This window comes from Medicago truncatula, chromosome 3, assembly GCF_003473485.1.
Source record: "Medicago truncatula cultivar Jemalong A17 chromosome 3, MtrunA17r5.0-ANR, whole genome shotgun sequence".
NCBI lineage: Eukaryota > Viridiplantae > Streptophyta > Magnoliopsida > Fabales > Fabaceae > Medicago > Medicago truncatula.
In genome coordinates, this window is record NC_053044.1 from 9376019 (window position 1) to 9520197 (window position 144179).

A 144179-nucleotide genomic window follows, 5' to 3' on the forward strand; every position below is an offset into this window, starting at 1 on the left:
TTTATGGCCGACGCTAAAATGCTGTTTTCTTGTAGTGCCTACTCTGTTCCGAATAGTATAACCTGTGAGATTTAGAGCCAAATATTTCCATATCCATTCTAGGTTGTTAGTGTTGTAGCAGATGACCGGAAAATGATTAACCTGCAAAAATAACAAACTGTTCAAATAAACCTGAGGCGTGACTACGTCACTGAACTAAACAATTATCAGCAAGATTGCGCAATTCCCCCAGAATACAACAGGTTCTTCCCAACTATAATCGTGCCGAGGCTATCAAGACACGAGAATAATTGACATAGTAACTCAGGCACTTGGTTTTTCCGTAAAATTGAAGGAAGAAAAGAATAACGGTATATGTTTTCACTGTGTATTCCGGAAAAGCAATGTAGCTGAGTTAATATAGAAGGAATATATCTTCTCCCGTTGGAAAACGGTTCTTCCCCTTAAAAGGCAATATTCTCTATTAGTTATTAATAATAATGATAATAACAGCCCAACAAATGAGAAGTTTATGAGTAGGAAGGTAACGTATACGATCAGCAAAATTCAAGGATAACTAATTACTGAGAAAATTAACGAAATCAAATTCATTTGAAATATGACTGTTCCTAATAAATACCGTGCAAGAAGAGTAATTAAAAAGGAGGTTCCACAAATCATTGTAAAATCGCAATGTAGGCTATGTTTGGTAACACAAAAAAGCTAGCTTATAGTTTGTTGGATTAGCTTATAAGTTCGTTAGATGAAAACGTGACGTATTTGGTAACAAGCTTTTTTCATGAGCTTATAGCGTTTTTTGAAAAGCTATTTCAAGTAGCCGATAGCTTTTTATATTTTCTTCCAACTTTAACCCTATTGATTTAAATTAATATTTTTTAATTAAACAACTACTCATGTTCATCTTTATAACCGCCCTATTTTGTCCTTAAAAAAAATGTCACGTTTTTTTTTAAGGAGTACTTTATATATATATATATATATATATATATATATATATATATATATATATATATATATATATATATATTTAAGGAAATGCTTTATATTTTGCTATAACTAACTTGTCGTACACCACACAAAAAATAACTAGCCTATTTTTTTTTTTAAAGGAAAAAATAACTAGTCTATTGTATATTGTAAAATTTTATATATTCTAGCTCAGATTTTGTTTCCACCTTTCTCTTATTTTTGGGATTCATAAAGCAGAGATCAAAATTGTCGGTGAATATTTTTTTAGGGTTAAAGGTCGAAGAATTTTTTATGGAGACTAAGACCAAAAGTTTGAATATTTATAGGGACCAAAAACATATTTAACTATAATTAAAAACATTAAAAAATAAATACATTACAAAAAAATGTGTGTGTCTATATGTATATTAGAAAGAAAAAAAAACATGTTCTTTTATGTCATTTTATACTTATCAGCCACTTCAACAGCTAATTTTACCAAACACATTATTTTTAATAAGCAAGCTTTTCAGCTATAAGCTATCAGCTATCAGTCATCAGCTATCAGCTAACTTTTCAGCTATCAGCTAGTTTATAGCTTATTTTTACCAAACAGAGCCGTAATATTCTATCAAAATGAGCTTCTTATGATAATTAATTAATTATCACAATAAAGTTAATTTTCTCAATAAAATTAATTAATTATTTATAATAAAATAGAATAAAATAACTTTTGTAATATCTCAAATATACAACAGTGAGATACTTAAATATTTCCAATACATATTATGAGTGTTCAATATGAATGTTATTATTTCTTGAATTTGCGGTCGTTTTTTATGGATGATCGCTTAGGTTATATTACACACGAGACAATATTTCTTTGGTACCTAGAGCCTTTCAAGCCACCCTATTATATTCTTATTATCCTTCTCATTTCTTTATTAGTGACGAATCATGTCACAGTCCTGCATTTACATGAACCTTATTTGATTTCACTTGGAGTTAGATAGATATATTTTTTATGACTGCACATGCCTTGAAACTAAGTTTTGGTTTACTCTTTGGAATTAGCAACATCTTAAGTTTGAGGTGGGGTAACAGTAGAACACATTTGTCAGAAAAAAATGTAGATGACCATGGATCTACACACACAAAAAAAAAGGGAAAAAAATCAAGAGCCAAAAATGGTCTTTTAAAAAAAAAAGTATATTTATGTCAAAATAAATAGACAAATAGTTCTACTGTTTTACCCATCTTGTTTGAATCAAGGAGTGAAGGATGGCAGTGCATTTAATGTTTTATTAGGAATCCCTAGGTTAGTGAACTAACTCCAAGTTCTTTTATTAGCCTACTTTCCCAAAATATATCCACCCTTAATCTAAGCCAAGTTATAACCCTCAAAGTCCTCCAAGTTTGCGAATAACTTTAACTTGACTGTCTGTTTAGAATTTATTCAAATTTATAGCAAGGTACGTTCATGTGGCGACTGGAGTGGGCAAATGTCGTGACCAGCCCTACTGGCTTTAGGAGATACACACGTGTATCATAGAAAAGAGTATGGCTGATAATATATGTAACTTTCACCAAGCTAGACCTGCTTGAATGTATAGTGGTAAGTTTAGTTGCTACTCTGTTATAAATGTGATGAATGATTCTTAAGCACAACTCCCGGAAAAGTATGCTTTTCTTGAAAAAAATGCAAAGAATAAATTATGTTTTTCTTTCGTTACTTGAGGACAAGAAACAATCTAAGTTTGGGGTTGTGATGATATGTCATCTTACGTTATTCTTAGCATGCTTTCAGTTTATTTTAGTAGAAAATAGCAACAAAAAGGAGGAGTATTAGAACGATTGCCTATGATTTTAGGACTTTTATAATGTTTTCTATATTTGAGTCTGTAATTATAGTTTTCCCAAAATATAGCAATTTTAGGGGGTTTTGAAGTAATTCACGAAGAAATCATGCAAATCGGCAAATCAAGAACATTTGAAGAATTATGAAGATTCAAGAGGCCTCAGAAGACTTACAAATGGGAGGAATTTTGTTTCCAAGTCATGAGGCAAGTTATTGGAAAACGAAGACAAACAACAGAAAATCAAAGAATTTAGGGCCAAGAAAGAGGTGTCATGCGCATGACAAATGTGCCTAGCACATGAACCATGTTCCTAGAACATGAAGTAGGCATCCATGCGCCTAGGGCATTGTTCATGCACCTCGGGCATGACTTTTTCCATACTCTGATGCAATAGGCATGCTGGCAATGTGCCCCGAGCGCCTGAAAACTCAGGGCACAATTTTCCTTTCCTGTTATTATTTTGGGTAAAGCCTGCACTTTTAGCCCAAACTCAGGTAGAAACTCTTACTATAAATACCAGCCTTCCTCATTCAGAATTTCAGAACTGCAGTAGTTCAAAATGAAGGCGATTTTGGAGCTTCAGGAGAGTTTCTATCTTCTCCTTGATTTTCTAGGGTATGTTTTTATCTTTAGTAATTTTTTTAGTTACCATGTGTAACTAAATCTTTTTAGGTTAGAGTTCTAAGATGAACCTCTGTATATTTTTTTTGGATATTTATTTAATATAATATGTCATTTATTTTATTTATTTATTCTTTTGTTCGCTATTAAGTTTTATTAGGATATAATTTTATTTTTGTGAGAGGAGCAACCTTAGATTAGGTACTTAGGTTGTGAATGGGCCTAATATCGCTATCATTAACTGGATGCTTATATCTTGATATTTATATCTTTTTACTTATAACTATCTGTCTAGGAAGTAAGTGATTATTAATTAGCCAAAGATACCATAGGAATTGTTGACCCTAGACGTAGGTACCCAGTGGCTAGAATCCTTCGGGTCGTGTGGTGCATTACCGAAGCTAAGAATTAACTGGTTAGTAATTAGGGAAATGAGCACCTAGCTGTCTGACTTATGGTTATAACCTAGTAAAACCATTCTCTTGAAACCCTTAGTAAGGTAGACGTAGATTACGGTTGCTCGCTTGTAGAACTACCAGGTAAGCATAGAGAGAGTGGGCTATGAGTGGCCTAAGATTCATAGATGGGCATACCTAAGGGAACCTTGACCTTCATTGCATTGGGAAACATTGGAAAGCCAATATAAAGTTTATGTTACAATTACCTTTAAATAAGCAAGACGCCGCACGTAAGGATCATTGTGCGATCAGTAGGTGCAGTTAGCCAGCGGAGGGAAAGGTACCTAGTGGCTAAAACCCATTGGGTCAGGTGGTGCCCTACTTATTTAGGAAACTCCCAACGACATCATCACTTGTATAATCTACTTAAGATAAATAAACGCGACATTTGTATTACTTATTATCCAACAACGAATATACAGAGGGGATTCGAAGAATCCTAACTGCAGCTTAATTTTCTGCAACTAAAAATAGGTAAACTCGCTATGTTGCAAACAGATAAAAATTGCAACTTAGCTTTTGTTGATTTTGGATTTCCAAACTGTTGTATTTGGATTTTCAAATTCTATTATCTACCGAAGTTGTTACTAGGTCGAGTCACGACCAGGTCGCTCTCTTTAAGACGTTTCGTGGCACTGCCCAAAATTGTGCAAGACAGACTATCAACCACGCTGCCTCCAGGATAAAACAAGCCCAGCTGCAACTGTGCGGTTAACTACTGCACTGTAGAAAACCGTTCGAGAATTACACCTTCAATATGGTACAAAGACCAATATTTTAATACTGAAACCAATATGGTATTGTAACCACTCAATTATGGTGTTGAGACCACTCAAATATGGTGTTACCACCATTCTAATTTTTTAACTTCTCCAAATATCAATAGGCATTTCAACCACTCAAATATGGTGCTACGACCATTCTAACATCTAACTTCTCCATGAGTTGAAGAAGAATGTATATGTTTAAGATCATTCTTATTATACCGAAAAGGGACTATGATCTTAAAACATTATTTATTCCGAAGAGAATGAATTATCGAAGGTACTATGCTCTTAAGACCATTTTTAATTCCGAAGGGACATTAAACCGAAAAGGGACTATGGTCTTAAGAACACTCTTAATTCCGAAGGGACAGAAAGGAGTAGAAAAATGAGAAGAACTTGTCAACACAAGTCGAAGGAGGGAGAAGAGAGGAAAAACACAGGAAGCATCAACTGTGAATTTCGGTGTGTGGAATGCACTGTGTAAGCTCTTTATTTATAGAGAAAGTTCACAACTAATAAGTGAGAAACTTTGGGAGCAAGTAATTCTCATATTAGATCTAGTACAAAAATATCTCAAATTGAGTCTCAAAATATATCATATTGAGTACAAAAATATATTATTCAATACATAAATATATTAATGAGTATCAAAATATATTTTAGATCATGTACTAAAATATATTAGATTGCCTTCCCAAATATTTCAGATTTTGTTCCAAAATATTCTAGATTGCGTTCCAAATCATTTTAGCAAAACTTGGGGACTAAGAAAGCACTTTCTAATAATGATTAAATTAATTATTTAATTTATCATTTCCAAATAATAAAATATATATCAATATATATTTTTTCTCTAGTGCTTACTTCGTTCTCATAACTATGTACCTCTTAGAGGTACACCCCCACTATATAAACACTACTAATGTGTGTGTTCCATCCGATGTGGGACTTCCATTTTTTTCAATTCACACAACACTAGTTCTACCCAACATGGGAATTTGTGTTTAGTCTTTTTAACTCAGTTTCCACACATGTTCCAACAATCCCCCACTTGAATTTAAAAAATGGTTTCAAAAATAACGTCAAAGACGTCTCCATAAGATTTGCTAGTAAACAAAGGTGTCGCCTACAACTTGAACCTCTGCATAGCGAGTAAAATTGTGATTAACAAGAGTTGCTTAGAGCATTGAACTCTATCTCAGACATAGAACCCACACACAAATCTTTTCATAAGGTGTATTCTAAAAACTCGTGTATTTATGGCCTTGCACGTCTATCCCGGTTTTAACGAACGCTCTAGGTATTTTGCCCCGAATACCATAGGAATCGGCCTAAGTTCCACATTCGTATAGGTGAGTCTATCAAGAGTACTCCTGTAGCTAGGTACTCCACTCCACGTAGAGTATAGATCTCATTAAGAGTTTCTATTATCTCATCCTTTTGTCACTGCAGGAATCATGCTTTCTTACTTTTCTCATAGCATGTTCTATCACTCATGACTTGTTATTACCCATTGAACCTATTTCTTGGGATCTCTAATCATGTAGGTCGGGTTACCATCACTTGTGAACTTTGGGCATTAGTCCCATCCTATTGGATGTGTTTAGGACTTTCTTTCTAGTAATTCCTTTCGTCAAAGGATTGACTAATTCTTTATCAGTACGTGCACGATATACTTTAACCGTTCCTTTTAGAGCTCTCTAATCATTCTGTGTTCGTGCCTTAATTATCGTCTCTCACCATTGTGGTAACGATTCTCAATTTTGTAATAGCTGCAGACTATCACAGTAAATTAACACTTCGGACAACGGTTTCACCCACTGAGGGTTCTTAGCTAGCAAGCATCTTATCAACTTGCTTCTTCACTAGTTTTCTCTAGTGTTCTCATCTCAGATTCATTCCATAATATCATTTGTTTCAACAAATAACTCCTCCAGTGATGCTCAATGAGCAGTCACTGGTCGCTTTGAGACTCATGTTAAGGATGTTCAATTTTGTATTTGTACCATTCAAGTACGATAGAATACTTCTCATTTGTATCTTGTACTGTTCAAGTACAATATGATACTTCTCATAATGTAATCCTAGAGTCATAATCTTCTTAAGGCACCTCATGACTCTTTCAATAGCATGTCAATGCTTCTTATCCGTCTACTAATAAACTTGAACAAAAATCTCACGACATGGCCAACGTCGAGTCTAATACATTCAATGGCGTACCATCTCAAGTGTTCTTGAAAGGTTTTATACTTGCAAGTTTATAGTCAAATAATTACATTTCCTTAAGATATTCTCAACTTTGTGAGATTCATCATAAAAGTTCTCTTTTCTGATCTAGTAATAATCTTGAAACCAAGAATTATTTCACCTTTGTCTAGGTCTTTCTTATCAATGTTGTTGATAAACAATGATTTCACATAATTCATAACATGAATCTTTAAACCAAATATGAGCAAGTCGTCTTCATAGAGACATATGATCGTGCAAATATTATTTGTCACTTTCATTCACTTTATACTCATTCGATAGCATTAGAATGTCAAATTTTTCATGTCATTCCTTAAGAGTTTATTTTTGACCTCACAAAGAATTATCTAACTTACAGAACTTGTTTTCTAGTCCATGAATCACAAAACCTTCAGGTTGTTTCATATAGACTTCTTCTTCTAGTTCACCATAAAGAAGTCAACTTTCACATCCATTTGGAGTACTATCGAGTTATGAACGGCGGCTAAAGGGACTAGTACTCTTATGGATATGATTCAAGTGACTGGTGAATAAGTGTCGAAGAAGACTATATTTTTCTCTGTCTAAAACCTTTAACTACAAGGAGAGCCTTGTATTCATCAACCGTACCATCAGGTTTTAGTTCTTTTTTTTTCTTTCTGAAATCCAAAAACAACCGATTAGTTTGCAACTATGAGACAAGTCAACCAAGTGTCTTGTTTTGTTAGACTCTAGAAAATTCATTTATTGTTTATTGCTTCTTGCCATAATTCAGCATCCAATAAGGATATAACTTCTTTAAGGCTTAATGGATATTCTTCCAATGTATAAACCGAGTTCATACTCTTTAGCTATTCTAGCTTTCCTACCTCCTCGTGGTTCTATAACATCTGGTACAATGTTTTCATAACTATTTATGATTACATGAAAGTGATCAGATATAGTGCCCCCACTAGTTCTTAATTTTTAGAAGGAAATTTATTTTGCCCCCACTAGTGCCCCCACTATTCTTTAGTTTCAAGGGGTAAATATTTACATAGAAATCGGCGTCTTTTAATTCTATGATCACTTTAACATTTAGGTCATAAAACCTATATGTTTTGCTATTTATAACATACCCAATGAATATACATTCATAGGCTCTACTAATGAGTTCAACTCTCTTGGGGTCCAGAATCTAAATATAGTCCAGACAATCCCAAGTTCAAAAAATAAGACAAGTTGGATTGTCTTTTCTTCAAAAATTTCTTAATTAGAATTTTTGTTCTTAGACTTGGATACTCTATCCAACATAAATTTCAATTTATAGAAATTGAACACATCAAGCGCATCAATTTTATTTTTCAAAATTCACAATCATCGATAAGTATGATAAAAGATTATTTTATCATTTCTAATTTATGTGCTATCAAACATTCAAATTCTCTAAACACTTGTTTATATGAACATTTGGTTCATATATCTTGACTGCAAAAAATAAAATTGTTTAATCATATAACGTTGGAATTAAATCCAAGTTACTCAAGTTTAAAATTAAACATGTGTTCGTGATCAATTTTGATATGTCAAATATTAAAATCACACAACTAATAAAATAGAAGGAGAATTTTAATTTTGAACATGTCATCAAAGTGAAGTCTTTTTCCGACAAGACTGCATGACACACAAATCTCTCTTTAAATCTGAGTCAACCCAATCTTATTCAATAGAAATCTGAAATTCAAATTCTTTCTTATTTTTAGAGTAACTAATACTCCCTTCCGAACTAAAATCACGCTTGTTCCTTTAACCGATTAACCGTGGGCACATATTAAGGAATTTGCGCATTTTTTCCGATGGTTATTCCGAGAGCAATTCACTAAGGTAACAACCGAATCCATCCACACTAATTGCATAAGAAATCAATTATACATTACCATCCATAATAACCAATAAAAGGTTCTCTGCAAATGTTGACTTTGCAATAGCAGGGATAAAGTCATATCCAACTTTGGCTTCATATTTTATGTAATTGCATAAAAGTTCTTTAGCGACTTCAGAAGTCATGTACTTACTTAATATCAAAGGAAACAAGCCATGCCGAATGAAATTAGCAAGCGTGGCTTCTCATGTTAAGTAAGATAAACATTGCTTCTCCGGTGAATATTAATGTTGTTGTTTCAAACAACAAGCACTTCATCGAAAGATGTAATTCTATAGCTTGATTTATTCTTAATTTATTTACGGACAATTCAACCTCAATAAGTAACTTCTTCGATAGACATAGCAGATCGAAACGTCTTAAAATTGTTGATTTTGGATTTCCAAACTGTTGTATTTGAATTTCCAAATTCTATTATCTACCGAAGTTGTTACTAGGTTGAGTCACGACCAGGTCGCTCTCTTTAAGACGTTTTGTTGCACTGTCCAAAATTGTGCAAGACAGATTATCAACCACGCCGCCTCCAGGATAAAACAAATCCAGCTGCAACTGTGCGGTTAACTACTACACTGTAGAAAACCGTTCGAGAATTACACCTTCAATATGGTACTAAGACCAATCTTTTAATACTGAAACCAATATGGTATTGTAACCACTCAATTATGGTGTTGAGACCACTCAAATATGGTGTTACCACCATTCTAATTTTTTAACTTCTCCAAATATCAATAGGCATTTCAACAACTCAAATATGGTGCTACGACCATTCTAACATCTAACTTCTCCATGAGTTGAAGAAGAATATATATGTTTAAGATCATTCTTATTATACCGAAAAGGGACTATGATCTTAAAACATTATTTATTCCGAAGAGAATGAATTATCGAAGGGACTATGCTCTTAAGACCATTCTTAATTCCGAAGGGACATTAAACCGAAAAGGGACTATGGTCTTAAGAACACTCTTAATTCTGAAGGGACAGAAATGAGTAGAAAAATGAGAAGAACTTGTCAACACAAGTCGAAGGAGGGAGAAGAGAGGAAAAACACAGGAAGCATCAACTGTGAATTTCGGTGTGTGGAATGCACTGTGTGAGCTCTCTATTTATAGAGAAAGTTCACAACTAATAAGTGAGAAACTTTGGGAGCAAGTAATTCTCATATTAGATCTAGTACAAAAATATCTCAAATTGAGTCTCAAAATATATCATATTGAGTACAAAAATATATTATTCAATACATAAATATATTAATGAGTATCAAAATATATTTTAGATCATGTACTAAAATATATTAGATTGCCTTCCCAAATATTTCAGATTGTGTTCCAAAATATTCTAGATTGCGTTCCAAATTATTTTAGCAAAACTTGGGGACTAAGAAAACACTTTCTAATAATGATTAAATTTATTATTTAATTTATCATTTCCAAATAATATATATTTTATTCTCTAGTGCTTACTTCGTTCACATAACTATGTACCTCTTAGAGGTACACCCCCACTATATAAACACTACTAATGTGTGTGTTCCATCCGATGTGGGACTTCCACTTTTTTCAATTCACACAACACTAATTCTACCCAACATGGGAATTTGTGTTTAGTCTTTTTAACTCAGTTTCCACACATGTTCCAACAGCTTTTATACCGTCAAACTTACAAAAATAAGTAACGAGAATTGTTCGAACGAAAGGACAATCCCTGTGGATACAATACTCTACTTATCACTTTATTACTTGATGAAAACGACTTGTACACTTGCCATTAAGACAACAATCAGTTAAGTATTAATACTAATACACGTCATCAAATTTTTGGCACCGTTGTCGGGGTTTGTTGATATTTTCGACTGGACAGTTCAAATTACTTAATTTTATTTATCTTTATTTTTCCGCATTTTATTTTCCCTTTGAAGCGTTCCTTTGGGTTATGAATCCTCCCATGATGGCACCAAGGAAAGTGTGTTTCCCATTTTGCTTTCTTTTGCTCTTGCTATCCGGGTTCTTGGATCCTCCATCAACGACATTCAATATATTTCTTGGATGAGGAGACTCTTCTCAAGCTGGAGATCACTTCCTCTTAGGGGGATTCGATGCGGTGTGAAGACTTTCGTGGCGAGTCTCTTCACTTCTTCCTGTCTCTTTTTTGGAAATCATCTTTTGTGAAATGCTTGAGTTTCCCCTTGTTAAGCAGTTCTTCAATTGCGTCTTTCAGATGTAAACATTCACCGGTGTCATGCCATGGCATCAGTGGAACCTGCAATATTTGGACTATTAAGTCCTAAAGGATTCTTTGATCAGAGCTAGGGCTTTTTTTTTTTTTTTTTTTTTTTTTATATAGGCTTCTTTAAACTTTGCGTTTAGGTACTTTGGAGAATTCATTCACGAGAAGTGCTCGACGGCGTATAGATGAAAAATCAGGAGTGAGAGGCCTTGCTCTTCTCTTTATATCCCTCGTCGTGTTGCTTATTGTTGTTCCCCTTGTTCTTCTGCCATCCTTTTTTATTTGTAATTGATGTAAGGTTGTGCATAGACTAGAAGGTTGTACATATCTCTTTCCACGTACTCTCTAAGATTTCCTTCTTACCTTGGATGATGGCTGATAAGTCTTAATTTAGCGTATTTTTAACATTTGAATTCAATAATATTTGTGGAATTTTGGTCATACTTTAGAGCTACTTTACTACAAAATATTAGTTTTCATTTTCAAAACAAATAATGAAGAAAAGGAAGAATTTCCAAGACCATAAAACTTATCACGGCCTTGAGCACGACCGCGTACATGTGCATAGAAAATAAGGAATAAAGGACAGGAAGTTGGGCATGGTATGTACGCCTACGAAGCACGATTGTGCGCCTTCTGAACACAGGAATATGAAAAGCTGTGAAAGAGCACGACCCTTAAGCATGACCATGTGTCTTGTGCAGTTAGAAAATGGTTGTTACAAACTTTTTCAATTCTCTAGTTTAAGGCTTGTAAATCAAGTTTAATGACTTGTCTAGTATTTTAGATTATAAACTGGCCTTATATCAGACTTGAAAAGCATCTTGAAACACTTGTATTCTTACTCTAGGGTAGAAAGCAAACTTTTGGACTGTTATATGTTTCTAGTTTTTTTTTTTTTTTTTTTTTTTTTTCCTTATAAAAATTCATTTTCTAATCTAATCTCATCGTTGTTAAATTTTATAACAAACAAAGAACCGAGAGGTGAAGTTTGATATTGTTATATACTCATATCTCAAATATCAAACGAAGAACCGAGAAGTGAAGTTTGATATTGGAACAAATTAGATTAGACAAGATAACAAAACATGATAATAGTTGTATGAGTTTTTGGACAATAAGGTTGCACTCAAAGGGACTCAATGATAATCAACCATGAGAATAGGCTTAGTTATTGTTGAGATACATTCATGAATTATGAGAGGAAACATGAATTACCAAAGAACACGTTGTCCTTAGAAATGAATTCATTATAAAATAGAGAAATAGATACAGAATGTTTAGAATTTAGCATCATGATGAAAATAACAATCCCATGACGATTTTTAGTATCTAACTTTTAATCCAAATAAATATTACTCTTAAAAACTTATTCCTTTTCAACTAATCAAAAAAGAGAATCAGATCGGTAATAATATAAAACTTCATGTGGATCGATATTTTTACTACTTGATAGAACTGTGCACTTGCAGAAACCTATCAATGGCGTTTAACACTACCATTTTTTTTGTTGTTTCCTTCTTGTAGTAAAATGGGAAGTAAATTCTTCACAGAGTTCTCTCTAAGAGTCAATGGAGTTATCTTTAAGTCCTTTGAACCACGTCATCTCCGCTCCCTTCATGGTTAATACAAAAAGCTTACACTTCACTGCTCGTCTTCCCTAGTGATAGTCAAGGAAAGTATCAATGTGTTCTTTAGAATCATTCGTTCCGTCATAGTTTTCAAGCTTTAAAGGTTTCTTAAAGGCGCATGCAATTGGGCATTCAAGGATTTCTTCTTGTGAAAGGCCCTATTCTATGGTGGTTGTGACGTCGTGTTGGGGAACATTCCTCTCGTCTTATGTCACCATGACGATGAGGTGAGGAGCCTCTCTTGCTTCCTCAACGGTAAGAGGAACGACTACTGCTTCCTTCGTCGGGATCCTCTGGAGGATTATTCTTCTTTGTTTGTGGCTTTGCCATAACGTAGATTGTGTCGTCAACTGCCGTTGGAGTACTGTTTTGCTGGTTACGTTGCACCACTTCAAGTTGTGTAGCAATTTCCATGGGAATCTTATCTTGATTCTCTTCCACTCGCCTGAACCTATCGTTCTATTATTGGATTAGACTTGTGAGGTTTTTCAAGAGTGTGTTCACATCTGGAGGTGGTGACAGAGGATTCTACTATGTCTTCTGATTGCGAAACAACGGTGGTCCTGACGGAGGAGTCACCATCGCTGAAGGAATCACATTGTTCGCGGTATTTAGAGAAGCTTCGTTGTCATTCTCATCTTGTCCCATCGGTGTGAGAGTCGGAATCGAACGATCTTGCAAAGTCTAAATCGCCGATCGAATTTCCACAACGGTGGACGTTCTGCTTCCAGTGTTTCTCTTTCAAGTTCCGACCATGGTTTCGTGCGTATAGAGGTGATTGTTTGACCCAATACGGTGGAGGAACGTGTAACCAAAACTGTTACGGCGGAGGAACGCGTAACCAAAAACAATTATATTTCTATATCTTAACTTATATTTATTTTACTTTCATGCTCGTTTAGTTCAAGCATCATTTTCTCTTTTGCACATTTGGATGCTACTACTGTACTATCAAGAGGATTAAGTTATTTAATCTCCAACAAAATCAACCATAAACCTTTTCAACCAATTTTAACCATAAAACCCAAATCAAATTTAAAGACATTTTTAAAACCAAACCTTAACCCCAAGAGTCTTATCTATTAACTTGTTCCAACTCCCTCAGTCGCACTAATTAAACATTTAATTATATTTCGGAATTAGTTAAATTTCTGAAGACTGGAACTATCCGTAAACAACTTAATATATTGGTTACATGAATTTGCATTTAACAAATTTTATATTGAATGTATGCTAATTAAGCAGCGAGAGTTTGATCTCATATAAATAATGGAGAGAATTCAAAATATTATCTAATGCAATTGTAATATTTTCATTTGTATCCATTTCACCCTTCAATGAAATATATCTTAATTTAGTTAATTAATCTTTTAGAAAATATCCATCATTACAAACTTTTCTAACATGCTAAATATTTTAATTTTAGTTTTATTTTTAATTTATAATATTTTTGCTCCTTTTCTATTTGTGCTCTTTCTCAATTTGAATTTTAAAAGTTGTTGAAAATATATTTTTGGAATCAATGAAATATATTTTACTTTAGTTAATTAATCTTTTAGAAAATATTCATAATTAAAAAAATTTCTAACATGCTAAATATTTTACTTTTAGTTTTACTTTTAATTTATAATATTTTTGCTCCTTTTCTATCTGTGCTCTTTCTCTATTTGAATGTAAAAGTTGTTGAAAATATTTTTTTTGAATTCAGTTTAATGAAAAAAAAATTAATATATTTTATTTTTTCAACCAATTATAGATAAATTATAAGTGACAGTTTTTTATTCCCTTGCATCACTTTCCTTAATATCTAGTTTTCACATTTTTACTTTCCTTATTACTATATTTTCTTATTTGTTTTTTTTACTTACTCTTTTTCTTCTTAGTTTAATTGTCTTTTAGATTATTTTTTTGACAGAATATTATTAGATTTTCTTGTTACTTCATTTCCGTATATTCATATTTATATTTACTAGTATGGATACCCGTGTCAAGTACGGGCTAGAATTTCGTCAAATTTAAAATATAAATATATATACACACACATAATTTTTGAGGAATATATATAAATTCATGTATTGCAATAAATTTATCATTATAATATCAAGCGATAGAGTTCAAATCTCACATAAAATAGTTTTAAAATTATCACAAGTGTATCTTTAATTAATAATAATTTTATTCCTTACTAGTGTTGATAAATATAATAATTTTATATATTATTCTTAGTCAAACGTTCATTAATAGCATTAAAAATTAAAAATAGTAATAATAACTGCTAGCATATAAGTCATTTATTGAAAAGTTAATATTTTAAAATTTTAGTATACAACTACATTTTGAATGATGACCCTATAAAAACAATGTAATCACATCTTACTTGTTACAAACCACAAATATCAATTTTAATCAGCTTCTTTGAAAAAAAATCAATTTTAATTAGCACAATGAGATTTTATTTGTTTCTTACTCTTCTATTTTTTTGCTTTTGTGTGGTAACTCCCATTGAGTCTCAAAATCGTGGTTTCAGTGTGGAACTAATCCATCCTGATTCATCAAGATCACCATTCTACAACATCAGAGAAACTCAATTACAACGAATTTCTAATGTTGTGACTCATTCCATCAAGCGTGCTCATTATCTCAATCATGTGTTTTCTCTTTCACATAATGACTTGCCAAAACCCACTATAATACCCTATGCAGGTTCCTATTATGTCATGAGTTATTCAATTGGTACCCCTCCATTTCAGCTTTATGGTGTTGTGGATACAGGCAGTGACGGAATATGGTTTCAATGTAAGCCTTGTAAACCATGTTTAAACCAAACATCTCCGATATTTAACCCTTCAAAATCATCAACCTACAAAAACATCCGTTGCTCTTCTCCGATATGTAAACGTGGAGAAAAAACACGTTGTTCATCTAATCGTAAAAGGAAATGTGAATATGAAATTACATATTTGGATAGGTCAGGGTCACAGGGAGATATTAGTAAGGATACTCTTACTCTAAACTCAAATGATGGCTCTCCTATCTCATTTCCAAAAATCGTGATCGGATGTGGACACAAGAATAGTTTGACAACCGAGGGGTTAGCCTCTGGCATAATTGGCTTTGGACGCGGAAATTTTTCAATTGTATCTCAGTTGGGTTCTTCAATTGGTGGGAAATTTTCTTATTGTTTAGCGTCATTGTTTTCAAAGGCTAATATTTCAAGCAAACTATATTTTGGAGATATGGCAGTGGTTTCTGGTCACGGGGTTGTATCAACTCCTTTAATACAATCTTTTTATGTTGGGAATTACTTCACAAATTTGGAAGCATTTAGTGTTGGAGACCACATTATAAAATTGAAGGATTCATCATTAATACCGGATAATGAGGGCAATGCCGTAATTGATTCAGGATCAACGATAACCCAGTTGCCAAATGATGTTTATTCTCAGTTAGAAACTGCAGTAATATCTATGGTTAAGTTAAAGCGTGTTAAAGACCCTACTCAACAATTGAGTCTTTGTTACAAAACAACATTGAAAAAATACGAGGTGCCGATAATCACAGCACATTTTCGTGGTGCTGATGTCAAGTTGAATGCTTTTAACACCTTTATTCAAATGAATCATGAGGTTATGTGTTTTGCTTTTAATTCAAGTGCATTTCCTTGGGTCGTATATGGGAACATAGCTCAACAAAACTTTTTAGTTGGTTATGACACCCTAAAGAACATTATCTCTTTTAAACCCACAAATTGTACCAAGTTGTAAAATTGTACTTGTTTATTAATTGATAAGTACTAATAAAAGTGAGACTTAATTGAACATATGATCCCTTAATTTAATTTTTTTTTTTAAATTGGTCCACTAACTACTAAACGTTTCAATTTGGTCATTTTTATTGTTTCCTTCATTCAATTTGGTCCTATTTCATTAATTTTAACCCCCTAAAAAAGGAGATCATCGGATAAATTAGGTCTATCAGATCTAACCGTGTATCACCAACACGTAATTTATTTTACTTTTCTTCATCTTCTTCTTTCATCTTCATCTTCAAACAACCTTCATTAATGTTCAACTTTTTTTCTTTCAAAAGCTAAAATTAAATTAAATTAGACTCTGAATATTATTCATATCACTAATCAGATCCGCCAAAAAATAAGATTTAATTTACCTAAACCTCAGTACTTGTATACACACGCACCTCCTCAACACATAACAAATGCATGACAGAAAAATTACAAACAGTGGCAGCGGCTGCCAAAACTGGCATCCTAAAAAAAATAGCATACAAACACACAACAACACAATTAAACAACCGAACCAGCATGCGAGACAGGAAACTATAAACCACAATATATCCCTTAAAACAAGTAAAATATATGCCTTTAGGGATTTAGTGAAAAGGGGTTTTGGAGTGAATAAAAAATGGTTTCTTCTTTCTCTTTCTCTGTTAAATCGCGTTGTTTTTTTCTTTCTTTTATAAATAAATCTTTTTTTAAATCATTAAGGAATAAAATATATTTATTTGAATTTTTTGATTTTTTCTTTAAATATATATATTTTTTTAAATTCCACGTCAGCACAGTCAAATTTCACGTGGCAGTGCCACATCATTTGGTATGCACATATGGTATTGTCATGTCAACATCGTTAAGAGGAGTTAACAGTAGGGACTAATTTCATGAATGAAATTTTTTAAAGAGACCAAAAGCTTAAAGAATATTTTAGGGAGACTAAAATTAAATGTTGGTGTATTTAAGATGATCACTTACTTATTTAACCCTTTATGAAATAAACAATATTCTTAGCATTATTTCTGGGTAAACTAGTAGTCCCAAATAAATGTTAATTTTTTTTTTTATACATAAAAATTAAGAATTTTAGCTAAATCCAATTGAACATAAAATCAGGGGCGGTTTCACCGCCCGTCGAGCTTGAACAGTTGCCACGACTCAATCGATACTATCTTTATAGACCCAACCCAATAGCTCAATAACCCACTTAAAAAAATTTGAGCAAATTCTGACATTTCTCACACGCACACGATGTAACACACTCAAACCCCAATACAATGTTTAATAATAAAATCAACAGATATTCACTAGGGTTCAAGATGTTACTTCATCATTAATCCAAAATATTTATAAATCATCATAATCATAAAATAGTCGCAGCAGAAATACATCATATAACCTCATAAAGTTATAACTCATAAATCTTAGAATACATCAATATAGGTGAACTCGAGGGTTCCTCAAAATATAACAATCCAAAAGTAAATATAAATAGACTCCCAGGCACCCTAATCAGAGCACACCCACTAAGACTCCAAAGTAAAAGCAAGGAAAGGAAGAGTAGGCCTCAAGCCGTCCTCGGGTACTCATGTCTACTCAAGCGTCCTGGACCTGCACGTCTACACCACAAGGATGTAGGCGACCGAACAACCACTAGCGGGTAAGATATAGGTTCAACATAAAGAAGATATGACCTCAAGCATAATCATGGCATGTTAGATTGCAATTGCTTATATGTTAATATAAGACGATGAATAATGAATTGAATTGATTATTAACAAGTGAATGAAATGTTGAATGATTAAGTGTGAGTAGTGAATCGTCTAAGACGTAAATTGGTTAATTGAAGTGATGTTGTTCTATTGATGTTATATTGATGTTGGTGTCGTCTATTGATTATTATGATGATGAATTGTTGATGTATGAATGTATTGATTTGACGATGCAATGAGGTGTTGGTGTAGTGATATATTATATAATGGTGTGAATTATATACTGGTGAGTTTTATGGTGATATGCATTGTCGAGTCTATACTTGTATCCATGCATCATGGTCAGTCCTATTTGAAGCAGGATGGATTAATTGGTAATATATATATATATATATATATATATATATATATATATATATATATATGATTATCCAATTATTTGAAGCAGGGGGATCAATCGGTAACATACCTTTAACATCCAAAAATGGTACCACATGCATGTAGAGTCAAACTAGAACATTACATGCATATGAACTATGTGAGATTCGTGTATTTGATTATGAGAACTTACGTGAAGATGTGTTCATGAATTTGTGTGTTTTGTGACAATTAGTATTTATAATTGATTATGTGATCGATATCTAATCACAATGGTCGTTTGGTTGACCACCACGTCATTTCTTTTAATGGCATAGGTGATTTGGAGAATAGAGGTGATTGCTTTCTTTTGATGCTTGGGGACTAGCATAGATGCTTCCTCGTTTATTTTCCGATTAGAGTCTAGATAGGCTCTGATGTAGGAGTGTCGGTCTTGAGACCCTTTTTATTTTGATACCTTTTGATGGCTTATGTTATTTATATGATGAGGATAATTGTATCATGGTGATGTATTATGTGCAGTGACGCATGGCATACATATAATTCACACTTCATTACTATCATCAAAATAACTATCATCAATTAAAATCACCAAGTGCACAACTATCACCAAAAATAACAAACATCATCATGTACACATCTCCACACAAATTCACATATTTCACCGATTACATAAATCACCAAGTTTCACCAATGCACATAATCACCAAGCACATAGTCAAATATGACATGTTTCACCAATTATCAAATGCATGAAATGCTCTAGACATGACTCTATATGCATGTGGTACCAATCTCGTCACTTGGTACAACCGTATTATAAACATCGTCACTGAATACAAAAGTATTCTAATCATCGTCATGGAATACAAACGTATTCTAATCATCGTCACTGGATATATATATATCCTACTCAACAACTTATGAATGCATGAACATATGACTCAACAATGCATACATTCACCCAACAACTCATCATCATTAATGTAACACCCAGTTTTTCCAACATAAAAATTTCATAACAATTATCAGAGTATTCAACACTTAACGGAATGCTACACTTCTTAAAAATCGTAAATGAGATAATTAACTAATTATCTTTCCAAAAATCATCAACATATTAATTCAAACTTTGCAGCGGATTAAATTCATTAACATAAATAAGTCTTTGGCACGCAGGCCTCGTTAAAACGTCTCTTAAAATATCCAAATTAAAAACATAAGCATGTAAATTCATAAGAATACGTAAGGAATAGAAAAACATGCAACAAAGTTCCCATCCTGTTACGTATCAGACCACCTAAAGACACACATGAGAGATAATCCACTCACGACAGCAATCTAACAGCAACTTAAACTCGATCACCTGCAAGTTACTCATACGAAGAGCAACATTTCCAAGCAGAAGGGGTGAGATTTCACAAAACAATAATATTAAGCATATAATTCAACAATTATATTTAACAACCTAAAATCATCATAATATTCATCATAGATAATAATATATCATATATCACATCTTTAATAGTTCATATAAAGAATCACAGCTTCAACAACTTGGCAACTTAAACATCTTTGACTCGACAAATGCAACTCCAACTTGACTATGCAACTTAGACCTCTTATATGCATGTGGTACCAATCCAGGGCATCAAGCCCCCAACGTATTTGAGCGTAAATAGGCTCCCAGGGCATCAAGCCCTCAACTTATTTGAGCGTAAAAAGGCTCCCAGAGCATCAAGCCCTCAACTTAATTGAGCAAAGGCTCTAGGGCATCAAGCCCCCAACAATGAAATGCTAATGCATGGACTCGACCTCTTAACATCTTAAATCGACAACCTCTTATATAATCCAATAATTTGGAACTTCATCATCTTAATCAATTTAGACCGACTCATGCAGCTTAGTTAAATAACAACAGCAACACAACAGTATACAAAAACAGCATGACATAATAATATCAAATGCAAGTCAACAACGTCTCAATTATTCACATATAATTCAAGTAATGCATATACAATTATATCACAATATAACAACATCAAATCATAATCAACATCTTAAAACATCATATATACATATAACACTTCATCAATCATGGACAATATCGTATTCACAACATATACATACATATACTAATTCATCAATCATAAACAACATCATACTCATAAACATATACATTCATATTATTCAACTTTCGTGTTTACACCTAAGACCAATTCTGGACCTATCAATACCAGATTTCATTTCAAATTCGGGGCAGAGATGAAAAGAAAAATTAGAAAAAGCAACCCATATTATTCAACTTCACTTTCATTCAAAATCATCACTCTTAACCCTAATTCTCAAATTCTCAAAAACTAAACCTACAACATATTATATACAATTTTCAGAATCATAGACTCAAGATTATTGAATGTTAGTCTCACCCTTACCTTGGAATATAAAAATCGCAGCTTCCTAGGTCTCTCTCCCTTCTCTTGGCTTTTTCTCCCTTTTCTCCAAAATTGATCGTACGTTATGTTTTTCTAAACTAGGTCTCTCCTATTTATAACTTTTCTTTTCTATTTTATCTTATTTCTCTTTCTCCCCAAAAACTCTCTAAAATCTCATAACAACCCCTAAACTCAATATTCTATTCTAATATATATATATATATATATATATATATATATATATATATATATATATATATATATATATATAATATAAAATATTTCTATAACAAATAACAAATATATCTCTATAACAAATATATTTCTATAACATATATATTTCTAAACCAAATAGCATATATATTATACTAATAAATACCAACATATAACATAACAAAATATCACTCATCAAAATAAATCATATAAATCACACAAATCATATAAGTATATTCTAAACTCATTAAAATAATCAAATAATTAAAGAGGGCGTTACAATTAACATCTTCACTTTTCATACATGCGTTCATCATCAATAACATCGTCACTTTGCATGTAAGAATTCATCATCTATAATAAATCACCATCATTAAAATCATCATCAGAACAACATCATAGTTATCACCAAATATTCATTAAATAGTCACCACCAAAAAGAACACCTTCACTTCATAATTCACAAGTCACATGATAAATAGACAATTGTTCGTATCAAGGTAACCAACACAATACACATCCAACCAACATTGATTGAATCCTATTTTATCATGTTATCATGCATACAAGTTCATTTGCAAGTTATTCGATCACAAAACCTCATTTTGACAAAGTTTGTCTATTTTCACAAAATCGACTATTTTCAATTTTCTCAACAAAATTAGGGTTTCATATTCTTACACATCATAAAAACATCCCTACATATAATCTAACATCTAGGTTAATCAATCGTAGCATTTTGGTTTCACAAGGTTCACTTATTTTCCCAAAGTCACAAAGTTCATCTCATATTTCTTCATTCAATATCAAACAACACAAGACCTCATTAGACCCTTTATACAACATTATTTCTTTCACAAAAATACCCCTTGATGATTAGGATAAAGTCCATACACTTAGAAGTAAGTTTGGTAGCAATTGCAGCGAAGAAAAACGTGTTTTGGAGGTTTGGAACAGGGCGTAATCGATTACACGAAAGGCGTAATCGATTACACCTTTCTAGTAGGAAAATCTGGGGGCAGAAACATTGTGTAATCGATTACATCAATATAGGATGGCCAAAAATAAGTTTTTCCAGCTTTTCAAGTGCGAATTTTCAAAAATAATATATCACTTTTGAGCCACTTATTCCAACTCCAAAACTTCCAAATCAATTTCAAACTTAACCCATGATTAAACCACTTATATCAAACACTTAGAACACATCAAAACCACACTTCCCATTCCAAAATCACTTATTTATCAAAAACATTTAAAACAATTTTTTCACTCAAAAACCCAAATTTTGTACCAAACAATCCCACACCCAAAACTCATAGTTCAAAACAGAAATTTAAAGAGTCAACACTCAACACAACAACTTCATCACTTCATTCAAATTCATCAAAATCAAACTTCTCCATTTTCAACCCATTTTTACAAAAGTCACAAAAATACCACAAGTTAACCACAACAACACATTTGTCAATACCCAATGCATGAATTATCATCAACAACATAACCCATTTCTATTACAATATTCTTTATTTTGCCGACATGAAGTGAAGTTTTACCATTTACAAGTCATACCTGCACATCGGTTGGTTTAAGAACAAACCCTTGTAGTTTTCTAAAAGACTCTAATGACATATTATTAATACTGGATCCAAGATCACAAAATGTCTCTCCCATATAATGTTCTCCAATGCAACAAGGAATTTCAAACTTACCTGGGTCTGGCCTCTTATTTGAAAGTGATGTCCTGATTGCCGAGCGTACTCTTCTGCCCAAATAGACTATCTTTTCTATTTGAGGTTTATCTTCTACTAATTCTTTAATGAGAGGCATGCAACATGGACTTGTTTTTGAAATTTTCTCCATCGAAAGTGTCTTATTTAAATCTTCTTCCACTTTGACAACCCTTTTTCTTTTTGGGACAGGTTCCACCACTAGGTTTCTTTTTCTTTTTTCATTGTAGTGATTTGTTTCGAAACTTATTACCTTGCATGTTTCATGATTAATAAATTGAAAATTATTCGGTAATTATTTTACTAAAATATTATATTTAATTAAAAAATACTACATAATTTTAAATATATAATAAACATGCATTTAGTAATAAACTTATTACATGCATTTGCAATTTTCCATTTTCACTTGCTACCAAAGATCATAAGTAAATGAATTTGAAATAATTGAGGTGAAATAAAAAAATTCACATAAAAAGAATGACATTAAAAAATAAATTGATTAATTACTAAAGAAGTAAAAGAATTAAACTATAAAAATGAATGAAATCATATTAAAGAACCATGAACCGTATAATTGCTATAATCCCCCTTATACTCATACAATCCTCCTCCTTGTTTTCTCATCAGAAGAAGCAATTATTCTATTTTATTTTTGAATTCATTTTCACAATTTATGACAACTCACACATAAGTAAAGAATTTAGAGTTTGATTTCCAATTACAGCGTCCAACATAACAATTTGAATATTTTTATCAATTAAACTAGAATTTATGAAGATGCATTTTTTTTATTTATTTATAAGAAACCAAAAAGGAAAACTTTTTTTTATCATAAACCAAAAATATCTTTACCCTAACTTTATTTATTACAACATCCAACATGTACCTCTAATATCTTCACCACATCACAAACCTTCCCTTTGTGCCATCTTTTTCTCACCCTTTCACTAACCGACTATGAAACTTCTAATTTTCCTCTAAACATAATCATAATCATAAATTCATAATCACATTCCTTCATTACTCTCTTCCTATAAATAAACCAAACCTTCTTCATTTTCTCACTCTCTCCCCCGCGAACACGTAACTGCGGGATTTCTCTTTTTCCATCATTCTCCGAAATTTTCCTTCATTTTCCATCAAAATCTCGATTCAATTTTCCGTTAATTCATCGCGATTCTATGATTCTATCGTAGTTGATTTTGATAAGTTTGAGAAATTATTAGGGTTTCGGTTCCGATTTTGATTTTGATTGTATCGGAAGATTTTTTTTTGGTTAGGGTTTTTGATTTTGGTGATTTGATTGTGATTTGAGATGGGGAGTGTTGTTGAACGAGATGATAATCGGATTATCAAGATGAATTTTACGATGGATGGAGCGGCGAAGCTGAGAGAGAGTGTGACGGAGAAGTTGAAGGAGTTTATGGGGGAATATACTGATGATACTCTTGTGGTATGATTCTCAATGTTAACGATTTTGATTGTGTAGTGTGCGTTTGTTTTTGGATTGTTGAATGCATGATGTGAATTAGGGTTAGGGTTCCTTGTGATGTTGTTACTATTGGAGGTTTGATTTGATTGATTAATCTTTGCTTTGTGTTAGTGATAATGTTTTGGGATATGATTTGTGTGATGTGATTTTTATGATGGAAGGATGAGTAATGTTGAAAATTCCATGTTCTTAATTGTGGTTAGCGTTGTTAGGGTTTTTCTGCAAGTTATGGGATTGTGTATTTTGGAGTGTGAAGTGAGGAGATATTCAAATAAATGTATGGTTTAGGGCTATGAAGCTATGAAGTACGGAGCCAGACGGACACGACACGCCGACACGGATAATATTTTGAGAAAATGACATATTTAGTGTAATTATAGGTGTCGTGTCGATGCCGGACACCTATGCGTGTCCGACCGGGACACACCTAATCCGAGGAGTGTTCGTGCTTCATAGCTATGAAGCACGGACACCAGACATGAATCACACCGGTAATTATCTGAGAAAATGACATAATTGAATGTAACGACTAATGACCATGTGCCAGTGTCATGTCTGACATTGGATGCGCCCTCGATCAATTGTGACATTGGATGCGCCCTCGATCAATTGTGTCGGTGCTATAAGGTTTTTAGGGTTCAGTGCAAAGTTTTGTTGTGCCTTCTAGAGATTTGTTAGTCGTTATCTGTTCAAGCGTTGATGTTTTGGGATATGATTTGTGGAGCATTGATGTTGGGGTATGATTTGTGGTATGTTGTATGATGAAAAGTTATGTCGAAATTTCCCTGTTCCTGTATAATGTGGTTAGCATGGTTAGGTTTTTCTGCAAGTTTTGGGATTGTGTTTATTGGAGTTTGAAGTGGAGTAATACTTAGATTAATGTATGGGTTTATTTTGTTATAATTCACAAGTGAACGACACTTGTAACATTAGGACCGACACTTTTGATGGAAGGTGTGTTTGGTGTCCGACATGTGTCTGTATATGATACTGACTCGACACCGAAACATGTGATTGCATTCAATTATGTCATTTCTTAAATTACTTACGGTCTCAACATATGATTGTTGTGTCCGTGTCTGTGTTAGTGCTTGATATCATGTATTTGAAATTGTGTTGCTGGTTATAGTGCATGCAAATTGCTTTTCATATGTTTGGTTGTGGCCCTGTTGGTTGATAGGTTGATGGAACATTGATGCAAATATGAGTATGGCTTATGCACAGGACATATGTTTGGTAGTTGTATGAGTATGGCTTATGCACAGTACAACATATGTTTGGTAGTTGTATGTGCATGCACAACATGCAGAATGAGTTTCTTGCAATTATGATATAAAGTGAAATGTGTGACACTAAATTATACACAGATGATAGACCCTATCATTTTAAAAATTATCGATAACTTTACTGTTATTATAAGTTATATATTTGTCTTAGGTATGTGATCATTGTAAAATACAGATAGGTGAATATGCATCCAAAATTAAGAGGGATAAACAGATTTTGTGGATAAACAGAGATTACTTTGTGAAATAAAAATCATGTTAGGTGATTTGATCTTGCAGGCAAATACCAACAAAACCTAATGTGAGAAAAGAGGATCAAATGGAAATATATTGTGATTTAAAGAGACGAGAAAGACCAGACCCTAAAGAATTTGAGAAACCGTTTTAATAGACTTATCTGAACTGATTTAATGAAAACTGTATTTTGATACAGTCCAATGGTGTCGTTTGATTCGTCTAGCCCACTCTTCCTAGTGAGTTAATGCTTTGTTGTAGTTGTTGTATTTATGCCGATAAATCAGCTATAGACTAGTGTGTATCTTGAGTAGAAGCTCTTCTAATCTGTTTTATGTCTTCAGAATTTCTTTAATATCTGAAGCCATAACTGTTGTTATGGTGGTTGTTATTGTACCTGCTAGTTCCTTATGGTTATGTCATTTATCTGTTTTTTAACGCGAAATAATATATTTTTGGAGGAATTTACCTGTGAGTATAGGCAACTATAAGATATTAAAAGTTTCTTATGCTAAATTGACTTTAACTGTATATATAAACTGAAATTTGACCTTGTATGCTCTGACAGGAATATGTGATCGTGATACTGAGGAATGGTAAGAGCAAAGAACAAGCAAAGAATGAGTTGAATGTTTTTCTGGGGGATGACAGTGATTCTTTTGTGTCCTGGTAATTTCACTTTAGTCTCCCCTTGATGGATATTATTTAGGTTAATTTAACTGCAAGAAATGTAGTATTCACACTACAATTTTATGTGCTGACTTATATGTATATTGTTATCAGGCTGTGGGATCATCTACATTTGAATTTAGCTTTGTATGTAAAACCTGAAAAACTGCAAGACGAAGCTCCTAAAAGAAAGCTTATATCCGAAATTAAAGCTGGGGATGATGGGCTTCAGCATTCAAAATCAGAGTTAGAAAGAGGAAATTCTAATAAGTTTTCTAGAAGTCGGCATAACAAAGATTGGAAAGGACTGGTGAAGGGAGAAGCTGAAGCACCTACTATTAGAAGCTTTGAGGTTGACAATGCTCATGTAGAGGAAAAAGTCCGATCAAATGTCAATCGCAGTCGAAGGTCACCATCTCCTAAACCTGCAGTTCAGAGGAAAAGGGGCCGAGCTGATGAACAACAGAGGCCAAAGGTTTGAACTACTACTGCAATATTTTCCTGCCCTGATCTAATATATATACTCGTATTTTGTTCAACTTAAATTCTTTTAATGGAGTTTCTACAGTAATCGAGAGCTTACCATGCTTGTTCGTATAAGTAAGTGACTATCCAATTGAACGATGGAGTTATAGTTGATTTAACTATTTTATTTTATCACCTAGTGTCAACCCTGTTCTGGAATTTGGGTAAATTGATTAGATTGGTGAAGTCCATCAAAGAGAAATCCATCAATTGTCTGAATCTTAGCCCTTATACTTCATATGTGTTGCTTAGATAGATTCTATTGTATCTTTCCATCGCTATTAAACTGATGGAAAACAAATGATATCCTTATGCATATAAAATCACTAGTTATTTTTTGTCTGCCGATTTTCCTGTTCATTTATGTGTATTGTTTTTAAATAAAATTACAAAGTACTTATTGATTTGTTGCTTTCAAATATCTAATTGGGTAATTTCAACAGAGGGATGTTGTCTCACAAGTAAATATTGCTGCTCCTCGACGGCTCCTTCAATTTGCAGTTCGAGATGCAGTGGGTTCTCCAAGGACATCCGGTGTTGGCACGTCAGTGGAGCCTTACTTAAAACGTCTTCGTTCTGTAGTTTCTACATCCTCTGCTGATTCATCTGTAGTTGAACATTATCAGCGTGTGCAGCCAACTTCCCGGGCGCCAAATGCAATGGCTAGAGTGATTAAGGCTGTGGCAGAAGCTGCAGAGGATGTGAAGTCCAAATCCTCGGGAAGTGTATTTGATAGACTTGGCTGTGGTATGGATTCATCTGCTGATAACAGCCAACTTGATTATCAACATCAGGAGCAAAATCAATCAATGTATCTACAAAGAACTGATTACAATGGGCAATATGCTGCCAATACAACTATGGTGGAACGTGAAACTGTTTTTCTCTCTGATTCAAATTCAGATAATGAAGGGTGTCATGATGTAAATGTCATAGGTCGTGGGGTGACTGGAACTTCTGAGATCAGCTCCTCTGTTGGAAACAAGGGAAGTGATTCACTCATGGTGCAGTATAGTGTAGCAAAGAAAGCTGATGATAGTTTGCGTCTAAAACAGAGCCAGGAACAGGAGCAACCTACTGCTGCATGTAACCCTTCTCGTAAAATAGTAAACATTTCTGTTAATGTAAATACTTGGAAGCCAGACCAATACCAGGAACCAAGAGAAGTTGTAGAATTAGATGGTCATAAAATTTCAGACAATGAAATTGGAGATTCCAGATCTAACATGCAACTGGTGAAGGAGAATGCGAACGCTCTGAAAATTAGTAACGGAAATGTGAGATATTCATTATGCTTACATTCTGAGATTCTGTTTAAAATTGGTGTATACAATTTTCCTCTTTGAAATGTTTATCTTAACTCCTTAAACTTTTCTTTTTATAACTTAACCACTTAAAATTTTCTTTTCATTACTTAACCTTTTTGAATTTGTTTTAGATGACCAATTTTATAAAGTATAATGACATGCCTGGTTGTTTAATTATTGACTATTTTTCAATTGTATTATGACATATGTTAGGTAAACCTTGCTCCTGATGTTCAGAAAGAGTCTAGCAAGGCACACTGCACTCCTGGTGAGTTTTAAATCTTCCCTGGTGGAAATTCTTGTTGCTCTGAGACACATGCAAATATTATTTTTTGCTGGTTCAATAATTATTTTGAATGGTGAAGGGTCTGTTTTTAATTTAAACGTTTTGGTGTACGGTGTATCTATATTTAATCTTATACTATTGTAATTTAAACTTGAAGACTTTCGACACTTATCAGGTGTAAAATTGATTTCATATTTTGCATTCTCAGGTTCTAGCGTTGCTGGTCGTCCTACAGAAGATGTTGATTCCAGAACCATTTTTGTTAGCAATGTAATAATTCTTGCTCCTTGTTCTTGGTGGGTGAGGGGAGGCCTAAAAGATGGGGTATTGGGATGGATTTGTTTGATTTCTGAAGTTTTATTGTATTGGTTATCATAGGTTCATTTTGCTGCTACCAAAGATGCTTTGTCTCGGCATTTTAATAAATTTGGAGAAGTGTTGAAAGTGATTATTGTTACTGACGCTGCAACTGGCCAGCCAAAAGGGTAAGATGTTTGTATAATTTGTATTGCTCACTACATATGCTACACATTGTTTGCAACTTTATTTTAACTTGCTTTTACTTGAACAGGGCCGCCTACGTTGAGTTCATGCTAAAAGAAGCAGCAGACAATGCACTATCTCTAGATGGTACTTCTTTCATGTCACGAATTCTCAAGGTATTGATCTTAGCTTGGTAATTTAGCATGTGTTTGGATTAATGTTCCCACAAGAATAAACATGTGTTCACAAATGCATTCTATTACCTTTGCTGCAACACAACTTTGGAACATCAACTATAAACACAATTATATAGAAGTTCTATCCTAAAGTTATCAATTGTGGATCGCTGAAAATGGCAAAACATGAAATTTACTATAAGAAATAGCATATGGCGAGGCATGCTAGTAGTGGAAGCCGCATAGTGGTTTAAATAAAATCAATTGTATCAATCATTTATTTATATATTAATAAAATCATGTTGTATACTAAAAAAAGCTGCATAAACGTAAACTATGAAGTGACATAATATTAACTCAAGCTAATGGTTCAAAATACCAATTCAGACTAGTGATTACTGAAAACAGTAAAAAAAATATTTAACATAAAAGATTAAAAGATCTATTCATTTTCTCCCCTTCCTAATTATTCTCATTGTAATTTAGTGAGGCATATCATTCAACTTGACTTGCGCGAACCCCTACAATCTCTCATGACACCATGGGTGGCTCCAACATCTTTCTTGCTGTCATTATTAGTTTCCAGTTGTCCTTCCCCTGCTCTCTCTCACATAAGTTCTTGAGAATATGATGAAGGAAAACATTAACCTCTTTAGCTCCCAAACTGTGATGATTGAAGACGTGCTTTGCTGGGTGTATTTGCATGGTCTGCACTTAGTGAGATCATTCCGGTGTTTCTTGTGCCAACACTGTGGATTTATGTTACTGGTATAGTCAAATGCCTTTGTGGCCACCACAATTCCTCTTCCAATTGTGTTGTCATGAATGCTGCCAGTGTTGGAACTTGCCTGCAATTGTGTTGAGACTCTTCCAAGTTCCAAGTTGACATTTAGCTTACTCATTTTGGTCAAACTCATGTTTGGTGGTACATAGATAAATAAAGATGTCGATAATCATTTTTTATTCTCTAGACCATAACTTATTTTTTAATATTTCAATAATCATTTCTTCAAAAAAAAAAAATTCAATAATTATTTTATTCTCTTTGAACAAGCTTCCCCGAAGGGGAAGATACATAACTCATTTGATTACATCTATAAAATTACCAAGAAGAGCGTGATTTTAGAAAGTTTTGCTTAACAGTGTGATCTTGCTCCAATAAAGAAAGTAGTGCCAATGGGATTGGGAAGCAATGTTGGCTGCTAACACTGCTCTTGATCCAATGAAGTAGTGGGTTCTGGTGATTTTGTTAGAGTAGTTAGTTTTCAGTTTTCTTTTTGCAGTATGCATGATGTTGGTTATAATAAATACCCTCACTTTATATGTCATTCAGTATAATGAAAATGCCGGTTTGAAATTCTATGACGATGAAGATGTCTGATGTGTGTGGATTGTATTTTTATTTAAATTTTAAGAAAAAGACAAGGCCCATGAACTAAATTATTTGCATTACTTTTCCACTACAGGTTGTAAAGAAAAGTGCTGCCCCTGCCCAGCAAGAATCAGCTCCAACCACGACATGGCCACACGTTAGGGGATCTCCATTTCCTACTGCTAGATTCCCCAGACCTCCATTTGCAAGAGGTATTCCTGGTTCATTTAGACCTCGTCCCCCAATGAAACTGGGTGCAAGGAGCATGCAGTGGAAGCGGGATGCTCAGGGTAGTCCAGCTGACAGTGGTTCCTCAGTGAATTCCGGCAATTTTGCCATGCCTGCCACTCGTGGTCTCACCTATATTAGAACACCATCTAAACCAGAAGGCTTGGGTACGACATAATTCAAATATTGAGAGGCTTGAGTACGACGAAATTATTGAGATGGCGGTGAACCAATGCCACGTCAGAGTCTTCATATCTTATTGCACAAAAATGGTAAAAAAAAAATTAATGTAAGGAGACACTTGGCTTAATTTCTGGATTTTTCTTATGTACATGGAGTATATTTGAATATTTAGAGACTACGATGCCTATTTAGGTAGCAGTAGACTACGTTTAATAATGTCTATTTTTTGTCTTCGGCTGAAGCTACGGAAGAGGAGGATCTTGATTTTGTTGGATTGAAGGTGAGAAGAATGTAATGGAGGTATCTGGGAATGTGGAGGTTGATGTGTTCGGGTGGGTAGGGTGGGATGATTTATATGGTCTTTTTTATTGCTGGAGAACATGTTTCTCTGTTTTTTTGTTCAAAGTGCTACCAGTTAAAGATTAACAAACAAAAAAAAAAGGAAGAAATGGAAAAAAAGAAAAGTCGAATTTCGTTGGATGGCTTTATTTACTTCATTCTCAATATAATTAATGATTTTATTCTTCTGTAATGTTATAGTTGTGTAATTCTGTTGATGGTACTTTGCTATTCTTTTACTTTTATGCTTTGAAGCTAAACGGCAGTGAATTGCGGTTCTCGAGATGCTTACAAGTTACAAGTTCTGTGGGAAAAATATATTTCATCTATTCTTTTTTACTTGTCATTTTTGTCGAATATTTCTCCGTTTACTTGGTTTTAAATTTAAACGGAACATTAATTTTTATGCTTGATAATTACCATTGATATAAATGGGTAGAGATTTGATTCTCTTAATTAAAGTGACAGATAAGTAACAAACTATTAATTTTTGTTTACAACAAAAATGAGAACTAGAATTTCAACGCCATACATGTCAGTATTTTAATATGTAGTTGTTATAGAACTTTGCAAAAGCTCAACACATCGTAAGAGTCAAATTCAGAGACTGAATATTCGAGGAGAAAAGATAGAAATGAGTTTGATTTCATTTGAACATGTGATGTCATAGAAATGACAAATACCAAAGAAATTCTTGGAAAAACTTCTGAATACACTTTCTGCTAGCAGAAATCATTGATATAGCTGAGAAGAAAAATAATTTTGGATTCATGTCATTATATCAACATATAAAGCTAGTTGCTCCAATAAAAATCGTTCACTATCTCCTTCATATTTTCAAAAGTATGCGCTATTCAAATTTTGAAAGCATGTAGTTACAGATTCAAACAATATAGATAAGGTAGAGGAAGCTGCACATAATCAAATTATCATAAGTTGAAGAATATGCTCAATAACATGTATTGAAACTGGTGAACATACGTCAATGAGTTCGAGCAAAAAACAACATTAACACACTTGGAATGCTGAAACACGGAAGAGAACCTCCCCTATGCTGCTAAATGGAAGATACAATTGATTCACTTCACTTCAGATGGTTCATGAATTGTATACACAATATTTTCCATATTTGATGGAACAATGGTTCATGAATCAAATTACATTATGCATCTGAAATTAAGGTAAACTGGTTTAGCTGGTACCAATTAACCATGTATATTATTATTATGTTGAGATCTAATTTGGCTATAAACATAAGTAGTACCAAAATGATCATGAAAATGAAACTCTCAGGAGCCCACTAACCATGTATTAATAATTTTAGTTCCACCAATTTCATCAACCTACCTTAGATTTCTTCAGTCATATATAATTCTTGTTGAGATCGAAAACTGATTTTTGATCACAAAAATCTCCAAAAGTTTTGGGAAATTGTCACACTTGGCTGGATTTAGTAGTAACAGAAACAATAGAGCAGCCCAATGCACGAGGCAAAGAGATTGTTTTCAAGATTTGAATCTCAAAACTCGAATTCACAATGCAACAATTTTACAGTTGCGTCAAGGCTCGCCTTCGATATTAATAAAAGCTATAGTACTTTTTACGCAACAAACAACTTGAACACAAGTAAGTAGCTCGGTTGGTGAATTAAAAAAATAAGTTGTTTTATGCAGGATGTCCAAGTTCAATCCCCGAAAACTAACATAAATGTTTGCCTATCAAAAGAATCGTAACACAAATTTGATTTAAATGCAAATTGAATTAAATTATATCAAAGATGCAAGCAATTTGAAAGGTAAAGGAAGTATCAAATTCCAATCCATCAGGAGACACCATCCTCATCATCATACAATATCCATTGTTAAACAAAACGGTGCCCCAGAGGCACAGGTTAGCATGACTCATACTTTATAATCAACAACATATAACTAGAACACAAATAAGTAGATCGGTTAGTAAGTTAAGAATGCCGAATGTGTTTTAAGCGGGAGGTCTAGGGTTTGATCCGTGAAAACTAACATAACCACTAACACTTGTCTACCTAAAAAAACATAACACAAATTAAATTTAACCCTAAATTATACCAAAGATGCAAGCAAATTTCCAGGTAAAGGGAGCTTCAATTTCAATATCAAATTCAAATCCATCACAAGACACCATTCTCATTATCATAGAACATCCATTGTTGAACAAAACCATATTATTTATATATCAAAAACACATAGCAAACTAAAATTATACAATAGTCTTAAAAGACTTATGAACATGAGTGAGAAGATCCTTATCTTTATTCCACTCAGGAGTAGGAGCATTAACAAAATGAGCATAAAGCTTATTATTAGCACAAGTAACAGAAATCAAGCTATGATAAGCAACACCATCAATCTCATAAACATAATAAACTTGACCATTTTCATCTTTCACTTCTTCAGAACTCACATTATCAGCACCACTAATAATATCTTGCAAATTCACATCAGAAAGTGCTAAGTTGTTCAAAACAGCATCTTTTGGTGCTAACTGACGAAACCCAGAAAGGAAAGTTAGATATTCTTTCTCTGTTCTCTTCTTTGGATTGTAGAATTCACTGTCTGTTCCATTTGTACCTTTTTCTACTTTTGATATTAAACGTTCCTTCCAACCTTCTGGAACGTCGTAGATGTATTCTGCTGAGTCTTTCTTGTTGGAGTTACCGCCGTAGCCGCCGTAGTTTGCTGCACTTGCTGCTGTGCCGTAGTAGATATTGTAGGGAGATGATTCTGCTGCTATGGAAGGTGGTGATGTTGTGAGAATGGTGGCTATAGCTGCTGCTGCTGTTAAGGTGGTGGTTAGAGGTTGTTTGAGTTTGAATGAGAGGAGTGGTTTTGATATGGTGGTGGTTGTGGTGGTTGTTGTGGTGGTGGTGGTGGTGGTAGTGGAGGAGGAGAAAATGGGTGGTGGTGATGATGAGAAAATTGTGGCCATTGTTTTTTGTGGTGTTTTTTTGATAGGTTTTGTGAGTGTGTATTTGTTAAGTTTTGTTGTCCATTGAAAGTTGAAGAAAAATATGTGTGGATTTTTTTCTTATCTAGTGAGGATAGAACAATTGAAGGTTTTGGCTTACGTGGATGATGATGTATAGTAGTTAGCTAATGATGCCCTCTCTAAATACGAAGAAGTATCCGATACTCGTCGATATGTATCTACGGAGTATCAAAATTAATTATTTTAATTTAAAATGTATATTTTATCGGATACTTAGTGATACTCAACAGAAACACACATATATTTATAGAATACTTCAAAAATCGTATCTTGGACAAAATGATGGGTAAAAAAGTGAAACTATGTTATAAGAATTCAGTTGATATGCATATAATTCAATCAATATAATTGTTTTTCGATTAACCAATTAAAAATTATGTTTTGGTTGACTAGGGTAAGAAGAGAGAGAGACAATTCAATCAATCAACATAAAATAAACTTTGTTTTGAGTTTTTTTATTGATGCATTTGTTGATGTCTTTTTTTTTATGGTGACCGGAGCTTGAACTCCGAACCTTGCATACATTATGCATTGTTCCTACAAACTGAGTTAAGCTCACGATGACGCATTTGTTAATGGCTTAATATATGAATGAAACTATAATATGATTTATACAAAAACTTCACATTGTTTAGTTTATCACATGTAATATTTTTTTTTTTTTAAATTGTGACTTCCATGCATGTGCCATCTATTTTTTAATATTTTTTTTATTGATTTCGATTTGTGTGCTCCTCACAATATTAAAGGTTGTTGCATTAGTTGTTCAATTTTGATTGTACAAATAACATTGCTAATCCATGATTATATAGTAATGAAGGGTAATCAATTTTTTTTAAAGTATTTTACATGCATATAATTAGTGTTAGTATAATATTTTTAAACATATATTAGTCGTATCGTACCTGCATTTGTACTACGTATTTAGGCTTCATAGATAGTTCGATTTGTTTTTATCCATTCCTTGATGCTTAAAAAAATGAGCAAGATTTAATCCAAATGTTTTTAGTCAAGCCTTTTGTTCCATGCTTTTAAATAAACTCATTTGTATCTTTTTAAATTTTGAATTATATTTTGCAGTCATGTTTTTTTTTTTGTTACAAGAGAAGAGACAAAGCAAAAAAACAACAAAGAAAATATTATTGTCCACGACGATAAGCAACACTCATCCTATCTATCGTAAGCACCAAAAGAATATTTGTTGGAGGATCAAGAACAACTATCATATCACAAGAAGACTTTTAGAGAAGCGGGGAAACAATAGCCTGCCCTAATTTTTTAGTGAGAGAAATTATGTCTTCTCTCTAAGTTTTCTTCCTCTTTCACTCATCGAGAAGGGGTGATTTTAGGTCAATTTTTGACCTAGAATAACCCCTCTGCATCTTTTTTTTCCCCTTTTTTTAATTAAAATAAGGGATTTTCACATACATCAAGTTTTTCTTTCGTGCTTTTTCGTGATTTCGTCGTCTTAGTGCGACATTGTGTTGTTCGTCGTCTTGTGCGGCGCTGTTTGATTTTGTATCTTTTATTGTGCTGTGTTCGTTTGGTTCGTATTGAAAGATTAGCTTCAGACAATCACAAATTCAATCAATGATTTGGGCGTCAACGTTGCAGATCCAGAAGAATGTGTATTCTGGTGATTTAGATTTCATCATATTATTTGTAGGCATTTTGCCGTTGTATGCTATTAACTTGAGTGATGTGAGTTTGTTCGCAGATTCACCTTATACGTTTTTAGCGATATTGATGATGTTATTGTCTCTGATGTATTCTATCAATTTGAATGAATGAATATCCTCTGTTTTCATAAAAAAAAAAAAAAAAAAAAAAAAAAAAGACTTGTTTTCAAACTTTTTCAACTTGACTGTCAATTATGACGAGTTCTCCCTTGAGGCGTCTAACAGTCACCAACTAAAATCATCATAATTTAATGATCAAGACTATGGGTTATGCAATGACACGAATATGGAAATGGCCAATATGAGGCATATGCAATGCAAACTGCACACTTATCTGAATGGAGAGACTCAGCAAAATAGCGTTGTAGGATTTCTTAAGAAAAATTGCAATATGAATTTTTAAAATTATTTTAGTTGGGCCAAATTCCTACTATGGTCAATGAAAATGAGCAATCAACGAATTTGGATATTGTTGTTGATGGAGACACTGAAATTAAGATAAGCACTCGACAAGAAAGAAATGAACAACAAAACATGAACTCAGTGATGCAAGCACAAGGTAGTACACCATGGAGAATACAATTGTGAGGATTTATTTTACGAATTCCCTTGTATACGACGAGTAGACAACAAAAGAAGAGAGTTGTGCACCTACAACAGTTGTACGACACATTAATTGTGAGAATCATTAGATCTAGGGATTTTTTTTTTCTTTTAAGATCTAACGATTCTGACAATTTATGCACCGTGCAACTATTACAGAGGATTCATGTCAGGTGAGAGTGTCACCGCTACGAATTATGTTAACGAACCAGAAAACATATCTCATGTGTTAGATGACACAAGAAAGATTTGTCAATATGTTACAACTGCAGAATCAATGTTTGAGTTGAAACACTTTATAATAGGACTTTATGCAAATGATACATGAGATGCAAACATGATTAGATTATCGCCCAAATTGGAATGATAATGTAATGGCCCCATTTGGCATCTAAAACAAGGATAAACTTGTAGCTCAAGTATACAATGAATGTATTGACTATGATGAAACATTTTGTTTTGTTACAAGGTTGAATGGATTTCTTAATGAAGACGTCTATGTTTATCAACCTCCTAGTTTTATTAATAAAGAAAAACCAAACCATGTTTTCAAACTTACAAGATCTCTATATGGTCTCAAATAATCACATTGGGTTTGGTATGAGAGATTGAACTCTTATCTAAAGGAAAAAGGGTTTTTCTAGAGGACAGATTGACACAACATTTTTTAGAAAATCAAGTCAATTTGACATGTTGATTGTTTATGTGTAAGGAATTTTTTGACCTTATGCAAAATAATTTTGAAATGATCATGATGGACAAATTAAGATTCTTTATTGGTTTGCAAATCAAGAAACATTTTGATGGAATCTTATGAAGAACTAAGAAGGGAAAGACAACTCCACCAGACTCCAAAACCACCTAAAGATTCTGCATAATGTTTGTCTTCATTCTCTTTTTCATCTAGTGTAGTCAGTCAAAACACTAACATAGTTGAAAAACAAGTTGATAAATTCCAACATAAGTTTTAGCTTCATTTAAAATAATAATAATAATAATAATAATAATAATAATAATAATAGATTTATACTTTCAAAAAAAATTAAAGAAAAAATAAGTTAGAGTTTCTAATATCATCATATTAAAAAAATGTGAAGGAAACCGATTATCGTGAATTGAAGATAAACCTAAACCAAAATTTGTTTTTTATAGTTTTCAGATTAGTTTTTCTCCTTTATCTAGGTTTGAACCCATGACCTCAAACTCTTTATCCTCTGGCTCAAACCAGTTGAGTTATCCAACCCTCCAACCAAAATTTGCTTACTAGAATAAAAGATAACAAAAATAATAAAATATCGGCGTAACAACAAAAAAACTTAAATGAAAAAAATATGATCGTGTTAGTTAATAGAGATGGAAATAACTTCGTGAAGTGAAGAGCAGAGATGGAAAGAGAAGAAAAGAAATGAAGACAAAAAAAAAAAATTATCAAGAGAACTTGAAGCACGAAGAGAAGAACAACAACAATGAATATGAACAAACATTTAGGGTATGTTATTTGTTGAGTTTGAGAATTGAAATATATCATATTGTTGAGTGTGTGTGACAAATGACTTTGTTCTTGTTGTTTGTTGATTTGGTATTAAGGTATTCATAAAATATTGGGTCTAAGCTAAATCAAAGTGAGTTTCGTAAACTTATTCCAATATCGGTTCGGCTTATCAGATTTTCAAACCACATCAAAAGACATCATATAATTTTTTATTTGATTTTCACAGTTTCATCAAGTTTGTCTGATGCATACACCCATTTTGTAAGCTTATTCCACATATCGGTTCAGTTCATTAGATTTAAAAATTAAAAACAAGATATGAAAACAATCCATTTCAGTTTTCTACAATTCAGTTATATTTTCAAACAACATCAAAAGAAATCAGATAATTTTTTATTTGATTTTCGCGGTTTCATCGAGTTTGTCCGATGCATACACCCTTAATAATAATTACAATAAGAGTAATGATATTTGTACAACCATTTGCTGACAACCTTTTTTCTCTCTCTTCATATTGATCAACAACAATAGAGAGAGAGAAATGAAGAAAGAGAGTAAGCGGATGATGTGAGTATGAAAGAAAGAGTTGTTCAAAAGTTGTCACAAAATGGTTGTACAACTAGGGATGACAAAGCGGGCCAACCCACCCCGCCTCGTTATTAACCCGCCAAAAATGGGCGGGGGAGCAACTAGCGACTGCAGATTGATAATCTCACCCCGTCCCGTTTCATTGCAGAATGCTAGGGTTTCCCGTCAATTTTTTTTTTATTTTTTTTTATAGAAAATAATTGATAAATTCGCAAAAATATGTAAAAATAACATAAAACTAAAGACCATTTTAAAAAAATCAAAATATAAAACTAAACTTCAAACATCCATGATCCATTAAAGCAACAAGGAAACCATGTGATCCATTAAAGCAACAAGGAAACCATAAAACCTCAATGAAATAGTCTTAAATTCAGCAACTCAAACAAAACTTGGATTCAATGTCTAAATCCATACCAACAAAAAAAATTAGTGAGTTGATAAGAATAAGTAGTCTTCAATCCAAATTAACAACGGTGTTTGATACTTAGTTGGATGTTGATGATGAGCAATTTACGACGGATCTTGATTTTTTATTTTTTGATTAAGTCTAACGGGCCAACATGCCCCACACCTTCATTGTCTAGTTTTGTAGCAGTTTATGCGAGACGGATTCAAAATCTCAATCCACCCCGTCAAAAAATAGACGGGCTAAACGACCCGACCTGACAGATCCAACCGGTTTTGCCTTCCCTATGTAGAACTATCATTTCTCTTACATTAATGATTCATTTTAGGACAAATCAAATCATCAAACCAAATAGTAAAACTAACCTATAATAAAATCTTTACCCATGAATGATGGCATGATCACATGATATATGCACACAAATTAGTGTTGAACGTGTATATTGGCCAATGAAATAATAACTACATCATCATAACGTACAACAATCAATCACCAACAAAACACCCTCTTTTACCGTACCCTGTTTTCAAATGAGGTCACATAGTACTTAAGGTTATACAAATCAATTAAATTAAAATCATTATAAATATAAATTACCTTCAACTTTTCTTCTTCTTCTTCTCTCATTTTTTTACATTCCATTCCTAAAATCTCACCATGTCCAACAGGTAAATCTCATCAACCTTTTTTCTTCGATCGTTTCTCACATTTCTTCAATTTCGTTGTTTTTCTTGTTTTTTGTTTTTTTAACTTTGTTTTTGTATGGTTTTTGCAATTTAGGTTTCAAAAGAGGAAAAAAAAATGACCCATTTGATTATTTATGTTGTTAATCTTGTTGTTTGATGATTTTTGTTCTTGATGTGATTAAAGATTCGTTTGATGATTGTTTTAAGCTATTTTTTGATTATTATTCTTGTGTTTTGACATTGTATTAATCAGAAAAATTGATTAAATTAAAGTTTAATCAGTTCTTTTTCTGTTTAGGTTGATTTAATTTTAGGGTTTTTAGTCTAAAAATTAAAGATGAATTTTTAAAATTTAATTTTTAGGGTTTTATTTTTTCTGATGATATATGACTTTAACACAAAAATTGAAATCCTAATGTATGTGACTCAGAAATTCTGTTTGTAAATGTTAGTTTTTTTTTTTTTTTTTTTTTTTTTTAATGATGTTCTTGTAATTTTTTTTCTTTGTTCATTCACTTTAGTAATTGAAGATTATTTCTCATTTTCTTGGTTGATAACTTGTTTTTTTTTTTTTTTTTTTTTTTTTCTTTTTCTGCAATTTATTTAATTATTTACTTAAGTTTATGAATTGTTTCAGGGTTTGCAAGTTTTATGCGCGAGGCGTATGTTTGAAAGGCGACCAATGTGATTTTTCTCATCAGAGAAAGGATACTGCATCTGATGTAACTTTAATTCTAATTTCCATTCACTGTTACTGACCAATGTACTCTGTAGCACCGATACCTCTAATCACCGACAAGATACGACACTCACTCATGTGATTACATTAAATTAATTCATTTTCACAAATTGTCACTGTTGTTGATGTGTCGGTGTCAGTGTCCTATCCGGTGTGTCTGTTTGTGTCAGTGTTTCATCGCCAATGTGTTTTCTACTTTTTATTTATATTGTTCTTACTGGTTTTCTTATATGAAAAAAAAAAAAAAAAACAGATTTGCTCTTATTATCAGAAAGGGTCTTGTGCTTATGGTAGTCGGTGCAGATATAAGCACGTCCGAGCTTCTCAAGCATCATCTTCAGCATCTATGGTTTCAGATTCTGCTGTGCCTGTGGCTCGTAGTGCTAAAGTTGCATCAAATTGGGTTCCGAAGGTTACAAAGGTACCTTCACCTGACAAGCGTGGCGTAAAGGGTTTACAACGCAAGCATCAGGACTCTACCGATGTTGGTGAATCCAGTACTGGTAGTGCTAGACCACATGAAAATTTGTTTTGTAAATTTGCTGCTGCCAACTGCCCCGGTGGATGTTCTCGTATTCACGGAAATCAATGCTTGTACTGTAGAAAATATTGCCTGCATCCTACTGATAAAAAGGAAAAAGAAAATCATTTGAGGACTTGTGACAAAAAGGAAAAGTACCTTCTGGCTTTGAAAAACAGTGAAGAGATAGAATGCAATGTTTGTCTTGAGCGTGTCCTTTCGAAACCCAAGCCATCAGAATGTAAGTTTGGGTTGCTTCCAGAATGTGATCACGCTTTCTGTTTGTCATGTATCCGCAATTGGCGTAGTAGTGCCCCAACCTCTGCAATGGAAATCGGTAGCAACACCAATACAGTGAGAACCTGCCCTGTTTGCCGCAAACTATCATATTTTGTCATTCCAAGTGGTATTTGGTTTACTACAAAGGAAGAAAAACAGGAGATTATTGATAACTACAAGGCAAACTGCAGGTAATTTCATATATACTTACCGTTGTGTTTGCTGCAAGAATTATTAAGCGTGAATGTTTGGTATTTGAAATTTGACTCTACCTAACTTTTTTTTCCCTTTCAGATTGATTGATTGCAAACATTTTGATTCTGGAAATGGAAATTGTCCATTTGGGGCTAGCTGTTTCTACAAGGTACCATCTCTCTTATGTCTCTTGCTTTCTTTTATATTTCCCTTGGTCAAGCTTGATTATCATGATTGTTGAAAAATATGAGTAACATGATTGTTTTTTATTCAATAGATTGCTTTCTGCAGTGCTTTTCCTTTCTTTGTTAGATTAGTTCTTGAAATCCATCCATATAGTCAAGGATAAATTATCCATTCCCCCCAAATCCTTGTAGATGTTGTTGACTTATGTGCGATAAGCAAGAACCACAAGTGAATGAGGCACGCTTTGCAACTTTTCCTTTCTTTCAATAAATGCCAACACAGAATGTTGAAATTTGAAGTGAATATCTTTCACCTCCAGTAGTTTATTCATTTATGACAAACCTCCCATTGTGTGAAAAAATTATATTAACTATCATAGGAAGATGATGTAGAGGCATGCTTTAATTTTACCTAAAATTTGTAAAAGAATTTGACGAAATGAAACAACTAGTAGTTTTGTTTTAGTTTACAGTTTTTTCTTATAGGGGATGGGGGTTAAGATAACTAACTGAACAACGATCATTCAGGGTACACACATATGTATTATATATTAATTAATTTTAGTAAAATTTTTAGATTTTGTCTCATGCAGCAGGCAAGTGGTATTTTGGACTTTGGTTTTCTATAGTGCTACTGTTATTTTTACTAATTGTCTTTAATTTGTACCATTGTCTCCAAGATCTTCCAAGTAGTTTCATGATCCTTGTCACATTCACCATTTTACTAGATCTATAGATCTCTTCCCCATATTTAATTTCCACAGCATCTCTTATTTCATCTTCATCTTTTGTATGTTCCAATCTGTTTGAGCTTTTGAAGGCCTAGAAGTAGTTTCTTCAATATTGGTTGGTGCCTACTGCCTAGTGTATGTTGCAAGTTAATTAGTGTCATTACATAAGAAACAACTTCATAAGTCAAAGTATCATTTTCAAAAATATGTTTGATCTTCCAACTTCTCCATCTCCCCTCCACCCATTTCTCCTATAAACCACTAAATAGTAGTTGCTTAATAGAGGGGAAATGAGTTCAAAGGATTTTGTTGTGTTAACACAACCAATCTGATTTATATTCATGATTAGTAGTACACTAGTGCTCTAGTTATAACCTCAATTACATTCCCTACTAATACAATGTTCATGAGAAATGTAAAAGTCATACTTACAATGTCCAAATCAATGATTAGGATTAAGGTTTGTACTTTTACTCCCTGATACAGAGCCGCTAGTTGCTAGCATTGTCCTTTACGACTTACACAACATTCTATCATGCAATCTCATCTATAAAAATAAAGGAGACCTCTTTGAGTTATGACGCATTGCATTGGCAATGGTAGCTAGACCCAAATCCAAAGAAACCTTCAAAATTATCTTCAAAGGATTAAGCTCTTAACCACCAAATGGGTCTACTAGACTTGTAAATGGGGAGTCACCCACAAAATTTTGTAGGTATGGCCCTATAGTCACCCAAAATTTGTAGGTATGGCCCTGTAGGTTACTAGTATAATACAATATTGGAAAAATGTTGGTAGTGGAAACCAATTTCAGATTAAAATAATACTGGTAGTGGGTAAGAGTGGAAGTAGGTACTTAATGTTTAAGATTACCGTTAGGATTGTAATAGCATTCTTTATTTTGGATAGCAAAATATTAGTAAGTTAGTGGTTAGGTTATAGTAGTTTCTAGGGTTTGAACCTTGAACTTCTTAAAACTCCTTTGATGTCCCTTAGCTCACCAGCTACTTACTTGGGAATGACACTCTTGTTTTTCCATTTGGTCAAACAAATACATCATTGAAGACCACATTCAGATTAACAAATTGCTAGTAGCCAACATGTAAAGCTAAAAGTGAGTATGGAAACAACTACTATCATATGGACATACCTATATCCAGACCCTTCCTATTGTCATCACTTCATGACATGAACAGACAAAAGACCAGAGCGGAAATCAGTGCTAATTGAGCGCTTTTGTGATCCATGAGTTGTTTTTGATTGGCTGAAAATGATACTAGAGGCTAGAGCTATGGCTTGTAGCCGGATTCAAAATGCAGTTATAAATCTGTGTTTTTGGGTCCTGAAACAGATCTGAGAATGGGTAATTGACTCACACTGCTTATTCAGCAGCTAGCTAGGATTGGCTTTCCTATTCTGTTTATTACGTAGTGTTTTTGTTGATAGGGCAGGATTATGAACCAACAAGATAGGATTGGCTAAGATATTGTTCATTCCCAACAAGATAGTGTTTATTACGTAGTCTTTCTCCACCATTGTCCTAGCCTCCCAAAACCCTTAACCACGAGTTCATCTTTACTCCATTTAGGTTTGCTCAATTTACCCCATTTATCATCATGGATGTGTGACATGTGGCAAAATAGAAAACCAAGGGCTGGGATTAAAAAGGTTGTAAAAAGCACTTGTTTTTATAAAAAACAAGGCTACGCGCGTTTGTTGTCTGCTGGTGCACGCTCCTTCTTTATCATCTCAAGCTTGGAATTCACCAAGGGATCCTTATAGGCAAAGGATTTTCTTTCTCACCTGGATCGGCTTAACAATTTTGGAGGCACTCTTAATAACAATGCTAGTATCATAATCTCTTTTTGTAATGGGTTTCTTCTTCTTGGTGGGTTGTGCACTATAACCGGGCCTTGTTCTAGGTTTCCTTTCGGTAGAATGATGATACTTGGCAACTGCAACAGACTCTTTCACGGCAATCCATATTTAACAGAAAAATATGTTGGTCCTGAAGAGAGAAAAGTACCAAAAAGGGAGAAACAACCCTAAATAAAATCCTACAGAATCGATTTCAATCCATAATCCATGTTGCTTGTATCAGAAAAAGAAAAGGAAGGGGGTGGCACCGCTTCTGTATGAACAGAAAGGGCGGCGACGGCGAGTGGGAGAGGGAAGCACGGAAGTGATGTGGGGAGAGGAAGAAGAAGGGTCGTGAGTGGAGTTGGAACAAAAGCGCGTACCCTTGTTTTTTATAAAAAAAATGCATTTTCCAACCCTTTTAATCCCAGCCCTTGGTTTTCTAATTTGCCACATGTCACACATCCATGATGGTAAATGGGGTAAATGGAGCAAACCCAAATGGAGCAAAGATGGACTCCTTAACCACTGCCACCCTTGTTTCCAAACACCTTCCATCACCACCACCTCCACCTGACAAAATCATAACTTTGTAATTTATATGTAATTGATATCATATCCTGCCTTTATTTAGTCCACCCGAAACACAGGGCAGTTAAACATAATACCTCATGGACTAGAGCACCCTTGCTAAAAATTTTCTGTAACTTTTTTTTATAAAAATTTAATTAAAAGGAGAAAACAAATTAGGCCTTAGTGTCTATGTTCAAAAGTTGAACTAAATCCTAAAATACTATAAAACATTTTATAAAACATCGGGAGAAAAGTCTACTCATATTTATAATGCATGTAAATGTAAATATTGTATTTGGTTCCTTGCATATCCATTTTATATTAGTTTTTGAGATGCTTTAGATTTGTTTCTCTTTTAATGATTTGATATCTGTTTCTTTCAGCATACAGTGAAGCCTGGCTCATACACATGGAGACACCGCAGACCACCACCTCAACGCAGACAAAACCATTTCGATATGCATGACATGTTGGATGTGCTCGGTGAGGTTGATCTATCAAGCGGAGAATTTTATTCCATCATGAGGGACTCAGATTTTTTTGAGGGAATGGATCCATTTGAGATGATGGCATTATCAGATTCGCTGGCTGGCGGTTCAGGTCCTTGTTTGGGTCCTTTCGATTCCGACGATGATGATGATGATGGGTTTCGTGTTTCTCGGATGGCTGCTATGCAAGAGGCCATGGCTATTGGGATGGATGCTTTTGGCCCTGATGATGATGAGGAAGAGTTTAATGTTTTTCGAATGGCTGCTATGCAAGAGGCCATGGTTTCTGGGATAGATGATTTTGGCCCTGATGATTTTCCTGGAATTGATCCTATGGATGCAGCTTTGATATCAATGATGATGCATTCTCATATGGACGACGAAGAAGATGATGAAGATTACGAGGATGAAGAAGAATATACTGATGATGAATATTAGATTTACTTGGTTCATATGATGCCCTAGATTTAAACAGTTTTTGAAGAAGTTTCCTTTAACTAAGTTGTGTCACCTCTCTTTTCTTATGAAAATCATTTGGCAGGAAGTTTAAGATTATCATTCTAGTTTGTGATGTCTATAGATCATATGCCATTTTGAAGGTCATGTTGCCATTTTAAGGAGTTTTGGCTTAAGGGTTTTGTTTTGGATTTTGTGGCTCATGTAGTTATTTTGCAACAGTGAATCCCATAATACCCTATGAAAAAGATTGGTTGGTTTTGATCCTAGTTAAAGTTTAGTAGCATCTTTACTTCTCATAATTGAATTCAAAACTTTGTTGATGAATTTATGTGTTTGAGCAATATTTGATACGACATTTGTTTCAATTGAAGTTATTTAGAAGCAATTTTAAAATTGAAATTAGTCGAAGTAAGCAACATTTTTCAATGAAAATTTGTGTTGGGTCTGCGGTAATTACAGTGTAAAAAATTAGTTTTTCTAATACTTGAAAACTTGTGTTCAATCTAATACTTGAAAACTTGTATTCAAATTATTCCTTTGTAAACAACTTTTTTTTAGTGAAACTTCAAATTGGTCTAAGTAGGATTGTTTGAGCGTTGAAAGAGGATGGAGGGAAAGACATTTTACTAATAATAATGAGTGGGATTTATATCAAAACTCAATCGTCTCAATCGTTCATAAATTTTGTAGTCTATATTTGTCTTGTTGGATGCAGCAGCACCAACTACAACCCTTGGTTTCACAGGATTAGAAGATCTTAAATCGTTGGAGAATTCGATTATAAAAAATTCAGTAGCAACGATGTAGTGAAAATTAAAAAGTTAAAATTATTTGGTATTCAGACCAGAAGAAAGTTCACAAGATCAATAAGGAGAGGCTTTTTAAACCTAAGAAAGAAGGTGGAGTGGAGTTGGATTTAAATTGTTGGCGTGTTCAATAAAGCCATGTTAGCAATGCAAATTTGGAGATTGCATTCATATTCTACTACTCCACATGCTAGATGTTATAAGGCAAAGACTTTGTTTAGATTGACGGAATCAGATGGGATGGAGTGGAGTCGAGTGGAATGGTATAAACAAAGATTCCATTGTTTGGATATGTAAAAATTGAACAGAGTGGAATGGAACATGGTGGAATCTATTCCATCCTATACTATCATCTCGTCTTATTTTTCATTCCTCCTAATCTGCGAGGTATACAATGGAATGAAACAACTTAATTGATGAATTGCTTTTTTATCCCTATTTTCTTGTTCCATCACATACAATGTCTTTTCTCCTCCTTCATGTATTGTGTTTTACTTCTCCAAGTTCCTTCTTCTCTTCTTCGGCGTCCCTCTCTTGTGTTTCTTCTTCTAATTCAATTTTTATTTATATTTTTTGAGGTAATTCAGTTTTTATTTCTTATTAAAATAAGGAAAAAAAGTCTCAAATGGAAGAAGAAGAAGAAGAAAACAACCTTAAACTGGAAGGGTTTCTTCATGTTTCTCTTGTGTCTTCATGTACCGATAAAATTGTTATTTTTATTTGGCCACTTTTAAAATCTTTCGTGTGCCAAGATTATTTATATCACTTATGATTTTAGTTCCCTTTGTTATCCCAAACAATTTGATGTTTGTTTTGTTCTTTTTTTTTTTTAACATAACACTGTTGTTTTAAACAAGGACAAAAATGGAATAACAAAAATTATAACTCATTCTATTCCGTCCACTTTCCAAACAATGAAATACATTTTTTGTTCCATTCTGTTCCGTTCCGCTCCATTCCATTATACTTCATTCCATTCCGCTCCATTCAGTTCCATCAATCCAAACAGGACCTAAGTATCTCCCTATTGTGGATGTGTTAAAGGCTATCATTGGCAAAACACTAGCTTTACTCGGAGAAGTATTCAACAAGTTTAATGGATAATCAAGAGAGTTAGTTGTTGGAAATGGGGAATGATGAGTCAATAAATCTTAGGATTGACAATTGGTTTCCTTATCGACTAAGTATAAAGTCCTGACTCAAGGTATTGGAAACCAGTGGCAGAGTCAAGATTATTATAAAGCTTGGGAAAAAAAATCTGCAACACATTTATAAGGGTTAACATAAGAAATTGCAAGCAAATAATCAAAAAATCTACAGAAATTGCCAAATTTATAGGGGTTTATATCAGAAATTCAGAGGAATTTACATATGAAATTGCAAAAAAAATTGGGCCAGAGCCCGGGCAGGCTCGCCAGGCCTTGAAACCGCCCATGTTGGAAACCCAAATATCCTCTTGGTCAGGGTCCTTCTGGTGAGGAACCCTTTAAGTTAGAACATGGATTTAATTGACAATATTATTCCTAATTATGAAGAAAATCAGATTAATTAAATTCCTTTAGTTGAGAATGATATGGGCGACCATATAATGTGGACGCACTAAAAGAATGGCAATTATTCAGTCAATACATGCTATAAGGCTCAACATCTTTATAAGTGTGAGCTTTATACCAGTTCGTTTAACAGTGACTTGTAAGGCAACATTAGATAATATTTGGATTTACACACCATACCCAAACATAAGGTTCTAATGTGGAGGATACTTAACAAGTCTATTCCTTTAAAAAGTGAACTTGTAACGCCCTTTTTGAATTATTCGATTTATTTGATTATTTTAATAGGATAAGATTTGAAAATAGAATAATATTGAGATGAGGGGGATATTTTGTGAATTTAGAGAGTTTTGGGGAAAAAGAGGAAATAAGATAAAATAGATGGGAAGAGATAAATAGGAGAAAATAGGTTAGAAAGTTTTCACGTACAAGCAATTTTTGGAGAAAAAGGGAGAACAAGAGGAGAGAAGAACCAAGAGAGGCTGCCCGATCGACTTGCTAAGGTAAGGGTGGGACTATCATTCAGTAATCTTAAGTTTATAATTCTGAAATTGGATTTAACATGTAGTTGTTCTTGATTTGAGAATTTGGGAATTAGGGTTGAATTGTTGAAATTTATTTGGAATTGAGTAAGAAAACCTTTGTGGTTGTAGTCTTTTGGTGTTCTGATCATAGGTTGGTCATATAACATTGTTGTAATCAGTTTTGAGGATTGAATTGGGGAAAATTGGGATTTTTGGTGAAAAACTGCAGAATTCACGTAGTCTGGTCTGTCGCGACTCGCCATGGCGGAAACATATTTCGCCTGGCAGATCCTCTCAGTGGCTGCTCGCCATTTTCTCGCCAGGGCGAGCTGTTCAGTAGGAATTCCCGAGAGCTATCAGATTGAGCTCGCCATGGCGGATGATCTTTTTGCCTGGCGAAATGTTCAGTGGCAGACTGCCCTATTTCGTGTTCTTGCGTCTTTTTCACATGTTTCTGTTTTGAATTGGTCTTTGGTATAAACATAAAAGTTGTAGATAATTTTGTTAGATTTCCAATGGCTTTGGTTTGACCTGAAAATGATTTTTGGTTTTTGAGATATAATGAAAATACTCCAAGGAGGTCTTAGTGAAATCTTATGAAAATTCAGCATAACCATTTCTAAGATAATCCAAAACTTATGGGATAATTCCAAGGCTAAAAACTAGAAGTACTATGAGTTCAATTAAGGTGTTTAAGAGTATTTAACCCATGTTGTGAGTTGATCCTTGGGTTAGGAATGAAGGTTTATTATAATACTGTTGATGTTCAGTGAGTCTGATATAAGATGATTGATGTTGTTAATGATGTGGTATATTTGCAAATGCATTATGTGGAATTATATATGATGTTTAAGTTGTGTTGATTATCATTTGATATTGTTATATCTTGAGATGTCTATGTGCTACCTGTGATGTTGTTGAATCTTAACTAAGATGTAAATGTTGGTCTAAGCTGTAAGCGTTGTTGAGTTGTACGTTGTCGAATAAGTCATAAGTATGTTATGCAAATTGCCGATGTTGTCATCATCGTCCGTGTTGTTGTTGAAGTCGTAGTTGTAGCCGTTGTTGGTGAATGATTATGTCAGGTGTTGTGTAAGAGGTGGTGTACTCTTACTTTGTTGTTTTTATAAGAGGTGGTGTACTCTTACGTTGTTGAGTTATGAGAGGTGGTGTACTCTCACGTTGTTTATGTTGTTGATTATGACGATGTTATGATGACTTTTTATGGAGTTGAATATGAGGTTGTTATGATGTTACATGATGATGATTATGAATGTTGTGATGATGATTGCATGATGTTATCTATGAGTTGTTAAATGTACTTGATGGTGGTTATGTTAAGTTGATAAGTTGTCTTTTATTCATGGACTGCTAATGAGATGTTTGATGAATAATTATTATTATGAATTGATGATGTTACATATAGTTGCTAAGTTGTCTTCTATTCATGAGTTGCTAATGAGATGCTTGGTGGAGAAATGTTATTACGAATTAATGATGTTCTTATGTTGTATATGAATTAAGATTAAAATGTTGTTATGTTGTATATGAATTATGATTAAGATGTTGTTATGTTGTATATGAACTATGATTATGATGTTGTTACGTTGTTTATGTCATTGATTATGAAGTTGTTATGTTGTATACGAATTATGAATATGATGTTATATGATTATGATTAAGATGTTGATTATAATGTTAAATGATGCTGTTATGATGTTGTTTATGATATCGAGTTATGACTGTTGATATGAGGAGTACATGATATGGTTTAGGAGTCGATAAAAAAATTATTATTACTAATTGATGGAGTTTAAGTTGTTAGATGCATTTGAAGAATTAAATGCTTATTATTATTGTTTGTGAAATCTCACCCCTTCTGCTTGGAAATGTTGCCCGTATTCGTGGGTAACTTGGAGGTAACCAAGAATTAGCCGCGGTCGTGAGTGGACTCTCTCACGTGTGTCTTAGGTGCTCTGATACGTAACATGATGAGAATTTTGTTATTACTTTTCTATTCCTTACGTATTGCTTTTGAAGATTTATGACTATGTTTTTTAGGTTGGATTTCATGAGATATTTATGTTGAGGCCTTCGTGCCAAAGACTGTTTTAGAAGTTTGAATAAATTCCGCTGCGAAGTATTAAAGATTATATTATTGAATTTTGAAGGATAAATAGTTATTTTATTCCGCTATGATTTTATGAAAAAGAAGTGTGACATTTCGTTTAAGTTGAAAACTCTGATTTATATATGAAAATTTTATGTTGGGAAAACGGGGTGTGACAAAACTCCTTACAAGGGTTTAATGATTGACCCTTTTATGCCCCTTGTGCAAATAGAAAGTAGAGAGTCTAAATAACGCCTTCACATATTGTCCTAGACTGCGAAAGATTTGGTTGACTCTAGTTTAGGTATTAGATTTATAGAGGAGACCTAAGGTGGCCTTTGATGAGTGAGTTTTACAAACTATTCAGTCTATGCATGAGAACACTATTACTCAAAGGGCATCCATTATTTACGGAAGTTGGTTCCATCGTAATTAAATCAACTTAGAAAATAGAGATTTGCTTGAGGAAGCAACTACCAGAAAATGTTGCTCAAAGCGTCTCAAACATCTAGAAAGCCATGCAAGTGGTTCCGTCAAAGAGAGCCAACAACTTCAATGAAACAAATGACATGCTGAAAATAACAACAGAAGATAGTTGGATTAAAGTAAACAACAATGTGAACTTACAAGAGGTGAGAACTTGGGGCTTATGAGCATATGTCAAATATGATTTGGGCCATATACGTGGCAACAACTTGGAAGACTAAAGACTTTGCAGATCCGATGGTTGCGGAAGCGGTGACTATGTATAAAGCCATGTATCTAACTATTAGCCACTGCTTTCGGAAAGTGATATTTGAGTGTGATTATGAATCACTTATTCGATGTTTTAAGAATTAAAAGGAAATTCCAATAAACTACTTAGAAAACTTGATCGAAAAGGATATACAACCCAACAATTATTGTAATTTTCCATAAATAACTAAAACCATTCCTTTTACTTTAAAAAAAAAAGGTGAAGTTTGATTAATTTTCCATAAATAACTAAAACCATTCCTTTTACTTTAAAAAAAAAAGTGAAGTTTGATTGTATCAAATAACAAGTTTCCTTTTTTTTGAAGAGGCTAAAATCTTACTTAAATATAATTGATGCCTATGAAGCACAAACATTAATCAGATTATGCGTGTCCCGAACACATACGACATCGACACATATAATTACATCGAATTATGTGATTTTTTAAAATTATTTATGGTATCAGTGTATCGTGTTTGATGTCCGTGTCGTATCCGTACCTCGTATATTGATAGATTTTTTTTTTGGTCAAGTAGCCTAGCGGCTAGAGAAATTCACTTTAAAGGTGAATAAGTGGGGTGTCCGGGGGATTGATTGAAAAATTTAGTAAACCTAAAAATGAAGGGAGGGCACGTGATGAATCACGTGACATGACAAAGCAAGCAAAGTCACGTGTTTAAGACAAACAACCCTCACAAAACGGCATAGATTTTGGTAGGCTAAGAACACACAATACAATCAGCTGAAACCAACCTAACCTCTGTGTTTTGTTGTGTCTCATTCAAATTTCCAATTTCCAATCTTTCTTTCTTTCCTCATAATAATATTTTTCTTTTCTATTCTTAAATCCTATCTTCACAACCATTTCTTTTTCTCTTGCTTTTTCTCTCTCAATAGAAAAACCTCACGTTTTTTGGCTACCTCAATTTTTTATTATAGCCCTTTTTGTTTTCTCAATCAAGAATCACTTTGAAGAGGTTTAGGGTTTTCAACTTTGATCCTAACGCCTCTTGGTTAATATTATTCTCAATTTTGCAATAATTTCGCCATGTCAAAGAGGTAAGATAGATTATGTTGATTTTTCTTTGGCCAATTTAATTTAATTTTTCTTTTGATTTGTGTGATTATGCAGTTTCTTCTGTTTCTGGTGATTCTTGATTTTTTTTTTTGTTATATGGGGTGTTTCTGATTGTTGTTTTTAATTCAATATATTTGTATTGTTGATATGCTATGATGAATTTGTTTTTTCTTCAATCATGGTGTGTTTTTTTTGCTTTTGATTATAACTCAGAATTTTTTTGAAGTAGGAATTCAATTAGGTTGAATCATAAGTTGAAAGTTGAAAATTCTTCAATATTTAATAAATTGTTGTTATTTCTTCAATATATTTGTATTATTGATATGTTATGATGAATTTGATATTTCTCCTATCTGGCTTTTCTTTTCTTTTTGATTAGGATTCAGAAATTGGAAATTGAAAGCTGAAAATTTGAGTAGTTATTTGGATATAGCTTATTGAAGTAGGAACACAATTAGGTTTCTAGAGGCTTCTTTTGTTGCCTTGTGACCTTAAGGTCAGGGTGTTAAATCTTCAATATATGCATATGTTTATTTGAGCGGTAAAAAACTTGCGGTGATGGTTAAAAAACCCGCTTTATAGCTTTTGAATTTTCACGGTTAAATGCTGCTTGAATGCACGTTGGCAGTAAATCACCGCTTTCCCAAACACTCGCTATGTCTGTCTATCCTCCCCAGATTCCACCTGGTGGGAGCCCGGTGCCCCTTTTTATTCTAGAGACTTTTTAATGTGGATAGTTCTATGTAACCATGAATTCATTTTAATCATGCTTTGCGTTTTCGTTTGCGGAAACATGGTTAGAAGGTTTTTAATGGTGAGCTTGATTTTTGATAATAGAAACAACTGTTGTGCCTTGTGCGGGTCTTTTTCATTCGTTGTAAATTTGCTTGTGTGCCGACTGTTCGTATTTATGTAATTTATTGTCTTTTGAATCTTTCAGGGTTCTTTGTAAGTTCTTTGCTCATGGAGCGTGTCTGAAAGGGGAGCATTGTGAATTTTCTCATGACTGGAAAGCCCCTCCAAATAATGTTGGTGATACAACCTCTTCTATGTTGGACATTTCACCGATTTATGGTTATTGAGTTATACATTTCTCTGATTTTTTGTTCTTGTGTTGTCTTGTTGTGGCAGATATGCACATTTTATCAGAAAGGAGTTTGTGCTTATGGTAGTCGCTGCAGGTATGATCATGTCAAAGCTTCTCGAGCACAGTCCTCTACTCCATCTTCTTCAATAACCGAACACCAGCCCCTTGTTTCAGAATCGGCTGTACTTGGTAATACCCGAGTTACATCGAATGGTGTTGCTACAGCTGCAGAATTTTCTCTTTTCAGCACTCCCTTTGTTCTTCCCAGTGAACAAGCCTGGAATCAAGAATCTGCGCAACTTGACTTCCTAAGGGAAGATGATGTTGTTCAATCGGTAATTACTTCACCTTCTGAGCTTCCGATTTGTTCATTTGCTGCTGCTGGAAACTGTCCACGAGGGGAACAATGTCCTCATGTACACGGAGATTTATGCCCCTCATGTGGAAGACAATGCTTGCATCCTTTCCGGCCTGAAGAAAGAGAAGAACATATGATGAGTTGCAGAAATAAGCAAAAGCATCTCGAGGCATTGAAAAGAAGTCAAGAAATTGAATGCAGTGTTTGCCTTGAGCGTGTTCTTTCAAAGCCTACGGCAGCTGAGCGTAAGTTTGGTCTGCTATCTGAATGCGATCATCCGTTCTGCGTATCGTGTATTAGAAATTGGCGTAGTAGTAACCCAACATTAGGGATGGATGTTAATAGCACATTGCGGGCTTGTCCTATCTGTCGCAAGCTATCTTACTTTGTCGTTCCAAGTGTTATTTGGTATGCTACAAGTGAAGAAAAAATGGAAATCATTGATACCTACAAGGCAAAGCTCAAGTAATTTCTTGATCACCCACAACATCTATATATGTCTTTTGTGTTTTCTATCCAATTGATCCATGATCTAATAAAAACCAAACCTTAGATAGTTGTATGTCTCTCTCACCATACGATGCGGAATAAGTTGTTATAAGGGGTGATATAAATCATATGATAGCATTGATATGCATGTGTAGGGGCTGCAGATGGTGAAACATGCACATAGCATCTATTTCCTAATATAAGCAACATAATAGTTCAGAGTGACGCCCTATTTGGATAAACAACTTAATTAAGCACTTATTGCATAGATGCTTGTCATATATGTAGTTATGTATAAGTTATTTTGATGACAAAAAATGTAATAAAGTCAAACTATTTTTGTAGAAGCTCTAGGTTGTTTTCATAAGTTATCTTGGAGAGCTTATGAAAATAAGCTAAATGCAACTTTTGGACATGTCATAAGCTATTTCCTTAATCTCTCCCAAACAGTCTCACACATGCTTATTCCAGTATATAAACTCAGATATAAGCCTGTCCAAACTAGCCCTGATGTTTCTAGCTTTTTGCTGAAATGTTTATTTTGGTATTTGTTCAATACCATTTGTAGGTCAATTGACTGCAAGCATTTTGACTTTGGCGAAGGAAACTGCCCTTTCGGTACCAGCTGCTTCTACAAGGTAAATATGTAAATATTAGTGAAATTTTTAGCTCACCCCCCTCCCTGTTTGATCCATTTTACTTTTCTTTCCAAAACTTTACTTATCGTATAGCTTAGCGCTTGTAAGATTTTTTCTTTCTTTCTATGCTATGATGCTTTATGACATTAGTAAATCCTTTTTTATATAGAGACCAAAGTGTACTAAATTCAGTTTGCAGTGAACAAATTTCAACTGTCTTCATTACATATTCAGCCCTGAAGTTAATGACTGCAACTTATTTCTGGCATTCAACAATGTTGTTGATTAGCAGCTATAGTGTAGCAGAATTTTAATTAACTGCTATTGTTCTGCGATACGAAATTTAATGCAAATTGTTGTCAAATAGAGGCTATAGCCTATAGCAGCGGTATAGCACTATAGTGTAAGGGAATTTAAACAAACCACTATTTTCTACTATCTGCGATTGATAATACTAGCACCGAAGTATATTTAAGATTTGCAAGCATACAATTTCTATTCCACTACCTAGCGATTAATTATGATGTTTAGATAACTGTGAAGCTTTAAACTGTGTTTAAATTTTTTCCTTATAGAACAACTAGAGCCTAATTAATTTATGTTATACTTGATTGCAGCATGCATATCGTGATGGCCGTCTTGAGGAGGTAGCTTTGCGTCATCTTGGGGCTGCAGATGGCGACACCATAATTGCCAAAGACATCAGGTTTCTCTCTACCTTATCCTGGTTCTTATCTTTGACCTTTTTCCAATTTCACTAACTTAATACATGATGCCATCAGGTTGTCGGATTTCCTTGCTAACATGCATTTAAGTTGAAGGTCGGTGTTCACATTTTGTGATGTAAGTTTCAACCTTGGGTCTCATTTGCATTAATTTCATGATTTCTTTTGTATATGGAATTATATATTATATGATTCTTTTGTATCCAATACTTCAACATGGTCTCGTTAGGAATGATGTATGTCTTAAATATTTATATAATTTAATTATTTCTCCACTTTTCAAGTGGCATAGATAAATTTCACCTTGGGAAATAGCTTAATTGTAGGATTATTATTTATAAAAAGTTCATAATTTCTTTTTTATAATTATATTTATATTGCATATTTATTTTTAATAAACAAATAAGCTTGACCATACCCCTCAAAAAAAAAAAAAAGAAGCTTTGACCATAAGAATTGAAGTTGCGTAATTTGGTTCATGACAAACGCAACAAGCAACTCAAACAAAACGTAATGTTAGAGATGAAATTAACCCTATTTCACTCAATTATATTGTGGGAGAGAATGGTGACGATAATCATGCTAAAATGAGTTGATTTTTATGACGAGGACAGACTAAATTGGGTAAAAGAGCCTAAACAATATACTAGGCAAAAGATAAGGGTAATAAAGGAGCCATAAAGTAGTGTTACAACTCCAAAAACTTCTAAATAAAGTCAAGATTATACAACTTCACCCTTAAAAGGGAAATGATAGGTGGTTGAAGATGATGAATTTGAGGAGAATGGTGAAAAATCCAAAGAAGTGTTGGTTAATGTTGAGTTGTCCAAAGAAGACGAGGTAGATGGAAATGCATCACTTGATAACGGCAATGAAGTTGATTATTTTACGGTTGAGGAAGATGGTTAGAGACATTAACTGTCTTGAACTTGATGAAAACGACGTTAGTAGTTTATGACATTTTGATTATCAGACTAATAAATTTCCTATCAATTTAAGTCTAACTTTTTTGATTTTTTAGTTTTTTATTTAATTCTTGAATATTCTTACTGTATTTATGTGCTATATGGAGGACTTTTGGCTCGCCACCATCTGTCATTGAGAACACTTGTTCGTAGCAAGAACCAGAAATAACTGAAAGTTAACAACTTACAACTGCTGAGCCAAAAAATATTAGTCGACTGTAGCTGTGTTGGATGCTTGTTTTGACTTTTTAGTTTGTGTTTTTAACTTGGGTCATGTTAACCAGTGCGGCACTGGTTAAGGAAACTTAAAAAAGGAAGTTTTAAAATAAAAGTAACACTTTTTATGCTTTTCAAGGGTTGACAGCACAAGTTTCAATGTAATACTTGCCACATTTAACTCCTTAACCAGTGCCCGAGGCACTGGTTAACATTACCCTTTTAACTTCTATTGTTGAAGCCTCACCATCTGTTCTCTTATAGATAAGCTTAGCGTCTTGGCCGAAATTGTGATACTCACCCCAGCTTGATATAACTGTTAATGGTGACCTTGTTTTATGAGTATGTAGTGATCATGTTACAACTCGTTTTCTGATCACATGTGATCTCTTGCATCAAGTTGTATTTTCAAGTTCTTATGGTTAGGCATTAGGGAATAAATGGGTTATATTATGCCTTAGAATCTGGGTCTGGCCTAATTAGGGGAGGACCGCAATAAAGGCGGAATTTCCAACATTATGAGGGTTCACTAGTATGATATTGGACATTCTGACTATGTAGGAGGAAGCACATCATTTCTTTAGGGCCATTTTCAGCAATCTTTTATGGCCTTCATGAAATAAAGAATGTTGGAAGTAGAAAACTTTATGCACAGTTAAATGATCAAAGAAAGAGACCATGGTCTAATCAGCGTTGTGAAATTACATATTGTGGAAAATTGCAGTTTGTTCAAATTCCACTGTGCTGTATAGCTATAGCGCCGCTATAGCCATTATTTGACAACACTTTGTTCTAAATAACGTTTTGTGGAATAATAGGTAGCAATTTGTTCAAATTCCGCTAAGCTATAGCGCCGCTTTATCTGCTATTTGGCAAATGACAACACTAGGTTTAACATTGGGGATATATCTTTCTGTTGATTTTATTCCTAATTATTTCACTTCCAAACTTAGATTGCTGCCATCCAACAAAACAAACACTTTTAAAATTGTCTATATAAAGAACACATTCGATGCGCTCTCTTCTTCCTCCAAATAGTCTTTTATTTTTTGACAATTTTTTGATTCCCAAATGGTTGCTTCTTCACTTTTATGCACAGCTAACTGTTTGAATCAATTATCTTTAAACCATAGTTGTCTTTTTTTAATTTGTTTCTCTCTCTCAACCATAGCTGTCTTAATAGCTTCTTGTGTTGTCTCTGCAGGATACTTGCATAAAAAATGGAATGCTTCTATATGAAAAGTTATATTTATATTGCAAGTGAAGCTCCTCTTCAATTTTTATGGTAAGTGTTTTTTTTACTAAACAAGATGCACCAGCACCAAAGCTTTTTTGTCGGAATATTAGTTTTGTTGGCCTTGATTTTAGTTTATCAATTAATTTGTTTAGAACTTGATGTCAATTCACAAGAATGAATTCTTTTTTCCACTCATTTACACAATGTTCTCACAAAAAGCATTAATTCTTGAAAACTAGTCGATTATGTTTATCTTTTGCCATTTTGGCGGAGTACATGTTTTATTGTTGCATTAATTTATGGATTGGAATGTGATAAATTCAGGATAAGAAAAGTAATTGAATTAATTTGCTGTTAAAGAATCCTAGTTTCAAAGTTACGTCGAGCCGTATCAATACCCCCTCACCTAGTTACGTCAAGGTTTGAAGATGTAGAATACTTTAAGACTAAAATAACCAATTACATTTTGAGAAATCATCATTGAATGTACCACAATATCTAAATACCCCCTAAGATCCTAGGTTTAAGATTATTTGTAGTGGAAATATTAGGGTAAAAGGTAGAGAGCACATCCATAGGGCTCTATTTTTCTCTTTACAATTCCATTGTGATGTTGTGCTGTGACATAAGAAGATCTGGGAATTATGCTCTAGTTTTTTAACTGAAGGAAGTAAGAACTTGATGAAATAGTCTTTGGCATTGCCAGACATAAATATTTTGATATTCACAATTTCACACCGAACTTATCACCGTAGAGAATAAATTTGGAAAACTGTTTACTTCAGTTTTATGTCTGAGTAAGAAAACCCAAGCCACTTGATAGGTCTATTATATTATTTTTAAGACGTGTTGTTAGTTAATTAGTTAGAGAATTAGCTAATTGTTTAGTTAATTAGAGATAGTTAGGAGAAATAAGGCGTGTTGCCTAAAAATAGAGAGGAGTAATTAGAGAGAGATATTGTCGCAAGATTGTTTTCTACCTTTGTGCAATGCCCTTTCCATTTACTGTGTTTTGGCTCTTCTGTGTCACAATGATAGCATATCTTTGAGGGGAGATATGGTCAGGTCATTCTTGTGGTCCTTATTCAGTCGGCTCTTCTGTGTCTTTCTCTCCAGTGGATTAAATTCTTGCAACCCTTTTACTGAAACCTTACTTTTTATTCATCGAGTGTTGACTATTCATCGAGCGTTGACTTGTTTTTCTATTAACTAAAGAAAATGGGAGTATCAGTACTCTTTCCTGTGAAAGACAAACCACTAAGCTTGATTTATGCTAATAGAATATTCATAGTTTTGTGAGCTGGTCATGCGATATAATCTTGAAATATTCTCTCTGCTTCCAAGGGGTAAGATTGCGTACTTTTATTCCCCCTATAATACTCTATCTATTGGGAGCCTCGTGGCGAGTCACCCTTTTTTGAGAACAATCAAAATTGTGAAGAGGAAAAGTAAAAACTATTGCGAAAAAATGATTTATGATAATTAAGATGCTCTAAATTATCATAAAGTACAGTCATGATATTATGTGATATATCTTCTAAATGTCTAATAGTTTCTAACAATGATTTCTTTCTTGTTTTGTTTAATCAGTTTCAAAGGTACCAAAGAAAAAGGTGCACTGTGCATTCCATCCTGTAATAAAAGTGCAAATTGTAAAATGGTAGATGGACATATATATGCTTTTGTACAATGGAATAATTTCCAATAAGCTCCAATTTTTTGAAGCATACAAAATGAATGGATTGATGATTGGTATAATAAACTACAGTGTACACCATTTTGGTCATCTGAGGGGAGGGGCTTTGAAAACATTTACTTATGTATGGTGGATTTCAAAATTATGTATGGTGTAAAAATAATTAGGTTTTTGTGTTACTTAAGATTAAGATATAGTTGTTTATTTTGTAAACTTAATTTTCATGCTTGGTGACATTGCACCAAGAGCCTTGGGAACATGAATGATCAACAATGTATGAATTTTGTTTATTATTTACAGGAATTTGTCAGGAGACATTTGGGGTTTATATAGTTGTTTATAGGGCTTTTGTTTTATTTAAGAACACTGAGTTGGGTTCTTTTCTTATGCGTATTGAATAAAACGTTGAGCCAAATCTTGTTCATAGAAAACCGTCTTTATATAGATGGGAAAATCATGTGTTATTCAAATCAATGCTCAATCCTATTTTCGATAGGAGACGTTGAAAATTGAATCCAAATCCTATCCATTAATGCAGACACTTATAGGAGAAAATTGCTTTTCTGCCATACAAAATTGCTCATTCCCATATAAACTGCATAAAAGAACTCTCACATGACTTAAGTCACGTTCATTCGATATCATCAATATGAGTTAAGTCACATTGAACAACTCACGCTGTGTGAGTTAATTCACGCCGAACTCCAATGTAAATATAACTCAGGTTAGGTTACTTTGTATGTCCATATGGCTGGTTTCGTGAAAACATGCAGAGGATGGGACCAATTAATTAGTATTTATTTTAAGTAGTATGGGAATCTTCACATGGACATAGCAGGTCAAATATTCTCCCAAACAAAAGATTCGTGTCATCATAAAAATTATTAGTGCATGGAAATTATTTAGTATTTATGTGTCTTGGCTCAGTTATTAATGCAAGATAATTGATTTTTAATTCTTTATGTCTCAGTGCATGAAAATTGATTTTTAATACTTATAGTGTGCTCAATTTTTAGTTTTATCTCTTGGTCTTGGTGCATGTCTTGGCAGGATTTTTTTTTTACCTCACAGAACAATTATTAGTTTGGTTTTCATGATAATTTTCATGCTTCAGGGTGGTTAACTATCATTGAAGTTTTTTTTATAAGATTATATATGTCGAACGGTAACTATCACCAGAAAGATCAAACGATAGTTAATTATTATCGAAGGCAAAAACTTATTTTCTATGTGTTTTTAAAAAAGGTTAAAATATGGTTTTGATCTCTGCAAATATACCTCGTTTTGGTTTTAGTCCCTGTAAAAAAAATTTGTTGTTTTTGGTCCCTGCAAAATATTAATTTTTTTGGAAATAGTCCCTGCAGGGACTATTTCCAAAAACAAAATATTTTGCAGGGACCTTTTACAAAATCAAAAGATTTTGCAGGGACTATTTCTCTAATAAATGGTTCAGTCATCATGTGCCACGTGTGCAAATTATCACAAAAGTGGAGCCAGAAACCAAAACCAAAATGAGACATATTTGCAGGGATCAAAAACAACAAAAAGTTTTTGCAGGGACTAAAACCAAAACGAGGCATATTTGCAGGGACCAAAACCATATTTTAACCTTTAAAAAATTCATATGCGTAAAAAACAATTTTCTTAAATTGTTACACTGAAACTGAGCATATTTTATACGGTGTTAAAATTGTGCCCGAATATCACTATTGTTTAAAACATGTGTTTTCAATCAATAAAGTCTAATCATATGCCTTCCTTATTGGGAACCAGGTAATATCAATCGATCAAAGTTTGACAATAATTGAGGGTGAGTGATGGTGACATGATCAACCATACAAAGGGTACATGATATTATAACTGGTGGGCCATGACATATAGCAACCACAAAAAATACTTAAGTATCTTTGATCTTTCGAGCCTTTTAGTTCATTTTGGACGAGAAAAAATGATAAATGAATATTAAAATAAGTTATTTAGATGAGAGAGAACGAGCAGTTAAAAGTGAGATAAGAACAAAGGTATCAATGACCACTTTCACTTCTATGTGTTTTGAAAGATGTATTTTCACTTCTTGTTGAGTCTATCTAGGAAAAATGAAATTTAAAATGATTTGATTATATCTACTTGTGAACATTTTGAGTAAAAAAGAAGAATTTAAATTTTTTGAATGAAACTTAGAATGGAAATTTTAAATATAATTTTGGAATCTTTTGGTCCTCTTATTCCTAATTATTGAGGTTGAATTTTAATGATGTGATAAGATGCTTATATGACAACTTATAAGTTGATGATGTGACCTTGTCTTGGTAAAATCTCATTTAATAATATATATTTCATTAACATACCAATAAATTTTTATTACAAAAAGTAATGCAGATCGACGCAAGAGATTATTGAGATGTTGATTATCTGATTGAAAATTTACCCTAAGTTCTAATGTTTAAAGTTCGATACTCTGACACACACAAAAGAAAGGCATGATTGAGATAAATTCATACATTTTTCTTTAAAAGAAAATTTGATTTTATTCTCATTAACTTAATTGTCATAAATATCTCACTTGTCATGTTATAATTAGCCCCAAATAAGAGAAAATGTAGAATATTTCGAAAATTGAAGACCAAAATTTTAGATTTAAGTAAAATTAATAACGTCAAAATTGTAAATAAGATAAAATAAGAGGTGAAAAATGTAGATGTTTAATTTTAACTACTATAAAAATTTAGCTAAATTTACTTGAAAAGTTGGGTTATACGTGTCTTGCACGTGTTCCACATGTAGTCAAATTACACCCAATTTTTTATTTGTTTTGACAAAATTGCACCATCTCTTATTAACCATGTTCCATGACATATCACTCCTTTAAATACGGTGGCCACCTTTTTTTCTGCACCCACTTTTATGGCAAGAAGACAAGATAAAAATAATTTTGCGTGGGGGTTTCTTTTCTGGAAGCTAGCTTAGATGTTTAGTGGCCATTGGGAAAAAAGACACATGTGTATACATCCCTCAAATAATGTATAGGAACTAAAAATCAAATTTAAATTAGCAAGTAAAAGAAATTAAATCAACATAATAGATTTGTCTGCAAAGTCTTCGTGAGCTTAACTCAGTTGGTATGAACAATGCATAATATATGCAAAGTCTGGATTCGAATCCTGACCACCACAAAAAAAAAAGATTTATTTGTAGAAATACATGCAAACTATCATTTTGATGATTGAAGTTTAACATGCTCTTTAAAAAAAAGTTTTAACTCACTATCTGCATCGTATCACAAAAGCCTCTTACTTTGTATGGATCAATTCATGGCAGTTGTGAAACAATTCACTTTGATTCGTCTAAAAAAATGCAGGAGTCGTATCATAATATGTTTCTGACTTATCCTGAATCGATTCAAACTGTTTTGAATCGTATCAACCTTCATCCTGGGCAGCTTGAATCGACTCAAAAATCATTTGACACACATCAATCTTCATGTCATTTTCCCTTTTCTAGTTTTGTCATTTAGTTGTATGAATCGATTCAGCCATTTAGTGAATCAATTCATACAGTTGTTTTAGCTCGAAAATTTTAAGTTCCTCACCTTTACTATATAAACTCTCCTCATAACTCTCATTTTATTGAATCATTTGCATCTATTCTCTCTAGGTCTCAAAAACTCATTGTTCATACATTCTTCAAGATTAAACACTTTTTCTTAGAATCACTTTGTTCATTGAGTCACATTGATTTGCTAGGGTGCTTATAGGGATTGTAAGTTGGTTCTCTCAAGAAAATTGATTGGGCTTAATCAAGGTCCAAAGTGAAGTGAATAATCTCATTCCACCTCCAAAGGTCTTAGGGGTCTTTCTAACCGTTCTTGAAGTCGAAGGGGATTCGTTTACCGGACATAACATAAAAGACTTGAGTGAAGAGTTCGAAGGGGTGCACGGGTAATCGCACCAAATTCAAAGGTTATTTGAAGTTTGGGGGAGTGTTTGCATAGGGGTTGAACATTTGTAAAAATATCGGTGTTACTTAGTGGAATTTGGGGGAGCACCAAATTCAAGGAACTCTTGTAAACACATTGTATTCATCAAGAAGAGTAGACGTAGCTCTATCGAAGACTTGGTGAAGGCGTAATTCATCAAGAAGAGTAGAAGTAGCTCTAGTGAGGACGAGAAAGAGCGAACTACTATCAAAATATCGGGGTTATCTCTCTTCCCTATCCTCTTTACTTTTCATTATTACATATGATTAGTTGAATAATTGTTAGGATAATTGCTAGTGTTGATATAAGTTGTTTTTCATCAAAAGTTAATCTAATTCGTTGAATTAGGTTTTAATAATTTGGTTAGATCAATTGAGTGCAAGTTCTATTCAATTCTTCAAATTCATATGCCTTGTGTTTTGCTAGCTTGATATTATTGTTCATATAGGTTTGATATTGAAATTGTCTAAGTTTTGTAAATTGTTCAAGGCACGTTAAAGTTTGATTGTAAATAAGATTTGTATTGTGAATCACTCAATTCTACATTGAATCTTATTGCACACAAGTTTATCTTTTTGTTTATTGTTGTGATTGTTCGCACATGATTCCAATAGTCGATTTTGTTAAAATCACTTTTATCAAATTCCGAAAAAACTTTTTCAAAAAGCTATTAACCTCCTCTAGCTTGCCATATAGACCAACACTACACTCCGCTTACAAATCTTCCTCCCACGCCCACAACCTACGTCTCCACTTCCACACCTCCCCTGCTCCAGACCAAGCGAAAACAAATTTGCCACCGTAATGGATTTGTTCTCAGCTAAGTCAAACCACCGACGAAAAACACATAGAGAGGAAGCCCCCAATCCACCTGTCATACCAGAACAACGTGTCAACCCCATCACCTACCTTCCTCGATACACTCTTCTCAAACCAACCACCACCAACACCGCCAACTCCTTCCTTGATTCTCCTGACCTCCCGCCACCAAGAAGAACCACTCTGGCCCCAACCTCCAACCTACTTCGCCATAATGGGCAACTAGAACCCTGCCATAAGCCTCCTCTATGAACTAGCATCCTCCAACACCATTTATCTAAGATAGCAAAATTAAACTCCTTAAACTGTCTCACCCCAAACCCTCCATACTCCTTTTTTGAACACACACTACTCCAATCTATGTATGTTTAGCCATTTTAGTCATCAAATCTATTTTTATATAATCTATTTAGTCATGTGTTTTTTTGTTGATCAATTTATGTATTAATATTATTAAAAGTATAAGTACTATAAATATGTTTGCAATTTGAATACACTCATAGTCTCCAAATGTATCAATATTGAAGCTCATTTATGTATATATTTTATATTAGTCATTTTAGTCATCAAATCTGTTTTTAAATAGTCTATTTTAGTCATGTATTTTTTCGTTGATCAATTTATGTCTAGAAATTATTAAAAGTATAAACATTAGAAATATATTTACAATTTGAATACATTCAAAGACCGATTATTGCGGCTTACACCTCTTACATCCCTAACTTGATTCAAACTAAAGAAGGTGAATCTCTTAGCCTTCTTGCATCTATGCAGTGGATAGAAAAATGACGCATGAAAACATATGTAAAACCTACACATTGAGCAAGAAAATGTTAAACTAGATAATCATGGTAGATCCTCTAGTCCATTCTTGAAGAAAAAGGTGAAAATATCCATTTTACTCTTAGGCAAAGCTAACCCTATCTCAATTCCACCCTCAAAATCTCTACTCTCAACAAAAGAAACACCTCTTGTAAAATCAATTGAAACCTCCTCTATTTTCTTAGGCCTCCCCCACCCAAAATTCAATTCATAAAGTTTCAATTTTGGAGACCATGTAACATGAACATGTTCCTCTGACCCATGTAACATTTCCCAATCCAAAATCCATTTCTTACCCTCTCCAAAAATTGATGCATCAAGTTTCTTAATTGTGCTTCCAATTTCTTTAGCTGCAACAACAATACCATCTTCTCCTAGTAAGTCCTTTTTTGTCAATGATACCCTTCCAAATCCAACACAATTACCAAAATAATTCTTTGGTACTTGATACTCCAATCTTGTTATACCACCAGCAATGAATCCAAAGTGTGTAACATCTTCACAAACCACTTTTTCATTAATAAACTCTTGTTGAGTTTTAAGCAAACAAATCCATAAAAAAGCACTAGTTAACACATACGAAGATAAATGCAAAGGTTGAGATGTTTTCTTTTCTTTGCATGATTCAACAATAATTTTTTTGATTTTCTCCATTTGAGTTAAACTCATTAAGAATGTAGCTCTAGTCATGTTTGAGGAATCAACTTTGGATTCTCTACTATCTTTTGCATTGAGTACTAGTCTTCTTTTTCTCCAATCTTTCAAGAAAACTTCGTGAAGGTCATTTGTGTCGATAATCACACTTCGATCATACAAGGGAAGGGATTTTATAAGCGATGATGAGTCTTCAAAGGTAGAAGAAGAACAATATGAAGACCATGTTTTGATGAAATTGTGGAAGGTTCTTCCATCAGCAACAACATGATGAAAAGCTAGGCCAATGGAAAAGCCATAATTTGGGAATGATGTTATTTGAATAGCTAACAAAGGGAACTCTTTTACTTCAAATGAAAAGATTTGTTGCAACTTTGGTACCAAAGGGTGGAATTCATTAACATCTCTTGAGTAATCGGAGCACAAGTGTTCAAAGTCGCTATTTGACTCTGCGACCGTGAATGAAACCGAGTTGTTAAGAGTAAATTCGAGTTGAGGTTCGGTTAGATCAAGCGAGGGAACGAATGTACCGGAAAATGGGAAGTAATGTTGAAGTGTGAGAGAAAGAGATTGTTTAAGTTTTGGGACAATGGTGGTTGTGAAATGGGAAATTGAATGAGGAAATTCATAGAAAAATAGTGGTTGGCTTGGAGAGAAAAGAAGCCAAGGAATGTCAAAGAATGTTAGGGGGAGGGAAGAGACTGTTTGAGTTGTATTGATTGGGGGAGTGATTTTGCAATGCTCAATGACCTTCAAAATGAAAGGAATGGTGGACATGTTTTGTAAGAGGAATTAAGAAAGTGATGATAATTGTATAATGTGCTATAGTTTTATAGATGTTGAAGATATATTGTGAGGATGTTGAAGGGAGCAAATGACTGGACTCTATCATCACATTGTGTCAAAGTTTTACAGAAATTGTCAGAAAATGGTTATTTAAATATCATTTAATAATTGCTTTATCATCACATGTGTTAAACCCAACGTGACTTAAGTCACTCTAAAATACAATTTACGTGACTTAAATCACGTTCCAAACACCAACGTAAGTCAACTGACGTTGGTTTTTTTTTCCCTGCATATTCCCAATGTTAACATAGTCATGAAAAAAGTACATTGAATATAGGAGTTTTTGATTCCTCTTATGTTTTCTCTGTGTTTTATAATTGGAATACAAAAAAGAACTTGTAATAAGTTTGTTACCTGAAATTCAGCTCATAATATTTCATGGTAGCCATGTGTAAAGATATGCCTTGGACTAACATAGAATCACAATAATATCCAAGTCACACACGTAAGGAACACAGGCTAAGCAAATTGAATTATAATTGGAAATTATAGACAGGAAATGTTAGGTTGTATTTCAGCGTGATCTAAGTCGTGACGGCTTTAACATCTGCATGATTTAAGTTACGTGCGGATATTTTAGAAAGTTTGGTTGAGAATGAACAAATCTTGATAGGGGAAGAGCAATATTCATATCATTTATTTAAAATTTGAAAAAATAAGGCATATACTTTTAAAATTTTATAATTGTTCAAATATCATTTCTTAATTATAAATAATTGTCATAAAATTAAGGCATATTCCTTTAACCAAGAGACCATCTGGGAGTAGGTACCACGTCATTATTTTGTTCATATAAAACACCACGTTTAATTATTTAATTATAAATAGTTGGTATAACAATTTATTGTCCCCCCATAATAACTATTTAACAAATCAGAAAAGATCCACTTGTAATTATTTGTTAAAAAATACCATTTATTATTATTCCTTTAAAATGAACCGGCTGTCTCTTCCTTTAAAATATTTTTTTTGAAAGGTTCTTCCTTTAAAATATAGAACACGTGATGATTAAGTTAGGATGAAAAGAAGACTTTTTTTATTCACGCAACATATATTTTTGGTTACATCCAAATTTTCATAAAAGTTTTTAATAATACCACAATTGCCTTTTTATATAAATTTTTTTAAAACCTTGATTTTATTCATTGTCACTGAGTTTCACCTTATTTCATCTACAAACTATCGAACAATCTGATTTCAATCAATTTCTATGGAAGATTAAAGAGTGAATCAAAACATCTTTCATCCATACTCGATAGCATATAAGTAAGTGAATTTCTTCTTCTTTTTCAATAATGCTAGTTTCAATTTTTTCTTCTTGCTCAACTGCACTGTATGACGGTTTCAATTTACACCGTTGAGGTTAACTTAAATTCAGTTTAAGTAGGTTCATGTAAATGTAAACTAAGTTTACATGAACCAACTTAAACTAAGTTTACATTACCTACCTAATCTGAGTTAACATAACCTACTTAAGTTTACAAGAACCTACTTAAACTGACATGACCTACTTAAACTCAGTTTACATAAACCTACTTAAACTGAGTTTACATGACCTACTTAAACCGAGTTTATATGTATATACTTAAAATAAGATTATATAGAATCATTAAACAAGGTTGATATGTATACTTAAACTCAGTTTGCATGACCTAGTTAAACTAAGTTTACATGACCTACTTAAACTGAGTTTAAGTATGTACAGTTAAACTCAGTTTACATGACCTACTTAAATTAAATTAACATGACCTACTTAAACTAAGTTTACATGACCTACTTAAACTGAGCTTATGGAAAAGAGGGGTTTTAGGGTGTAACAAAGGAAGAAGGAAGAGGCTTTTTGAAAATCAAACTATATGAAAGATAATTTTGTCATTTCGGAGTGTAACCAGGAATATACAAGGTGCAATTAGAAAAAAAGTCTAAAAAGAACTACATATATAACCTCGAAAATATATTAAAACTTGAGTAATGATGTTTGTACAATTATTTGCAACGATGTCAGGGTTGAAAGTAAATTTTCATAAAAGTGCGCTGGTGGGTATCAATGTTCCTCATTCTTGGTTACGTGAGGCTGCAAATGTTTTGAACTGTAAAATTGGTAGCTTTCCTATTTTGTACATGGGCCTCCTTGTTGAAGGTGATTCTCGGAGACTGCATTTCTGGAATCCTGTGGTTAATTGCATAAAATCTCGTCTGTCCTGTTGGAAAAGTAAACATCTTTCTTTCGGTGGCCGTCTTGTTCTTCTTAAGTTTGTCCTGACCTCTCTCCCTGTCTATGCTATTTCCTTCTTCAAAGCTCCCTCAGGTATCATCGACTCTATTAAATCTCTTTTAATTCATTTATTTTTTTGGGTGGGTGTGAGTATAATAGGAAAGTTGTCTGGATTGACTAGGAGACCGTTTGTTTGGCCAAGGAGGTTGGAGGTTTGGGGGTTAGGAGGCTTAGGGGGTTTAACTTGGCGTTGTTGGGGAAATGGTGTTGGAGGATGGTAGTGGATAGAGAGGGTCTATGGTTTAGAGTTCTAACTGCTTGATATGGTGGGGTTGAGGGACGGCTTCAGCTTTGTGATCGGGATGGGTCAGTGTGGTGGAAGGACATTGTTAGTATTCATGATGGGAGTTGTACAATGTTGGGAAGTTGGTTTTCTGACAACTTACACCTTAGAGTCGGTAATGGTGTTAACACCTTGTTTTGGCTGGATAGGTTGGTGAGTGATATCCCCCTTTGTAATTTCGTCGCTTATATGATTTATCTGATAATAAATTAGCTACTGTGTTGCAAATGCTTCAATGGATGTGGGATGTGGGTGGAGAAGCTTGGAAGTGGCGGAGGAGGCTATTGGTGTGGGAGGAGGAGTTGTTTGAGGAGTGTAGGCTTTTACTATTAACCGTTACGATGCAGGTTGATTCCGTTGATGCTTGGAGGTTGACCCCTGATATAGCCAATGGTTACACGGCTAGTGGTGCTTACCGCTTGCTCACAGATACGACGCAGATCAATGACCAGATACCAGCGAAACTATTATGGAGGAAGGATGTGCCTTTGAAGGTTTCGGTGTTCGCTTTGCGTTTGTTTCGCAACCGACTGCCTTCAAAATTGAATTTTTTCGTAGATGCGTGATTCTTCCTGAAGTTCGGTCTTGTGTCAGTGGTTGCAGTCTTCATGAATCCGAATGCCATTTATTCCTATCTTGTGATTTTTTCGGACATCTTTAACAGCTGGTTAGGAACTGGCTTTGTGTTCATTCAGCAGATCCATCCCATATTTTGGATCACTTCATTCAGTTTAGTTTCTCTACAGGTTACGATAAATCTAGACGCTCTTTCATGCACTTGATTAGGTTTGCTACAATTTGGATAATTTGGAAGGAACAGAATGTTAGAATTTTTAGAGGCACTCAGAGTTCCCACATGCAACTTCTGAAGAATGTCAAGCAACTTTCCTTTTGGCGGTTTAAAGCAAGTGTTGTATCTTTTCATTATAGTTTTTACAACTGGTGCCAAAGTCCTTTGTTATGTGCAGGATTTGGCTAATTTATTTTTTTGTTGTGGAACGCTGACTGTATTTTGTGAGCATCTTCGTGGTACACCCAGTACCCGGAAGATAGCTCTCTGTTTTATTATATCATTTTGATTTCTTCAAAAAAAAAATCTTTTTTTTCTTTTTTTTATTGGTTAACAACAACAAAGGGAGGAAAAGGAAGAAAAAGAGTAAGTACATAATGTGAGTAATAGTATGAGAAAGAGTTGTTCAAAAGTTGTTATAAAATGATTGTACAAATCTCATTTCTCTAAATATTTTAGTTGTCGTTATATATATATATATATATATATATATATATATATATATATATATATATATATATATATATATGCCTCCCATATATATATAAGTTAGGATCCGTTGACACCATGTGTCAACGAATCCGTTGACACAAAATCTTAACCATCCATCTATTTTTAATCAAAGGCTCATAATTACTCATTCAAGACCTCGTGAAATATCTAATTCTTAATGTACATGTGAATCTCATTCTTTATTTCTTTTATGGTAAGTCAATCAAGCTCTTTAATTATAATATTTAGTGCTAAAAAAAATTGATTTCAATCACAAACAAATCATCATGAAAATTGAGCTTTCTTGATTTCTAAATGAATGCTAAGAACAAATGTTTGTAAAATTAATATTCATGGTACTTATTTTGTTGAAAAACTTATGTTCTCGTCGACGCTCTCAATTTCGAAGCCCATCACAGTTTTCACTACCTTCGTCTGTAATTGCAATCAAAATGTGTAATTAACAAAACTATTAATTTTAAGTTGCAAACAAATCGTCTGTAATTAATATATTTGTCTCAAGAAAAAAAACCATTACAATATTTTCGTTCATGTTAAGTTGCATATATATATATAGGGGCGGTTCTAAGGCCTGGCGACCCCGGGCACTCGCCCGGGCTCTGGGCCAAATTTTTTGCAATTTCTTGTGTAAATTCCTATGAATTTCTTATATAAATCCCTATAAATTGGGCAATTTCTTTACATTTTTTATTATTTGCTTGAAATTTCTTATGTACGCCCTATAAATATGTTGCAAATTTTTTTTTGCCCGAACTTTACAATATTCCTGGCTCCGCCACTATATATATATATATATATATATATATATATATATATATTTGGCGACTCAAGTCAAAACATTTTTGTTGGTAGAAATAATACATAATATATGCCCTAAACACTTCACCTTTGAAATTAAAAAACACAATGGTAGTACCTCATTTGTCCCATCTTTATTTGTTGTTCACATCTCATTGCAGGTTTTTCTTTCTTATTCATCTCCTTTATTCCTTTTTATCCATTGATGTGAAGGACCCATGTCTCCACCTTTTCATCCATCAATTTGCTCAAAAGATGTGAAGTTCAGATACTTCAAAATTGATAAATTAAAGTATCAGAATTCGATACATATCCTACATCGATACATGTTCGAGACGCTCTGATACGTATTAAGAGACTATTCAGTGATTAAATTTTATTTTAAAAAAATAATAATTGTCTGATACATTTCAGATACATCATGGATACGACAATGGAAAACTGGTACGCGTGTGATACATGATTTTTCTATTATTATTTTTTCTATTTTTTAATTTATTAGTAAGAGTGTGAAAGAAAATACATATGAAAGAAACATGAATTTCTACGTGGCTTATACTCCATTTCATCTCTTTGCAATTGAATAAGTAAAGGTATTCTCTATTTGGGATATATTATATATATATATATATATATATATATATATATATATATATATATATATATATTTGACTAATTGTCATTTTCTTTATTATCAATGTTACTTATATTCATATTTCTCTTGTTGCACTGTTGTTGTTGATTGTCCTGTGAAAAAAAATTTCAATGTTGTGCCTTGTTATTGTTTTATGTTTTGGTCACCGTGTGAAACTAAATTTTGTATCAGTTTTTTTGTTTTGTTTTTAGATTGTAATCAGGTGCGGAGCTACATTTTTTTTTTTGAGAGAAGGGGCTGAACTATACATAAAAATGTAAAGTTCTTAAAGGGTGTCCTTAAGACATTAATTATTTTTTATATCATATCCCCTGGAATTTAGTACTTGCACCCTATGAACCAATCAGCTCTCTCTAATTAAACAACATGCACTATCTCCTCTCTCCAAATGTCCACTATTCACTCGCCGAATTTAAAGCTAAACTAACGTGAATTAAATAAAACCAGAGTAATACAAAACATTCAACTAAAATAACTACGGTGGGAATCAAACAGCTGTTTAAGAACAAATAAATATGATGTATTTTGTTAAAAATTCAGTCCAAATACATTAACTTTTGTCGATTCAACTTTCTCTTATAAACAAGACCAGTGAAAGTGTATTTAAAGGTCTAGCTAACAAGTGTCTTAATTTTATTTTTTTATGATTTTCAATTAAAAAATTATTTATTGAAAATCATTAAAACTTCAATTTTCGATACATTGAATGCAAAGTTTTCATAAAAATGTAAAGTTTTTAAAGAGTGTCCTTAAGATATTAATTATTTTTTCTCTATATTTTATAGTGAAACTCAAGTATCTGATATATGATATAAAAAATTTATATACATATAAAATAATAATAAGTAAAACTATTATAAGCGAAAAATCATCTTTTACATTATTCAAGGATTTTTTTTCATATGTATGTATAATAATAATAATAATAATAATAATAATAATAATATTTGAGATAATTTTTCAAAATAACAACATTAATAATGACCTGATTAATCAACTATTTCAAGAAAAGAAACCGCATAGAAGACAATTATAAATATATAATGTAATTTTTTATTCCAATGTTGTTGAACCCCCTGACCCAGGATCATGGCAACGCCACTGATTGTAATCCATAGTTTGGAAGCAATCATAACTATTAAAAGCGTAACAACAATCATATTAAGAAAGAAATTGGTGTAGATTGATTTATTGGGCGTTGAACACACATGAAACGAAGAAGAGGCGAGATGTAGGAGATAAGAGTGACTAGAATTGAATTTTTTAATCTGGACAATAGATTAATATTTAATGGTTATTATTGATTGTTCTTGTATATATGGTGTTTTGGATTAGGTCTTAGCCCATATTGTTGGCTCAATACATGTTTGTCCAACAATCCACAATCCTCGCCACTCAAAGCACGACAAAAGATTTCATCTGCGCTTCACCGCATAGGAGTGTGACCCCATCAATATTGGACGCATACAATCTCTAATGAAATCTTGCATATATAAGTGTGCTCATCTATTTAAGTGTAGCTCCTCCCAAAATCCAAGGTATGATAACATTTTACACCTTTTTTGCACACATTCCTTTCTCATTTCTCGAACTGATCGATTACTTATCGACCTAGTTCAGTGCATATTGTTTGTGCTAGAAAGAGGGGAATCGCTTGATTGATTCCTCTGATTTTTTGCTTATTCATCATCATAATCGTCTTCTATTGCTTTTCTGATGGTCAAAAATTGTTCTCATTCCAAGAATGCTGCCATAGGCGCAACTATCACTAGCGTGAGACTCCGTTCTGCGCTGCAGATCCTACAAGATCACGCTGATCCCGTTCTCTCTCAGGTGGTTGAAGGCTACAAGAACATCGTCATCTCCCCGAATTGCGGAGATTGTAGCGTCACTGTTCTTTCTCTGGTTCGTAGAGATCATGACACCACCGTTATTTCTTTGGTTCCCCAAGGAGAGACTCTTCCGACTTCAGGAAATCAAGAAACTCCTTAAACAATCAAACTTAAACAACTTATTCTCCACATGATCTTTGATCTTTTGTCCATCAGAATGCAGAAGGCCAAAACGTACAAGTGTAGTTCTTTCAACACTAAGTGGCACCGTTTGGTATCCCCAACCCAGAAGATATGCTAGAAAACATTCTCAACCTACTCCAATGACAGGACATGCTCCTTACTCGAGTGGAGTAAAATCAAGATAAAAGTCCTATTGCAATCGTGACTAAAATTAAGGTTGCTCAACTCAATCAACAATCAACTACTATAATGAACATGGTGGCAGATGTTGCATCCGGGAAAGAGAAAATCAAGATCAAGTAAACAGAGCTTCCTCTCACCACCAACCCGAAGGGCCTCTTTCACATGATTCAAACGAAGGAGGAAGCTGTCATAGTCCCATAACTCGGGGTAGACCTAAGAGATACCCTTCTGCAAGTCGGCACCATGACAAGCATGATGACAAATCTCCAAGGAAAAAGATCGCACAACTGTTTAAGATTACCCTCAAAACATACAAGCCTATAGCTCAATTTCAGTAAGCCCTTCGAAGGGCACAACCCTTAGAGCATTGGGCACAACAAAGTCAAGGAACCCCAATATAGCTTAGTCCTTAGTTGTATTTAGTTTCCATTATCTTCAAATAAAGCTTCCATTGCAATCTTCTTACGGAAAACATCAATAAATAAATATTTTTTCTCACCAAACACACTGTCAGTATTTAGGAATGACATGTCAAGGAATTTGACCTATTTGGCTAGAATGATCCAAAAAGGGAAAATGAGTGGATGGCTTTGGAGAAAATCATTAACAACACTCCTAGACGACACTTTGCGCACGAGCGAACATAAAGAATTCAAAAAAACGTAGTCGACATTTTTTTAACAAGCTAAATGGAGAAGTCAAAGACTCCTAGACGACACTTCGTGCACAATTGAGCATGGAGAAGTCAAAGACTCCCAATCGACAACATTCTTTGAAAATAAGGAGTTGGTTAGATAAAAGATGAGAAGTCAAAGATTCTTGGTTGAAACCATTCTTCGAATAAGACAAAATGGAAAGCCTAAGAACTAAAACTTCCTATCCAACACCACCCTTCACACAATGGGGAAGATGGTCTGACAACGATGGAAGGAAAAACAAACTAAAAATCCTCCACGACTTGCTACAATATAGAAAATGTTAGTCCTGATCCAAGTTTCGCCTTTGAGGATGGAAGTGGAGCTAAACCTTAACTAGTCATGTATCCCAATTGACGTCTAAAGCACATGGTTCTACCCAGGGTAAACTCATTTGGAGAAAATCATCTTCAAACATCGAAACCCATGGTTTCTATTTCTCCCCAAGGAAAAATACATGGTTCCGCCTAGGGAAAAACATCCAAAGGGAGTCATCCGCCCAAAAGGAATCAACCTAAAAAATCTCATCCAAGGTTTCACCGAGAAAAAATCAAGAGGGAATCAATCTCAAACATCAAACCCATGGTTTCACCCATTGAAAACCAATTGAATGACACCAGGCTCATGAAGCGCTGACTTTGTGCGATAAAAACATATGGTTCCGCCCGTGCTCAACGTACGACTCAAACGTCCATAACATCAATTAATAACAAATTTTATTCAATTACTTTCATAGGAATACATGCATATAAAAAAATAGAATCTCTCAATCAAGGATTTTTGAATGAAATCATTACAAGGGTAGAATACTCCTACAATGATAAGATCATGAAGGGAATATGGAATCCTCATTTTTATGAGTAATCTTTTATTTATACCTATGCTTCAAATAACATTACAAGTGAAGGAACCTATGTTATATATGATACACACTACGAAAAAGTAATCCAAGCGACACATTCAACCATTGTTAAAGGAAGAAACAACTATACCCCCTCATATCAAAACAACTGTTCTGTCCATAATGTCGGGTTGCTAAGAGCATAAGAAGTCGGAGCAAAGATGTTCTACCCGATAAGGAGCATCGAGAGTGGACATTAGTACCACCATCTTAAAGAGACAATCTTCTCACCATTAGAGATTTGGTGTTGATCCATGCTAGGACAACATCAGGGAGTGGAACTCAATTACCATGGCGACAAGGGACAAAAACACTTTTACTCCACCAAGGATGAAGCCACTGCTAAATTTTGGTTAAAATTTTAAAGACGGTCTTATAAAAAGGGATTGATAAATATTCAAGAGCGTATTGTATTTAGGGATAAAAGTAGTAGTTAAAAGTGTAATTATATGAAGAATCCCCGATTTGATTAGTGTTGAAAAACATGTTCCACTACAGGTCTTTATAAATAGATTTTTGAGAGTTCTACATTGAATGATATATTATCTAAAAATATGCATAAAATGAAGGTGTTTGTTACATTATTACAAGTTGTTTTGTAGTGTTAATCACAACTCAAATTTTAAAATGTTGCAAAGCTTATTTGTTTGAGTCAAATTTCAAACACTCCATTTCAAATGTTAATAGTGTCTTCATTTCATGGGTCTTGGTTCTTAGGTTTTCTTCTACTATTCATTTAACATAAAAATAGAAAATGTAATAAACCAAATCCGAGAAAATTTTGACTTTTTACAACTCCCAAGATCCCTTAGTTTGCGAGTGACTGAGTAGATGTTGACGATGGGTCTGCAATGGAGTAGATGTCGATGTCGATGTCAGTAGGGAGAATCAGAGGCAATGGACAAAGTAGAGACATAAACGTTGTCGACGCGACATCTTTGGAGACTGGAAGAAGGAACCATAGAAATTGAAGGAGACACAAAGACTTCAACACAGATGGGATGAGGTAGTCACATTTTTTTATTTTGTTATTGGGTTTAGATATTTCTACTTACAATTAAGAGCAGAACACGTGACATGATTTACCGCATGTGATTCATCAAACATAATAAGATTAGCCTAAAGACACCATGTCTCCCCGGTTCAACGTTTGAAAATCTGAATCTCATATTTAGTGCAATTTTAGACACTTTCCACTTTTATATTAAAGGTCATGCTAACACGTGTTTCATTATATGTTCTTAGTATATATGTTAAAAGATATCATAAATGGAAACAATTTATTGAAAAAAATTAAGTTTTTCATGTAATAAGAAAAGAGAATGTAGTGAAATATGAGGTGTAAAAATTGATTGTTTTTGGAAAAATAAAATCAAAACATATTTACTAGAAGATTACAAAAATAGCATTGATCTTAATTGACCAAACCGAAAAAAGCACACACACAACTAAGTAACGTAAACAACACAACGGTACCAACCATTTATACGTTAACAACACCGACACCACACAGCTGTCCACGTTAACACGTTATATAAATAGAGTAATGATACATAGACATCCTTATGTGGCAATACATCCTTTGACACCCACATAAAAATGTGACACGTGTTCATGTGGACCTTACACAAGCACACTTCCTCTTTCATCTTCTCTTCTCTCTTCCTAGTGCACAGGGTGTAGAAGGGTGTATGAGAATAAATGCTGTCTATGTAACATTTTCCATATAAATATTCCCCATTCCCTTTCATCACCAAAATATCTTTAACACAAAAACTTGTTCTTAATAAACACTTTTCACTCTTTTTTCATTATCTGTTGCAGAATTTTGCATTTAGAATGGCATCATCATCAGCTACCACAATGAAGTTGTTCGTCGTTTTTGTCATCGTATTCACCACCGTGGCCTCGGCCCAAGACCTTAGTCCGTCGTTAGCTCCAGCACCCGGTCCTGACGCTGGAGCTGCCGGATTTGTTACAAGTTCTGTGGCTATGATCGGAGCTTCAATTGTGCTGTCAATGGTCGCCATTTTCAAGAACTAAGAGAAGTCCATTTTGTGGGAACACTATTAATTATTTATCAGCACATATGATTCTTATTGTTTTTTTACAATTATTGAACTGCTTATCATAGAGTTCATCTATGTATGTGGTTGTATAGCGGATTGGATATATTGTGTGATTTTTACAATTTAATTATTTATTGTACATGTTAGAGAAAAATAAAAAAATTGGATTTTTGTATTCTTTTTCAGTTTTATTCTTCTATTTTTGTTTGAGGGATTCTATTATTATTATTATTATTATTATTATTATTATTATTTGGTGCCATGAAATTTAGATGGATATTTATATTTTATTTTTAGGTCTTGTTAACGAGTGCCTCGGGCACTCTTTAAGCATTATAAAAGAAATTATTTCATACAAAAAGTAAAAAATTTCAATTCTCAATGCATTAATTACATTAATTTTTAATAAAAGTTACTTTTTAAAGATCTTAAAGAGTGTCCGGGAGCACTCGTTAACATTTTCCTTTATTTTTAACAGTGATATTCAAACAATTAAAATGTGATAATCTTCTCGATTTTAAATGTTAATTTGGTTAAAAGAAAAAAAAATTATTATTAAATTGACAATAGTATGGAAATACGATGACAAACAATTTTTAGTTTTAAAAATTACTTTTCTCTTTTAATTTTGTTGGGAATTGATATCATGCAACTAAATTAAATTGAAAATTTATAAGGACAATGCATAATATATGCAAGGTTCGGGGTTCCTGGCCACTACTCAAAATAATTTTTTTTTTTTTTGAAAACTCGGTATCTGATCCAAGAATCGATTAATCAGAGGGGACCAATCCCACCGCCCACTTGCGGGGGCCCCATTTTAAAGCTAGAGCAAGCTTTGTATGGACTTAGCCCACCAAAATTGACACCAGAGGAAATCGAACATAAGACCTTTGAAGGAGCAGACTCCAAGATCCCAAGTCAATCCCAAATGGGTTTTAAATTTAAAATTTTTAATCCATGAAATCATACGTTTATTTTTGGATGGAAGAGTATTATCATTTCTCAAATTGTTTTTTATATTAGCGCGTTTAATAAATACTAATACTAATATATAAGGGTATACACGTCCTGTGAGCATAGCTCAGTTGGTAGGATAATGCATTACTATATGCAGGTAGGCATGGCAACAGAACCCGTACCCGCGGGTACCCACCCGAACCTATCCCGATTTTGACGGGGAAAATCCGCTTTGACTGGGTTTGGGTTTGGGTTTTCCCCGATTTTAAAGGATGGGGGTGGGGCGGGTAATGGGGAAACATGTACCCACCCCGAACCCGTCCCCGAACCCGCCCCAATTATATTAAATTACACAATTACCCCTATTTTAATATAAAGTCTCAATTAATCATACTGTAGTCACTTCCCACAAGTCTCAATTAACCCCTATTTTGAAGGAGCATTGGTTCTGTTTCGGAAGACATTGTTTTTCTCTTAATAGTCTGGTGGTTTATTTGTTTTGGTTAGGTGGTTATAGTTGTGATGATTAGTGTTGTAATTGCTTGTGCAATTTTATCAATTTGTTATAGTTCTTTGTACTTGTTATTCTCAATTTTATCAATTTTAATGTTTATATTATAACTTGTATATTTTATATAGGTGAAATATTAGCTAGTGGTGTTACTTCCCTCTTTGAAGATGGTCAATAGTATTTTGAGAAAAGAGAAAGAAAGAAGACTACATTGGTGGTGGCAGCTTATCTAGCTACTTTTGTTAGCAATTTCAATGAACAATGATTTTTATCTACTTGTGTTAGCAATTTCAATGAACAATGATGTAGTTTTGGAATATTGGTTTGGTTATGTGGTTGTTTTGATGGTAGTTTGGAATACTCTTATCTACTAGTACTATATTATTTGGTTTTGATAAATTTAATATTGGTTTTGATAATTTGGATTACTAGTTGTATGGTTGCTGCATTACTTTATTTGAAATAATTTTATTGTATATTCGGATGAATTTTGGGTTCATGATATATGTTCTAGTTTGGGTCAAGGGATTATGTTTATTAAAAATCTGAATCCACTGCGAGTATGGGGGCGGGGCGGGGATACCCGAACCCATTTGGGATGGGGTTTGGGTTCAATTATTCATCCCCGTCGGGGTACGGGGTGGGGAACGGGGCTTTATCAGGGAATTGGGTTTGGGGATGGGGTAGGTAAAAACCGTCCCCGCTCCGCCCCATTGCCATGCCTATATGCATGGGTCGGGATTCGAATCTCGGACACCTCACTTATTCATCTTATAAGGTGAATTCTTGCCACTAAGCTACCTGACCAAAAAAAAAGATATACACTATTTTGAGTTGAACTTTTTCTTTTTAATTTTACCATTTATTAAAACTAGTTAGATCTCATTAAAATAACAACAATATACAATAATAGAAGAAACAATTCACAAAAATAGGAACAATATTAGATTTTTTTTTTTTTAAGCAAAGAGAAAATAGATTAAATAAAAATAAAAGTTCAAGATACTGGGGACATAAACTTAACCCAATGGAAATAAACAAAAGTGTAACAACCTTTAAAAGGCAATACAACCATGAATCAACCCTAACGGATATAAACAAACAAAATATAAACGAAGAAACAAAATCTTAAGTGAATAATGCAAACCACGACAAGATATAAAAACCTAATTTTAAACTTGTGTAAAAAAAAAGTTTTGATGTAACATTTTTCCTTCCAATTTTACCTTTACTTAATTATTTTAACTATTACTTGCCTATAAAAGCGGAAAAGACAAACACATTAGTAGTGGTAATAATATAAACAAATTGATTCCACATAAAATTCTTTTATCATATTATTTTTCTAATAAATTAATAGCGTAATGACATCAAAAAGAGTAAAAGACATCCCAACCCGTTTGACATTTCTAATTCCATTCTCTGAAATGCACCTGCTCAATAGCTATAATAAATTAATAATGGCTAAAATCTCTCCATGCATAATAGAAAAATTGTTAAAAATTGATTTTTTTTGAAAAATACTTCCTAAGAGCCTTTAACCAAGTAAGCCACGAAGCTTTCAAAAAAAATTGAAATGATTAGAGGTGGAGGCTTAAAATTGGGAATCAATTTCAAATGCAGCAGAACTTGCACTTATGGGCTACCATGTCTAACTATGTTCTTAGACAAGCTAGCACTAAGAGAGTTAGCTGTATTAATCTTGATAATAGCTGTATTATCTCTTGTCTTCTATGTCTTGACACCAAGGTATTTTCTCTGCTGAATATGATTTCTGACGCAGATTTGTATTAGTTTGAAACATGATTTACTAGTCAATACCTGTAATTTTTTACCCCTCTTTAGTCATGATGTTAGGCAAGTTGATGTTAGATTATAGCATAAAACTTGTCCTGCTGTATGCGGTGGAGGTTCTGCTGTCTGCAGGGTTTTTTTTTGCTTGCATGTTGCCGGTTTGGTGTGTGCCTGGGTGTTTTTTTGGTGCTGCTGTTGGTGTTTTCAACAACTGCAGCATGGCTGATAAGCGCCTGTTTTTTCAGTAGTGGTTGCGGTTTTGCGGCTGTGCAAGTTTCTAGCCTTCTGGTGTGTCTAGGCAAGCTTGTAGTTTGTTAGTGGGAAGCTGTAGTTACTGCCTTTCTGTGCAGGTTTGGGTGTTTTGGTTTTTCTGTGCTATCTTTGTTATTGTTGGGTTATGCCTATGCCGCTTTAGGCCTTTTGATTTTTGGGTAGAGGTTCCGCATATATAAAGATTTTGGTGTTCCTACATTGTTAGGTGTTCCGCATATTTCCGGCACCTTTGTATGTTTCTCTTTGTAGTCCAAGCTTTTGTTATTCTTTCACTAGTTTGGCTTCATAAATTTTCACTTGTTGTTGGTACCACTGGTACCTTATATTTCTAATAAATTTTTGTTTTGGCTTTTAAAAAAAAAACTATATGAATTTATCCAAGATTTTACTGTGATTTTGTGCGGTTGATGATTGAAGGATGACGACTATAGACGGACTTGTGACAATGGAGGGATGACAACTACAATTAGACTTAATTACTGTACATGTGTATACCACATTTGTTGTGGGATTATTGCATTTAGTAGTTAATTATAGTCTATACTTGTCTATTGAAATTGTCTACGATGAGTAGTTAATTCTTTTTAAATGTCATTTTTGCAGTGGCGAAGAATATTAGACACATGGATTATATGTGTACTTACAACTCTTATAATACAAATATTAGTTTTATTAAAAAAGTTTTTTGTTTCAATATTTTTCTATTCTTACAAGTCACGTTTTAGAGAATAATCCAAATTCATTTCCATTTCACATGATTTTGCTAATAATTGATGTATAATATGCCAAATGTTTTAATAGAAGGAATTATTAGGGAAGAAAATATAGTTATTTTGTTTCAATTATTAAAAAAAAATTAACGATTGTAAAAAAAAAAAGTGAACGAAATCGAGGTAAGAAATTTAATAAATTATGATAGAAAAAAATTTAAATTAATTATTTTTTTAGGATTTTTTTTCAGTTAATTAGTTTAAAAATGGAAGAAATTATAAGAAATAAAATTTAGTCAAATAAAGGAATTCAATTACTTTGTCATCCAAACAATGAATTTTGAAAATGAAGGAATTCATTTACTTTACCCAAATAATGAATTTTGAAAATGAAAGGAATTCAATTGAATTCCTTAAAATTTCAAATTCCCTTGAATTTTCAAATGCTCTATCCAAACACACTCTTAGGTTTGGTCTAAAATAGAAAGTTATATATAAAAAATTGAGTAATTATAAAAAGAAAAAACTCTGAAATGTTTTTTTAGGGAGAAAAAAAAACTCTGAAATGTTAAAAAGAAAACTTTAAAATGTCTAGTTTTTAACGTGGGTCTTGTCGGCAAGTTTAGTTAATTACGGAAAAATAAATTAAAGAATCTTTGCCAAATCATCATAGGCTGTTTAATTAACAAAACCGAAAAGCAAAAACAGCTAAATAACGTAACGTAAACCAACACAACGGCACCAACCAGAAAGCCATTCATACGTTAACAACACCGAAACACCTGTTTCTCAAATCCAGCTATCAACGTTTTCTGTGGGCCCCACATTCCTTCCCTTAATCTCTATATAAATACTCCCCACTTCCTTTCATCACCACCATATATCAAAACTTCTTCAACACCAAAAACTTTTTAATAACACTTTCCATTTTTTCTTCTCTGTTAAATAATTTTACAATTACAATGGCATCATCATCTGCTACCACAATGAAGTTGTTCTTTGGTTTTGTCATCGTGTTTGCCGCTGTGGCCTCGGCCCAAGACCTTAGTCCCTCGTTAGCTCCAGCACCAGGTCCTGATGCTGGAGTTGCCGGATCTGTTGCAGGTTCTGTGGCTATGATCGGAGCTTCAATTGTGCTTTCAATGCTCGCTATCTTCAAGAATTGAAAAAATTAAAGACTATGAGGTCATTTTGTGGGAACACTATTAATTATTTCTTGACACATGATTCTTGATGTTTTTCAATATTGATCTGATTATCACGAGTTCATCTATGTATAGTGAGAGTGAGAGAGATTTTTATTGTATTTGTTCATGTTTATAATCATTTATTGTAGATGTAGAAAAAAAATAAAAGAGGATATTGAATCCTTCGTGCTTCTTCAACTTCCTCGTTCTTTTATTATTGTTACGTGTAAATTTGTTTTAAGTAATTTAATAATTAAAAATTCACCTTTAAGCAAATTCGAATCTGCGTCAGAGTTTGAATCAACTGAATTAAACTCACAAACACACATATATATTATTATTTTGGTTAATTAAGTATTTATAATTTCATTTTTCTCCCTTTCATTTTTTTTTCATCATGATTTTGTTCTTCTTAAAAACGCTAAAGAATGTTAAAGTGATTAAACAAAATAACGATATTTTTTGAAGATTAAAAACAAAATTCTATATATTTATATGGACACATTTATTTGTTTAACCCTTATTATTAATAGAATTCTCCGATTTCATGGATTTTGATGGGTATCATTATCATTTAGCCAAATTAATTCAAAATTTAAATTCACTTTCATAATATCCTTTTTTTAAAAAAGGCTAAGCAAAATGTAGTAAAAAACCAACACAAGCTAAAAAAAAGGAAGCTAAAATATCCAAATATTACAAGAGGAAAATACAAGCTATCCCAATGCAGCCAACTAAAGCAAAATTATGTTACAACATTTTCCAATGAAGAGAGAAGTTGTTCCGTTTTATTATGGAAACGCCTCATCCTTCCAAATAGTAAAAAGAATTTGAAGGATCGTTGAAATGTCTAACCAGCTCAATATCAAAAGTCAAAGTTGCCCATAAAAAACACATGAAAAAAAAACAAATGATCTTGATCCTCTACCAATCCGCAAGCGGCCAAAAAAAGTATCATTATAATCCAAGATGTTTCTCATTAACAAATTCATCCGACAAATAAAAATATTGATCTTAGCAAAATTTACTTAAGCCATAAAACATGATTGCATCGGTCATCAACAACAACATCCGAAGTAGCCAAGTGAATATATACGCTTTTGACCGTGTACCCATGGAAAGAATGAAGCATACAAATCTACCTGTCAGTCAGATCAACCTACAAAACAACAAGTTACAGTTGCTCCAAATGTCGTATATTTTAGGATGGAAGAGAATTGTTATTTTTTGCAACAATATTTTAATTTTAGGCAAAATTACATCATTCATATCGTAACTTATTTCCTCCCTTTATAATTATCTATATCCTTCATATTTCATTTTCTTCACTTTGATACTTTGAATTTGTGATTTTTGTACGAAGATGTTGTGACACTACGGATGATATATTTTTTTTTTTATAAATACAATTTTTTATTTGAAGATTTGATGTCGTTGTTGATGGAGATGGCGATTTTAGCTTTATTTTATTTTTATAACATCTCGAAAGTTATTGAAGATGATAATGAACATGATAAGAATTTTTTTATCTCTAGACAAATTTTGTAAAAAAGGACAACAATCTCAATATTTAAAAGGGTTTATTAAGTAAAAGAAAAAGTAAGTCAAGGAAAAATATAATAAATAAAAAAGAAAGAGAGGCAGAGACTATGGACATTACACCTGGCTCAGATACAACATAAACTAGAATATATCATAATGGTTAAGTGGAACAAGTGTAAAGTATCCTAACAAAAATTCACTCATCATGTGCACACTCCAACGAATTCGGATACGGACGCGACACCAAGTTACAAATAGAGAGTATGATAATATAACTAAAATTAAGTTATGAGATCGATGTAGTAATTTCACCATTTTTTTTTATGATAAGATTTTTTTTTTGGGTGCGGGGTAACGTGGGTCTTGGTGGCAGGTTTAATTAATTACAGAAAAATAAATTAACGTCCCATAAGTATAGTTTAGTTGGCAGATACATGTATTATTATAGTTTAGTTGGTCAAGTAGCCTAGTGGCTAGAGCTCACACAATTTAATTGTGGAGAAGTGGAGTGTTCGGAGTTCGAACCCCGGCTCCTGCATATGATATGCAATATCCCTACCAACTGAGCTAAACTCACGGGGATAAAAAAAAAAAAAAAATTAACAAATCTTTACCACATAATCTTACTGTTTAATTAACAACCCCAAATGTAACCAAAAAAAATAAAAAATCAACATCGAAAAGCAAAAACAGCTAAGTAAAGTAACGTAAACAAACACAACGGCAACCAAACCATACAACAACCCATTCATAACGTTAACAACACTGAAACACCTGTTTCTCAAATCCAGCTGCCCACGTTTTCTGTGGGTCCCACATTCCATCCCTTATAAATACTCCCCACTTCCTTTTATCACCGTATATCAAAATCTCTTCAACACCAAAAACTTGTTCTTAATTAACACTTTCAACTCTTTTCTTTATCTGTTGCAGAATTTTACAATCACAATGGCATCATCATCAACTACCACAATGAAATTGTTCTTCGTTTTTGTCATCGTCTTTGCCACAGTGGCCTCGGCCCAAGACCTTAGTCCGTCGTTGGCTCCAGCACCAAGTCCTGACGCTGGAGCTGCCGGATCTGTTACAAGTTCTATGGCAATGATCGGAGCTTCAATTGTGCTGTCAATGCTCGCAATCTTCAAGAACTGAGAAAATTAAAGACTATGAGGCCATTTTGTGGGAACACTATTGATTATTTCTTGACACATGATTCTTCTTGCTGTTTTACAATATTTATCTATGTATATTGTTTTACAATATTCTTCTTGCTGTTTCACTAGTTCATCTATGTATATTGAGAGTGAGAGAGATTTTTATTGTATTTATTTATGTATTTAATCATTTATTGTAGATGTAGAAAGAAAATAAAGGAGGATATTCAATCGTTCTTGTTTCTTCAACTTTCTTGTTCTTTTATTATTGTTACGGTTAAATATTTTTTTAAGTAATTTAATGATTAAATATTCACCTTTAAATAATTATATGTTAGTATTGGAGTTCGAACCAACCGAACACAATGAGTTATATATTATTATTTTGGTTAATTAAGTATTTATAATTTCATTTTTTGTCCGTTTAATTTGTTTTTTCATCAGGATTTTGTTCTCCCTAAAAATGCTAAAAGATGTTAGAGGGATTAAAAATTGGCAAATTCTACGGTACATCCAACATATTTGAGTGTACTGGTACACCAGATCCTTAAATTTATAGTTAAATGAATTATTTTTAGAAGAAAAATATTTTTTTTTGTCATTTATAATTATAATGATTAAAATCTTATTCACCAAAAGCATCAACGAATTAAAATTGAATTTTTTTGAATTTTTATCGCTCATAATAGAGAACTTTGATTATTTTATACGATAATATGTAAAAAAAAACTTATTATGACTCTTATAAACAATGAATATAAACAATGAATGATGTGTTTTTCTTATGAAATGATATTTTCTGAGATACAAATGCCGACAAATAACTTTTTATTTCATAAAATTGATTGTTAATGCATAAATTTAGGAAGCAGGAGTACCGGTACACCTTAATTTATGAGTGTACCGTAGAAGTTCCCTTAAAAATTATGATATTTTTTAGAGATTAAAAACAAAATTATATATATTTAGAGGGACACATTTATTTGTTTAACGGTAATCAACCCTTATTATTAATAGAATTATTATCTGGTTTCATGGAATTTTGATGAGTATCGTTATCATTTAGTCAAATTAATTTAAAATTTAAATTCACTTGCATAATCTCCTCTCTTTTTTTTAAAAGGCAAAGCAAAATTTATTAAAAAAACCAACACAAGCTCCTCTAGTACAAGATGTACCAAAGGAAGCTAAACAATTTAAATATGACAAGAGGAAAACACAAGCTACCACAATGTAGTCAAGAAAAGCAAAATTATGTTACAATCTTTTCCAATAAAGAGAAAAGTTGTTCCGATTATATCATGGAAATGTCTCTTATTGCGATCCTTCCAAATAGTAAAAAGAAATTGAAGGGGTCGTTGAAATGTCTAACCAGCCCGATATCAAAAGCCAAAGTTGTCCATAAAAATCACATGAAAAGAACAAATGATTTCGATCCTCTATCAATCCACAAGCAGCGGAACAAAAAGTATCATTATAATTCAAAATGTTTCTCCTAAACAAATTCATCTTTGTTTCATTCAGGAACAAACGCCAAATAAAAATATTGACCTTAAACGGAATTTGCTGAAGCAGTTGTTCGAATTCCTTATGATATGCAAGTTAAACAAGTTCGTCGACTTGTTGAAGTGGTTCAACACATTGTTGTACTTAAAAATGGAATTGGCACAATTTGCAGAATTAGAAGCTTTTGGGGATGGTTTGGGGCCCTCGATGTCACCTCTTCTCCATAAATTAGGATCAATTCCGGAAACATAAAACTTCAATTGAAATGAAGCAAATTGAATTCTCCCAACCAACGTCGGGTGAGCACTATTAATGTCTCATGCCACGAATCCTCTTGAAAGAGAGGAGTGCCTTCGGGAACACAGACACAGGTGGTGCATGGTTGTCGTCAGCTCGTGTCGTGAGGTGTTCGGAAAAAGATGTTGTATATGAATCACTTACATATTCCTCTGAATTATATATATCTGCGGGGAAAACTTATGTTTCTTTATGTTTATTCACGTAAAAATTGAAAAGATGCTAGTTGGCCATAAAACATGATTGTATCGGTCATCAACAACAACATTTGAAGTAGTCAGGTGATTATATGCGCTTTTGACCGTGTACCTGTGGGAAGAATGAAGCTTACAAATCCACATCTGATCAAATACATCAACCTGTAAAACAACAAGTGACAACTGCTCTGAATATCTTATATTTTAGGATGGAAGAGAATTGTTATTTTTGCAACAATATTTTTTAGGCAAAATTACATTATTCATACAGTAACTCATTGCCTCTCTTTATAATAATCCATAACATTCATATTTCATTTGCTTCACTTTGATTATTTGAAGTTGTAATTTTTGTACGAAGATGTTGTGACACTATAGATGATTTTTGTTTTTTTTTTTTTTTTTTATAAATGTAACTTTTTTATTTGGAGATTTGACGATGTTGTTGATGGAGATGGTGATTTGGGCCTTTATTTTATTTTTATAACATCTCAATAGTTATTGAAGATGATAATAAATATGATAAGAATTTTTGTATCTCTAGACAAATTTTGTAAAATAGGACTACAATCTCAATATTTCAAAGGGTTTATTAAGTAAAATAAATTTCAAGCCGAGGAAAAATATAATAAATAAAAAAGAAAGAGATATAAAGAATGGGGATATTAGACCTGACACATATGCACTTCAAACGGAAATACATCGTAATGACTTAGTGGAACAACCGTAAACTATCTTAACAAAAATTCACCATCACGTGCGCATCCTAGCAAATCAGCGTACGGACACGACAGGTTACAAAAAAAAAAATTATGATGAGGGAATAACTGCAAAGAACATTTACGGTTTAAAAATTTTTTTTTTTTGAGAGAAAGAAAATCATATCATTTCATTAGAAATCAAATTGTTAATACATGTAGGAATATCATCAAAGACTTGGAAGCTAGTACTAGATGTGGCTGCCTTAGCTAAAGCATGTGCAACCTCATTTGCTTGCCTCCTAATAAACTCGACATGAGAGTTTGTTAAATTGGTTTTACAGAATTGGACACTATTATCCATGATAGAACCGAACTCGGTACCATCTCCACGGCCGTTGTTGAAATAGTCAGCTACTCTTTTAGAGTCAACCTCGAAATCAACATTTGAGAGTTGAAGTTCATGGATCCACCGAATCGCATGGTATAATGCAAGAGCTTCCCCAACATCCACAGAGCAAACTGGAGTAAACCACATAGTTTTAGAACGAAAATGGTTCCCATCCGAGTCTCGAATACACATGCCAAGACCCACCTTATTTGTTGTGTTAGGAAAAGAGGCATCGACATTACATTTGTACCGACCACTTTCTGGTTTCCTCCATCTAATGTTTGCATAATCATTGAGATTTGAGGAATTAGGGATGGACTCTGGGTTACCTGACCTTGTAGTAGCTTGTTTGCTATTGGCCTTTCTCCATCCATCGAGAAGATGTTTTGCTCTCTCCAATATGGTAGTATTTGAATCGGACACCTGTTGCCAAAGCTTGAGGTTCCTAGCCTTCCATATACTCCATATAGTAGTGACAATGATTTCAATTTGAGTTGTCGACAATTTTTGCAAGAGATTGAAGATAATATCCGGAGCGTTGTCAAACTGATTAAGCGACGGAGAAATCAAATGCCACATGTTAGCTGTTTGCCAAATATCAATTGAGCTTGGGCAATGGAAGAGGATATGATAGCTGTCTTCATGCGGATCAACACACCTGACACAATCAGATGGACAATTGACACCCCTACTACGCAACTTCACTCTTGTTGGCAAACAATCTCTACAAATTCTCCATATCAGATTCTTAACTTTAGGAGGCACTTTCAATCGCCAAATGCCACTCCAATGTCCAGGTTTGCGCAGATGATCATTGTTAATAATATCTTCAAGGCAGATACGATAAGCACTCTTAACAGAATAGTACCCGTTCTTCTCTGCCTTCCATATCATTTCGTCCATCTGAACCTGGTGATATAAGGGAGTCCTTAAGATATTGGTAGCCGTTTCTTCTGAAAACACTTGACGGACTAACTGTTCATTCCATACTTTGGCCTCTTGATCAATTAGATGGCCTACAGTATAAGGTTGAAGAGCTATCATGTCCTCACCCACAGGGGGAATAATATTTCCTGAACCAACCCATGGTGCATTGATGATAGGAATATAATATCCGTTACCAATTTTCCATCTAGCTCCATGACGGACCACAATCTTTGCGTTGAGAATGCTGCGCCATACAAAACTCGGGTTGTGCCCCAACTTGGCTTCCAGATAAGTACCATTGGGATAGTATCTAGCTTTAAAGATTCTTGACACAAGGCTTTCTGTATTAGTTTGCAATTGCCACCCCTGTTTACCAAGCATTGCCACATTGAATGCTGCCAAGTCTTTAAAACCCATACCACCATCATACTTGTGAACAGAAAGTTTTTCCCAAGATAGCCAGTTTAATCCTTTGCTGGTCCCTCCATGACCCCACCAGAAAGAATTCATCATCTTCTCAATTTCATCTAATAGGGAGTTTGGTAGCCTGAAGACACTCATAACATAGGATGGAATAGATTGAAGAACAGATTTGATCATGACCTCCCTTCCTGCTTTAGACAAACATTTACTGCTCCAGCTACTAATCTTCTGCCACACTCTATCTTTAATAAACTTGAAGGTTGCTTTTTTACTTCTTCCTACCATAGATGGTAGACCCAGATACTTCCCAGTGCCTAGAACTGCTCGCACACCTAAGATATTTGTGATACATTGTTGAAGTGGTGCTGGCACGTTCCTGCTATAGAAGATTTCAGACTTAGGTAGACTAATAGCTTGTCCTGACGCTTCCTCATAATGATTTAGAATTTGCTTCATCGTATTTGCTTGTCCCTCTTCCGCTTGAAAAAACAAAAAGCAATCATCAGCGAATAAAAGATGAGACACTCTCGGAGCGGTACGGCAAATTCTAACACCTTCAAGCTCCCCTCTGTTCTCAGCATTTCTGATCAGTGCCGATAAGCCTTCAGCACAGAGAATGAAAAGATAGGGCGACAACGGATCACCTTGTCTTAATCCACGCCCTGGAATAATGGGCCCCACTTTCTCTTCATTCAGAATAACTGAGTAGTCAACTGTTTCTACACACATCATAATCCAATGGATCCATTTTTCTGAGAATCCCATTTTATGCATGACATCCTTAAGATAGAACCAATCAATTCTGTCATAAGCCTTACTTATATCCAGTTTCAGCGCCACACTCTTATCTTTGCCCTTAGTCTTCGTCTTCATATAATGTACTAACTCAATAGCGACCAATGCGTTATCCATAATGGATCTACCCGGAACAAATGCCGATTGTGAATCGGCAATACATTTGTGTAAAACTTTCTTCAGCCGATTAGCCAGTACCTTGGACAAGAGCTTGTATAAGACATTACACAACGCTATAGGTCTCCAATCTTTCATGGTTTTTTGCTCTATACCTTTTGGAATAAGTGCTATATTTGTAGAGTTCAAAGATGGGGGAAATTGTCCTTCATTCATCCACTGACAGCACTCCTTAAAAATATCCTCGCTACAAATTGACCAAAAGTGTTGATAGAATCCAGGATTAAAGCCATCCGGCCCCGGGCACTTGTCTGGTTGCATAGAAAACATGGCTTCTTTGAATTCTTGTATATGAAAAGGTGATGTCAATTGAGCATTATCATCATTATCAATCACCTTATCCAACATATTGACTACTGTAGAGCGAACACTGTCATGTCCTTCAAACAAGTCTTCAAAATAGTTTTTTGCAATAGCACGCATGCCAGCTTCATCAGTCACTCGAATTCCTTCATCGGTTTCCAACGAAAGAATTTTGTTCACTTTCTTTCGGGAAGTTGCTGCCGCATGGAAGAATTTCGTATTCAAGTCTCCGTCGCGATACCAGTGGGTTTTGGCTCTTTGACGCCAATACATGTCTTCTTGTACAAGCAGATGATTAAGCTTTTGCCTCAAATTATCAAATTGAGACTCATTCCGGATACCTGTGGTGCTACGACTCCTATTAAGTTGTTTGTGGCAGTTCTCAATTTCCACGCGGAGTTTGTTACAATGATTTTTACTCCATCGTGTTAAGTCTTCTGCGCAATTTGACAACTTATGGATGATGTTATTACCTGCACTCCCAGACCAGCTATCTTGGACCACCTCATTAATACCATCTTCAATTCTCCAAGCATTTTCGAATTTGAAGGATCTTTGGACTCTAGAATTTCGAATCACCGGGCTTTTATCCAACAAAATAGGAAAATGATCGGAGGACGGAGCAACAAGATTCTCCAGTTTCGCATTAGGAAATAACTGCATCCAGGAATTAGTAACTAAAGCTCTGTCCAACTTCTCTTCTACAGCACGACTGGTTCCCAAACTTTTAAACCAGGTGAAAAGGTAACCTTCCATGTGAACATCCACAAGCCCTGCCTCTTGAACAGCTTGACGAAATCCTCTAATAAGTCAGTTGGGTCTGATAACCCTACCTTTCTTCTCATCAGCATGTAGGATATCATTAAAATCTCCCATTAAACACCATGGTATAGTAATTTGACCAGCAAGACTACGAATGAAATTCCATGAGTCTCTTCTGTTGAGGCAAAATCCCTAATTAATTTTAAAGATAATAAACCAATATGATTAAAGAATTAATGGACTTTGATTAATTCCTTGGTATTTAACTTGTGCTCTTGAGTGTTTTACTAAGACAGGAACAAGGTTTGAATCATACCAAGAATCAAGAAATCAAAGGACATTTGAATTCATGATCTAACACTGAGGTCAGAAAGTTAGATCAGAATGTTGCTCGAAGATCAGAATGTTCAGAAGCAACCAAGTTCAGAAGCAACCTAGTTCAGAAGGTTGTTCAGAAGCAACCAGTTCAGAAGCAACCAGTTCAGAAGCAACCTAGTTCAGAAGGTTGTTCAGAAGCAACCTAGTTCAGAAGGTTGTTCTTATACAAGCCAAGAATCTCAAGAACTGTGATCAAGGTCATGCAAGGCACATGTGACATGAATATATGTCCAGGAAAGTACATTTGCATGGATCAATCAAGCAATAAAGGCATATACAAGAGTTATGTCAAAGAAGGCATTCAATGTTCATTTAAGACTATGAACATTGATGTACTAGGAATATTTCACAAAGGAATATCATCCTAGATGTTATCATCACTGCTCTTCATTATTGTTTCACTATTAGGATTTGATTACATCAAATGATAGTCTTACAAATCATCCTAAGTGAAACAGATGGAACATTCTGATGATCAGAATGTTCAAGCTCAGCTCATGCTTACTTTATGAACAGTATAGTAGGTGAAAAGCAAAAAGCAAAAGCAAAGCAAATCTGTCATCTTTAACAAGAGATAGACACGTCTGAGAGTTGGTACTGAACAAGGACAACACAATCTCTCAAAGCATGGGCATGAAGATGCAGAATCCCACTAAATCCTCCTGCACCGGTTCCAAGACAAAATCTGGGAAAGGAACATTCTGATGTATGAAGAAAAGTCCATACATTGGTTATTGTCCAGAAATTCATATGAAAAGCATATGCATAGCCCAGAACTTCATGTGTTCATTCATACATGATGAACCCAGATGAAGAACGTGATGAACCCAGATGAAGATCATCATGAACACAACAACATTCTGATGTTCATCAGAGATCAGAATGTTTGCCCAGAATTTCAAGTTAAAGCTTGTGGGACCCAGGACACATGGCATAACACCATTGGACACCCTACAACGGCTATATGAGCCCAAGGACTCTATAAATAGAGGGCTTGGCCTTAGCAAAACTTGCACCATTGCAAAGCATACAAGAAAACAACTCTGATTTTGTTTGAAGCTTTTGCAAACTGAAATTGATCAATCTCTAAGTCTTTCATCAACTTAGTGCAAATCAATACTCTTGTTATCTGTAGGATAACCTTTTCTTCTTCCTCCACTGTTTGTTTCACAAACACCCAACTTCCATACAAATTGTAACAAAGTCTCATCTAGCTTTTAGAGGTCCTAAAGTGTTAGGTTGAGCAAAGGTTGTAAAAGTCTAAGTGGTTAACTTAGCAAGAAGGTGCAAGCCTGCTGAGGCTTAGAGAATACAGGATTGTAATTGTTCAGGTGAACAAGATTGTAAGGTGCAGGACTTGAGAGGTTATCTCAAGCATCTTAGTGGAAACTCTCACAGGATTGTGGGGAGTGGACTAGCCCACATTGGGTGAACCACTATAACTCTTTGTGTGTTCTTTCTTTCTTCTCTATACTCTTTTATTTACAGTATACACAACACACACTTACACTTATACTTTATTAAACAATTTTGTTTATGAACTTCAGAACATTCTGAAGTCAGAAAGTTAACATAATTCCAAGTAAACAACTTGAGAATCATTTTTAAGTTTCAGGATAATTTTTAAAGGGTCACAATTCAAACCCCCCCTTCCTTGTGACTATTTTATCTACTTCAATTGGTATCAGAGCTAGGCTCTAAGGGTTTGAACACTTAAACAAGTGTTAGAGAAAAGATTCAGGAAGTATGTCTAAAGTCAAGTACATAGCTGAAGGAGGATCTTCAAATAGACCACCACTCTTTGATGGATCAAACTACTACTTCTGGAAAGGCAAGATGGAACTCTTTCTCAGATCTCAAGACAATGATATGTGGGCAGTCATCACAGATGGAGACTTTGTTCCAACAACCAAAGAAGGAGCTGTCAAAGCAAAAAGTGCATGGTCAACAGATGAAAAAGCTCAGGTATTACTAAACTCTAAAGCTAGACTCTTTCTATCATGTGCACTAACCATGGAAGAAAGTGAAAGAGTTGATGAATGTACAAATGCTAAAGAAGTATGGGATACTCTGAAAATACATCATGAGGGTACATCTCATGTCAAAGAAACTAGAATTGACATTGGAGTCAGAAAATTTGAAGTCTTTGAAATGAGTGAAAATGAAACCATTGATGAGATGTATGCAAGATTTACTACAATAGTAAATGAAATGAGATCTCTTGGAAAGGCATATTCCACTCATGATAGAATTAGAAAAATTCTGAGATGTCTTCCAAGTGTGTGGAGACCTATGGTCACTGCAATCACTCAGGCCAAAGATTTAAAATCTATGAACCTGGAAGATCTCATTGGTTCACTAAGAGCTCATGAAGTTGTACTTCAAGGAGACAAACCAGTGAAGAAGGTAAAGACACTTGCCTTAAAAGCATCTCAGCAAACCCCATCAGTTGCTGATGAAGATGTGCAAGAACCACAAGAATTGGAAGAAGTTCATGAAGAAGAAGCTGAAGATGAACTTGCACTAATCTCTAAAAGAATTCAAAGGATGATGCTGAGAAGAAATCAGATCAGAAAGAAGTTTCCAAAGACCAACATCAGCATCAAAACTGAAGCTGAGAAAAGTCAAGTCACTTGCTATGGATGCAACAAAACTGGACATTTCAAAAATGAATGTCCTGACATCAAAAAGGTTCAGAGAAAACCTCCCTTCAAGAAGAAAGCAATGATCACATGGGATGACATGGAAGAATCAGATTCTCAAGAAGATGCAGATACAGACATGGGACTGATGGCTCAGTCAGATGATGAGGAAGAGGTAATTATCTATAAAACTGATTCTTTATATAAAGATCTTGAAAACAAAATTGATAGTCTCTTATATGATTCAAACTTCTTAACTAATAGATGTCACTCTTTAATCAAAGAACTTTCTGAGATAAAAGAAGAAAAAGAAATACTTCAGAACAAGTATGATGAGTCCAGAAAGACCATAAAAATTCTGCAAGATTCTCATTTTGACATGTCAGAAAAACAAAGAGAGATAAACAGAAAACAAAAAGGCATTATGTCTGTACCTTCTGAAGTACAAAAGGAAAACATACTTTTGAAAAAGGAAGTTGAAACATTGAAAAAGGATCTGACAGGGTTTATAAAATCTACAGAAACTTTTCAAAACATAGTAGGATCTCAAAATAAAAGTACTAAGAAATCTGGCTTAGGCTTTAAGGATCCAAGCAAAATTATTGGAAGTTTTGTACCTAAAGCTAAAATAAGAGTTAAATGTTGTTTTTGTGATAAGTATGGACATAATGAATCAGTATGTCATGTTAAGAAAAAATTTATCAAACAAAATAATTTAAATCTTAGTTCAGAACGTTCTCATCTCAATAGATCAGAAAGTTCACAAAAGGCTGAAAAGGCTAAGAAGACACGTTTCTACTGTAACAAATCTGATCATAAAAGACAGAATGTTACTTTCAGAAAAGATCTCTTAGAAGAACTAACCCTCAAGGACCCAACATTACATGGGTACCTAAAATTTTTATCTTGTCAAATGTAGGTCTTGCCTCAGGGTGCAAGAACAAAAACATGGTACCTGGATAGTGGTTGTTCTAGGCACATGACAGGTGACAGGGATTGTTTTCTAACTTTTGAAAAGAAGGATGGAGGACTAGTGACATTTGGAAACAATGACAAAGGTAAAATCAGAGGTAAAGGTACTATAGGTAATCTTAACTCTGCTAAAATAGAAAATGTTCAGTATGTGGAAGGTTTAAAACATAATCTACTTAGCATAAGTCAATTATGTGATAGTGGATTTGAAGTTATCTTTAAACCTAACATATGTGAAGTCAGACAAGCCTCCTCTAACAAATTATTTTTCTCTGGTTCAAGAAGAAAGAACTTATATGTTTTAGAACTAAATGATATGCCTGCTGAATCTTGTTTTATGTCTCTTGAAAAAGACAAATGGATCTGGCACAAAAGGGCTGGTCATATAAGCATGAAAACCATTGCTAAACTTTCTCAACTTGATCTAGTTAGAGGTTTGCCTAAGATTAGCTTTGAAAAGGACAAAATCTGTGAAGCATGTGTTAAAGGTAAACAAGTAAAAAGTAGTTTTAAAACTATTGAGTTTATTTCAACTCAGAAACCTTTAGAGCTTCTTCATATAGATCTGTTTGGTCCTGTTCAAACTGCAAGTCTAACTGGCAAAAGATATGGATTTGTTATTGTTGATGATTTCTCCAGATTTACATGGGTGCTATTTTTAAAACATAAAGATGAATCTTTTGAAGCATTTCAAAACTTTTGCAAAAGAGTTCAAAATGAAAAAGGTTATAATATCATCACAGTTAGGAGTGATCATGGAGGAGAATTTGAAAATGCATCCTTCAAAACATTCTTTGATGAAAATGGTATTAAACATAATTTTTCTTGTGCAAGAACTCCACAACAAAATGGAGTTGTTGAAAGAAAAAATAGAACCTTGCAAGAAATGGCAAGAACAATGTTAAATGAATCAAATGTTGAAAATTACTTTTGGGCAGAAGCCATTAACACATCTTGTTACATTTTGAATAGAGTTTCTATAAGAAAGGTTCTTAACAAAACCCCATATGAACTCTGGAAAAATATTAAACCTAGCATATCTTACTTTCACATTTTTGGCTGCTATTGTTACATACTGAACAATAAAGAAAAATTGGGTAAGTTTGATCCTAAATCAGATAAAGCTATCTTTTTAGGATACTCTACAACTTCTAAAGGTTATAGAGTGTACAATCTAAAAACCCAGACAGTTGAAATTAGTATGCATATCATATTTGATGAATATGATGAACATTCTAAACCTAAAGAGAATGAAGACACTGAAGTACCAACACTTCAGAATGTTCCAGTTCAAAATACTGAGAACACAGTAGAGAAAGAAGATGATCAGAATGTTCAGGATCAATCTTTTCAAAGTCCACCTAGAAGCTGGAGAATGGTAGGGGATCATCCTACTGATCAAATCATTGGAAGCACAACTGATGGTGTAAGAACCAGATTGTCCTTTCAAGATAACAACATGGCAATGATTTCTCAAATGGAACCCAAGTCAATCAATGAAGCCATTATTGATGACTCTTGGATTAAGGCCATGAAGGAAGAACTTTCTCAGTTTGAAAGAAACAAAGTTTGGAACTTGGTTCCAAATAATCAAGATAAAACCATCATTGGAACAAGATGGGTTTTTAGAAACAAGCTTGATGAAGAAGGTAAAGTTGTCAGAAACAAAGCAAGGTTAGTTGCTCAAGGTTACAACCAACAAGAAGGTATTGACTATGATGAGACCTTTGCACCAGTTGCAAGGTTAGAAGCCATCAGAATTCTTCTTGCTTATGCTGCACATAAAAGCATTAAACTTTTTCAAATGGATGTGAAAAGTGCATTTTTAAATGGTTTTCTAAATGAAGAAGTTTATGTAAGTCAACCACCTGGATTCATAAACAAAGAAAAACCAAATCATGTTTTCAAATTAACAAAAGCTCTTTATGGTCTTAAACAAGCTCCTAGAGCTTGGTATGACAGACTTAGTACATTTTTAATTGAAAATGGTTTTTCAAGAGGAAAAATTGATACCACACTTTTTAGAAAAACACACAATACTGACTTGCTTATTGTTCAAGTATATGTGGATGACATCATTTTTGGTGCTACTAAAATAAAAATGTGTGAAGAATTTTCCAACCTTATGCAAAGTGAATTTGAGATGAGCATGATGGGTGAACTTGGTTTTTTCCTTGGTTTACAAATCAAACAACATTCAAATGGAATTTTCATAAGTCAAGAAAAGTATGTCAAAGACATTCTTAAGAAATATAAAATGAATGAGGCAAAAATCATGAGCACCCCTATGCATCCATCTTCAAGTTTAGATAAGGATGAGAGTGGAAAATCTATTTCTGAAAAAGAATATAGAGGCATGATAGGTTCATTATTATATTTGACTGCTAGCAGACCTGATATAGTGTTTGCAGTAGGATTATGTGCTAGATTTCAAACATGTGCAAAAGAATCTCACTTAACTGCAGTTAAAAGAATCTTTAGATATCTAGTAGGTACTACTGATCTTGGCCTTTGGTATAGAAAAGGTTCTAGTTTTGATCTTGTAGCCTATTGTGATGCTGATTATGCTGGAGACAAAGTTGAAAGGAAGAGCACAAGTGGATCCTGTCAATTCTTGGGACAAGCATTGATTGGATGGTCTTGCAGAAAGCAAAACACCATTGCACTCTCCACAACTGAAGCTGAGTATGTATCTGCAGCTAGTTGCTGCTCTCAAATTTTATGGGTAAGAAATCAGCTGGAAGATTACTCTCTAAGGTACACAAGTGTTCCTATTTATTGTGATAATACAAGTGCAATTAATCTTTCTAAGAATCCTATTCAGCATTCTAGGTCTAAACATATTGAAATAAAACATCATTTCATTAGAGACCATGTTCAGAAAAAGAATATTGCATTAAGCTTTGTTGATACTGAAAATCAATTGGCTGACATTTTCACAAAACCCCTTATTGAGGATAGATTCAATTTTCTTAAAGAAAAATTGTTAATCATGAAAAATCCCAATAAAGATTGATTACTGATCACTAAGGGCCTTAAACTAAACCCCTTGATGTCATCTGATACAAATCAGATAGATCCATCTCAATCCCACACTCATCAGAATGTTCCTGAGTTCAGAATGTTCCTGAGCTCAGAATGTTCATCAGGTCAGAATGTTCAAATGATCAGAATGTTCATTGCAATATTCATATGATCAGAACATTCACAAGTTTGTTCATCTGAGTTTATCCATTCATGATGTTCTTGAAACTTTTTTTTCAGAACCCAAATTCTGGGTCAAACAATCTCATGCGTGAGATCTTGTTTTGACTTATTCAAAAAATCCCTCCATAATCTTAAGCATTTAATGCTTGGTTATAAGAAGTCATGTTTAAGGTTTAACCACCATGTAATGGCTTAACCATCAAATCATCCCAAATCCATTCATCTTCCCAAACGGCTACTTTTTCCTTTCTCTCTCCTAGGCGTTGCTTTTTGACAGTTTTTCATCCTTCCCAATGCTAACTGTCATCATATCACTACTATTCTTTTTCTCTTGCACGTTTTGTCTATATAATCAGTTACCAACTCTGATTATTTCACTTCCATCTCATTTCCTAACCTCTCATCTCTCTCCTCGCAAAAAATTCAAACTGCTCTGTTCTTCATTTTCTGAAAAAATGGCTAGAACCAAAACTACCCCAAGACTTTCTGAAGAACATTTTCAACCACCACCATCCAACACCACTGCTGATCAATCCTCTGATCAAACCTTGAATCAAACTCCCTTACGCACCATTCTTAAGGACAAAATCATTTCTGCACCCAAAACTCAAAAATCCTCAAAACCTGGATCTTCTAAATCCATTAGACCTAGAACCAATCCTACCAGACGATCAACAAGGATGAAGAAACCTCTGAAGAAACCAAAGGTATCTCACGTGAATCTAGTATCTGATGAAGAGAAGAAAGATTCAAGTATTGCTGAAGATTCTGAGGAAGAAACAGAGGAAGACCCAGAGGAAGAAGACTCTGAGCAAACTCTCTCTGAATTGATAAAATCAGTGAGAGCATCTTCAAAGAAAGGAAAGAAGGTTGCTACTCCCTCTCCCTCCAAAGAAAGCTCATCATCTCAGGAAGAGAGTGATGAAAATGGTGAATCTGAAGAAAGCTCTCCAAATGAAGAAAAGAGAGTTTCTTCAAAGAAAAGTGGAAATGGAAAGGAGATGGCCAAAGCTGCAGAAAAGATTTATCAAAGGAGAAAGAAGATTGAGACTGAAGCTTTTTCTATGTCTGAGGAGGAAGATGAATCTGAGGAGGAAAAAGGTTCATCCAAGAAGCATGGAAAAGGTAAGGACATTGCTGTCTTAAGAGCATCTAGGGCTGAGAAAATTGCTCTCAGACCTATGAGCAGAACCAAGTATTTCAACCTTGAAAGTCTGGAAACCAAGGCATGGAATATGAAGGAGTTCACTGAACCTCAAGGATGGACCAACTTCATAACTCTTCAAGAACACACCTATGAAGACTTGGTCAGAGAGTTCTACTCCAACCTATCAGTTCAGGAAAAGAAGAATGGAAATGAGAAGTTTCTCATCTCATCAGTCAAAGGTGTAAAGATCAAGATGACTCAGGAATTTGTCTCTGAAGCATTCAAAATTCCTAATGAAGGTAATCAGCTATACTCTAGTTTTTGGTTTGATGAGTCTAGAGTTAACCGTAACAAACTCATAGTTAAATACACCAAAGAAAACCACACCTTTAACTCCACAAACCTGGAAGATACTCCCAAAATTCTTCACAACATGATTAGGCATTGTCTTTTACCTAGATGTGGATCTTTTGAACTTGTCTCTGACATAGATCTTTGTTTCATCTACCATCTCATGAAAAAGATTAAGTTAAATCTGTGTTTTATCATTATTCAACACATGATTGATTCATGCCTAGCCATAAAACAAACATCTGCTGGACTACCCTATGGAATGCATCTCACTTCCATTTTTCAAAAGGCAAAAGTGCCCCTTGAAGGAGAGAAACGCAAGCTGGATTTTATGACTTTTTCTTCCAAGACCTTAGGTCAACTCCATATTACTTCATCCAACATGCCAGCCTCCAAAACTTCTGGACCCTCTGGATCTGGTAAAAGAAATTCTGATCAGAATGTTCAGAAAGCTGTGAAGAAAAGAAGGGTTGAAGAGATTACAGATACCAAAACTCCCTCTCCACCAGCAGAAAAATTTGTTCTCTGAAGTCTCCAAGCTTGCAAAGGAGATTGTTGAAGAAGGAAGCTCGCAGTTCAAAACCTTGATTGGAGAAGATGATGCTCAGAAGGTTGATGATGCATCTCTTCAAAAAGAAGCTGAGAAAGTCAATCAAGCTGAGGAAAGTGAAGAAATCCCTCAAGATGCTGCTTCCAATCCTGATGATCAAAGAGTTGAAGAAAATACTGAGTTTGGTACTCAGAATGTTGATGGAGAAACTCAGGAAGTGGCTGAGCTCTTAGCTTCAAATATGAACATTGAAGAAGAAGCTCAAGATGTGGAGTTCTCAACTGGATTTGATCTCAATATTGAAGATATCAACACTGACTTCAATAGTGAAGTGTTTCAAGATGGACAAGAAACAACTCAGCAAGCTCAAGAAGGTCAGAATGTTGAAATTCCTGCTGTTCAGAATGTTCAGAAGGTTGAAACTTCTGCCCGTCAGAATGTTGCAGTAACTGAAGCCCAGAATGATGAAGATATTCATGTCATGGCTGATCAAGACAATCAAGAGCTTGATGATCAGCATGCCTCAAATGAACTTCCTCCAGATGGCCAGCTGTCAGTTGATCCCATGCCTTTGGCATCAGGATCTCTGCCCTCTGAGGAGGTACAGCTCATGGCCCAAAATGGTCAGAATGTTAACCCATCATCCTCCACCATGGATTCTATTGCAGGTGCTACCAACTTCTTGGTCTCTGACCTCCCTACTCCACCTTTCATTCCTTCATCCACTCCACCACCACAACAAATGAAGACCACCACAAGAAGCAAACTTCCAAACATGGCTGCTTTATTTGACTCTCTCAACACCTTTGTGTCTGCAAACAGAGAGCAAGCTGAAGCCTCTGGTCCTGCTGAACCTGCTAAGCCTTCAAGAGCAGAGAAGATAGCCTCAAGGGCACTTAGAGTCTCCACCAAGACCCACAAAATTGCTTGTGTGCTGGCTGACTGGACTGTCAAAGTCCATGCTCCTGGTTTGGCCATTCCACCTCCAGTATTTGATGACCCCTCCATCTTTGAAGCAGAACCCTCTTCTGATTCTGGAGACTCCACTCCATGAATCTTTTCAGAAATCCTCCCTATCCTTTTTGCAGATGACAAAAGGGGGAGAAGCTTTAGGATTCAAAGTCTTTAAGTTTTTTTTTAGTTATAGGCCCTAAGTAGGTCTAGGTGATCAATTGATATTGGAATTTATAAATTCCATCTTTTGCTTTTGCTTGATCACATGCACTTTGAATTTCTTTTTTGTTTTTGAACCAAATGTATCATGTAATGTACTTCATGTCTTATATCAATGAATGAATATTGATTTTGGTTCAATCTTGCATTTTTTTATATTATGCAATATATTATGAAATTGAGGGGGAGCTTTTTAAAGTTCTTAAAAACTCTGCATAATGGATTATAAAAATGAGGGGGAGCATTAAAATAAATTTTTAAGCTCTGTTATTTTTCATATATATAATCAAAATCCTTAATCCTAAATCATAAGTTTATCATCTTCAAAAAGGGGGAGATTGTTGAGGCAAAATCCCTAATTAATTTTAAAGATAATAAACCAATATGATTAAAGAATTAATGGACTTTGATTAATTCCTTGGTATTTAACTTGTGCTCTTGAGTGTTTTACTAAGACAGGAACAAGGTTTAAATCATACCAAGAATCAAGAAATCAAAGGACATTTGAATTCATGATCTAACACTGAGGTCAGAAAGTTAGATCAGAATGTTGCTCGAAGATCAGAATGTTCAGAAGCAACCAAGTTCAGAAGCAACCAGTTCAGAAGCAACCAGTTCAGAAGCAACCTAGTTCAGAAGGTTGTTCAGAAGCAACCTAGTTCAGAAGGTTGTTCTTATACAAGCCAAGAATCTCAAGAACTGTGATCAAGGTCATGCAAGGCACATGTGACATGAATATATGTCCAGGAAAGTACATTTGCATGGATCAATCAAGCAATAAAGGCATATACAAGAGTTATGTCAAAGAAGGCATTCAATGTTCATTTAAGACTATGAACATTGATGTACTAGGAATATTTCACAAAGGAATATCATCCTAGATGTTATCATCACTGCTCTTCATTATTGTTTCACTATTAGGATTTGATTACATCAAATGATAGTCTTACAAATCATCCTAAGTGAAACAGATGGAACATTCTGATGATCAGAATGTTCAAGCTCAGCTCATGCTTACTTTATGAACAGTATAGTAGGTGAAAAGCAAAAAGCAAAAGCAAAGCAAATCTGTCATCTTTAACAAGAGATAGACACGTCTGAGAGTTGGTACTGAACAAGGACAACACAATCTCTCAAAGCATGGGCATGAAGATGCAGAATCCCACTAAATCCTCCTGCACCGGTTCCAAGACAAAATCTGGGAAAGGAACATTCTGATGTATGAAGAAAAGTCCATACATTGGTTATTGTCCAGAAATTCATATGAAAAGCATATGCATAGCCCAGAACTTCATGTGTTCATTCATACATGATGAACCCAGATGAAGAACGTGATGAACCCAGATGAAGATCATCATGAACACAACAACATTCTGATGTTCATCAGAGATCAGAATGTTTGCCCAGAATTTCAAGTTAAAGCTTGTGGGACCCAGGACACATGGCATAACACCATTGGACACCCTACAACGGCTATATGAGCCCAAGGACTCTATAAATAGAGGGCTTGGCCTTAGCAAAACTTGCACCATTGCAAAGCATACAAGAAAACAACTCTGATTTTGTTTGAAGCTTTTGCAAACTGAAATTGATCAATCTCTAAGTCTTTCATCAACTTAGTGCAAATCAATACTCTTGTTATCTGTAGGATAACCTTTTCTTCTTCCTCCACTGTTTGTTTCACAAACACCCAACTTCCATACAAATTGTAACAAAGTCTCATCTAGCTTTTAGAGGTCCTAAAGTGTTAGGTTGAGCAAAGGTTGTAAAAGTCTAAGTGGTTAACTTAGCAAGAAGGTGCAAGCCTGCTGAGGCTTAGAGAATACAGGATTGTAATTGTTCAGGTGAACAAGATTGTAAGGTGCAGGACTTGAGAGGTTATCTCAAGCATCTTAGTGGAAACTCTCACAGGATTGTGGGGAGTGGACTAGCCCACATTGGGTGAACCACTATAACTCTTTGTGTGTTCTTTCTTTCTTCTCTATACTCTTTTATTTACAGTATACACAACACACACTTACACTTATACTTTATTAAACAATTTTGTTTATGAACTTCAGAACATTCTGAAGTCAGAAAGTTAACATAATTCCAAGTAAACAACTTGAGAATCATTTTTAAGTTTCAGGATAATTTTTAAAGGGTCACAATTCAAACCCCCCTTCCTTGTGACTATTTTATCTACTTCATCTTCTTCTACCAACTTCTGGGTACCCATAGAAACCTGTGAAAATCCAAGCTTCTCCATTAACTTCTACAATTTTAGCACTGATATGATTAGTTGAATAATTAGTAATACTACAGTTAACCGTATGGCGCCAAAATAAAGCGATACCACCACCTCTACTATTTCTAGCAGGAGCGAAACAAGAATCGTAACCCAACAAACAACGGAATTCTTCTATTTTATTAATTTCAACAAGAGTTTCAGACAAGAAAAGTATGTCCGGTTTATAATACCGGACAAGGAATTTTATTTTTGGAATTACTCGCGGGTTTCCCAAGCCCCGGCAATTCCAGGCTATGGTACTCATTGACCTCGGCAGGCCTGGTTACCAGGTCCCGCCGTTTTGTCTTCAAAAATTGGATTATTCACCACAGACATAGTCTTCTGCCCCTCCTTATTAGTGCCGCCTTCTTCAGCAATTTCAGTTCTAGATCTCTTTTTTGGTCCGGCTTCCTCTTGATGGGTACCGGCCCTACTAGCTCCTCGTGCGCTTGCCATAAAGGAACCAGGTTGCACAAGATTGCGAGCCACAACCGGTTTGCGTGTCTTAGCTCCTTTAGCCCGGTTCAGCTGGCTACTATTGTCTTTTGTAGCGACAAAAGTTGCACGATAATCAGCCACATTAACCATTGGAGATATCACTGTAGCTTGATCATTTGCATCCCTGGGCATCAGTTGTTGTATATTGTCCACTTTCTGAACCTGAAATACAGCATTATTAGCATTGAAAGATACATTGATAGGAGCTGATTCCTGTGCAAACAACTTTCTATAAGCGTGAGCCGACATTTTCTTTAGAGCCATAGCTTGCTGGGTTGACTCCCTAAATGTTTGTTGAGCATGTGGGGCCATTTGATGATTTGCCTTAAACACAACAACATCACCTTGCTTTTCATGTGCTAGTAGTGCGTGTCTCTCAAATGGGCTTCTACTATCCACCACTTGTGCCAAGTTCCTTTGCTTGCTGTCACGTGCATCAGCTGTACCGCCCCCCACCTTAGAACTTTGGGGGCTGTCCCTCTTTTGGGCCTCCAATTCTATAAGTTTCCATAAAGCTTCTGCGCCTCCCCCATTTGCATACAAAAACTCGTCCTTCTCATTCATGCCTTCAGCTAATCTTTTGTTAACTTCATCAGATTTTGTTAAGTTAGGTGCAAATAATTTCTTACCAGACTGAATCTCATTCTCTTTGGGTTCGCTTGTTGTTATCTCCGTTGGATCGATCTCCGTCCACCACCTCACTAAACCAGAACCATCCGATCTCTGACATTCCATGTATTTAAAGAAGGTTAATGCTCTTGTCTCGGCATTTATACCGACTTTAATACGACCGTACAATTTATGATTTGAAATTCCATTGCTATTGGTTGTCATTGAATGACTTTGATTATCATTAATTTCAGCTCCGTCGTCCTTCCGGTCACCGGAAACTTTGCTCCGACCACCAATTACCCATTTGTTGCCCTCCTTCTGTCCACCACTGCTGGAATTGTTTTCAGCTCGAAGGTAGGCTCCCCACCGCTTCACACCACTCGTTGAACCAGCTTCAAACTTGTCACTGCAGAAATTTTCAGAGTGGCCAATCACACCACAGACAAAACAGAACTTACCAAGCTTTTCATATTTGAGGAGAAGCTTGATGTTGTCGCCTTCCTCTCTTTCAATAACCAGCTCCTGCTGAAGCGGTTCCTCCACCATTATTTTAACGCGGATCCGCATGAATTTTCGCCAGGGACCATAGTTGTTTTCGTCATCGAATTTGATCATTTTTCCAACATGACAGCCAACAAGAGCACCCACCTTGTCATCCATGAATCCAAAAGGCAATTGATGAATTTGTGCCCAAATCTCCGTAGAATTCATATCCATCTTCATGGGGTCCTCTCCAACAGCAACCTTCTGTAATATGATCATGTTGTTGTCGAGCAACCAGGGGCTACGTTCGAGGATTCTGGCAAGGTCTGCTTGCGAGTACAACTGAACCATAAATTTGTTACCTTCCATAAGAATGAGGGTCATCTTGTATTTTGGTTCCCAGATAGGGCCCAGTCTTGCCTCAAGCGTTGACAGATGAATTGGTTTGTTCACCACTATTCGACCCACCAAGCAGAGATCAAGCAATTCTGCTTGAGTGAGATTCGGCCTTTTGGATGAAGAACCACTGTCACCATTGATGTTGAGATTCTCCATTTGTTTGAATAAGAAAAAAATAGCGATGCTGAGAAAGATTAAGGTTGGTGAGCTTTGATTCATAAGACTCTGAGTGATTACAGACACATGGGTAGTAGGCTTATAAGACTCGTGACAGAAGGAAGAAAAGGGTAACCAAATCTTCATGAATAAAGTTGAAGTATTCATACTTAATAAGATGTTATGGATACCATAAAGGCCAAGATACAGAGATATCAGATCTGTTGACTTTGTAATCTGAACAGTTACTACCATGGACAATATGAATATTAATTGTATAATTTTGACCACACAATTCATGATTCAGATCTGGTAATAATTGGGAACAAAACAGGAAATCAACAAAATTCTGGATTGATATTATGAGGACAATCACGAAAATCTTAGAGACACAGATTCGAGAGAGAAGTTTAGAGATTAAAACACTGCGATCAGATTAAGGATAAACGATCGGACACCAAATTCCCACAAAGGACAGACGAGAGAAGAGACCTTTGGAGAGAACTAACTAACTTTAAATACACATTTATTTACGGTTTAAAAATGATGAATGGATTAACTGTCATCACGATATCAGAATCCAAATGTCAATAGCTCCTTGAATTAAACAACAAACTAAAAGCACTTTCAAGCATAAACATTCCGAGAATTTCATTGTAAATATCTGGAATTTCTTTTTAGTTCTTACAATTTTTCCCCCTTTTTTATGTATACTTTTCTTTCGGCATTTTTAGTCTACGAAAAATCTCCATCAGCAATATTTTGTTATGCCGTCAGCATTTTCATGGCATAAAAATGCTAAAGGAAAATGTTATACGACTAAAAAGTGCAATTTTTTTGAAAGGACTAAAAAAGAAACTATGGATAATTATAGGAACAATTCATATAATTGACCCTCTTTAATAAATAAACAAAAAGGTATAAATGGGGAAAATATAAAGGATTGAAACATGACTGGAAATAAAGTTAAGAGATTGAATAAACAATTTTACTACACATTCCGGTCTTATTTATAATAAATAATTAATTTTTTAGATGCATTGAATAACTTATGTATTTGGTCTAGAATTTAAACCAAATACATAAATTATTGAATGTATCTAAAAAGTCAAATATTTTTTTTTTTAAAAAGGATCGGAGGAAGTATTTTTTTTAATAGAGTATGATAATTTTCTTTTTTTTTTGGCGTGGGGTGGGGGTATCATGGGTATTGGTGGCAAATTTAATTAATTATTGAAAAATAATTAAAAAATCTTTACCAAATCATAATAGGCTGTTTTCCTCAAAAAAAAAAATCATCATCATAGGCTAAGTAAACTAACGTAAACCTGCACAACGGCACCAACCAGAAAACCATTCATACGTTAACAACACCGAAACACTTGTTTCTCAAATCCAGCTGTCCACGTCTCTGTGGGTCCCACGTTCCTTCCCTCAATCTCTATAAATACTCCCCACTCCCTTTCATCACCATATATCAAAATCTCTTCGACACCACAAACTTCTTCTTCGTTTTCTTCTTTGTTAAGTAATTTTACAATTACAATGGCATCATCATCATCAGCTACCACAATCAAGTTCTTCTTCATTTTTGTCATCGTATTCGCCGCCGTAGCCTCGGCCCAAGACCTTAGTCCCTCGTTGTCTCCAGCACCAGGTCCTGACGTTGGAGCTGCCAGTTCTGCTACAAGTTATGTGGCTATGATCGGAGCTTCAATCGTACTGTCAATGCTCGCTATCTTCAAGAACTGAGAAAATTGAGCCATTTTGTTGGAACACTATTAATTATTTTTTGAGACATGATTCTTACTCTTTTACTATATAGATATGGTTATCACGAGTTCATCTATGTATAGTGAAAGTAAGAGAGATTTTTATTGAATTTATTTATGTATTTAATCATTTATTATAGATGTAGAAAAAATAAAATAGGATATTGGACTTCTTTTTCTTCAACTTTCTTCATCTCTTATAACTATTACGGTTAAAGAAGTATTTAGAAATTTGTTTTTTATCTCAAATGCGCTCCAATTTCGTTCGCATCTCGAGAAACTGCATGTCAAGTTGTGTATTCAAATGCTCAAATCCATCTGAATCTCACCAAACCTCCAGTGTAGATTTATCAAGTGTTTGTTTGACCAATCTTGTACCAAAATTCCATATTTGTTTCTTGAAGTCATGCATTTGAAATCCAGGACCAGGAGCATAATGTAGTTGCGGGTTAAGATAATAAGCTGCAACATGCAAAGGCCTATGAAATATTTTATCCCATCTATCATCAATGATGTTCAAAATAGGTTTGTAACTACAAAGTAAAAATAATTAAGTTTTAACTTTTGGAATTAGACCAGATCACATATAACTAAATAAAATTAAACCAAACAAAGATGTCTCCTTTTGACACCATTAAAATTCTTTTGAATTTGCTCCTTTGCTTGATCCATTGCTTCATAGATGAATCTCATGGCTGGTTTTTTTATCTGAGTCAACCAAACGAAGAACTTTTATGAGAGGCGTCGATCGCACCCCTCAAACATATTACAATATCCTTCCAAAACACTTTATCCAAGATCATATTTTTAAGAGCTTTCCTCTCCCACTTCTTCAACAAACAACCATGTTTATCTATCATAAATTGAACAACATTATCCTCTCCCACTTCTTCAACAACTGTGTTTATCATCTCAAATATTTTTTTCAGCTATTTTGTATATATTGGATGCATAAACGAACTTCAAAAACACAGTACCACTTGGACTATTCACCAAGAAGTTTAAAATGTTCATCTATATATGATCAGTCTATCCATCGATCATTATTGTGCAGCTGGTTGTCTTTGATTCCTTTATATGTTTTTCCAAAGCATCATTTGTCGACTTCACTTCTTGGTTTAACAATTTAATTCTAAGATCATGATAAGACAGTGGTTTAAATCCATTACCATATCTTGAAATCATATCACACATGATATTGAACTCCTCACTCTTTGCTTGATGAGAACCACAAGATCCACTATGTATACTTTAAATTGTCAAGTATGCCTCAATTTCCCAAAGACATTTGAGTATAACCTCCTCATTAGTATTTTTAAACAACCCATTTCTAATGATAACATAACTTAAGGCTCTGTACTTAGTCTTTCGACTAACTATTCCTGATTGATTCTCAAGATATTTGACAATTGGTTTTCGCCAATCATTGTTTGACAAATTATCAATGACAAAAATTTCAAATTCCTCAAAACTTTTAGTTTCTCCCTCTGCCCCTATAAGTTTGGGCATTGACAATTATGTCAAGGAGAAATTTGTCGAAATTACTGCCCCCACAATTTTGTCAAATAATCTTTAATTGCGTCGATAGCCTTTTGATGATTCTGCCCCTAGTTAAAACTGTCCTCTTTCTTCAGTCGAAGCAATGGTGAAAAAGCTTCTATTTTGCCACTTAAGTTTGAGATAAATATTCTTAAAAAGTTGATTTTTCCCAACAAAGACTGGAGTTCCTTCTTGGTCAAAGGGGGCTTGGTTTCCAATATATTTTATTTTGATTGATCTTAATGCCCTTTTTATGTACAACGAAACCCAAGAAGTCACATATACGCACACAAAAGACCCGTTTTAGTGGATTCATTTTTAATCTATGTTTTCTCATTCTTTCAAATGATTTTTGAAGGTGGCCTAAATGACCATCTTTCGAAAAAGATTAAACAACAATGTCATCAATATAACCTTGCATAAAATCTTCAATAAAATTATGAAACATTGAATGTGAAATCAACATTTTGCAGGCCAACATGCACCACTACCCATTCATAAGTGCCCAAGACCCCTAAGCAACAAAATGTTGTTTTTGACACATCTTGTTCAACAATAAAAATTTGATTATAACCAGAGTAACCATCAAACATACTCAAGTATTCAAATCCTAATGTTGAATCAACTAGCATTCTGCCGCTGGCATATGATATTCATCCTTTGGTGTAACATTATTTAATTCCCTAAAATCTATACAAATTCTAAGAGTCACATTTTTCTTAATTACATGAACAATATTAGCTAAGTATTCTCATACCTTGCAGTTCTAATTAACTTGCTTTTGAGGAGTCTTTCGATTTCCTCTTTGATCTTCGACATTATATGAGGTGCAAACACTACCTACTTATTTCAGACTTATCTTAGATTGGACCATGTATAATTGTTCAAGGAACACCCTTTCTAGTCGATTCCAATTATGAATTGAATGTAGTGAAAGTATGTGATGAGTCAATTATTATCTATTTTTATATGTTATTTAGTTTAGTTTTAATTACATTTTATTTTATTTTATATTAGTATTATTTCTTTTTTGAGTTAGTTTACTACAAATTGCATTTTATTATATTTCAGGAACGAATATTGGATGGATTGAATCTTGGAGCAAAAGAAAGAGACTTGGAGCTGATTTAGTACGAAAATACGAAGATTCAGAGACAAAAATACGTCTCCCCAAAGTCAGAAGCTTGGCACGGCTCGTGCTAGCATTGGCACGACCATGCCACCCTCCAGAGTCACTTTTGCTGCTTTTGCTTAGATTTTAAGCTACTCTATTTTAGCCCGCAGTTTCTTGTGGAACATTCTAGTGATGTATTTGCTTAGATTTTAATTCGAATGTATGCTATAAATAGAGTAGCTAGCCATCACAAATATTCATCTTTTCTTGGAATTCAATAAGTGACAATTGCTTTTCTAATAAAAGTTCTTTTCTTTTCTTTTACTTTCTTGTCATTTACTTTTATGCTTTCTCTCTTCTTCCCCATGTCTACGATGAACATGAGTGAGTAGACTTCTCCTTGTCTTGAGATTGTTGGATAAGTCTAAATGACATAATCCTAATCAAGCCAAGCTCTAAGCCTTAATCTTATGTAATCCTAATTTCTTATCTAAATTCACCGCTTTAACATGGATCAACCATTATCAAACTGTGGAAACGAAAGTGGAGGGTTTGATAATTGTTTATCCATTATCTCAAATATCAATTCATAAAACGAAAGTGGAGCTTTGATATTCGAACAAGTGAATTTAGACAAGGATGGCAAGGGCAACGAAATAGTCTTTGCAATCTTTGAGACATATAGTTTCGATCTTCAAGGGAACTAATAATGATCAAGTCAGCGAAATAGGCTTGGTTGCTAGAGGAACATAAGAGAAACTGTCTTGAGAAATTAGGTCTAACATAAAGTTATAAGCTTATAGTTTGGTTTGTGAAGGACTTGTCATTTAGATGAACAAATGATCACAAGACTCCTTTTATTATTATTATCTTTCAATCGCTTGAAAACCCCAACTTACAACTCTTTTCTCATCTAATCATTATCAAAGGTTAATTGAATTAACTACTCCCTGTCGGAACGATACTCTTTTCATACTACTTCGGTAAGACCGTTCACTTGCGGTTTTATCTCATCAGTATGGTGTAAAAGCATTTTTTGTTAGAGAATTTGGGAAGTATTTCATCTTTAGATTCTCATTATTGGCAATATCTTCTGCCTTAGTCAGATAACGTGCAATATGTTCGACAATATATTCACTGATGTCACCAACAAATTTTGTGAACTTAGGGATTTTCCATTCCCTAGAAAGTTCAGTTTGTAAAACATATAATGACAAGGCTGAAACAAAGTTAGGCCTATGCAGGCCTAAATTAAGGCTATTTTGAGCCAGAATGGTTTTGACCAAATTGGCTATGTTATTATGTCCTCCTAAATTGTTTTGTTGGACATCTCTAACTACAACATCAGCAACCAGGCCAAGTCACTTGAGGGTTTTTAACACCTTCCACTTGGGTTACAGGTTTGACTGGATGAGCTTTGGGTGCAGGCCGTTGTCCATGATTTCCCCTCATTGTTTAGCCTTTCATTTATTTGTAAAGGCATGTGATTCTGGACTTGGGGAACTTGTTGATTCTTACTTGGACATGGGCAAAGAAATATGCTATTCTCCCCATTTGGGTGGCTAACGCTTGATAACTTTGGTTTGTGTTTTTAATCAAAGGATTGAACACCGTACTAATTTGTTGTGTTAACATATTAACCATTTCATGATTGCTTTCATCCATCCGTTTTCTTAAAGAATTTAAAGAATCTGCTGCGAAAGATGGTAGAGCATTTCGACCAGGCATGTTTGATCCTGAAGGCAAATGTGTATCATATGGGTAAACACATTATCATTGTCTACATATGTGGATACATTGGTTTGTATGCCAGCTATCCTTGTTGTTGGCATGCCATAAGGATACTCCATTGTGACCATGGGCATAGTGAATTGTTCCATGGAAAGCAATATATTTTCCAACGAAATTCAAATTTGATGATTAGTGTCTCTAGACGTCAAAGGGAAAGTTACTGGTGGTGGCACGGAAGCCACCAGATTTGATTATGTCATTGCAGCTGTTGTCGAAATAGACACGGGGGCAATTACACCCATAATGGTCGAAACTGGCATGGGAGTAGTTACTCCAATAGTAGTTGACACATTATCATTCAATGTAGGAGTGGATGCTTAGGTAGATTGTGGATGTGAAGATTAAGTGTTACTTTGTGTAGATGATGCAGAAGTACCACTAGTACGGGACGAGCAATTTCATTAAGGGCTTTGTCACTTCTTAAATACATGAGGAAAATAACTAGCAGACTAATGGCTAAAAACTAAATCCTTTCGACATCTTTGGCATCCTTTCCACGTGTATGGACATTTAATCTTGCCTCTTCAGAGAATTTGAATCTTGTATTGTCGAAAATACACCCTTGTCGAATCCCATTTTTGTCGAAATCATCAAACTTCTGTTTTGGACTTAGAGAATTCTGCAGTCTTAGCTTCCACCTTACCTGTCTAAACAAACACTTTGACAATACAGTCTAACAATTATGACATACATATACATATACATACGGGGGTTGCTAACTTACTCTCATCCAAAATCATGAAGGAGTAAGTTAGCAAGTCTACTCCCTACGAGTATGTTAGCAATGCCTACTCCCACTTGTTTTTGACCAAAAAACCTTTCATACTCACACTCAAAAACATGAAGGAGTAAGTTAGCAAGTTTTCTCTCACTTTGGGAGTAAGTTAGCAAATCTACTCTCAATTTAGGAGTAAGTTAACAAGTCTATTCCCACTTTAAGAGTATGTTAGCAAGCCTACTCCTGTTTAATTTTAGATAGATTGAATTGATTTTTCAATAATAATATGTGTGAGAGTTGGTTTGATAACTTACTCCCAAGTGAGGCTTTATACATATACATATATATATATATATATATATATATATATATATATATATATATATATATATATATATATATATATATATATATATATATGTAATCATAGGCTTAGAATTTACAAAGCTATTTTTAAACTTAATTGTTAAAGCTATTATGATAAGAGGTATGGTAGAAGAGAAAATGTAATACGCCCATGGAGATACAACTAAAACAAAAAGAAAAAGATAATCTAAATAATATGCATTGTTGTCTTATTTAATTATCATCATTTTACAATACAATGATAATCTAAGTATATGCATTGTTGTATATACTTTCTTAGGTCTAGCACCAAATGAAGGATTTCATATGAGCACATAATATTTTTCATTTTTCCCACCGGCCGCACCTTAGTGGAATGCATCTACACAATCCACCCACACACTTTGGTATTTGATAAACCTTGCACATGTTACGTGGACAATTACCATCAATAAAACATGGATAAAACTCTCTAATAAAGAAATAGAATGGAATTTGTTTACGTTTGAAGTTTGTTGCAACCATAAATTCGGAAAGAAAGATAATCATACCACAAACAAAATTGACAATTGTAGTCATGTTTCCCTCCTTTTTTTTTTTGTAATAAATGTAACTTTATAATTTCTAATGCTCATTTTTCGCTTAAATCAAATAAATAGTTATTTTCTCTTATGAAGTTGTAAAAAATTATTCTTAATATTATAATTATTACAATATGTTCCTTAAGTACATCAATGTGTCATATTTGTCCCTTTAGCATAACAAAAAGATATGTCACAATTTTTTTTTATTCTTAATATTTTAATTATTACAAAATATCTATTAAGTACATTTGATCTCTTCGAGAACATATCTTATAGGTGACATGGTTGTGGTGCTCCTGCAGCAGAGGTACCACACTTATATGGACGATTTGAATGCAACCATTCCCCCATGAAATAGTTGGGTTAAGGAAGACGTTAGATGTCAGGTCAACGGAAGAGATCGGTTTCGGGAAAAGTTTTCGTGTGGTTAGTGATGATATGTCATCTTACGTTATTTTCAACATGTTTTTCGGTCATTTTAGGAATCAATAAAGATGGGTTTTAGAGAAGTATCACATGGTTAAAGTCACATTTTGTAATGTATTCAAATCGAGTTATGTAATTATGTTTCTCCTCTAAACAAGACAATTAACCAAAAGAGAAGACTTTGATCCTCCCCCTTGGCTTATAAAAGGCTTTCAAGATGTTGTCAATTATTATGACCTTTGCAACCTTCCCCTTGATGGATACCAATGTACTTGGTTTAATAGTATGTGTAGAAGTTCTTCTAAAGAGGCTAGACTTTATAATGGTTTTTGCACTACCTCGTACCAGAAAATCTACCCTCCAAACTTGATCTTGCTCACGTTGTAAAGATCACCTTTTTAAGATCACCGGGTTGAGTAATGACCAGATCACCTTTTTTAAGCAGACTTAATTGTTGGAACAAAATGTGTTTCACAATAAACCTTAATAAGTTTTGATGATAACAAGGTATTAAAAATTGTCAATTGGTTATTGCTAATGATTGTTCAAGTGTACAGGACCATATGCAAAGTCACTCAATTTCAATAGGTCTTGGAAGAACAATGGAGAGCAAAAGAATCCTAAGCATCTGAAGAAAACTGCGTCTGAAGCCAAGAAATGCTTTTGAAGTGACAAAGTGCCTTTGAAGAAATGACGTCATCAGAAGCAGAAGATCATCAGAAGCAGAAGACCATCATAAGCACAATTTCATCAGAAGCTATATCATCACCATAAGCTTCAAGTGAACAGTTAATTTAAACTGAAGATTCAAAGAAGCTGTTTTTCGTTTCAACCTCGTCTAAGAGAACGAAGAATTGAAAGGGAGGTATCAACGGTCATTTTAAAAGCACTGAGTATTTGTCCTTCATTATCAGAGTTGACAAAGTACAAGTGTACAACCACTACCTCCACTACTCTGTTTTTGTCTACGCTACAAGACAAGACAACAGCCATGCCTGCAGAAATGTTCCTTCAAGATGGGAATGAATTTGAAGTCGATTCTTCAAAGGACTACACCCAAATCAGGCAAAAGATTACTGGTGGATGATCAAAGGAACTCAACGACTCTTTAGACGTGCTAAAAATATCAACGTCTCTTTCACACCTCTATATAAAGGAGTGAGGACTTGAAGATTGGCAAGAGACATCAATACAAGTTAAAAGCGCCAAAACTCTGCCAAATTTGATTCTACAAAGCACCTTGAATTTCTGCACTGATTTGATACATCTTAGAAATTCACAAGTCTAGAGTCTTTATTGCATTGTATTGAGAAAACCACTGATTGTATATCAAGTGTTCATCATCAAACATTTTCTCTGTATTTTTGTTTGAATAGAAGCCTCTTGCCTGCGTGCTTGAGCATTAGTAGACTCTTGCTTTAGTGCTTGAGCATTGGAAAACTCTTGCCTGCGTGCTTGAGCATTTTGAGAAGTCTCATACTTAGAGAGTATTGAGCATTTGTAATCTTTGTGATTATTAGTGAAATCTCCTTGGAAGTGCAAGGGGGACTGGACTACTTCCGATTTGTGGAAGGAACCAAAATAATTGCTTGTGTCTTTCTTTCTTTTCTCTGCTCTGTTTTATTCCGCTGCATATCTGATTCTGAACATTACATCAGAAGCACTCCTAACCTGCTTCTGAAGTATTATCAGAAGAAGAATTTTTAGAGAAAAAGAAAACACAATTCAACCCCCCCTTCTTGTGTTTTTCTCACCTTCAATTGGTATAAGAGCTTGTTCTGTTATCAAAGCACTTAACCGTGTGACAGATCAAGATCCAAGAAAAACATGTCTGCTGAAGAGGAATCCACTCCAAAATACAATAGTGTCAAACATGAGAATGATACTGCTGACAAGAAATCAGATTCTGGAAAAGCTCCAAAGTTCAGTGGAGATCCAGAAGAGTTTTCATGGTGGAAAACCAACATGTACAGCTACATCATGGGATTGGATGAGGAGCTATGGGATATTCTTGAAGATGGAGTTGATGATTTGGATTTGGATGAAGAATGAGCTGTTATTGACAGAAGGATACACACTCCTGCTCAGAAGAAACTCTACAAAAAGCATCACAAGATCAGAGGGATCATTGTTGCTTCTATACCTCGCACTGAATATATGAAGATGAGTGATAAATCCACTGCTAAGGCAATGTTTGCATCACTCTGTGCTAACTACGAAGGTAGCAAGAAGGTTAAAGAAGCAAAGGCATTAATGCTAGTTCATCAGTATGAGCTGTTCAAAATGAAGGATGATGAGAGTATAGAGCAGATGTACTCAAGATTTCAAACTTTAGTATCTGGACTGCAAATACTGAAGAAGAGCTATGTTGCTTCTGATCATGTTAGCAAGATTCTGAGAAGCTTGCCTTCTAGATGGAGACCCAAAGTAACTGCCATTGAGGAAGCTAAGGATCTAAACACTTTAAGTGTTGAAGATCTTGTCAGTTCCCTCAAGGTACATGAAATGAGTCTTAATGAGCATGAATCCTCTAAGAAGAATAAATCTATTGCTCTACCATCTAAAGGAAAGTCTTCTAAGTCTTTCAAAGCTTACAAGGCCAGTGAATCTGAAGAAGAATCACCAGATGGAGATTCTGATGAAGATCAATCTGTGAAGATGGCTATGCTGTCTAACAAGCTTGAATATCTAGCAAGGAAGCAGAAGAAGTTTTTGAGCAAGAGAGGTGGTTACAAGAACTCCAAGAAAGAAGATAAAAAGGGATGCTTCAACTGTAAGAAGCCTGGACATTTCATTGCTGATTGCCCTGATCTTCAGAAGGAGAAGTCAAAGAGCAGACCTAAGAAACCAAGTTTCAGCTCTAGCAAATTCAGAAAGCAAATCAAAAAGAGTTTGATGGCGACCTGGGAAGATCTGGATAGTGAATCTGGTTCTGATAAAGAAGAAGCAGATGATGATACATAAGCAGCCATGGGGTTAGTGGCAACAGTATCATCAGAAGCAGTATCAGAAGCTGAATCAGATTCAGAAGATGAAAATGAGGTCTATTCCAAAATTCCCAGACAAGAACTTGTTGATTCTCTTAAAGAACTTTTATCACTATTTGAACACAGAACCAATGAGTTGTCTGATTTAAAAGAAAAATATGTTGATTTAATGAAACAACAAGAAACAACTCTATTGGAACTGAAAGCTTCTGAAGAAGAACTCAAAGGGTTTAACTTCATATCAAACACATATGAAGACAGACTCAAGATTCTTTGTCATAAGCTACAAGAAAAATGTGATAAAGGTTCTGGCAATAAACATGAAATTGCCTTGGATTATTTTATAATGGCTGGCATAGACAGAAGCAAAGTAGCTTCTATGATCTACAACATATACAAAAACAATGGCAAAGGGATTGGATATTCTGAGGAGAAATCCAAAGAGTACAGTCTAAAGAGCTATTGTGATTGTATTAAGGATGGATTGAAATCCACCTTTGTGCCTGAGGGTACTGATGTTGTAACTACTGTTCAGTCAGAACCTGAAGCTTCTGGTTCTAAGGCTAAGATTACATCAAAGCCAGAAAACCTTAAGTCTAAGGTTATGACAAAATCTGATCCTAAGACTACAAAGATCAAAATTCTGAAAAGATCAGAACCTGTTCCTTAGAGTCTGATTAAACCAGAATCTAGAATTCTAAAGTCAAAGAATCAGAAGAACAAAACAGTTACTGCTTTTGAGAAAACAATACCAGAAGGTGTTAAACCTAAAGTATTGAATGATCAGAAGCTACTTAGCACTCAACCCAAGATACAAGGGAGCAAAATTAAAACCTCCAGAACTAACCCAAAAGGACCCATGAAGATATGGGTACCTAAATCTGAATTGATAAAAAATGTAGGTATGCCTAAGGGCAAGAGAGAAACAAAGGTCCTGGTACCTAGACAGCGGGTGTTCAAGACATATGACAGGAGAGAAAGCTTTGTTCCTTACCCTTACCATGAAAGATGGAGGAGAAGTGAAGTTTGGTGGCAACCAAACTGGAAAAATCATTGGTACAAGTACTATTGGTAATTCCTCCATTTCAATAAATAATGTTTGGCTTGTAGATGGTCTGAAGCATAACTTATTGAGCATCAGTCAATTTTGTGACAATGGGTATGATGTTATGTTTAGTAAGACCAACTGCACACTAGTCAACAAGGATGACAAATCCATTACCTTTAAGGGAAAGAGAGTTGAGAATGTCTATAAGATTAATTTCTCTGATCTGGCTGATTAGAAAGTAGTTTGCCTTCTGTCAATGAATGATAAAAAGTGGGTATGGCATAGAAGGTTGGGACATGCTAATTGGAGATTAATTTCTAAAATCAGCAAGTTACAACTTGTCAAAGGGTTGCCTAACATTGATTATCATTCAGATGCACTATGTGGTGCATGTCAGAAAGGAAAAATTGTTAAAAGTAAAGATTATGCATGTGAAGTGTTTAGCAGCTTCTGCATTCAAATACAATCTGAAAAAGAAATGAAAATTTTGAAAGTCAGAAGTGATCATGGTGGAGAATTTGAAAACGAGCCATTTGAATCTTTTTGTGAAAAACATGGGATTCTCCATGAATTCTCTTCTCCTAGAACTCCATAAAAAAATGGGGTTGTAGAGAGAAAGAACAGAACTTTACAAGAAATGGCCAGAACCATGATCCATGAAAATAATTTAGATAAACATTTATGGGCAGAAGTAGTTAATACTTCATGTTATATTCAAAATAGGATCTATATCAGACCTATGTTGGAGAAAACAGCATATGAACTCTTCAAAGGAAGAAGACCCAATATCTCTTACTTTCATCAGTTTGGATGTACTTGTTACATTCTAAACACTAAACACTATCTAAAGAAATTTGATGCCAAGGCTCAAAGAGGAATCTTTTTAGGTTACTCTGAAAGGTCAAATGCATACAGAGTGTATAATTCAGAAACACATTGTGTTGAAGAATCTATGCATGTTAAATTTGATGATAGAGAGCCTGGAAGTAAAACTCCAGAGCAAGTTGAAAGTAATGCAGGTACAAATGATTCAGAAGATGCATCAGAATCTGAACAAACTTCTGATACTGAAAAGAATTCAGAAGCAGAATCAAGTCCAGAAGCTGAACCTAATCCAGAAGTTGAGTCAAGTTCAGAAGCTGAACCTAATCCAGAAGCACAGAATGAAAATGCTTCTGAGGATATTCAAGATAACACTCAACACGTGATTCAATCGAAATTCAAGCATAAATCTTCACATCCTGAGGAGCTAATCATTGGAAGCAAAGACAGTCCTAGAAGAACAAGATCTCATTTCAGACAAGAAGAATCTTTGATAGGATTGATGTCCATAATTGAGCCAAAAACTGCTGAAGAAGCTTTATCAGATGATGGATGGATATTAGCTATGCAAGAAGAGCTAAATCAGTTCCAAAGGAATGATGTGTGGGATCTGGTACCCAAACCTAACCAGAAGAACATTATTTGAACAAAATGGGTATTCAAAAACAAGCTGAATGAACAAGGAGAGGTAACCAGAAACAAAGCTAGACTTGTTGCACAAGGTTACAGTCAACAAGAAGGCATTGATTACACTGAAACATTTGCTCCAGTTGCAAGATTGGAAGCAATCAGGTTACTTCTATCCTATGCAGTTAATCATGGCATAATATTATATCAAATGGATGTCAAGAGTGCTTTTCTTAATGGTGTCATTGAAGAAGAAGTGTATGTCAAACAACCTCCTGGATTTGAGGATTTTAAGCATCCTGATCATGTTTACAAACTTAAAAAATCACTATATGGCTTGAAACAATCTCCCAGAGCTTGGTATGATAGACTAAGTAATTTCTTAATTAAAAATGATTTTAAAAGAGGTCAAGTTGACATAACACTCTTCAGAAGGACTCTTAAGAAAGACATTCTGATTGTGCAAATATATGTTGATGATATAATATTTGGTTCTACTAATGCATCTCTTTGCAAGAAATTTTCTAAGTTAATGCAGGATGAATTTGAAATGAGCATGATGGGAGAATTAAAATTCTTTCTTGGAATTCAAATTAATCAAAGCAAAGAAGGAGTATATGTTCATCAAACAAAATATACAAAAGAGCTTCTGAAGAAGTTCAAGCTAGAAGATTGTAAAGTGATGAACACTTCAATGCATCCAACCTGCACCTTAAGCAAAGAAGATACTGGAACAGTAGTAGACTAGAAGCTATACAGAGGTATGATTGATTCTCTGTTATACCTCACTGCATCTAGACCAGATATTTTATTCGGTGTATGCTTGTGTGCAAGATTTCAATCAGATCCTAGAGAATCTCATTTAACTGCTGTTAAGAGAATCTTCAGGTATCTGAAGGGAACAACTAATCTTGGACTCCTGTATAGGAAATCCCTAGATTATCTGTTGGTTGGATTCTGTGATGCTGATTATGCTGGTGACATGATTGAAAGAAAATCAACCAAAGGAAATTGTCAATTCCTAGGAGAGAATCTGATATCCTGGGCAAGCAAAAGACAAGCAACAATTGCTATGTCTACAGCAGAAGCAGAATACATTTCAGCTGCAAGTTGTTGTACACAACTACTTTGGATGAAACATCAGTTGGAAGATTATCAAATTAATGCTAACAGTATTCCCATCTTTTGTGATAATACTGCTGCTATTTGTTTGTCAAAGAATCCAATTCTACATTCAAGAGCCAAGCATATTGAGATCAAACACCATTTTATCAGAGACTATGTTCAAAAAGGAATTTTAGATATACAATTCATTGATACTGAGCATCAATGGGCTGATATATTTACAAAGCCTTTAACTGTTGAAAGATTTGATTTTATCAAGAAAAATTTGAACATGCACTTTGTGTCTGACTAAGATTTGCTTGCCTCTGAATAAGAAGTTTGGTTCTGAAGTTTATTCAGAATCTTTGGTCCATCAGAAGCTCTTAACTGAGGTTCTGAGGAAAATGTGCTTCTGAAGATGACGTCAGCACTAAAACTTCAGAAGCTGTATTCTTTACTTCTGAATAGCAAGGCTAGTGGGATCGTTGCAGTTACGTTTTAGTAACACCTGTCCCATTAACCAAGGTTATTAGTCTGAAAAGTTTCTGACGTGGTCTATTTGTATTGGAGTATAACAAAAAGGGCAATGATGAATTATATGCTTTTAAACGTACTAACACGCGCCCCCAATTTGTCATTAATGCTTTGTGTGTTTGTCCCTTTTGAATTGCAAACGTTTTTACTAAAAACACTTAGACAAACACACACTACTCACTTCACAACTCACACTTTAATTTCTTCTCCAACCTTCTCTGCGAAGTAATCAAAAACCCTAGAAACCCCTTTTCCTTCTCAATCAATCAAATGGCTTCATCTAGTTCTGCTCCTGGATCATCATCTAACAAGCAACAACAAGAAGCTCCTGCCTACGAGATTAAAGGAAGAACCATGTCCTTGGAGGAATGGGACTTGAGAATCCAGACTGAATGTCCGGTGGATTTTAACTCATTAGCTGCTCACAACTGCGACATTGGCAAATTCTACGACGCTCAAGGCTTAGGAAGCTACTTCAACTTTTTAAATGGTACAACTTATCAAACGTTGGTGCATCATTTCTGGGTCAGGGCCAGCATATATGACAGAGAAGTTGCAAAGGTTGAAGAAGATGAAAAAGTTCTTCTCAATCTAGAATTGGAAGGTAAATGAAGAAAGGAAATGATATTGGAACCGTTCTCTCAGACAGAAATTAGGTCAAGCATCATGGGGATTCCAGTTCGTATTTCAGAGGATGTCATTGCTTTCGTTCTCAGAAGGCCAGTTACAGGAGAATACAAAGCTGGTATTACGAAAGTCAAGGAGAGCCCTTGGAATGGAGTTGTAAATCAGACCCTCTACAACAACCCAATCAAGGGAACGTATTCTGATATGAATGCTCAAACCAAAGTGATGCTGAAGATTCAGAATGAGAATCTGCTATCAAAAGGTGGTGGTAGTGATCAGCCCTCTTTGGAGCACAAGATTCTGCTTCACTTTTTCATAACCGGTGTGAAGGCAAATGTGCCCAGATACATTTTCAGGCACATGGTACAACAACTCAGAGAGAGCAAGCTGAAGAATAGGTGCTGGGTGCCCTATGGGAGGCTTCTCTCTGAAATCTTCCATCAATGAGGTATTCTCAAACTTCTGAACGAAGTAGACTTCTTCACTGATGAACAGCTTGGAACTGTTAGAGGAAAAATCATCAATGCAGAAACTCTGAGGTCCATGCATCTGATCAAAGCAAAGGATCTTAAGAAGCTAAGCATAGATATGACAGAATCTGATGCTAAATTAGCCGTGATTCCTAACTTTCCTCCTATCTGCAAACAAGACCCTCTGGATGTTCATATGCACTACTTCAGATAGCACTTTGAAAGAACAAATGTCAAAATCAGTTTGAAGGAAGTGCCTGAACAAATGTATGGAGGAGCTCTTCCTGTTGCCAAGAGCAGGAAGACAAAGAGCAAAGCTTTAACCAAGGAAGATGATCTGGTAGAAGAAGCTACAAGAAAACCCTCCAAGAGATCAAGAAAGGCTGAGAAAGAGACTGTTGCAGCACCTAAGCCTAAGAAAGGTAAAACTGTCAAAACTGAAAGTTCTACTGTTTCTGCTTCTGAGGAAGTCATTCAAAAGAAAAGAAACAGAGAGCCAGAGGTTCAAGATGCTGCTAGGGAAGCTGCTCTTCGTGAAGATGCCACCAAAAGGGAAGCTGCTCTTCAAGCTATCAGAAGCAAAAGAGCAAAGGGAGAGAGAAGCATTCAGGAGCGTATCAGGGAAGCTGCTGAACAGCTAAGAAAAGAAGAAGCTGATCCTAGTTTGAAGAAGGCTCAGAAGCCTGTATCCTTGGAATCACCTTGCTTCAGACTCACCCCTGAGCAAGAAGAAAGGACCAGAGAAATTGCTGCAAATGGGTTAGCTAAAAGAAGGCAAATGACTGAAATCTACAAGAGGAACAGAGATGAACAGCTCAAAGCAGCAGGGTATGAGCTGGATGCTGAGAAAGCTGCGGTAATTGCTTCTTTGGCTGCTGAGATTGAAGAAGAAACTGTTAGGGAAGGAGCTGCTTTGTTAAAGCAGGCTCTGAAAGCTAAGCATGTCTCAGGAGCAACATCTTCAGAACCAGCATCAGAAGCTCCTAAATCAGAAGCTACTAGGCCAGAAGCTCATCCTTCAGGTATTCCTTCTGTTCCGAAAGCTTCAGTCAATATTCAGACTCCTATCCTTCCTTCTTCACCCTCATCATCATCATCATCATCATCCACTAACTCAGATGACATTCCTTTGAGTCAGCACATCAAACAATGCCTACCAAACTTCAAACCTTCAACTTCAACCTTTCAAGATGACTATGAGCAGATGCAAATCCATTTCTCTGAACAGAGGATAAAAATCTGTGAAAACTTGAATTTGTCTGCTGATCATTTCTTTCAACCACCCTTAGTCGAACCTTTAAATATCCAACATCCTGAAACAACCCCAACACCACAAAAAGCCTCTGAAGTTGCTCTAGAAGCAGCTACTTCAGAAGACCCCCAACAACATGAAACCTCAACCCTTCACAACTTTGAAAAGCATTTAGGAGGTGAAATGCAACCAACCTCCACAAAGGCCTCTAAAACAGTCCCTGAAAAGACTGTCTTAGAAAACCAACCAGAAACATCAACCGTCCCTGAGCAAAGTGTTCCTGAACATACTGTTCCTGAAAAAGTTGTCTCTGACCTACCCCAACCCAACACAGAACAACAAACAGAAAATCTTAACCATTCACCAACTCAAAATCAAACTATCCCTGAGCAACAAACTACCTCTGACTAGCCTTCTTCATCTCATACAACCTCTATTCCAGAACCTTCAACCATTCCAGAACCAATACCCATCCCAAATACCATCCTTGAGTCTGAATATATTGATGAAGAGCTTCAAAGGATGTGTGATGAAATTCAAGGACTTATTCTTCTCAGAAAAGTTGCTTCACCTTCAATTAACTACATAGATCAATGGATGAATCTGAAAGCTGGTTTGAAGAGAGATTTCGCTGAGTTGCTGGAACTACTTAGTGAAAAATGCATCACAACTCATGATGAATTGCTGAAGAAGAAATTGGAAGAACTTCACTCTGCTGAGGAAGAGAAAGAGCAAGACTCTGTGCTTCTACTAGCTAATGCTCCTTTCTTTCCAGAAAGTGATTATATCTCAAGAGGAGACAGAATTCGTCAAGGGCTGAAAAGGAGGCTTTTAGCTAAGAATGAAGAAGCTCAGAAGGCTAAGCAGAAATCTGATACTTTGGAAGAAGTAGTGAACAAGCAAGCAGAAGAACTCAAGAATCAGTCTGAGCAGATCAAATACTTGATGGAACAAGTATCTAAACTAGCCAAACCATAGTTGCACACCAATTTTTTACTTGTTTAGATTTTGTTCTAGTATTAACTTGTTCTAATTGTGTATTTTAACTTGCTTATCATGTACATTTCATTGCTTCTGAAACAATTGTTGTTAATCATTTATTCTAATTACCATTTTTGCTCTGATTATGCTCTGATACGTATGTTCATTACAGTTTTTCTTATTTATTGCACAAACTCTTTCTTTTGTTTTATTTACTTTTTGTTGATGACAAAAGGGGGAGTAGTTGTATAGTATTTTAAGGCCATGAGCCCCATTAAATTAACTTGATTAAGTTAACTTTTTTCTCTGAACCATTTTTCTAAGCTTGGTATTTTTTTAATACTTCTGAAATTTCATTATCTTGTGCGCATTATATTGAAATTTAATTAACGAGTATAGAACTTAGGGGGAGCTTACAAACCTCACCTTAAAGATCTACTAGACTCAGGGGGAGCTTACAAACCTCTTACCTAGGAGTCAACTTGTTAATTAGATCAACAACAATTGAACATTTTAAATATTATTGTTTGTCATCATCAAAAAGGGGGAGATTGTTGGACCAAAATGTGTTTCACAATAAACCTTAATAAGTTTTGATGATAACAAGGTATTAAAAATTGTCAATTGGTTATTGCTAATGATTGTTCAAGTGTACAGGACCATATGCAAAGTCACTCAATTTCAATAGGTCTTGGAAGAACAATGGAGAGCAAAAGAATCCTAAGCATCTGAAGAAAACTGCGTCTAAAACCAAGAAGTGCTTCTGAAGTGACAAAGTGCCTCTGAAGAAATGACGTCATCAAAAGCAGAAGATCATCAGAAGCAGAAGACCATCAGAAGCACAATTTCATCAGAAGCTATATCATCACCAGAAGCTTCAAGTGAACAGTTAATTTAAACTGAAGATTCAAAGAAGCTGTTTTTCGTTTCAATCTCGTCTAAGAGAACGAAGAATTGAAAGGGAGATATCAACGGGCATTTTAAAAGCACTGAGTATTTGTCCTTCATTATCAGAGTTGACAAAGTACAAGTGTACAACCACTACCTCCACTACTCTGTTTTTGTCTACGCTACAAGACAAGACAACAGCCATGCCTGCAGAAATGTTCCTTCAAGATGGGAATGAATTTGAAGTCGATTCTTCAAAGGACTACACCCAAATCAGGCAAAAGATTACTGGTGGATGATCAAAGGAACTCAACGAATCTTTAGACGTGCTAAAAATCTCAACGTCTCTTTCACACCTCTATATAAAGGAGTGAGGACTTGAAGATTGGCAAGAGACATCAATACAAGTTAAAAGCGCCAAAACTCTGCCAAATTTGATTCTACAAAGCACCTTGAATTTCTGCACTGATTTGATACATCTTAGAAATTCACAAGTCTAGAGTCTTTATTGCATTGTATTGAGAACACCACTGATTGTATATCAAGTGTTCATCATCAAACATTTTCTCTGTATTTTTGTTTGAATAGAAGCCTCTTGCCTGCGTGCTTGAGCATTAGTAGACTCTTGCTTTAGAGCTTGAGCATTGGAAGACTCTTGCCTGCATGCTTGAGCATTTTGAGAAGTCTCATACTCAGAGAGTATTGAGCATTTGTAATCTTTGTGATTATTAGTGAAATCTCCTTGGAAGTGCAAGGGGGACTGGACTACTTCCGATTTGTGGAAGGAACCAGGATAATTGCTTGTGTCTTTCTTTCTTTTCTCTACTATGTATTATTCCGCTGCATATCTGATTCTGAACATTACATCAGAAGCACTCCTAACCTGCTTCTGAAGTATTATCAGAAGAAGAATTTTTAGAGAAAAAGAAAACACAATTCAACCCCCCCTTCTTGTGTTTTTCTCACCTTCATTAATCTCTAAGCAATTCTAAATATTTTTTAAGAGCTTACTCGTTCGCAAAATGGGTACCCCAAGGGTACACCTTTGGAAGTCGCCTTCCTCAAATTATTATCCAAACAATGAAATTCACCTAAAAGTATTTGAATTCGTTCAAAACATTCCCCCATCCAAACACACTCTTAAGATTCATATACGAAGTTGGCGCCTTTAGATGACAATTTAGGAATCTTAATTCTTGTACGTTCTGGGCCGGCTAGACCAAGGAGCATCAGACCAAGGCGAATTGACCAAAGGAATACACTAGCAACATTGTATCCTACCCTACTGGAGCACACCCCCGTGCATCAGACATCGTACGCATGTTCTCCAACGGCCTTTTGATGAGGGGTTGCATCCCACGAAGACAGTTATTCACACACGCCTATATAAGGGCGGCTTAACTTCAATCCTGAGGTATGATTCAATTTTCCCACACTTTTCACACATTCCATCTTATTTTCCATACTGACTTGAGCGTTGGAGTGTTAACGTGCCTGCAGGCACCTTTCGTCTCATCGCCACCCTATCAGAGCACTTTTCGCCAATGTTGTCTCCATCAGTTCCTCACCGAATAAATCATTTTATGTTTCAATTACCTATGCAAGAGTAAGGCCCCACTCTAGTACTCTATGTGTAGGCATACTAGATCTTGTAGGATTGACGACCCTGCACCTTTTATAGCAGGTATAACCTTGGAGTGATCAGCAGGTGAACTCAACAGCTGAAGGGACATACTTCCCCACTAACTCATCACTTAAATAGAATAGTTGTATTATAAAAATGTTGACTTGTCTTTAATCCAACAATAAAAAATAGGGTATTTTAAGAATCCTAACCGCCGATAACATTCTACAATTAAACCAGGTTAGTAACTTACTAATGTTTTTCCCAATCAAAAAAACTTGTAAAAGCCCCCTAATTTAACACATTTATTTATATTTGTTGTTTTTATTATTTATTCTAAATAAGCAACACTAGTTGGCAAGTTGAAATGACAATTCCTATGGAAATGATGAAAACTCAAACACACCTTGTTGAAATAACATGCTTCATATTTCAGTGTTGGAGTTGAATTTGTATGCGTTTTCTGATGAGGAGAAATATATAGGGACATGATGAAAACTCAAACACACCTTATGTGACATCTTGGAGTTCAACCACTACTATAGAAATGATTTTTTACATCAGTTGAAAATGATTTTTCGCATCAGTTTGCAACCGATGTAAAGTGATATGATGTGCTAAGTCCACATCCTTTCAGATCAGGCTGCGGCTGATGTGAAATCTTAAATTTCTACATCAGGTCCACTTCCACTGTTGTAATAGACGAACTTTGAAATTTAAACACTTAAGTGAAATATGTATATTTCACATCAGATTTCAAAACCACCGTAGTGAAATAATTTTTTATTTTTTTTAAATATTTGTTTTAAATGGCTTATCAAATAAGCTTGACACATGCTCTTTTCTTTTATATTAATAAAATGAAAACAAATTATGAATAATTTTAATGCCAAAAAAAAGTTATATTATCTAATTGGATATTACATAATCAATCCTCAATTTTCCATGTCAATATTCTAATCTATAAAAGAGTCATATGAATACAATATAGCTAGGAATATTCCAATAAAACAACTTTAGGCAGAAATTTGAAACAAAAAAAAATCCACAGCAGAATCATCATTGTAAATATGCTAAGCTTCAACTGCAAAAAGCATCTCATCTCATCTCAGTCATAAGCACCGACAATATCTCATCTCAGCCACATCATAATCAATTTTTCAACTGCAAAAAACAAAATCAGTTGAAAAAGTTATCTCAACTACAGAAACGCACTTGATACACCAAAACCACCACGCATTGAGACAGCTACAAGTCCGTTCAAAATTCTACTCTTTCTACAAATGTCAAATTATGAGATTGGCTTTGAAACATACCATGTAACTCCTAAGCTTTATACAAGTCAAGAAAACAAGTTGCCCATTGGTTTCGCAAATCATATAAGTCGTCTTCAGTTAATGCCATTGGATCATTGAATACCTACAATGTGTAGGTTAATATAAGGAATTAATATTAATAAGGATATGTTTATATTTGGCAATACATATAGTATAAACATGTTATTATAAAATTAAAATACCTCCATCTAAGACTTAGTAATATTAGCAGAGATGATATCTAGCATTTTCTTCATCACATAGTATTCACAATCATATTGCCAGTAGGTTGCTTTCTTGGCTACAAATGAATGACCATTTTTATATAATGATTAGATCATATAAAAAAAAAAAACAAATTTCATTTTTTAACGTAAAAAAAATGACAGAATCTACACCATACTTACTTTGGGATGAAACCATTCAGCCTTCTTTCTATCACTAATATCACTAATGTCCCCAAATAAACATAGCTTTAGTTCCAATGATTATAATATCACACCGCAATAAATCACATAGTTAATTTACAAAAAGTTGCATTATGAAATCTTGTAGTTTTTCTTTTCAATTTAAGAAGAAAATCAAGTCTCTGGAACTGGAGTCAAAGTATGAATCTGGAACTGGAGTCAAAGTATGAAATCAATAATATCTCCAGAACTTACTATAAACTTAATTAAACACAGATTCCATAATAAGTAAACACATAATTATAAGTAAAGCATCACGATTGAAAAGGGTTAGGGTTTCAAGATTCTTTTTTTAACAGCAAAGGGGTTAGGTTTTCACGATTGAAAAGCCACCGGAGGGAGGGAGAGAGAGAGAGAGAGAGAGAGAGAGAGAGAGAGAGAGAGAGAATGAGCAGCGACGGTGAGAGGTTCTGATTGAGCAGTGACACTGAGAGAGATAACTCACCGGAGAGAGAGTGCTTGAGCAGCGACGGTGAGAGAGAAAACTCACCGGAGAGAGAGAGAGAGAGAGAGAGAGAGAGAGAGAGAGCGATTGAACAGCGACGGTGAGAGGTTCGATTGTTTTTTTGGCTGAGAGTGAGAACTCACGATTGTTTTTTACGATTCAGTGGATGTGTTTTACGATAGAGGGAGGAAGGGATAAGGTCAACGTGAAAATTTGTTTTCCCTTCAGGTAGTTTTCACCACTGAGAAAAAAGTTAGCCAAAGTTTTCACTTAAATTGCAAAAATGCCACCGCGTTTTTTTCCCTTCATTTCAACACTCCACTGATGTAAATGTTATATGCTATTAGGAATTCCCTTCATGTACTTATGTCAACTGATGTAAAAACTAACAGCGTGTATCTTTCCCTTCAAATATTTTTCGTGTTGATGTGAAAACTAAAACATCCTTAATGTTAAATGTATATTTTGTAGTAGTGAACCGACCAAATAAAACAGTTGTATTTACGATTTACAATACCATGGTGAAATACAATATTGGCAAACTTTATTAACTAAAGCAATAACTCACATCTTGTTATATCATTGGGTAAATTTTCAAAACAAATTCATAAATTTAGCTCATATTCCTCCCAAAAAACTTTAGCTCATATTATATCTGAAATTCTTTCTCTTTTATTTCTATTAGTATTTTTTATTTAGTTAAATACTCTTTGGTCACTATATAACTAATGTATCTGACCTATAATATTGTACAAATACAAATAAATCGGTTATTCAATGAATCTGAAAAAGAAATATTTGCTTATAAATATGACCGGAGATAGGATACTTTATTTTTTAAAATTAAAAAATAAAGTACCGAATTTAAATAACATTTGTTTTGCAACTAAACTTAACCAAAATGTTGCAAAAAATTAAATAAAAATATATTTTATAAGACCAACAATATATTTAATCACTTTTATTTTGATTTTGTCTCTGCCTGTTGATACATCCTTTACGATTAGGGACAACTTTGGTTATGTTTCTAAGATTATTGTGTGGTATGAGATAATTTGGGACTGTTGGTTCAATAATGAGAGCATTTGTTAAGAGTTTGATTCATATTGTTCAATTTGGAGTATTGATTTTGGCTAGCTGATCTATAACCATTTCATCTGGTTTGCTGGTAGATTCATAGCAGATTGTCAATAAGGTTCGTTTTGAGCTCACTGTCTAATATGTTACATATGTATGTTTTGAATTTCACTAGCTAGTTTTTATTCTTCCAAGGGTGTGTTTCTCTACATCCCGTTAGTAGAGCTCATTCTTTTTCAACCTTATGAAACTTTGGTGTATTTTTTTTCCCTTCTTTTCATCTAGCAGTGACACAGGATTGAATCCCTCTCAAATCCTTCAAAACAAATGACCTCTTTTTAATAATAAAAAAATCGGTTCAATTAAAGGACTTATTACATCATTTTTAAAACACCAAATATAAAAAATATAGCACTGCACCGCTTAACTTACAGGTCTTAATCTAGTATATTTTGAAGTGTGAAAAAACTCACAAACGTAACTGTATTATGACATATATACATACATACACATATGCTGTTAACTTACTCTCATTAAAAAACATACATGAAGGAGTAAGTTAGCAAGTCTACTCCCACTTAGTTTTTACCAAAAAACCTTTCATACTCCCACTCAAAAACATGAAGGGATAAGTTAGCAAGTCTAGCTACTCTCACTTTGAGAGTAAGTTAGTAAGCCTACTCTCACGTAGTTTTAAAGGGATAAAATTGATTGTTTTGCTAAAAAGAAATGATAGTTGGTTTGTTAACGTGCTCAATTTTTCACCAATAGATCGAATATAGTAACCTCACAAAAATGTTTGCTACTATATATTTGGAATGATGAAAGTGAGTGTAAATTAGTGAGGTGGATGTAAATAATTTGACAAAATTTATAAAAAAGTGTGTATATAATCAAATGGGTGTAGGTTGTTAACTTACACCTTAGTGCTTTTAGGTGGATGTACTTGCTTGTTTACACCTTAGTGTTGTTAGGTGGGTGTAAATTAAATTAACAACCCCATATAATATATATATATAATCATAGACTATAATTAACAAACATATTTTAAACTTAACTATTAAAGCTATTATGATAAGAGGTATGGTAGAAGACTTTCCATTTTTGATTGTTAAAAAAAAAGGTATGATAGAAGAGAAAATGTAAAGCCTGAATTGAAGGTCATGGAGATATATCTAAAACAAAAAGAAAAGAAGATAATCTAAATAATATGTATTAATGATGTGTTATTTAATTATCATCATTTTACAATATACAAAGATATAATTACAAGGTTCTTGAAATTAAAAAAAAAAAAAGTTTATTAGGTGGAAAAGAAATAACTCAATGAAAGCTCATGAAAAATTCTAGCAGAGCACCAAATGAAGAATCATACAAGCACATAATATTTTTCATCTTTCCCATTGGCCGAACCTTATTGGAAAGCATTTACACAATCCACCCACACACTTTGGTATCTGATCAACCTTCTTGCACAGATCACTTGGACAATCATCATCAGTAACACATGGCCAATACTCTTTCATAAAGAAAGAGAATGAAATTTGTTTGCGTTCAAAGTTTGTTGCAACCGTAAATTGAAAAAGACAAATAATCATCATACTACAAACATAATTGACAATTGTAGACATGTTTCCCTCCTTTTTTATTTTTGTAATAAATGTAACTTTATATTTTTTTTTTAAGTGTAACTTTAAAATTTCTAATGCTCATTCTCCGCTTAAATGTATATTTTTTCTTATGGAGTTGTGAAATATTATTCTTAATATTATAATTATTACAAAATGGCCCGTAAGTACATCAATGTGTCATGTTTGTCCATTTAACATAACAAAAAGATAGGTCACAAAAAATAAATTATTCTTAATATTTTAATTATTACAAAATATCTTTTAAGTACATATGATTTGTTTGAGAATATATTTTATGAGTGACGTAGACAGCAGAGATTTAACACATATATGAACGATCTGAATGCAACCATTGACCTATTGATCAATGTGGGTTAAGGAAGATATTGAGTGTCAGGTGAACATAAGAGTTCAGTTTGGGAAAGTGTTTTTGTAAGCCCTATATTTTTTTTTATCCAAGACATTATGTCTATTTGTTTCTTATTAGAAAAACACTATTGTTTTTATTTTATTTTTATTTAACAATAGTCATCAACACTAAATTCCTAACAAAGATTCAAAAAGAATTTCTTAAAACAATCAAATTTGACACCTTCGCCCTCGAGTCACATTAAAAACAAATTAATAAACTTCAAAATCTATTTTAATTACAACACAGCAAAACCTAAATATCTTCCCCGCGTATGTGCTTCAAGTAAAAACATCAAGACATACATCATATGTTCTTTGGTACCTAAAATGTTGGTTGTAAGGGTTAGTCTTCAATATCCATAAAATAAAATCAATAATAAATTACAACATCAAATAAGAATATACAACCATCATCATGAAATTTTGCCCTGTTTGACATATAATAATGAATCGCCACATTTGACACTTAAAAATCCATTGAATTGCCCCATTTGACACTTAAAAATCCATTGAATCGCCTCATTTGGCACCTAGAACACAACTGAGGTCTTAGGGTGTAGAGTTTTAGTTCCTGGTTGTTTACGAGTGTTTTTGGTAAACAAAAGTGCCAGTTTTAAAAGACTACGTTCTTGATCAAACTACAAATCCTATGACATGTTGTGCAATGTTCTTTTCTTCCAGAAAGTGTTTGAATGTTCATCATAATTCTTAAGTTTGAATATGAACAAGAAGAAGATTAAGGTGTTATTCGACATGATCAAATAAGGTTTTATTGATTTGAAAATAAATTTGACTTTGAAAATGAAAACAAAGAAGTTTAAAAGAAATTAAATTGCATTGTATTAACAAAGATGGTTCATCAAATCAAACATACATTGTCTAGTTACTCTTTTCTCTCTATAAGTTGGATAGTTTGAGCATGAAGAATTCTCTATAATATTTGTGACCCTTCATTCCTATTAAAAATTACTATATAACGGTCTTAAACTATATGTCTTCGACAGACTTGGACTGTTTTCCACGTGTCTTGGACCTTTGATTTGGCCTCTTCAAAAAGGTTTTGAATTCATTCCAGACGAATTTAAAAGACTTGGAACTCACATATTGAATCTTGTCGAATGCAATTGATCCTTAACTTGCATATGAAGAATTTTTCAAATACAACTTTTCCTGTCGAAAATAATCAATTGAAAATACATGCTAACACCGGTCCAGCTTTCAAAACTAAGATCAAAATCCATTGAACATTGCATTAGAGCCGAATTAAGAATTGCAATGTTTAAATTTGACTTAGAATCTATGTGTGAGGATATATATTTAAAGTTATATTGGAATGTCATTATTACCCAGGTTCCAAGACTCTTAAATGTACACATGTGTTTGAATATCTATAATTTAAATTAACTTTTACGAGTAAGATTCAAGTTTATTTAATAGATACATATAATAAATTTTTGTTCAAAGTGTTTTAAAATTTTTGAATCGATGAAATCCAATATTTTTAGTGAAATAATATCCATAGTAATTTAATTTCAGAGGTACTCTTGATGTAAACTTAATCCCTAGTCATCTTTAAACTTTAAAATAATCAATCTTATTAGTTGAAAATTTCTACAAATAATTGTATTATATTCTTAGAACTTAGAAGAGTCCAAGTCAATTTTAAATAATAAACGTTGGTTCTTATGGCCGTTGAGTTCTTCAAAGAAAAAGCAAACATAATCGATCATTCTAATTGCTTCTTTAACAAAAGTGAACACATTAACACAGCTCACAAACGTATACAAACATCTAACGGCCAACCCATTCATATGATATGTCGGCATAATTGTTTCTCAAGCTCCAACTGTCCATGTTATCTGTGGGCCCCACGCGTTTCTCCAAAAAATTCACCTCTATAAATTCTCATATCACCCATTCAACATACATAACTTGCATAACTTTACCTTAGAATCAATTTCACAAATTTTCATTCTTTTCATTTTCAATTTATAACTTCCTCTATTCCATAATTTTGCAATGGCATCATCAGCTACAACAATGAAATTCTTCTCCTTCTTTTTCGTCGCCATGTTGGCTGCCTCTATCGCCTCGGCTCAAGACCTCAGCCCCTCGTTGTCTCCGGCACCAGGTCCTGATGCCGGAGCAGCTGGATATGTTACAAATTCAGTGACTATGGTTGGAGTTTCAATTGTATTGTCAATGCTCGCCATCTTCAAACACTAAAAAATTATGATTCCACTTATTTTCTTGTGGATTTCATGGAAGTAGACAAGCAGTATCGACTTGTTCTGCTTAAACTGCTGTCTTGTGGATAGTGATGATTACTAGGAGTTTATCTATGTATTTTTGAAAGCGTGAGATATTTTACATTATTTGTTTTTACATTTCATTATTTATTGTAGGTGTTAAAGAAAAATAAAAAGGACTTTAGGATCCTTGAGTTAATATTTTTGTGTGTAATATATAAAGGATGAAATTTTTGCATTTTTCTAGTTAATAATTTTAAAATCTTTTTATTTTATTTGTTCTTTTATCTTTCATGATCATTTATGTTTCGACACGATTCACACGAATATGAAAAATATTAAACAAGTTGTTTATTCAAGAAATACTTAATGTATATTTTTGTCTTTTGTCTTTTGTCTTTTATGTTCAATTGTATTTTAATTTTTTAAAAGAACCCAAATTTATAATAGAAATAAAACATTAAGCCCTTCAAGAAAAAATATTAAAATTAAAGATTCCAAAGAAAATAATGGAGAGATGAAATTCATATAACGAATCATACATTTGAAGTATTGATCTCCAATTTTAATGTGTCTAATAGGAGTCAAAATAGGTCGGTATACGGAACCTACGGTCAAACTTACGTCAAGTTAGTTAAGCTTTTTTTTTTTTGTTAAACAAGACACGTTAGGGTTATGACTAAAATGTAATCCTATGACAAATTACATACTTTGGCTTTAATTTAACTTGACCTAACCTATTCCTATACTTATTGTTCAACAACTTAGCAATAAAATTGAAGATCAATTTCATGTTTCTTTAATTCTGCTCTAATTTTCCCATGTAAGTTAAAAAAAAAATTCTCCAAGTTAAACCTATTTAATCTTTCACTTTTAAATTTTAATTATCATAGAGTCATCTCCATTTTTATTTTATTTAATAAATAAACTATGTTAAAAAGTCCTATATCAGATAAGAAATGACATGAACTAGTGTTTATAAGTTAGGATAATTCTTCTCACTTTACAAGTCTGTTTTGTGAAGTTATGTTAAATTCAATCACAAATTCTAAAAAACACGGACTTATTTTGACTAGTAAAGCATTGCAATATTTCATGTATATAATTATAGGTTAGGATTTAGCCCCTCCATTTTTTTCTAGTGTCAATTTTTTTAGAAGTTTTTTGTGAGAAATATGAGATAATAATAGCTGAAGTTGTAATAGAAAAAAGGTAAATCATTTCATAAAAAATAATAAATTTTTGTTCTAAAAAAATCATTTCAAAATTATATCCATTATGGACAAAAAATAAAACAAAAAAAATTGTGAGGATGAAAACATTTCATTTTATTTGTTAGGGACGAAAACCAAAGTTTGATATATTTATAGAGACGAAAAGTTTATTTAACCCTTTGTTAATCTTCTTGATATGTGTAAATTATAAGTTGAATACATCAATTAAAATGAAACCGAGTAATAAATAACTAGCTCGCACGGAACTCCAAAACTTATAAAATTAGGGACATGTTTAACTTAAGGAAAATGTTAACTAGTTCCTCTGTGACACTGATTTAGAAAGCAAATATGGTAAAATAAAAATATAATTCACACACATAATCACCACATTGGTCACTGTTGGAGGGTAGATTTTAGAAGAAGAAGAAAAAAATTAAATACTCAAATTTGATTTAAAATTTTCATTGTTCGATCTTAATCTAATGGTCACTAAAGTGAGGACTAAATGAATGCGAAATTTTATTGACAACACGGAATCATAACTCGTTTAACCTGCACCAAATCGACCTTTTTCACTTTAAAGTTTAAACTTAAGACTTGCATTTTTGTACGCTTATTTTTGTTTTGTATTTTTGAGAGCTAATTTTTTAATCCGATATATCAATTTTTCAATTACTCTTTTTATTTATATTTTATTCGAATGAAGTATTTTTCTTTAACTAATCACACCCTAAAGTATCTATGAGAGCCACAATATATATTTTTTTTCTTTTGCATCAAACCAAGAACAAAGATCTAAAAAGACGAAAGGTGCATGTTGTGCAATCAAAAACCAAAAACAACTCACGTTAAGTTGTTGCCAATTGCTATTACCCACATTTTTATCAAATACTTCTTCCGTCCCATAATAACTGAGACAATTATTAAAAAAAATGTCCTAAAATAACTGAGTCGTTTCACTTTTCAATACAATATTAATTACTTTTTTTTCCCTTTATAATTTCAATTAATATTGTTTTCATCACTTCCAATTCAATATATTTCACTTTGCATTTATAATAGTGGAGAATGCACCAATACTTAACAAAAGCACTTAAAACTATTTTTCTCTCTCTTTCATTTATACATTTTTTTTAATATGTGTGAAATGAGCTTTTGACTCGGTTAATCTGAGACGGAAGGAGTATTATTTTCCTCCATGTGCGATTACTGTTTTTGAAGCACCTCCACATGCATGTCCGTTACTTTCGACTAGAGCCATCCCAGTTAAATTAAGTGTATATAATTAAGATAGTGGATATTTGTATTAAAGTTGTTTACAAAATTTGATTTTTACTTCCATATTTTTGTTATTTTATCTTTAACTTTTGTCGTTTTAAAAAATTCATATTGAATTTATTTCATGTTAAAAAATTCTAAATTTTTGTAAATGAACCTTTCACAGTGTTATAAACTCGTGTAAAAAAAAATCGCACAAAAATTTAAGAGTTTAAGTATAATTAAACAAATATTGTTTTAGCAGAGACTAAAATTATAAGTATTTTTTTTTTGTAAGGACTAAAAAATGTATTAAAATTAAGTAAGGACTAAACTTAAAAATTATCCATTTTATAAGGACCAAAAACATATTTAATCATATATATTATACACTAATAAAAGTTTCTCATATGAACTAGCATACTTCACTAATAAAAATTTCAACAAATCACATGAATATGTTAAACTCAATTTTATTATATCTTTGGCTACGTTACATTAAATCTTAACTTTCGTAGGCTAAAAAAAATAAATAAAAACAGCCTTCATATTGAAGACAACACATAGCTAGGGACGGATTCTACGAGAAAGCTTCAAAAGGAAATTACACGTAAAATAACAAAAAATTATTCAAAGAGTAAGAAGAGTCCAAGTCAATTTTTAAAACATAAACATGTGTCCTTATGGTGGTTGAATTCATCAAAGAAAAAGCAATTAACAAAACATATCACAACCAATCATTCTAATTGGTTGTTCAACAAAATGAACAGCACACAATCTTACATAAACATCTAACAATCGACTTATTCATGTTCTCTCCGTTTCATAATATAACAAAAATTCATTTTTAGGTTCATTTATTTAATAATGTATTTGGTCCGCAAAATTCACTTTTTAGGGTTATTCATTTAATTATGGACCACATACATCATTAAATGAATTAATCTAAAAAGTGAATTTTGCTTATATTTTGAAACGAGGGAGTATGATACAACGTTTGCATAATTGTCTCTGAAGCTCCGGCTGTCCACGTTATCTGTGGGCCCCACGTGTTTCTCCAATCTTATAAATACTCCCATCACTTATTCAACATACATAACTTGCACAACTACTCCTTTGCTTCACAATTTTCATTTTCAACTTCCTCTACTTCACAATTTACCAATGGCATCATCAGCTACTACAATGAAGTTCTTCTCTTTCTTTTTTGTTGTCTTTGTGGCTGTTGTGGCCTCGGCTCAAGACCTTAGTCCCTCATCCGCTCCGGCACCAGGTCCTGATGTTGGGGCTTGTGGATCTGTTACGAGTTCAGTTGCTATGATCGGAGCTTCAATTGTGTTGTCAATGCTTGCCATCTTGAAGAACTGAAAACATCATGAACCCACTAATTTTCTGGTGGATTTCGTGGAAACAAAGAAAATGAACACAACTCAAAGATAGTCGTTATTGTTGATTATTATGAGTTGATCTACCTACACATTTTCTTGTGTACTATACTTGAGAGCGAGATAATATTTATTATCCTATTTCATTATTCATTGTAGGTGTTATGTAAAAATAAAAAGGATTTTATCATCCTTTGTCTAAAAATAATTATTAGCATCTTAGTGTTATAGCTTATTCGTTTTTGTGTGTAATATATTAACAATGATTTTTGTAATTTATTATTTTTCCAAATCTTATTCCTCGCTTTTGGTATTTTTTGCTCAAAAAAAAAAATAACAAAGAAGTGACCAAGTCGAGAGTCTCAGCAAGGTCATGAAATGCCCTACATCTCATTGAGTACTAATATAATTATTTACAGATCATCTAATAAAAAGTTTCTTACATTGACAACGAAAGCTAAATACACATATTTGCAGAATATTAATCAATTACAACCTAATCCAACTCCATTGACAACTTACTCGTATGTTTTCGATAAATAAGTTTTCTTTTTAATTTTTTACATTGAAAAATTAAGAATGGAGACGAGCAAAATATGTGTCTAAAACGAGCAAAATTTGTCTCTAAACATATCTGGGACAAAATCACATACCGAACTGGGTCTGTGGTTACTTCCATCGTCGCTAAGCCTTGAGAGACATAATTTAAATTTCCACCTCCAATCATAAACAAAATAAATTTTTCTCCAAATACTAATATCTGTCGTTCATGGTTAAAAAATAGATGGACTAAATCTGACGTTGTTGGAGATAGAAACCACAATCTCTAACAAACATAATTCCGTCTCTAAACTTTGTTGTGAAGTTTATAAATTTCGTCTCAAATTATTAATATTATGGGTGTGTTTGTTTCTATGGAAAGATAGTGAGGGGGAGAGAAAGACAAGGGAAAGAAACATTTTCCATGGTTTGGAACAAGTGAAACCAACTAATGAAAGAATGAGATACCATGGCTTCCACACCAAAAACCTTTTCATGGCAATATGTGCAGAAAGGTTGGGGAAACAACTAACTTTTGTTTAAAAAGTCCAAAGCACCCCTAGTTTTATTGTTTTTTTTTTTTTTTTTTTATTTCTAAACGGGTGTGCATATATATAAGGGTATATATCTCCATTAGAAAAAAAAATAGATCTTTCTTTCCTCCAATTTTCTAATCCACTTTCTATTAAACCAAACAACCAAAACAATCCCTTCATTTTCCATTTCCTTTCTATCCTCATACAATCTTTCCTTTTACTATCTTTCCTCTTACTTTCTCTTCTCATCCAAACATAGCCTATGTCTCTACATAGAAGGATTGAAGTTTCGTCTCTAAAAATATTATTGTTTTTCAAATCTACCTCAATATTCCAAATATTTGCTAAAACGATGTTTAAAATTTTTATTATGTTTATCTAGCTCTCGATAATGTCATACTTATATTTTGATAAACATCAAATTTGCAAAAATGACATAACATACGCTCATACAACTACACCACATGATATCAATACATAAAGTTGTCAAATATATGTAAAAACAAGGGTGGCTTAAGCACGGGCCAAGGGGGTGGCAGCCTAGGGCACCATAAATTTAGAGGCACCAAAAAATTATTTTTAATATATATGTGTGTGTGTGTGTATTCCCATTAAAAAAAATATAAAATGCTAGTTGCTGACAAAATCACAAGGCACTACAAAGTCTAAACTAATAAATGACGTGAATAAATAAAATGTAAAATAAAACCAGTCAACTACATGTACCAAAAAATATTAATTACATCCATAATTTTAAGAGCTAAACCGATGAGTCATGAGTGAAAAGCAAGTGAATAATCTAATTGAGGCACTACAATTAAAATAATGATATAGAGTGTTATGAGTAATAAAGAGTAGGGTTTTTTTGCTAAAGTATATTAAAAGTCGAATTATTTTACCTAGTATATGAGCCTCTTTTCTTTCTAATTCTAATTCTTATTCTCTATGACTAATATCTCCATCTCAATTTGAAAACAAAAAATATCTCTCCATCTTAATTACGCAACTATTAGCACAAGAACAATCAATTGTCAAAAGCATAAGTGATGTATACGATTGATCGCAACTTCATAAGATAGGAGTAGGCGCCAATTGCAATTGCCAAACAATTTATTTATTATTTAATAGTCAAACAAATTTTAACTCTTGAGGAATTAACATTGAATTATGAAATGTTGTGATGATATAAACATTGAATTATGATCCATGTCTGCTGTTTTGATAAACTTGTCGAGTGAAGCCTAGACTCTGGAACATGGATTATAGCTTAGAGCTAATTGGTTTACATTTCAAAGATTCATACTTGTGTTCTTCTTGCACAATGTCAAATGAAATGTTTAATAGTTTTCCCTTTCATTTCTTTTAATCGTATCATTTTTTGTGGAATTTTTTTATAAGGGCACCACTCTCTTGATTCGTCCAAGGCATCCAAATTTAAAGAGTTAGCCCTGTGTAAAAAGATCATACTATATTTGATATACCAAAAATTAGCTAAATAAAAGTAATCATACTAAAGTTTAACATCAATCCATCTCATTGTCACCAATATAAAGCTATCCAGAATATAAAAAGATCATGATATGTTGATCTAACTAAAAAAAAACATTAATAAAAGGGACAAAGCTAGAGTTCATCCATCTCGGCGTTACCAATATCACCTTATCCTTCTGGTTGAATCGAAGAGTTCATATTAGGCATTTCAAACGTTCCATCTTCGGTATTATCATTTCTTGTACAAAAAAATTCATATCAAGTTCAGCATCTTTTTCTAACGAAACTACATCGATAAAAATTGGAGGTTACAACAATAGCTTATGATCCTAGCCTCCATAGCAGTAACCTTTTGGCTAAATGTTTGTTTTTATTTCTTTTTTTATCAAAAAAATGTTTTTTTCCTTTACAAATGATCTTTTTTTAATTTCTAACTAACAAATTGTTTCTTAACAAAAATATACAATAAATCTTTAGTCCTTAAAATTGACTATATAATAAGAGTTTAATTTATATACTTTATCATTGGACAACACATATACCACTTAAACATTTATTCTTTGTCTCATAATAATTGTCACCTTATAATATAACACAACATTTATTAATTTTTTCATCAATATATTCTTATTTATTGAATTTCACTTCTTTTAATTAATAAACTATCTTAAATTAGTAAGAGAGTTTTGATAAATTACACACCATCTGGTCACTATTACAAGTAAAAATCAACTTTTTAAATACTATATAAAAAGTGGATTTTTACATATAATAATGACTTTAGAGATGTATTAATTTCACTATTGAAACTAACATAATTGATTTTTTTTTTTTTTAAATCATGTAGAACCTCAAAGAGGCAATTAAAAGAGGGAATACAAGAGTAACTTCAAAGAACAATTCTACCACCAATAAGAATACGTCTATTGTTCCACTTGGACAA

General features: G+C 33.9%; 6 protein-coding genes across 6 annotated transcripts; 4 read left to right on the forward strand and 2 right to left on the reverse strand.

Moving 5' to 3' along the window:
- Window positions 1-15101: 15101 nt before the first annotated feature.
- Window positions 15102-16421, forward strand: LOC11446031 (aspartic proteinase CDR1). The gene has a single exon (XM_003599073.1). It carries the CDS (start codon window positions 15102-15104, stop codon window positions 16419-16421), a length of 1320 nt encoding a protein of 439 aa, XP_003599121.1.
- Window positions 16422-23830: 7409 nt separating this feature from the next.
- Window positions 23831-31257, forward strand: LOC11425456 (nucleolin 2). The gene is made up of 9 exons (XM_003599075.4): window positions 23831-24368; window positions 26496-26596; window positions 26711-27071; window positions 27565-28398; window positions 28642-28696; window positions 28923-28984; window positions 29093-29199; window positions 29286-29373; window positions 30840-31257. The coding sequence occupies exons 1-9, from the start codon at window positions 24231-24233 to the stop codon at window positions 31149-31151; spliced, it is 2058 nt and encodes a 685-aa protein (XP_003599123.1). The 5' UTR covers window positions 23831-24230; the 3' UTR covers window positions 31152-31257.
- A 2356-nt stretch (window positions 31258-33613) lies between these two features.
- LOC11421951 (thylakoid lumenal 19 kDa protein, chloroplastic) lies at window positions 33614-34605 on the reverse strand. Its single transcript, XM_003599076.4, has one exon. It carries the CDS (start codon window positions 34457-34459, stop codon window positions 33731-33733), a length of 729 nt encoding a protein of 242 aa, XP_003599124.1. The 5' UTR covers window positions 34460-34605; the 3' UTR covers window positions 33614-33730.
- Window positions 34606-39768: 5163 nt separating this feature from the next.
- On the forward strand, window positions 39769-46326 carry LOC11438251 (putative RING-type E3 ubiquitin transferase C3H69). The gene is made up of 5 exons (XM_003599077.3): window positions 39769-39958; window positions 40614-40698; window positions 40969-41705; window positions 41809-41878; window positions 45439-46326. Exons 1-5 carry the CDS (start codon window positions 39948-39950, stop codon window positions 45979-45981), a joined length of 1446 nt encoding a protein of 481 aa, XP_003599125.1. The 5' UTR covers window positions 39769-39947; the 3' UTR covers window positions 45982-46326.
- Window positions 46327-52432: 6106 nt separating this feature from the next.
- LOC11419599 (putative RING-type E3 ubiquitin transferase C3H69) lies at window positions 52433-60548 on the forward strand. The gene is made up of 8 exons (XM_003599078.3): window positions 52433-52790; window positions 53750-53837; window positions 53941-54719; window positions 55312-55381; window positions 55999-56087; window positions 56164-56224; window positions 58492-58572; window positions 60115-60548. Exons 1-6 carry the CDS (start codon window positions 52780-52782, stop codon window positions 56198-56200), a joined length of 1074 nt encoding a protein of 357 aa, XP_003599126.2. The 5' UTR covers window positions 52433-52779; the 3' UTR covers window positions 56201-56224; window positions 58492-58572; window positions 60115-60548.
- Window positions 60549-65651: 5103 nt separating this feature from the next.
- Window positions 65652-67418, reverse strand: LOC11443795 (anthocyanin 5-aromatic acyltransferase). The gene has a single exon (XM_003599080.4). It carries the CDS (start codon window positions 67266-67268, stop codon window positions 65862-65864), a length of 1407 nt encoding a protein of 468 aa, XP_003599128.1. The 5' UTR covers window positions 67269-67418; the 3' UTR covers window positions 65652-65861.
- Between the last annotated feature and the right edge of the window lie 76761 nt (window positions 67419-144179).

What these genes read in the sequence shown, in the direction of transcription:
- LOC11446031 (XM_003599073.1), top strand. Translation starts at nt 15,102, where the DNA reads ATGAGATTTTATTTGTTTCTTACTCTTCTATTTTTTTGCTTTTGTGTG.
- LOC11443795 (XM_003599080.4), bottom strand. Translation starts at nt 67,268, where the DNA reads ATGTCCACCATTCCTTTCATTTTGAAGGTCATTGAGCATTGCAAAATC.
- LOC11419599 (XM_003599078.3), top strand. An exon ending in GGAAAGCCCCTCCAAATAAT is followed by an intron (nt 53,838 to 53,940) that starts GTTGGTGATACA and finishes TTGTTGTGGCAG; the next exon opens with ATATGCACATTTTATCAGAA. An exon ending in ATAATTGCCAAAGACATCAG is followed by an intron (nt 56,088 to 56,163) that starts GTTTCTCTCTAC and finishes TGATGCCATCAG; the next exon opens with GTTGTCGGATTTCCTTGCTA.
- LOC11421951 (XM_003599076.4), bottom strand. Translation starts at nt 34,459, where the DNA reads ATGGCCACAATTTTCTCATCATCACCACCACCCATTTTCTCCTCCTCC.
- LOC11425456 (XM_003599075.4), top strand. Translation starts at nt 24,231, where the DNA reads ATGGGGAGTGTTGTTGAACGAGATGATAATCGGATTATCAAGATGAAT. An exon ending in CAAGGCACACTGCACTCCTG is followed by an intron (nt 28,697 to 28,922) that starts GTGAGTTTTAAA and finishes TTGCATTCTCAG; the next exon opens with GTTCTAGCGTTGCTGGTCGT. An exon ending in GAACCATTTTTGTTAGCAAT is followed by an intron (nt 28,985 to 29,092) that starts GTAATAATTCTT and finishes TGGTTATCATAG; the next exon opens with GTTCATTTTGCTGCTACCAA.
- LOC11438251 (XM_003599077.3), top strand. An exon ending in GAAAGGATACTGCATCTGAT is followed by an intron (nt 40,699 to 40,968) that starts GTAACTTTAATT and finishes AAAAAAAAACAG; the next exon opens with ATTTGCTCTTATTATCAGAA. An exon ending in GGGCTAGCTGTTTCTACAAG is followed by an intron (nt 41,879 to 45,438) that starts GTACCATCTCTC and finishes TGTTTCTTTCAG; the next exon opens with CATACAGTGAAGCCTGGCTC.